General features: G+C 44.4%; 2 protein-coding genes across 9 annotated transcripts in view; both read left to right on the top strand.

Moving 5' to 3' along the window:
- The window catches only part of enox2 (ecto-NOX disulfide-thiol exchanger 2), a 286837-nt gene extending 219204 nt beyond the window's left edge, over positions 1 to 67633 (top strand). For 2 of the 4 annotated variants that reach the window (XM_084150596.1, XM_084150597.1), the window contains 13 exons: positions 6474 to 6623; positions 22766 to 22972; positions 31083 to 31316; positions 33858 to 34070; positions 38793 to 38899; positions 45713 to 45818; positions 50811 to 51013; positions 52762 to 52902; positions 55952 to 56008; positions 56274 to 56330; positions 56853 to 56961; positions 59309 to 59394; positions 66680 to 67633. In XM_084150596.1, coding sequence (XP_084006722.1) covers positions 6474 to 6623; positions 22766 to 22972; positions 31083 to 31316; positions 33858 to 34070; positions 38793 to 38899; positions 45713 to 45818; positions 50811 to 51013; positions 52762 to 52902; positions 55952 to 56008; positions 56274 to 56330; positions 56853 to 56961; positions 59309 to 59394; positions 66680 to 66811 — 1802 coding nt within the window. In that variant the 3' untranslated portion in view covers positions 66812 to 67633. The remainder of the gene's footprint in view (positions 1 to 6473; positions 6624 to 22765; positions 22973 to 31082; positions 31317 to 33857; positions 34071 to 38792; positions 38900 to 45712; positions 45819 to 50810; positions 51014 to 52761; positions 52903 to 55951; positions 56009 to 56273; positions 56331 to 56852; positions 56962 to 59308; positions 59395 to 66679) is intronic. The other 2 variants (XR_014610462.1, XM_084150598.1) reach the window with 2 other exon arrangements.
- A 14942-nt stretch (positions 67634 to 82575) lies between these two features.
- LOC311107360 (ATP-binding cassette sub-family C member 5-like) lies at positions 82576 to 143969 on the top strand. Of its 5 annotated transcripts, XM_084149845.1 has the most exons (29): positions 82576 to 82832; positions 84620 to 84823; positions 87238 to 87393; positions 94820 to 94967; positions 99123 to 99356; positions 99829 to 100002; positions 101182 to 101329; positions 103683 to 103831; positions 104169 to 104276; positions 104435 to 104797; positions 108161 to 108232; positions 108474 to 108598; positions 108901 to 108973; positions 109297 to 109500; positions 110056 to 110181; positions 110604 to 110730; positions 113164 to 113348; positions 113907 to 114071; positions 115118 to 115247; positions 115390 to 115543; positions 118006 to 118134; positions 118591 to 118777; positions 119838 to 119927; positions 120766 to 120958; positions 121194 to 121353; positions 136808 to 136886; positions 138770 to 138883; positions 140549 to 140713; positions 142511 to 143969. In XM_084149845.1, exons 2-29 carry the CDS (start codon positions 84630 to 84632, stop codon positions 142613 to 142615), a joined length of 4257 nt encoding a protein of 1418 aa, XP_084005971.1. In that variant the 5' UTR covers positions 82576 to 82832; positions 84620 to 84629; the 3' UTR covers positions 142616 to 143969. The 5 variants fall into 5 exon arrangements, 4 of the variants coding, with proteins under 4 accessions (XP_084005971.1, XP_084005972.1, XP_084005973.1 ...); XR_014610418.1 differs by lacking the exons at positions 136808 to 136886; positions 138770 to 138883; positions 140549 to 140713; positions 142511 to 143969 and adding exons at positions 121947 to 122315; positions 122463 to 124741; XM_084149847.1 differs by lacking the exons at positions 82576 to 82832; positions 84620 to 84823; positions 87238 to 87393 and adding an exon at positions 98332 to 98444 and having other exon boundaries at positions 94905 to 94967.
- Positions 143970 to 144179: the final 210 nt, after the last annotated feature.

The following is a 144179-nucleotide window of genomic DNA, read 5'->3' as shown; positions in this document are numbered from 1 at the left end:
CTTCAGGAAGCATGGGGTGAAATCTCTGAAGATTACCTCAGCAAATTGACAACTAGAATGCCAAACGTCTGCAAGGCTGTAATTGCTGCAAATTGAGGATTCTTTGACGAAAGCAAAGTTTGAAGGACACAACTATTATTTCAATTAAAAATCATTATTTCTAACCTTATTTCCTATTCAGTTTGCTATATTTCCTATTCAAACTCATTTCATGTATGTTTTCATGGAAAACAAGGACATTTCTAAGTGACCCCAACCTTTGGAACGGTAGTGTATATTATATACACAGTACCAGTCAAAAGTTTGGACACACCTACTCATTCAAGGGTTTTTCTTTATTTTTACAATTTTTTATGTTGTAGAATAATAGTGAAGACATCAAAACTATGAAAGAAACACATATGGAATCATGTATTAACCAAAAAAGTGTTAAACAAATCAAAATATATTTTATATTTGAGATTCTTCAAATAGCCACCCTTTGCCTTGATGACAGCTTTGCACACACTTGGCATTCTCTCAACCAGCTTGACCTGGAATGCTTTTCCAACCATCTTGAAGGAGTTCCCACATATGCTGAGCATTTGTTGGCTGCTTTTCCTTCACTCTGCTGTCCAACTCATCCCAAACCATCTCAATTGGGTTGAGGTCGGGGGATTGTGGAGGCCGGTCTAATGTCAATTGCTCGTGTTTCTTGGCCCAAGCAGGTCTCTTCTTCTTATTGGTGTCCTTTAGTAGTGGTTTCTTTGCAGCAATTCAACCATGAAGGCCTGATTCACACAGTCCCCTCTGAACAGTTGATGTTGGGATGTGTCTGTGACTTGAACTCTGAAGCATTTATTTGGGCTGCAATTTCTGAGGCTGGTAACTCTAATGAACTTATCTTCTGCAGTAGAGGTAACTCTGGGTCTTCCATTCCTGTGGCGGTCCTCATGAGAGCCAGTTTCATCATAGAGCTTGATGGTTTTTGTGACTGCACTTGAAGAAACTTTCAAAGTTCTTGAAATGTTCCGTATTGACTGACCTTCATGTCTTAAAGTAATGATGGACTGTCGTTTCTCTTTGCTTATTTGAGCTGTTCTTGCCATAATATGGACTTGGTCTTTTACCAAATATATCTTCTGTATACCCCCCCTACCTTGTCACAACACAACTGATTGGCTTAAACTAACTTTTAAGAAGGCACACCTGTTAATTCCAGGTGACTACCTCATGAAGCTGGTTGAGAGAATGCCAAGAGTGTGCAAATCTGTCAAGGCAAAGGGTGGCTATTTGAAGAATCTAAAATTATATTTTGATTTGTTTAACACTTTTTCAGTTACTGCATGATTCCATATGTGTTATTTCATAGTTTTGATGTCTTCACTATTATTCTACAATGTAAAACTTTTTTCAAAATAAAGAAAAACCCTTGAATGAGTAGGTGTGTCCAAACTTTTGACTGGTAGTATATATATATATATAATATAAACGCAACATGTAAAGTGTTGGTCCCATGTTTCATGAGCTGAAATAAAAGATCCCAGACATTTTCCATACACACAAAAAGCTTATTTCTCAATTGTTGTGCACAAATTTGTTTACATCCCTTTTAGTATTTCTCATTTTCCAAGATAATCCATCCACCTGACAGGTGTGGCATATCAAGAAGTTGATTAAACATCATGATCGTTACACAGGTGCATCTTGTGCTGAGGACAATAGAAGGCCATTCCAAAATGTGCAGTTTTCAAATCAAATTGTATTGGTCACATACACATATTTAGCAGATGTTATTGCGGGTGCAGCGACATGCTTGTGTTCCTAGCTCCAACAGTGCAGTAGTATCTAACAATTCAACCGTTTTGTCACATAATGCAATGCCACAGATGTCTCAAGTTTTGAGGGAGCATGCAATTGGCATGCTCACTGCAGGAATGTCCACCAGAGCTGTTGGCAGATAATTTAATGTTAATTTCTCTACCATAAGCAGCCTCCAACGTAATTTTTGAGAATTTGGCAGTATGTCCAACCGGCCTCTCAACCACAGACCACGTGTAACCACTTCAGCCCAGGACCTCCACATCCAGCTTCTTCACCTGCAGGATCGTCTGAGACCAGCCACCCGGACAGCTGATGAAACTGAGGAGTATTTCTGTCAGTAATAAAGCCCTTTTGTGGGGACAAACACATTCTGATTGGCTGGGCCTGGCTCCCCAGTGGGTGGTCCTGGCTCCCCAGTGGGTGGGCCTATGCCCTCCCAGGCCCACCCATGGCTGCGCCACTGCCCAGTCATGTGAAATCCATAGATTAGGGCCTAATGAATTTATTTCAATTGACTGATTTCCTTATGAACTGTAACTCAGTAAAATTGTTGAAATTGTTGCATGGTGTGTTTATATTTTTGTTCAGTGTGTGTGTATATAGCTACATCCACAAGGCTCATAGCTAACAAAATACGTAATCTATACAGTATACAGTACATCCATACAACCACAGGGCATATAAAACCAGGCACTGGTGGACATTATACTGTCTGAAATGAGATGACAAAAACAACAAGAGTAAGCAAGCTAACAGTTGCTAGCTCGCTTTAAAAACGTGAATTAGCATAACAAAGAAAACCACAATCGTCGCCGATTGCATCCACAACTCATGAAGAGTAAGAAATATGAACTCACATTTCTGAAGGACGCACATTGGCCTTGGCTAAGACAAAGAATGCTAACTAAAGGTAATCACAGGCGTTGGCTGGAATTTATCTCTTGCCTTGTGAACTTTCTCTAGTTACTTCCTTCTCCTCAGTTGGAGATCCCCCAGCATGCTCTGCTCCACATCACCAGTGGGCAGAGTTATAGCTCTCCTATGATTAACTAATATTTATTCTACATAGCCTTTCGTGTACTCCTTCCCTCCACCCAGCACACACTCTGCCGGAGGGGACATTTACCCTGGAAAACAGGAGGAGGAAGGGGGAGAGGAGGCGAGAGAGAGGGCTGATGTAATGTGTTGATAGCCAGGAGGTATCTACAGTCAAATGCCACATTTTTTATTCCTGGCTGGACATTTGATTGATGGGCAGCATGAAATGTAATTACCTTCAACAAACCTCTGGGAAGCTGATTGGTTAACATGGAGAGACAGGACTGTTGGATGTGTTTGTCTGTCTGTGTGTAAGTGGCATGTGTGCATGCATGCTTGCGAGAAAGAAAGAGATAAGGAGAGAGATGGAGCCAGTGGGAGATGGGGGAGAGAGGGAGAGAGACCTTGTGTGGCTGGAGAGAAGACAGAGTTCTCCACTGATGTTTCTGTTCAGGAGACTCCTGCTCTCTCTCTGGCTCTACACAGTTTTACCTCTGGCTGGAAGAGGCCTGTTTCACACTGAAGATGGTGTGTGTCTGGTGGTGTTTGTGTGCATGTGCACACTTGCATGTGTGTGTAACACACTTGCATGGGCCCGCTTGTGTCTGTGCGTGTGTGGGTGTTTCCAACCAAATAAATTAAAAGATGTGAAACATGGATTGAGGGGTTGAGTCTCCATTGTTCTGTCTTTACATAGAATCCTGCTGTAGCTGAAAGTCCCTGAGAATAGCAGCGTTCAAATGATCTCTTATCATACACAGTTCTCTGTCCTCTGGCTGTCAATGGAACACACTAGGGATGGGAATTTGAAATGTTTTGACTGTTCGAGTAGTCGCATGATTCTTTTTTCAGTACGCTGTTTTTAGGCTAGCACTGGGGAAAAAATATGTGTGCATTTATCTATACTGAGTGTCCAAAACATTACGAACACCTGCTCTTTCCATGTCATAAACTGACCAGGTGAATCCAGGCGAAAGCAATTTCAAACCCTGCCTATTTCTACAATTTCTCGTCTTAAAATCAGATTTGAAACCCTTAACCTTAACACTGCTAACCTTATGCCTAACCTTAAATGAAGACCAAAAAGCGTTTTATTTAATGATTTATTTGTATGAATTTTTGCGATATAGCCAATTTTGACTTTGTGGCTGTGCTAACTAGTGATGACCGCAAAGTAGTTTAAGCGGGATTAGACAGGACGCAATTATTCCAAAACTGCAGCTCATTGTAAAATTTTCCTACTTCAGTCAACCAGTCCATTTAGAATTTGTGATAAAACTATCGTCATTTGGCAAGGAATGTAGCTTGTGTATCCCATCAGTTAGATACGTTTTTATAGGCATTTATCACTGTAGGCCTTACAGGAGCTTGTGTTCGCGCTCCGCACACGTGTGTAGCAAGAGAGGTCGGAACGCAATTGAGTGAGTGAGACATGAAGGAGAAAGGAAATTTAGGAGAAGAACTGTTTGATGCTTGGCTTGGTTTCTTTTTTTGTTGTGCCCCGCAAATGCACATGTACAAATGGAACACTAGAGTCAAAGCACATTGTTGTCTGGTTTTACAGTATTTGGAGAAAAAAAATTGATCTCTGGTTAAAAATAGAGTTTTGACGTCAGTTCGAGTACCCTAACACACACACACACACACACACACACACACACACACACACACACACACACACACACACACACACACGCGCACACAAACACGCACACACACACACACACACACACACACACACACACACTGGAAGGAATAAGGAAAATGCAGCAGTGAAATGGAAACAGCCTGGTCTTAATCAAACAAGATCTTATTTCCGTCATGTGCACCCAAAGCCTGGTTTGGCTCCTATCATCTGTCATGTTCATGTCATGAATAAATATGGAGCAGAAGTCTTCGATTTAATAGCTTTGTGTTTTTTCAAGAGTGACTCTGTGACTTTGAGGAAATTATTCTTTGTGCTCAAAATGTGTGTGGCAGCCAGGAGTGTGTTCCATTATTCATCAGCACTGTGCCCATTTCCTCAGTGTCAAGAGGTAGGGCTGCACGATATGGGCCAAAAATCGAATTGCGAATGTTTGACCAAATATTGCAATTTGCCGTGCAATAAAGATCAAAACGTGTGAACTGTTGGAATCATAGAAATTGAATGACTTATATTAAGAAGGAACGTGGAATGCAGCCTCATTCTTGTTTGGAGCAATCTGTTCTATCTCAGAACAGCATGCAAACTTTGAATCTAACAGCGAGGAGGAATAGCTGTGCTGCTTGAGTAGTCTCAAAACTATAAAAATGGTTGAGATGCATTTAAAAAATATGCCAATATTGCAATTTCGATGTGAATCGGATTAATTGTGCAGCCCTACTATAATAATAATAATAATATGCCATTTAGCAGACGCTTTTATCCAAAGCGACTTACAGTCATCTACTAAGTGGTAGTTATGAAAGCAGCGCACACCTGTCGCAGTAAGGCCCATGATAGAGCTCTGTAGTGGGCATCCCTCCCTAACCCAGAACAGCCCCACTTCCACTCCTCTCTGAGGCCTACCAGATATTTCCTCTGTGGGCCTCTCACCCAGTCCTGAGACCAGAGCTGAACCCCCTTATTACCCTGTCTGAGGCCCATCAGAGAGCTCTGTGGTGGGCCTTTCACCCAGCCCTGAGACCAGAGCTGCCACTGAGACTGGCCTTGGTATTCAGAAGACACAGTGTCCGCTGTACCTCCCTCCCTCCTCTATCTCTCCTCCAGTCATCACTTCACCTCTCCTCCGCCTCGCTGGGCAGGAGTCATCATCACCCGGGCAACAGGGTCCCTCTTATCACTTACTTACCAGAGATGAGGTCATCAATAAGGGTCACAGAAAGAGAGATGAAGCGGACCTAGACTTCCTCTACTTGGTACTGTCCTCTCCTCTGATTGGTCCAGTTACACCTCTGGCTTGTCTCCCTCTCTTCCTCATCCAAATACCTTCCTCTCTCACACACAGAAAGCTGAAATTATTGAAAAGCTTCCTCGTCTCACAGAGATGCAATTGCTGCCCTATCTGGGATTTAAACATAAGTTATCCACATATGGTTTTACTAAGTGGTACACACACACATAACGAAGCAAGCTTTCAAGCCCACAGTCTTCTGCAGGTGCATTAGAGGACATGTAATTTCCATTTAAATAATAATCTGCAGGAAGTCAGCTAGTGTGTGTGTGCGCAGAGTGAATCCAGCTGCAGTCTAAATCAATAGTCCCCTACCTGTGAATGAAGGCTCGCTTGTGTGCTAGTTCTCAGATCCATCTCTCCCTCTCTCTGACTACAGACAGGAAGGTCAAAGGCCAGCCAATCAACAGCAGAGAGGAGAGTCAGTAGAAGCTCATGTAGCTCCACTTTAAACATGTAGGATATTTATTTGTTCATTTATTCATCAGAGCATGTATTCAGTTATTTATAGACTGGTTGTGTATCACCATTGTTGACAGAAACCTCCACAAAGTGTTCAAGGAGAGACACACAATGTCAAATGAAACATGAAAATGTCAACATGGGATGAACTAATGCCTGTGGAAATTGTGTTTTTATATGCGTGTTATTCCATTCTCATGTATGTGTGTTCTGGTGTGTGTGTGTCTCCTTCAGATTTTGACTCAGGCCTTGGCATGATGCCAGGCATGAACCCCATGATGCCAGGCCTTGGTTACGTGCCCCCACCTCCCCTGCCCCATGATCTGCCCATCGTCAAGGAAATCATTCACTACCAGAGCTGCACCCTCTTCCCCCCAAACCCAAGTAAGTCTATTTACCTCTTACACCAGGAAGTCTATTTACCTCTTACACCAGGAAGTCTATTTACCTCTTACCCAAGGAAGTATATTTACCTCTTACCCAAGGAAGTCTATTTACCTCTTACCCAAGGAAGTCTATTTACCTCTTACCCCACTAAGTCTATTTAACTTAAGCCACAACCCGCAAAAAATTGGTGGCTCAAATTAGCTGAAGTTTGTAGTGACTGTTTAAAGAAAACCGAATCATGGATTACAGTTTCTCCTGGCCCATGACTCCTTTCAGGGTGAGGAACCATCTAACATTAAAGGGATACATCAGGAGAGTCAGATTAACTTGTGGATACCATTTGTATCTCTGTGTCCAGTATGAAGGAAGTTAGAGGTAGTTTCGTGAGCCAATCCTAACTAGCGTTAGCGCAATGACTATAAGTCTATGGGTATCTACTAGGTATCTACTAGCATGTGGTCCTCTGTAGCTCAATTGGTAGAGCATGGCACTTGTAACGCCAGGGTAGTGGGTTCGATCCCCGAACCACCCATAAGTAAAAATGTATGCACACATGACTGTAAGTCGCTTTGGATAAAAGCGTCTGCTAAATGGCATATTATATTATTTTATTATTATACCCATATACTTCGTCATTGCGCTAACGCTAGTTAGCAACTTCCTTTAAACTGCACGCAGAGACATACAAATAATATCCACGAGTTCATCTGACTCTGGGGAAGTAGATAAAGGGCCTCATTGCTAAAATCCCAAAGTATCCCTTTAAGTTGTAAAATACAACATTCTTAGCGTCTACCTTCTCTATTACCTGAATGCTGACTATGACTGAGACCACCTCAGGGTTCATCTCTCTCCTCATAGTTCATTTATGCAGCCATAAGCCTTCTCTCCTCCTGCATTGTAAATGCCAATATTGACTCCAGCGGTCTGGTTTAAAATGCAGGGGAATGAAAAGGTCTCTGTGTAACTGATCTGGCCCAGGGAAGCTCTGCAGGGCCATATCGACTCCACATTACAATTCTGACAGCTTATAAACTCTCCAGCCTAGCAGTAGGTGTTATGGGATACTTCAGGAGAGTCAGAAACGCCATGTAGACACACACACACACACCTCCACACACACACACACACACACATATCACTCGGGTGGACTGTGTGATACTGGTTCTTGTGTGAGACTGACTGCATAGAGGGAGACACTATATACCCTCATTGTCCACTGATAGACCTCATACTCCTTCAGTGTTTCCCTAGGATTTGTTTCAGCAGCGGTGGCAAAGTTAGCCACCGCAGAGACAAAATATTGCTGTTTTGCCATGGGTGGAGAGAAAAAATTGCAGTTTTAAAGCTAATTTCCTGCAATTCTACTAATTTTGCCATGGCTTATGCCGTGTTATTATGCTTTCTGAGTGACTCACACTAGCTGGTACAGCCACAAAGTCATAAAATCTGATTTTAAACCTAACCATCCTGCGAACCATAATGCCTGACGAACATTCACCGTCATCTTGGTAAGCAACTCCAGTGTAGATTTGGCCTTGTGTTTTAGGTAATTGTCCAGCTGAAGGTGAATTCATCTCCCAGTGTCTGGTGGAATGCAGACTGAACCAGGTTTCCCTTTTAAGATTTTGCCTGTGCTTAGCTCCATTCTGTATCTTTTTTTATCCTGAAAAACGACCTAGTCCTTAATGATTACAAGCATACCCATAACATGATGCAGCCACCACTATGCTTGAAAATATGCAGAGTGGTATTCAGTAATGTTTTGTATTGGATTTGCCCCGAACATAACACTTTGTATTCAAGACAAAAAGTGAATTGCTTTGCCGTATTACTTTAGTGCCTTGTTGCAAACAGGATGCATATTCTGCACAGGCTTCCTCCTTTTCACTCTGTCAATTAGGTTCGTTTTGTGGAGTAATTACAATGTTGATCCATCCTCAGTTTTCTCCTATCACAGCCATTAAACTCTGTAACTGTTTTAAAGTCACCATTGGCCTCATGGGGGGGGGGGTAGAAGGATTACTTTATCAGAAGGGGGAAAGGAGAAGATAAGTTGTGTGTCGTCAGCGTAGCAATGTTAGGAGAGGCCATGTGAGGATATGACAGAGCCAAGTGACTTGGTGTATAGCGAGAATAGGAGAGGGCCTAGAACTGAGCCCTGGGGGACACCAGTGGTGAGAGCACGTGGTGCGGAGACAGCTTCTCGCCACGCCACTTGGTAGGAGCGACCGGTGTCCCCCAGGGGGGGGGACAACGTATTATGTGACTTGTTAAGCAAATTTTTCCTCTTCAACTTATTTAGGCTTGCCATAAAGGGGTTGAATACTTATTCACTCAAGACATTTCAGCTTTTAATTTTTTACTAATTTTGAAATGTTTGTGTGTGTGTGTGAAGTCTCCCTCAACCTTTTCCACAGTGGTTTTTAAATCAAGAGTAGGAACAGCCAGTGGGAGCGCTCCTTTAATATCTCTCAGAGAAAACTTTGTCTGGTGACTTTTCAAAGAAAGCTCACTTGTCAGATTTGGAAGGGATCAATTTCAGCCTAAACTAAAACAAAAGCTATTTTTCTCTCGTCAGTCGTTGGGAATTCAGGCTCCTTCAGAAAACATAAAAAACTGTCTGGAGTCGCTCCCCCTCTCCTTTCTTAAGCACACAAGGCTTTCATGTGTGTGTTTTCAATGTGAATATTCTTCCTGTCTCTCTACCCCTCTTGCCTATTACGGTCTTCCCTCTCCCCCTGTTTTTTCTCTTCTCCTCCTCCTGTCATCTTCTACTGTCTCCTTCCTCTCTCTCTCTCCCTTCTTTTCTCACCTACTGTCTTCCCCCTCTTTCTCTGTCTCCTCTCTGTCCGCTTCCTGTCTTCCTCCTCTCTTTCTCTGTCTCCTCTCTGTCCGCTTCCTGTCTTCCTCCTCTCTTTCTCTGTCTCCTCTCTGTCCGCTTCCTGTCTTCCTCCTCTCTTTCTCTCGCTCCCTTGTCTGTCCGCTCCCTGTCTTTCTATTCATTTTCTCGCTGTTACTTTTGAGTTCCTCATGAAAGGCAGAGTCTCTTAAAGGAGGGAGGTCTTTTAAAGCCCTACTTCAGAGGAAGCCTATTTATTCTCCAGATGAACGTTATCACAGGGCTCCTTGATGAGGCTCTGTCCCTCTGTATTAGCCAAATAGAAAGACATCTGGTCTGGCCAGCCATTAGTTTGTGAATCATTGTGACCGTTGAGGATATTAAACTCCACTGGGTGATCACAGCACCATGAGGCTTGATGTTCAGAGGACTAGTGGGGGGGCCAGGAGGAAGAGGATGGGGTCTTTTAGTTTGACCTCAACCTGAAGACGATGAGACTGAGAGAGTATTAGAGGTAGATTAGAATATAGGCCTACTGGGCAGTGATAGAGGTGATGAGGAGAAAAAATAGATATCATCTACTAGAAAAAGAAAAGAGAGAACAGAATAAAGGTCAGAGCTGAAGGGTCTGTTTTCTCTTATTTTCAGAGAGCTCCAAGCCATGTCATCTTTTTTTCTGCCCCTCACCCGTATGTTTGTGTGTCGTCCAGGGGCGTTTGAGGGTTAGAGGAGCCTGGTGAGTCAGTGGCCCTGTCAGCCACAGGTCAGCAGGCTGCATATGGTGGCCATCACAGAGCGCAGGACCTCCAGCCTACCCTGACACCATACAGCCCCTCACATTGACCTTGATCTGAATAACACCCACAGGGACTCTCTCTCCCTTCCTCTCGCTCTACTCTCTTTCTCTCTCTCTCTCTTTCTCTCGCTTTGAGCCGTTCAATGTACATATCTATCTAGCCCCCTCTTTCTTTATATTCCCCCTCCTCTTATTTTTTCTCCTGCCTCTCTAGCTGTGATGGCTCCTCTCTAGCTGTGATGGCTCCTCTCTAGCTGTGATGGCTCCTCTCTAGCTGCGATGGCTCCTCTCTAGCTGTGATGGCTCCTCTCTAGCTGTGATGGCTCCTCTCTAGCTGTGATGGCTCCTCTCTAGCTGTGATGGCTCCTCTCTAGCTGTGATGGCTCCTCTCTAGCTGTGATGGCTCCTCTCTAGCTGCGATGGCACCTCTCTAGCTGTGATGGCTCCTCTCTAGCTGTGATGGCTCCTCTCTAGCTGCGATGGCTCCTCTCTAGCTGTGATGGCTCCTCTCTAGCTGTGATGGCTCCTCTCTAGCTGTGATGGCTCCTCTCTAGCTGCGATGGCTCCTCTCTAGCTGCGATGGCTCCTCTCTAGCTGTGATGGCTCCTCTCTAGCTGTGATGGCTCCTCTCTAGCTGCGATGGCTCCTCTCTAGCTGCGATGGCTCCTCTCTAGCTGTGATGGCTCCTCTCTAGCTGCGATGGCTCCTCTCTAGCTGTGATGGCTCCTCTCTAGCTGTGATGGCTCCTCTCTAGCTGTGATGGCTCCTCTCTAGCTGCGATGGCTCCTCTCTAGCTGCGATGGCTCCTCTCTAGCTGTGATGGCTCCTCTCTAGCTGTAATGGCTCCTCTCTAGCTGTGATGGCTCCTCTCTAGCTGTGATGGCTCCTCTCTAGCTGTGATGGCTCCTCTCTAGCTGCGATAGCTCCTCTCTAGCTGCGATGGCTCCTCTCTAGCTGTAATGGCTCCTCTCTAGCTGTGATGGCTCCTCTCTAGCTGTGATGGCTCCTCTCTAGCTGTGATGGCTCCTCTCTAGCTGCGATGGCACCTCTCTAGCTGCGATGGCTCCTCTCTAGCTGTGATGGCTCCTCTCTAGCTGTGATGGCTCCTCTCTAGCTGTGATGGCTACTCTCTCTAGCTGTGATGGCTACTCTCTCTAGCTGTGATGGCTCCTCTCTAGCTGTAATGGCTCCTCTCTAGCTGTGATGGCTCCTCTCTAGCTGTGATGGCTCCTCTCTAGCTGTGATGGCTCCTCTCTAGCTGTGATGGCTCCTCTCTAGCTGTGATGGCTCCTCTCTAGCTGTGATGGCTACTCTCTCTGATGGTCAAGATGGCTACCCTCTCTGATGGTCAAGATGGCTACCCTCTCTGATGGTCAAGATGGCTACCCTCTCTGATGGTCAAGATGGCTACCCTCTCTGATGGTCAAGATGGCTACCCTCTCTGATAGTCAAGATGGGAGTCAGATTTTTCCATGTTCTCTATCAGTGTCAGCTCCCTCTCTCTCATGACATATTTTTTTTCAAACCTCTCCGAATTCAAAAGGCAGTGGCTGTATGAGAGTGTCTGTCCATAATTACATGGGCCTGAAGAGAAAGAGGACAGATGCCCTACAGATCCCCTACGCCCTGGAGAGCTTGGCGTGCATGTGTGCGTGATAATTGTAGGCTACACTCTACTTATGGGCTTCATAGAGTAAACGTACACTCCAGTAAACACACACACGCGTACACACACATACCCACTGTGGTGACTGACTATATGGTTTGAATAGCTCAGTTTTATCTGCTGTTGTTCTGCTTAGGCAGGTGTGTGTGTGAGTGATCACAGCGTGCTGAAGTGTGGAAGTGTGTGTGATCTCACCTGTCACTTCTTCCTGTTAAGTGTCAGTGCTGGGCCGCCACTGGCTCATTACAATGCACACATTGAGTAGCCAGTCAGCTACAAGCTCTATTTTGGTGGACTCTGGTACATTCTAATGCTAGATTGTAGTTTCAACCAGTAACTATCAGGAAATAACACTAATAAAAATAACAATATTTTACAGTGTTAGTTTCATCAGCTGTTGTACAATATGATATAAAGCACAGGAAAAATGTAATTTTGACTGCGCTGGGCCTTTAAAGAATCCTTTAAGAGTCTGCTGACTTCCACAGGCTTCAAGCTTCCTTTTAAGAGGCATTTTCACAGCTATCTGCAATACAGGTATGATTGAAGAATGAAGCGCGATGGGCTTTGCTATGCAGAAAGCTAGCCGTTGACTACTCTATTGTCAATACTTTGATTAAATCAGTAGACCTATATCAATATCTTTGAAAATACCATACAGGTATCATTAACTTTTAAAACAATTCAATCTGTTTTCTGTTATCATATTTTGGACCAGAGTGAGGCTAACTTGCCACTAGCCTACCTATTGTTCCTGCAGTGAAGAAGATTCACCATCTTCATAGAATGTTTTCATAATTTATCTGCAAATAATTGCCAAAAAGCCTACCAGTATGCGAATTAGAGAGCCAAATGAACAGCTCTCTTAACAATGCAATTTGGTAGGCTACTGACGAGTCACTCACTTTAACATCCTTGTCTAATGGAATTAACATCAAAAATACAAACGGGATCTTTAGTTTACTTACACTACCGGTCAAAAGTTTTAGAACACCTACTCATTCAAGGGCTTTTCTTTATTTTTCAAATAGCCACCCTTTGCCTTGATGACAGCTTTGCACACCGTTGGCATTCTCTCAACCAGCTTCACCTGGAATGCTTTTCCAACAGTCTTGAAGGAGTTCCCACATATGCTGAGCACTTGTTGGCTGCTTTTCCTTCACTCTACGGTCCGACTCATCCCAAACCATCTCAATTTGGTTGAGGTCGGGGGATTGTGGAGGCCAAGTCATCTGATGCAGCACTCCATCACTCTCCTTCTTGGTAAAATAGCCCTTACACAGCCTGGAGGTGTGTTGGGTCATTGTCCTGTTGAAAAACAAACGATAGTCCCACTAAGCCCAAACCAAATGGGATGGCGTATCGCTGCAGAATGCTGTGGTAGCCATGCTGGTTAAGTGTGCCATGAATTCTAAATAAATCACAGACAGTGTCACCAGCAAAGCACCCCCACACCATAACACCACCACCTCCATGCTTTACGGTGGGAAATACACATGCAGAGATCATCCGTTCACCCACACCGCGTCTCACAAAGACACGGCGGTTGGAACCAAAAATCTCCAATTTGGACTCCAGACCAAAAGACAGATTTCCACCGGTCTAATGTCCATTGCTCATGTTTCTTGGCCCAAGCAAGTCTCTTCTTCTTATTGGTGTCCTTTAGTAGTGGTTTCTTTGCAGCAATTCGACCATGAAGGCCTGATTCACACAGTCTCCTCTGAACAGTTGATGTTGAGATGTGTTTGTTACTTGAACTCTGTGAAGCATTTATTTGGGCTGCAATTTCTGAGGCTGGTAACTCTAATGAACTTATCCTCTGCAGCAGAGGTAACTCTGGGTCTTCCATTCCTGTGGCGATCCTCATGAGAGCCAGTTTCATCATAGCGCTTGAAGAAACTTTCAAAGTTCTTGAAATGTTACGTATTGACTGACCTTCATGTCTTAAAGTAATGATGGACTGTCGTTTCTCTTTGCTTATTTGAACTTTTCTTGCCATAATATGGACTTGGTCATTACCAAATAGGGCTATCTTCTGTACAGTTTGGAATCTGATTGATTGCTTCTGTGGACAGGTGTCTTTTATACAGGTAACAAACTGAGATTAGGAGCACTCCCTTTAAGAGTGTGCTCCTAATCTCAGCTCGTTACCTGTATAAAAGACACCTGGGAGCCAGAAATCTTTCTGATTGAGAGGGGGTCAAATACTTATTTCCCTCATTAAAATGCAAATCAATTTATAACATTTTTGACATGCGTTTTTCTGGATTTTGTTGTTGTTATTCTGTATCTCACTGTTCAAATAAACCTACCATTAAAATTATAGAATGATCATTTCTTTGTCAGTGGGCAAACGTACAAAATCAGCAGGGGATCAAATACTTTTTTCCCTCACTGTATACCCCCCTACCTTGTCACAACACAACTGATTGGTTCAAACGCGTTAAGAAGGAAAGGAATACCACAAATTAAATTTTAAGAAGGCACACCTGTTAATTGAAATGCATTCCAGGTGACTACCTCATGAAGCTGGTTGAGAGAATACCAAGGGTGTGCAAAGGTGTCATCAATGCAAAGGGTGGCTGTTTGAAGAATCTCAAATATAAAATATATTTTGATTTGTTTAACACTGTTTTGGTTACCTCATGATTCCATATGTGTTATTTCATAGTTTTGATGTCTTCACTATTATTCTACATTGTAGAAAATAAGGAAAAACCCTTGAATGAGTAGGTGTTCTAAAACTTTTGATCGGTAGTGTATTTCGATTTGATACCATGGACATACAGTATAGCTGTATGATTTATGAATGGCAAGGATATATCAGTCATTTCGACACCATTTATAAACTAGTCAAGCTTGCTGTTCGTCAATCAAAGCACAGTAAATAGCCTCTGCGCCACCACTCCGTGGCTGCATATGAAACACGCCAGGGTCCAACGGTCGGGCCAGTTGGCCAGAAATCTACTGGCCCGGACATGGTGTATTGCTTAAATCAGGGTTTCCCAAACTCTGTCCTCGGGACCCCAAGGGGTGCACATTTTTGTTTTTTGAGAAGATTTTAAAATAGTACGCTTCCCCTTTAAACAAACATTCCAAAAGAGACATTGACTGGCTATAGCAGGCTAGCCAAGACCAATGCTAGGTGTCTTTTTGTAGCTTTCTTTGTGCAGAATGTCAACAGTAGCCAGCATATTGCTAGTATGTTCACTATTGAAGGTTTTCTTTTGTAAATCACTTTCCCTAAAATAAATAAGCTCAGCGAGTAGATTGATGGGCGCTTATTTTAGCTCTGGACAGCTCGCGTGTGCCGTGTGAAGGCATCAACTCATGTACTGCTCAAGAAGTTGTAACTCGTGGAAGCGTGGTGGTGCTTGAATGAACGGCCAATTATATTGCTCAAATACAAATATTATGACATTTACGCGTGTAGTCTTCAATGGTTTTCAATGGTAGACTGCGACAGAGCAGGTAAATGTTGAACTGGAATGCAAAAATTCGCTGAAAAGTTACTGTCGGGCCAGTGACTGACGAGATCCACTGGTCTGACAGACACATGTTTTTACTGGCCCCGAGGGCCAGCGGGACATCGTTAATATCGGACCCTGCACACGAAAGAAAATAAATGAATGTTCCATATAACAATAGGCTAAGTGGATTACGACTCCACATTATATGGGACGTGCAAATTCACTCACATTATATGGGACGTGCAAATTCATGCTCTCTCCCTCCGTGTAGAAATGTGACTGCAACCACAGCGCACACAACACACACACACAGGTACCGAGAGGCGGGACAGATAGCAGAATGTCAATCCCTGTCATCGCTCACTTTGTGACTGACAGGCGCCTGTCCTATCAATAGATCGCTAGAAGATGCATATTGTTAATTCTAGGGGGAGAGTCCTCCAATATACTTTGCGAATTGAATGGTAGCCTAGTTAATGTAAGTGAAAAAAGTCCCTGCCTGAAAATGAGTCTGTAATTGGCTGTATAGACAACAACCGGCGCAAGTGGAAAACACTGATAATGGGATCTTAACAAAAGTATATGTGTGTGTTTGTCCCAGCAAGCAGAGAGTGGGCAGTACAGGATGCCCTCATCCGTTATTGTCTTGTTTAGCAGGGATTTCAAAGAAACAATGGAGAGGTCTATTGTCGTTAAGTTACAATTAATTTCCCATTATTTCCCATTCTACAGTTGAAGTAGGAAGTTTACATATACTTAGGTTGGAGTCATTAAAACTTGTTTTTTAACCACTCCACAAATTTCTTGTTAACAAACTATAGTTTTGACATCTACTTTGTGTATGACACAAGTAATTTTTCCAACAATTGTTTACAGACAGATTATTTCACTTATAATTCACTGTATCACAATTCCAAGTCTGCTTCATCCTTGGAAGCAATTTCCAAACGCCTGACGGTACCATATTCATCTGTACAAACAATAGTACGCAAGTATAAACACCATGGGACCACGCAGCCGTCATACCGCTCAGGAAGGAGACGCGTTCTGTCTCCTAGAGATGAACGTACTTTGGTGCGAAAAGTGCAAATCAATCCCAGAACAACAGCAAAGGACCTTGTGAAGATGCTGGAGGAAACAGGTACAAAAGTATCTATATCCACAGAAAAAATAGTCCTATATCGACATAACCTGAAAGGCCGCTCAGCAAACCGCCATAAAAAAGCCAGACTACGGTTTGCAACTGCACATGGGGACAAAGATCGTACTTTTTGGAGAAATGTCCTCTGGTCTGATGAAACAAAAATATAACTGTTTGGCCATAATGACATCGTTATGTTTGGAGGAAAAAGGTAGTTGCTTGCAAACCGAAGAACACATCCCAACCGTGAAGCACGTGGGTGGCAGCATCATGCTGTGGGGGTGCTTTGCTGCAGGAGGGACTGGTGCACTTCACAAAATAGATGGCATCATGAGGAAGGGAAATTATGTGGATATATTGAAGCAACATCTTAAGACATCAGTCAGGAAGTTAAAGCTTGGTCGCAAATGGGTCTTCCAAATGGACAATGACCCCAAGCATACTTCCAAAGTTGTGGCAAAATGACTTAAGGACAACAAAGTCAAGGTATTGTAGTGGCCATCACAAAGCCCTGACCTCAATCCTATAGAAAATGTGTGGGCAGAACTGAAAAAGCGTGTGCGAGCAAGGAGGCCTACAAACCTGACTCAGTTACACCTGCTCTGTCCGGAGGAATGGGCCAAAATTCACCCAACTTATTGTGGGAAGCTTGTGGAAGGCTACCCGAAACGTTTGACCGAAGTTAAACAATTTAAAGGCAATGCTACCAAATACTAATTGAGTGTATGTAAACTTCTGACCCACTGGGAATGTGATGAAAGAAATAAAAGCTGAAATAAATCATTCTTTCTACTATTATTCTGACATTTCACATTCTTAAAATAAAATGGTGATCCTAACTGACCTAAGACAGGGAATTTTTACTAGGATTAAATGTCAGGAATTGTGAAAAACTGAGTTTAAATGTATTTGGCTAAGGTGTATGTAAACTTCCGACTTCAACTGTATATGTTGTTTGTTAAAGTCAATATGGCTGAACACAGGCTAGCAAAACTGAGTTTATAGGGAGCCTTCCTTCAGGCTTCTTGGCTTCTGTGTAGGCCTCTTCTCCCATTAAACAGGATTGTCAAAGTGGCCAATGGCGTTGTAACGTCACCTGAGGTGCTAAACATCAGATCCCAAGATACCACTGTTGCCTCTATCCATGGTGCTGAAATCTCTGACCTGAATCTCTGATCAGCACGATCTCCTTGTTGACAAGTAGCCACCACATTTTGCGTTCTCCAGTGTCACTCCCACCGTTCATACTCTTTCAGTAGTACAGAGACCACCCCCACTGAACCTAGAAAAGACATGTACAGTGGGAGAAAAAAGTATTTAGTCAGCCACCAATTGTGCAAGTTCTCCCACTTAAAAAGATGAGAGAGGCCTGTAATTTTCATCATAGGTACACGTCAACTATGACAGACAAGCCGAGGAGAAAAAAAATCCAGAAAATCACATTGTAGGATTTCTAATGAATTTATTTGCAAATTATGGTGGAAAATAAGTATTTGGTCAATAACAAAAGTTTCTCAATACTTTGTTATATACCCTTTGTTGGCAATGACACAGGTCAAACGTTTTCTGTAAGTCTTCACAAGGTTTTCACACACTGTTGCTGGTATTTTGGCCCATTCCTCCATGCAGATCTCCTCTAGAGCAGTGATGTTTTGGGGCTGTCGCTGGGCAACACAGACTTTCAACTCCCTCCAAAGATTTTCTATGGGGTTGAGATCTGGAGACTGGCTAGGCCACTCCAGGACCTTGAAATGCTTCTTACGAAGCCACTCCTTCGTTGCCCGGGCGGTGTGTTTGGGATCATTGTCATGCTGAAAGACCCAGCCACGTTTCATCTTCAATGCCCTTGCTGATGGAAGGATGTTTTAACAAAAAATCTCACGATACATGGCCCCATTCATTCTTTCCTTTACACGGATCAGTCGTCCTGGTCCCTTTGCAGAAAAACAACCCCAAAGCATGATGTTTCCACCCCCATGCTTCACAGTAGGTATGGTGTTCTTTGGATGCAACTCGGCATTCTTTGTCCTCCAAACACGACGAGTTGAGTTTATACCAAAAAGTTCTATTTTGGTTTCATCTGACCATATGACATTCTCCCAATCCTCTTCTGGATCATCCAAATGCACTCTAGCAAACTTCATACGGGACATGTACTGGCTTAAGCAGGGGGACACGTCTGACACTGCAGGATTTGAGTCCCTGGCGGTGTAGTGTGTTACTGATGGTAGGCTTTGTTACTTTGGTCCCAGCTCTCTGCAGGTCATTCACTAGGTCCCCCCGTGTGGTTCTGGGATTTTTGCTCACCGTTCTTGTGATCATTTTGACCCCACGGGGTGAGATATTGCGTGGAGCCCCAGATCGAGGGAGATTATCAGTGGTCTTGTATGTCTTCCATTTCCTAATAATTGCTCCCACAGTTGATTTCTTCAAACCAAGCTGCTTACCTATTGCAGATTCAGTCTTCCCAGCCTGGTGCAGGTCTACAATTTTGTTTCTGGTGTCCTTTGACAGCTCTTTGGTCTTGGCCATAGTGGAGTTTGGAGTGTGACTGTTTGAGGTTGTGGACAGGTGTCTTTTATACTGATAACAAGTTCAAACAGGTGCCATTAATAGAGGTAACACTCCAAAGAAGTTACAGGTCTGTGAGAGCCAGAAATATTGCTTGTTAGTCCCGTCTGGACTACTGCAACTCGCTGCGGAGTCACTCACCACCTTCCGGAGACATTTGAAACCCCACCTCTTTAAGGAATACCTGGGATAGGATAAAGTAATCCTTCTACCCCCCCCCCCCCCAAAATTGTAAAGTGGTTATCCCACTGGCTATAGGGTGAACGCACCAATTGGTGAGTCGCTCTGGATAAGAGCGTCTGCTAAATGACGTAAATGTGCCCTTGAGCAAGGCACTTAACCCTAATTGCTCCTGTAAGTCGCTCTGGATAAGAGCGTCTGCTAAATGACTAAAATGTAAATGTAAATGTAAATGTAGGTGACCAAATACTTATTTTCCACTATAATTTGCAAATAAATTCATTAAAAATCCTACAGTGATTTTCTGGAATTTTTTTCTCTCAATTTGTCTGTCATAGTTGACGTGTACCTATGATGGAAATTACAGGCCTCTCTCATCTTTTTAAGTGGGAGAACTTGCACAATTGGTGGCTGACTAAATACTTTTTCCCCCCACTGTACATTGGGTTTTAAAAGCGGTGTTTCAGATCATGGGGCCATCGGCTAAATGTCAGATTTTCACATCCTGTTTCTTTCTTCTCTTTCGTCATCAGCTGAACTGTGTCAGAACACTCCCAGCCCTCAAAGACGCAGCATAACAGATCAATGATCACTGTTGCCATGGCTTTTCAGCTGGAGGTGTGTGTGTACAGTGTGTGAGTGCGCGGTGTGCAACAGTGGCACAGTCTGGTCCTCTGGGAGAGCTTTGAAACAAGCTTCAAAGCTTTAACATAAGAGGCCTTGCTCTTGCACTACAAGACTTTGCCATAGATCCCTATGAGGGAAGAGGCGTCTCAGAGTAGGAGTGCAGATCTAGGATCAGGTCTCCCCCTGTTCATATCTAAAAGGCCAAACTGATCCTAGATCAGCACTCCTACTCTGAGATGGGTTATGAATACAGACCCTGGTGATTAGTTCTGTCCAGAACAGTAGAGCCCCGTATATGGTTCAGTAAACTCATCTGTGTTCGATTAATCAGGTCTCTCAAGCAATGAACCATTCACATGAGAGAATCAACCAGCTCTCTGGTTAAGATGATGCATTGTGTTTATCCCACAATAGTTTCACATTAACATTAGATGTCAATAGAAAAGTTATCCAAGCCTATTGCTGTATGTTTTCGTCATTATTGCGACTCATTGGTCATGGTAAATACTTCCAAATGTAATTTTTCAAATAATACTTTAATAGATTTTCCCAGCATGAAGCCTCCGAATTAGTCAGATGAATATTGTATCACATCAATTACAGCCTGCACATTACATTATGGTAACAGTGCTTCTAAATGCATAAATCAATTTCACAGTAATCTTTCACTGTAGAAACACTCGTTTTATATTGTGTTGTAAATTCAGACAGAGTATTTAACTGCTTGTTTAATGAGGTTTTGATTGCTATGTATGGGGCCCAGTATGTCAGTGTGGTGTGTGAACCAAGGTTATTATAGTAAACTGTAACGAAAACGAAAACGAATCATGAAAAAACGATTTAGTAAACTAAAATTTAAATAAAAATTAAATAAAATAATTAACAAACCTGTTTTGAAAAACGAAACATATACTGAAACGATTGTCTTTGACTCCAAAACGAACGAAAATAAAATAATAACCATAATTAATTCTGTTCAGTAATTTTTTTTTGGGGGGGGGGGGGGTTGAATGCGTGTTTGAAGTTTTTTTTGTAATAGGATTTTCAAGCTTCTGGCGGGTCACATTGAGATTGACTTTATAATTTAAAGGTAGACTCAGCGAGATGACGTTGCCACGAGCAGCACTGCAGATATTGGACGCGTTGAGTGGTAAGGCTAAAGCAACTGACTATAGACGGAAGGCGATGTGAAGTCGGAAGAGGTGCATCTGTGGTAGCCGAAAGTCTGACACTAATGTGGTTTTTCAACAGCAAGGCTCAGATCAACGGGGGCTGGTTTGGAGATGACATAGCCTAATACAGACGCATGGCTGTTATACCAAATAAATGCCCAAATAAATGCAGTGTTTACCATTAGCGCCGGCTCTTGTCTGTACAGCCGATTAGTCATTTTCAGCCGGGTACTTTTTCCACTTAAATTAACTAGGCTACTTTTCAATTCGCTAGTCAGAAAGTCTGCCGAGCCCTCTCCCACTAGAATTATATACATCTTCTAGCGATCTATTGATAGGACAGGCGTGTGCGTGCACTGTGGTTGCAGTCAAATTTCTATACAGAGGGAGAGAGCATGAATTTGCACGTTCCATATAATGTGGTAACGATGAGTCGAAATCCACGTAGTCTATTGTTTTCTAGTACATTCATTTATTTTCTTTCACGGGCAGGGTCTGACCTTAACGGGGCCATTAACTTTGCAGTGCATTTTTGCATTCCAGTTCAACATTTACCTGCTCTGTTGCAGTCTACCATTGAAAACCATTATAGACTACACGTGTAAATGTCTTGCTATTTGTATTTGAGCAATATGATTGGCTGTTCATTCAAGCACCACCACGAGTTCAAGCACCATCTCGAGCAGTACATGAGTTGATGCCTTCACAAAAAGAATCGCCCATCAATCTACTCGCTGAGGTTATTTATTTTAGGGAATGTTATTTACAATAGTAAACCTTCAATAGTGAACATACTAGCAATATGCTGGCTACTGTTGATATTCTGCACAAAGAAAGCTACAAAAAGACACCTAGGATTGGTCTTGGCTAGCCTGCTATAGCCAGTCAATGTCTCTTTTGGAAAGCTTGTTTAAAGGGGCAGGGTCCTATTTTCTAATCTTCTCAAAATGACATACTTTAGAAACAAAAATTAATGCAATTAATACAATGCAATTCTAAAGAATAGCGTAATGACTTGAATTGCTAAATTATATTACACAGCTTTTTAATAAATATCATTATAACCAAATATAGCCTATTAATAGCTGCATATAGAGAGAAAGCATGCCAACCTATTGGCCCTGCATGACCCCAATGCATTTAAGAACTACACCATGTCCGGGCCAGTAGAAATTATGTTCGGGCCATTAGATTTTTGGCCAACTGGCCCAATCGTGCCAGTGAGAAGAAAATGTTAATGTTGGACCCTGCCGTGTTTCATATGCAGCACAGAGTGGTGGCGCAGAGGCTATTTACTGTGTTTGATTGACGAACAGCAAGCTTGACTAGTTTATAAAAGGTGTGGAACTGACTGAAGTCGATCTCATATAGAGCCTTGCCAACCATGTCCATGGTATCGAATCGGGACAAGTAATCCAAAGATCTCATTTGTGTTTTCAATATGAATATTAAACCCTAGTGTGCACAGTATTTATTAGTAGTGGATGGTTTGTTAGTCTGTATTGACTTCTCTCTCCTACCGCTGTGCACTGCAGAGCTTAAAGGGATAGTTCACTTTTTTGGATTAAGCTTATTTTCGAATTACCTGGAGTGTTCTTGTTCCCTCAAAACCGTAAAAAAAAAAATCATTACGGTTAGTTCTCTGTATTGACGCCTCTCTCTTCTCATCTACAGACCTTCCCTTTCCGGCCATGAGGGAGCGCCCTCCCGGCTGTAAGACTGTGTTTGTGGGCGGTCTGCCAGAGAACGCCACCGAGGCGCTCATCGTGGAGGTATTCGGCCAGTTGGGTGAGATCATCGCCATCCGCAAGAGCAAGAAGAACTTTTGCCACATCCGATTTGCAGAAGAGTTCACCGTGGACAGAGCCCTCTTCCTGTCTGGTACTTTTCCTACGTTTCCTATTAAACATCATGCTGTGTTATGGAATAAATGTCCTCCCTCTCCAGTCAGAGACCTTAACTATGCGGGTCAATGAGGAGACAACTAGAGGTGTTGTAGAATAAATGTCCTCCCTCTCTAGTCAGAGACCTTAACTATGCAGGTCAATGAGGAGACAACTAGAGGTGTTGTGGAATAAATGTCCTCCCTCTCCAGTCAGAGACCTTAACTATGCAGGTCAATGAGGAGACAACTAGAGGTGTTGTGGAATAAATGTCCTCCCTCTCTAGTCAGAGACCTTAACTATGCAGGTCAATGAGGAGACAACTAGAGGTGTTGTAGAATAAATGTCCTCCCTCTCTAGTCAGAGACCTTAACTATGCAGGTCAATGAGGAGACAACTAGAGGTGTTGTAGAATAAATGTCCTCCCTCTCTAGTCAGAGACCTTAACTATGCAGGTCAATGAGGAGACAACTAGAGGTGTTGTGGAATAAATGTCCTCCCTCTCTAGTCAGAGACCTTAACTATGCAGGTCAATGAGGAGACAACTAGAGGTGTTGTGGAATAAATGTCCTCCCTCTCCAGTCAGAGACCTTAACTATGCAGGTCAATGAGGAGACAACTAGAGGTGTTGTAGAATAAATGTCCTCCCTCTCTAGTCAGAGACCTTAACTATGCAGGTCAATGAGGAGACAACTAGAGGTGTTGTGGAATAAATGTCCTCCCTCTCCAGATAGTTCTAAATGAAGGAAATTAATCTCCAGTAGTACTCCAGTACTAATTTCCAGTAGTAGTCCAGTACTAATCTCCAGTACTAGTCCCGTACTAATCTCCAGTAGTAGTCCCGTACTAATCTCCAGTAGTAGTCCCGTACTAATCTCCAGTACTAGTCCCGTACTAATCTCCAGTACTAGTCCCGTACTAATCTCCAGTAGTAGTCCCGTACTAATCTCCAGTAGTAGTCCCGTACTAATCTCCAGTAGTAGTCCAGTACTAATCTCCAGTACTAGTCCCGTACTAATCTCCAGTACTAGTCCCGTACTAATCTCCAGTAGTAGTCCCGTACTAATCTCCAGTAGTAGTCCCGTACTAATCTCCAGTAGTAGTCCAGTACTAATCTCCAGTACTAGTCCCGTACTAATCTCCAGTACTAGTCCCGTACTAATCTCCAGTAGTAGTCCCGTACTAATTTCCAGTAGTAGTCCAGTACTAATCTCCAGTAGTAGTCCCGTACTAATCTCCAGTAGTAGTCCCGTACTAATCTCCAGTAGTAGTCCAGTACTAATCTCCAGTACTAGTCCCGTACTAATCTCCAGTAGTAGTCCCGTACTAATCTCCAGTAGTAGTCCAGTACTAATCTCCAGTAGTAGTCCGTACTAATCTCTAGTAGTAGTCCCGTACTAATCTCCAGTACTAGTCCCGTACTAATCTCCAGGACTAGTCCAGTACTAATCTCCAGTAGTAGTCCCGTACTAATCTCCAGTAGTAGTCCAGTACTAATCTCCAGTAGTAGTCCCGTACTAATCTCCAGTAGTAGTCCCGTACTAATCTCCAGTACTAGTCCCGTACTAATCTCCAGTAGTAGTCCAGTACTAATCTCCAGTAGTAGTCCCGTACTAATCTCTAGTAGTAGTCCCGTACTAATCTCTAGTAGTAGTCCCGTACTAATCTCTAGTAGTAGTCCCGTACTAATCTCCAGGACTAGTCCCGTACTAATCTCCAGGACTAGTCCAGTACTAATCTCCAGGACTAGTCCAGTACTAATCTCCAGGACTAGTCCCGTACTAATCTCCAGGACTAGTCCCGTACTAATCTCCAGGACTAGTCCCGTACTAATCTCCAGGACTAGTCCCGTACTAATCTCCAGGACTAGTCCCGTACTAATCTCCAGGACTAGTCCCGTACTAATCTCCAGGACTAGTCCCGTACTAATCTCCAGGACTAGTCCAGTACTAATCTCCAGGACTAGTCCCGTACTAATCTCCAGGACTAGTCCCGTACTAATCTCCAGGACTAGTCCCGTACTAATCTCCAGGACTAGTCCCGTACTAATCTCCAGGACTAGTCCAGTACTAATCTCCAGGACTAGTCCCGTACTAATCTCCAGGACTAGTCCCGTACTAATCTCCAGGACTAGTCCAGTACTAATCTCTAGTAGTAGTCCAGTACTAATCTCCAGTACTAGTCCAGTACTAATCTCCAGGACTAGTCCCGTACTAATCTCCAGGACTAGTCCCGTACTAATCTCCAGGACTAGTCCCGTACTAATCTCTAGTAGTAGTCCAGTACTAATCTCCAGTACTAGTCCAGTACTAATCTCCAGTAGTAGTCCAGTACTAATCTCCAGTAGTAGTCCCACTAGTCATGTTGCACCAGGGTATTTTCTCATCTAATATCCTTTTTCCCTCAAAGCTTCTAGACTCCAGACACATGCACATCTTAAATCTCTCTCTGTATGCAAACTGGTGGACATATATCACAGCCCCACAAAGTACATTTAACACTAGCCTCTACAATAATATCCTATGCATTATTTATTATGTGTGTGTGTGTCTGTGTGGTGAGTCCATTTGTGCATGTGTGCGTGTGTGTGTCTGCGTGCGTGTAGTGGGTGATTCTCATGAAACCAGTTTTAACTGTGTAAGTAGCACATTGAGTTACAAAACCATGATGCATCTGCAAAAATCAACTATCATTCTGAAGACTAAGATGCCTAGTTTTTGGTAAAGTGTCTTATTTTAAATACATTTTACATTTTAACCAGATTATTTTTACATTTTCACCCCAAATTCTCATTATTGAAATGCGTCTGGATTTAATTCTCTGGTCATTTTACTTTACACAAAATAATATGTTGCTGTAGTTTGTCCATAAATCATACCATTTTTATACTAGTTAAAGTTTATATTACACTATAATATTTATTACGTAAAAACAGTGTCTGGGGACATGTCTCATTATCGTAAAACTTTTTCAAGTTCCTGTAAAAACTCCAATCAAGTTTTTAGATTTACCCATGATGTATCAATCATCTAGAGCAGGGTTTAGAATAAGAACCTCATCCTGAAGGCATATAAGTGAACAAATTAACTTGTGCTCACCTAAGGACTACACCTCTAGATCAGGGACACCTAAGGACTACACCTCTAGATCAGGGACACCTAAGGACTACACCTCTAGATCAGGGACACCTAAGGACTACACCTCTAGATCAGGGACACCTAAGGACTACACCTCTAGATCAGGGTTTCCCAAACTTGGGAAAAAGTAAGAACTATTACCTTACGAACATGGAGGCATGAATGGGCTTTAGTGATGTGGTCAATTGTTTGCTGACTCTCCTATTATTTGCAGATTTAGCTAAGGGCCACGCATTACCAAAACACACTTCATTACCACGTCTTTTTTTGGTCCGTTTCTGTAATGGGAACCTTAATATCGGTAATGATAATAAGCTAATTATAATGTATAGTCAATGGGTGTGCTGTTCTGGTAACTTCAATTATTTACTAGGACCACTGCTTACACCGGTTTGTATAGATTTTTTTGTAAAACAACAGTTCAATTGAGTACAGGCTTAACTGAATGAACAACATATACAGAATGCAATATGGAATTTTATTAAATAGTTTGGGGTATGGCAAGTGAGAGAACATAGGTAAGTTGACATATGAATAGATCCCAAGGTTTACATCCATTGGTTGAGAGGAAAGTGATAATTGCAAGAGTGAGCCCTTAGGTTAAACAGGAAGCGTGAGGAATGTGCATTATTGTGCCGTGCTTAAAGGCTATAAGGTCAATAGGAAAGAGGAGAAGAACAAGACGCTACATTTACGTCATGTCGCTATGCTGATGATGATGATGATATGTTTGTATTCATTCCCAATATGCCTGTATAATAGGAAACCGAGTGAATTATGTTATGCTGCTTGATGAAGTTAAACAAGCATTCAGATCAGTCTTCCTGATTTGAACTTTAGTAAACTACATTTATTTGATAGGGTTTTGTCAAGAAATATGGGGTGTATAAACCCCATTTAACTTACTTTAAGCCACAATCTGCAGTTTGTGTTTGAGCAAAGAGCAACCCTGCCACTTAAATTAGGATATGCCCCATTTTGACGTGTACATGTTTTAGCACTTACTTATACTGTTGTCTGATATCCCAAGCCAGTTTATGTTCCATATCCCACATATTTAGATACTTTACAGGCATATTGTGTTATGCCATTTTCCCATAGGATCCCATTCAATCCAGAAATACATCCACGTCCTAATACACCGATATTACATTTACATTTTAGTCATTTAGCAGACGCTCTTATCCAGAGCGACTTACCTTTAAACACCTTGGATAATTTGTTGCTTAAAAAAATTATTAACTTTGTTTTACGCTTACGTTCACTTTTGACTCTTGAAAATACATGCATGTAATTACAGTACTATACTGAAATAAGGGGTATTTTAGTAAATAGCATTAAGAGCAGTGATTTTAGTATTATGCAAGTCTGATGAATCGGGTTTCTGAATCTCTGATAGAGATCAGTACAGTTTTTCAATGGCAAACTATGCAACTCTCATTACCGAAACATGCAGTCTCATCTCCAAAACCTGCTCTTCGGTACTGTAATTCACCAATATTTAGGAAATATTAGCAAAAATTAAATGTATACTTTAGCAAATTTGGCTTAATCTGATTGTGACTTTTGTTATTTTATCCAAATATCTGTCCATAAAAAACAAAATATATTTTAAAAAATACAGTTATACACAAGTGATTTTTACATTAATGAGAAATTACAAAATACATTTTATTGATTTAATATTTAATATATTTTTCAGTTTTATGTTTAACTCAGGCTTTTTTATTAGGTGAGCATTGTTGGTTTTTTTTGTTGGTTTTTTTCAGGCCTCCTGTTGCTCAGTTGGTAGTGCATGGCGCTTGCAACGGCAGGGTTGTGGGTTCGATTCTCACGGGGGGGGGCGTATGAAACGTATGCACTCACTAACTGTAAGTCGCTCTGGATAAGAGCGTCTGCTAAATGACAAAAATGTAATTGTAGACTTTGAAAACTGTTGCAGTAATGATCATTTTTGTGTTGGTAGTTGTGGAAATAGTGGTAATGTAGGGATGTGACAAATTAAAAAATGTTTCTTCATGTTTAAACTGCAATTTTTTAAAATCTGTTTTCCCTTGAAATGATAAAATGTAATAGAATTCCACGTGAAATCCTATTGTGTGGTATGACCACTAGGGGGCAATGAAGTTCTAATGCAGTCTTGCCAAAGTCGGTAATTAAAGTATATGACCCTTTGGTGATTAGTCAACAGTAGGAATTCTTCAATTAAGTGTTTGTTGTCGTTCAATGAGAGACTAATCCTTTTCATGCACATTTTTTCACTTGAGAAATATTGCACCAAACATCTTAGTTAGATATCAAATTGCGCGACTAAAATCTCCTCTGCAAAAACATAAAAATGAATGACACTGCTACGGTGTCTCGAGATGGACAAACAGTACTATTGCCGCTTTTTCCTAGTTTTTCAAGGCAATGTATTCTAAGGGAGTATGTGAGCCCACTCGCCAGCCTTAAGGCAGGGTTGTTAAACTCATTCCATGGAGGGCCTAGTGTCTGCAGGCTTTTGTTATTTCCTTTCAGTTAAGACCTAGACAACCAAGTGAGGGGAGTTCTTTAGTAAATAGTGACCTTAATTCATCCATCAAGTACAAGGGAGGAGCGAAAACCCGCATACACTCGGCCCTCCTTGGAATGAGTTTGACATGTGCCTTAAGGCATCTAATCTGCTTTGTGGCTGCCCAAACGGGAAGGTGAAATTTTGTCCCGAAGACAACCGTTAATTCATGTTGACGTTAGTATTCCTTCCATTTGTTATGTGCATAAGCGACTTACAACAAAAAATAAACCTAGCCAAGTGATCAGTTCTTCTCCCTACATTCTCTTTTCCCTGTCTCTCACTCAATTTCGATCCGACCGCTCCCGCTACAAGCGCGATGCACACCCAAGCTCCCATTAGGCCTACAGAAATAAAAATGTATCTAACTGATGGGATACACAAACAAAACTGTAGACCAGCTACATTCCTTGCCAAATCACGACAGCTTTATCACAAATTCAAAATGGACTGGTTGATTAAAGTACAGGAATATGTGTTCCAACCACGAGCTGCAGTTTTGGAGTAATAGATGCGTCTCGTTTATTTTAGGCTTTTTTGTGAACTGCTATAGTGTGCGGTTTAGAATAGGTTACAACCCCCCTCGGGAGGTTACAGACTGAAATATGCAACAAAGACATTGTTTTGATGAAGGCAAATAGCGTATTTATCAGTCTAGGGCCCTACTTTGTTTCATGTTTAACAAAAGCCTGCCCACCAATTCTAAGCTCACAAATCAAACACAGGGCAAAATAAAACATGCACTAAATGCGTGTATCTACTGGTTGAAAAGGAAATAATTTTAGCGTTCTAATGCTGTTAACTGTATGTCTCAACTCTCATTATAAAGGGAGTAACACCCTGTTGAAACGGGAGTAAACGGTGAACAGTGAGATTGATGAGAAAGACGCACCTGTTTCAGTAACACGAGTCGCGGCTCAAATGCCGCTTGCAGTCCATCATTTAGCAAATTACCGACCAAAAAAATAGGCCATTGACATTGGCTGCATATCAACTGCAGTTCATTTCTATAATCAGCGCCTTTTTTCCCCAACTGTTAATGACAGTGACGTGCGGAGAGCTTTATCAGTGGTAAATAATTAGAAAGACGCTCCATATCCCATCTTACTAACTTTACAACATCGATGCGTTAGGTAGGCCTATTTGTAAAAAAAAATTCCCTTCATGATGTTGATCGGGACCTGTGGTAGTTTTGTGATAACTGCACTGTGATTAACATTTTTTGGAGAAAAAAACAAACTTTTTCGGTTAGGGATTTCTTTTTACTTTAACGATTCAATTTCGTTTAAACATTCACTCCTCTAGTAAAATGCATATCTTGTCAATAATCAGAATAATGATCAAATAAATAAGTACAGATCCTACATTTCGTGAAAAATGACACTTGAGATTTTTTTGGGTCAAATGTCAGTTTCGTAAGAATGACCCTTGTGTGGCCATCTCAGGTGACTTGGCCTAGCTATTCTCTTCAGTAAGAATGGATAACTGTCTCATATATCATGCCCACCATCAGTCCCACAGACCACCGTTATAGTTACAGTTTAGTAGTCCATTGGCCTAGTGGTTCAGCAGCACAGAGCTCTCCAGTCTCTCCCTATTAAATATTTAATCACATCTGGGAGCCTGAAGCAAAGAGCAGGCAGTGTTCGTGTGTGAGCACACGTGTTTTCACCCAGGGTCATTTGAGTGAATGAGCGGCAAGGGAGAGGAGGAGGAGGAGAGAGAGTGTGAAAGAGACTGAAGAGAGAGAGGGACAGAGACAGAAGAGTGAGACAGAGTGAGAGAAAGCAGAAAGGGGGAGGGAGAGACCACAGAGAGAAAGAGAAACCAATAGGAGTGGGAGAGAGGAAAGATGAGGGAGCAAGGAGGGAAAAGGAGAGAGATAGATGTGTTTGCTAGGGTGTCACTAGAGGACCAATTAGTCTCTAAGTATTCTGGATGAGTTAGTTTAGAGAGAGCAGAGAGGTGTTTACTCCAACCCCCAAAAGCTACTTTAGCTGGGATGCAGCTGTGACAGAGGAACCAACAGATTAAAAAGAGGAGAGCCTCAGAGGGATGGAGAGCGATGGATGGACAGATCGTTTTAACCTAAATAGAGGATGTCAGTAATCAGGAAAGAGATGCAGGTGTCTGATAGAAAGGGGCTTGTGGGTATTTACGGCGCTTTATCGCCCTGCACCTGCAGGTTTAGCAGAATGAAATGTCACTCGTGATGTTACCAATTGGTTCTAACGCTCTCTCCCCTCACCCCCTCTCTCTCCCCTCCCCCCCTCTCTCTCCCCTCCCCCCTATCTCTCCCCTCCCCCCTCTCTCTCCTCCCACCACCCCCCCCTCTCCCCTCCCCCTCTCTCTCTCTCTCCTCTCTCCTCCCCCCCTCTCTCTCTCTCTCCCCTCAACCCCCTTTCCTCTCCTTCCAGGCTACCGTATGCGTCTGGGCTCCAGTACAGACAAGAAGGACACGGGGCGGCTCCATGTGGACTTTGCCCAGGCCAGAGATGACCTGTATGAGTGGGAGTGTCGTCAGCGCATGTATGCCAGAGAGGAGAGACACCGCAGGAGGATGGAGGAGGACCGTTTCAGACCCCCCTCCCCTCCACCCATCGTCCATTACTCAGACCACGAGTGTAGCCAGCTGGGGGACAAGATCAAAGGTGGGGCTCAATTTCCCAGGGCCTACACACATGCAGTACACACAAACCAAATAGAGATATAGAAACGTTTGCACACACACAGCACACAGACACATGCATGTTCTCACATACACACACAGTACAGAGAGACATGCAGAGAATGAAAACACACACAAGGACACACACAGAATACAAAACTCATACTTGATCAAGCTGATCAACCAGTACACAATGTACAGTGTTCCACTGTGGTCCTCCTCTGGGTTTAGTTTGGTTTGGTTGACAAATCCTCCTGACACACTGCAAAGCTTGATGTTGTCTATCCGTCTGAGTATGAATCTGTCTCTGGGTTTAAAGAAGCTGTAGACTCAAAAGCCCCGTCTGCCCAGTCTACTGCGAGATTGTCATTTTTTCTACTTCCCCAGAGTCAGATGAACTCATGGATACCATTTTTATGTCTCCGCGTGTAGTATGAAGGAAGTTTGAGGTAGTTTCGAGAGACAATACTAAGTAGAAAAACGTCTTAATTGCATAGAATCTCGCAGTATCCCTTTAAACTGTTTCATTATGTGCATTCGTGTGTTCGTGCTTGTGTATTTATATACAGTACTTAAAGATGGAGAGTGTAAAGCACTTCCCCCACTACTGTAATCTGCTGAAGTACATAAATATCCCCTTCCACCAATTGTACCACTTAAAGACTTCTGAATGTGAGGATTCCTGTGGAAAGAAGCTCAACATCATGTTTTTTGAATTAGTGATGAGGTTAGCAGACAGTTAGCCTCACTGCTATCTTAGCCCAAACACCTTGAGACGTTCTCCATTAACTGCTACACAGAGCAGTGTTGTTTTAACTGACTAACTCATGAATGTGGCTTCTCTACTTTCAGTTTAGCTGAGAAGCTGCTAGATGTGAAAATGAGGTGGACTGCCAGGCAGCATGTTTTAGTATCCACACATCTCTTCAACACATCCCTGTGCTTTTACTGTATGTGGGTGTTGTGAGTCTTAGGGACCTCATCTTAGGGGTAAAAGTACAAATAAACGATCACTGGAACTAAGCAGCCTGAACCATGAAAAACTGCCCCAGACCATTATTCCTCCTTCACCAAACTTTACAGTTGGCACTACGCATTGGGGCAGGTACTGTTTTCCTGGCATTCGCAAAAACCCAGATTAGTCCATTGGACTGCCAGATGGTGAAGCGTGATTCATCACTCCAGAGAACGCGTTTCCTCTGCTCCAGAGTCCAATGGTGGCGAGCTTTACACCACTCCAGCCGACGCTTGGCATTGTGCATGGTGATCTTAGGCTTGTGTGCGGCTGCTCGGCCATGGAAACCCATTTCATGAAGCTCCCGACGAACAGTTATTGTGCTGACGTTGCTTCCAGAGGCAGTTTGGAACTCGGTAGTGAGTCTTGCAACCGAGGACAGACTATGTTTACGCGCTTCAGCAGTCACGTTCTGTGAGCTTGTGTGGCCTACCACTTCGCGGCTGAGCCGTTGTTGCTCCTAAACATTTCCACTTGACAATAGCAGCACTTACAATTGACCGGGGCAGTTCTAGCAGAGGAGCAATTTGACGAACTGACTTGTTGGAAAGGTGTCATCCTATGACGGTGCCACGTTGAGAAACTGAGCTCTTCATTAAGGCCATTCTACTGCCAATATTTGTTAATGGAGATTGCATGGCTGTGTGCTCGTTTTTATACACCTGTCAGCAACGGGTGTGGCTGAATTTCAAAGTATGCGGCGTCCGTCTCGCAACAGAGCCTTCAACCGCAAGGGGGCGTTGCGTTGTCACTCCGTTGTGGACGTCTCCATTGAAATCCATAACATCCGGCGCAACGTAAAACAGAGTGCTTATGGGTAATGTGAACGAGGACATCACCAGTGTCATTAACAATGAAAATCAATAACACTCGTCTCTTCACATCACCTTATCAGTCTACAACCCAAAACATGAATAATGCAAAACAACCGATGTTGTTCATACAAAGGCATTTGAAACATGATAGTCACATCGCTACCATCCACTGCCCTCTAGTTAACATTCAGAGCAGTACTGTAGAAGAGCCGGAGCCTGTGGTACCGTTTAGAATACATTTTAGGGATTTTATTAAAGATATCAATATTCTCTCCACTCCTCCCTCTCCTTCGTTCCTCTCCTCTCCTGCTATCAGCTTTGGGCTGAATGAATGAACTTGTTTCTCTAATGAGCTGTGACAAATCAAGGTCTCCACTGAAATGGGTTGTTCGCCAAAAGGTGTGACTTCCTGCTTCTCTGCCATCTCTGTGGCGCCTCTCTTCTCAGTTCTCTGTCAGGCCATGATAAATAGGACAGAATAACTTTCAAACCAGAGATCCTATTGAATTAATTGTTATTTAATTAATAAATGTATGTTCTAATTCCTAACTATGTTTCAAACCACAAATGGATTCATATCCCTAAACCCCTAACCCTTACCCTAACATGACATTTATTTTAGCCACTAATCATAACCTTACCCCTAACAAACCACTGACCTTAACCTTGAGTCTTACCCTAACCCTCTCCTCAGATGAGGCAGAGTTTGCGGAGGCGGTGCACGTGCTGCTGACCTGGGTGGAACGCGGTGAGGTGAACCGTCGTAACGCCAACAACTTCTACTCCATGATCCAGTCGTCCAACAGCCACATCCGCCAGCTGATGAGTCAGAAGGCCGCCCACGAGAAGGAGTTGGAGGCGGCCAAGGACAAGTTCAAGACCGCCCTGTCTGGCATCCTGGCACAATGTGAGTAAACACCAGGCTGACACACACAAACACACAGAGAACCATGTCTCACACAACAGGGCCAGGGTCAAAATCTAACCACTCGTTCCGTTCCCTTTGAGGCAACATCACATTGTCCCTCTAAACGTTCCCTACCCTCAAGTGCTAAAGGCCAGTGATGGCAGCAATAACACTGAACAGGTTATTTAGGGAGCTGTTAACTACCTCTCTTAGCCTGTCATCATTAGGCCCAGAGTGGCCACTTCTCTATCTCTCTCTCTCTCTCTATCTCTCTCTCTATCTCTCTCTCTCTCTCTCTCTCTCTCTCTCTCTCTCTCTCTCTCTCTCTCTCTCTCTCTCTCTCTCTCTCTCTCTCTCTCTCTCTCTCTCTCTCTCTCTCTCTCTCTCTCTCTCTCTCTCTCTCTCGCTCTCTCTCTCTCGCTCTTCCTTCCCGTCTATGTCTCTCCTAGTGATTGACACCTCTAACACCTCTGTCTGAGGAGAGCAACTGTCAGCAGATTAACTAATGAGGCTTTTAGGTACTGGTGCTGAACTCACTGTAGACTCGTGTAAAGCTGACCCTGGATCAGTCAGAACTATTAGACTACCTGGGTCAGGTAGGGACATTCAGATAGTACCAGTACCTGGGTCTGCCAGAGACGTTCAGATAGTACCTGGGTCTGCCAGAGACATTCAAATAGTACCAGTACCTGGGTCAGCCAGAGATATTCAGATAGTACCTGGGTCTGCCAGAGATATTCAAATAGTACCAGTACCTGGGTCAGCCAGAGATATTCAGATAGTACCTGGGTCTGCCAGAGACATTCAAATAGTACCAGTACCTGGGTCTGCCAGAGATATTCAGGTAGTACCTGGGTCTGCCAGAGATATTCAAATAGTACCAGTACCTGGGTCAGCCAGAGATATTCAGATAGTACCTGGGTCTGCCAGAGATATTCAAATAGTACCAGTACCTGGGTCTGCCAGAGATATTCAGGTAGTACCTGGGTCTGCCAGAGATATTCAGATAGTACCTGGGTCTGCCAGAGATATTCAGATAGTACCAGTACCTGGGTCAGCCAGAGATATTCTGATAGTATCATCCACAAAGTCCCAGTGCATATTAATATTAATTAATATTAATATGCCATTTAGCAGACGCTTTTATCCAAAGCGACTTACAGTCATGCGTGCATACATTTTTTTGTGTATGGGTGGTCCCGGGGATCGAACCCATTACCTTGGCGTTACAAGCGCCGTGCTCTACCAGCTGAGCTACAGAGGACCACATATCCCATCAATATTCCCATTTTGAGTGCCAACTAGGGAACTCCTGTGTCATGTCGCCTCTCTATTTATCTTGAGGCCGGGACTACCTTGGGGCATGTTGGTAGTCTACAGACGTAACTCTTGTCTGTCAGCTGTTCAGCTTTACCTCCTGTACATCAGGAGACAACATCCCAAAGGGAAAAAACATAGTTTTATAAACCTGCTTCAACTTGCGCTGTGGCAGCCTCTCTGTATCTCACAGCTGTGACAGACACTAATAACAAAGATATAATACAACTGTGTCACTCACATCCACCTGGGGGGAATAGAGAGATACATGTCTGAGGTTGCAGGAAACCTGTGATGGGTGGAGCTACCTTGCAAAAGGGCTATTTAAAGTCACTCGAGTGATCATTGAATGGCGATGATCTGTCATTGGGCCTTTGTGAAATATTGATAGCACATACAGTAACTTTTTGTACTAAGTACTCTTTCTATTTCATGAAACCTCAGCTTCAGTGACTCATGCTTCAGTGACACTTGAATATGATTGACACCAACACAATCGCCACACAGACAGAACACTCGCCACAGACATAACAATCGCCACAGATAATAACGCACACAACAAAGAAACACCTTTGATTTAACAACTCTTTAGCCATTTCTCACAAAAAGCATGCTATTGTATACCTCTTGTGTGTTGAACTAGTATTTAGGATCAATGTTTTTTGATGATACAGAAGGTAAGTTTGTTTTTGGCCCCACAAATACAGTATCTAGGGCTGCATGTAGAAATAGTCCAGTGTGATAGGTTCCCCAATGGTTGTGTTACATAGTTAAAGAGCCAGATAAAGAGCTATCTCTAGGGGGCGCTATAAAGGTTAGCGCCCCACAAACTCCTGTAGTTAACTTTAGCCTGTATTGGTCTGTGGACAGCTGATCTGAAGGAACCCACTCAGCCATAGAATCAAAGTAAGTAACACCTCTCTACATGAAAACAACTGGAACTGAAGAAAGAAATGAAATGAGTCCTATTGATGATTGTAAAGGCCAAAAGGGGAAATGTAGAGCTGACCTGATTCACAACTGCCAATGCTAAGAGCATGTATGAGTTCAGATAACTTTGGTAATACTCCACCCACAGTAGTGTGCATACTGAGTAGTGTGTTAGTATGGATAGTATGGGGCGGCAGGTAGCTTAGTGGTTAAGAGCGTTGTGCCAGTAACCGAAAGGTTGCTGGTTCTAATCCCCGAGCCGACTAGGTGAAAAATCTGTCGATGAGCCCTTGAGCAAGGCACTTAACCCTAATTGCTCATGTAAGTCGCTCTGGATAAGAGCGTCTGCTAAATGATTAAAATGTCAAATGTAAAAATGATATTGGGATGCACAACATAATTGGTTCCTGTTTATACAGTAATACAAATATTAGAAAGAACAAAGTGGGTCTTTCTCTCTCTCTCCCTCTCGCTCTTTCTTTCTCTTTTTCTCTCTCTCTCCCTCCATGTTTCTCGTTGTCTTTTAAAGGCCACCATCCTCCATCACAATAATCAACACAAACACTTAGTGTTATTCATGAGTTTGTATTTCTCTGCGGTTCCACACATACAAATGTAAACACAGAGTTTGGTGTCCTGGGAGGCAGGCAGGTGTTCACACTGTCGTTCTGTCAACAAAAGGTGTCCTGGGAGGCAGGTTCACACTGTCGTTCTGTCAACAAAAGGTGTCCTGGGAGGCAGGTTCACACTGTCGTTCTGTCAACAAAAGCCACATCCATATTTACCAGGCTTTAAGCTTTTTCACAGCTGCACATTATATTATGAGTTGTTGAATAGTTATATATCGCTATGTTATGTGTGAGTACTCTGTCTGGACAATCTGTGATTATGTGATGCTGCATTATATCAACAGGTAGGTAAATAAGTAATTCTGACACGCTCACACACACACTAATTATGAGAAACGAAAAGTCTGTTATAAGACAATTAGCACATTCTCTTATCTACATTTACATTTACGTCATTTAGCAGACGCTCTTATCCAGAGTGACTTACAAATAGGTGAATTCACCTTATAGCCAGTGGGATCACCACTTTACAATGTTTTTTTTTGTTTGTTTTTGGGTTGGGGTTGGGGTAAGGGGGGGGTAGAAGGATTACTTTATCCTATCCCAGGTATTCCTTAAAGAGGTGGGGTTTCAAATGTCTCCGGAAGGTGGTGAGTGACTCCGCTGTCCTGGCGTCGTGAGGGAGCTTGTTCCACCATTGGGGTGCCAGAGCAGCGAACAGTTTTGATCCTTTCTCCCTGCTCTGGGTTCACACACTGAGGTGTTTTGGTAACTAATCTGGGGGTGGTTAAGACGAGGCTTTGCTGTCAATCGCAGGTGTGGTTAGGATGGAGTGATGACCAGACAAGTGTCTTCCAGCAGCTCTCCTCTAATCCTCCAGCCTTGAGCGCTGAATCAAAGTTGGACACCCTCTCGCTCTTTCTTAATATCTCTCTTCTCTTCCTCAGGGATAAGACCACCCACCATCTCTCATCCCAAAGTCACTCAGCAAGGAGACTCTAGATTCCCTCTTTCAAGTCTGATCGGATTTCTCACTTTCTGAAGGGTCTTTATTAATGAGTGGTCATTAGCGATACCTCCTATCTAATGGTATACAGAGATATTAAGATCAGCGCTCCTATCTAACCAACAGTGAGGACAGTAATGAAGAAAGCCAAGTTGGTCCCAAATGGCACCCTGCTCCCTATATAGTGCACTACTTTAGACCAGAGCCCTATGGACACAATATAGGGAATAGGGTCTCATTTCACAAGCAGCCCCAGTCTCAGATAGAAACATGCTTTTCCTTCATTAGGTCTCAACTCTACACTCTTTACACAGAGGCAGCCTTTGATTATGGCATTCCAAGCATCTGAGTGTCGATGAAGGTGAGAAGTGTTGTGGTCATTAAAAACAGGAGAGGTTTTAGAGGAAAAGAGGGTTTCAGTTAGAGGTAGATACTTTGATCTCTTTATAAGATGGCCTCTATGTCCCTCTTAGAGAATTCCCTTGTTCTACTGTCAGTCTCTACTGAGAGTCTATGTCCCTGTGGAGGAGAGGAGAGGAGGAGGAGGAGGTGTGTGTGTGCGCTTGCCCATTGTCTGGGGGGTGTGAGGGGAGCAGGAGCCTGCAGGTAGCAGTCTGGTCCTCTTGTTGCTTTCAGCACCGTCTTCTGTTGTAGGACGGGCGCTCTGTGGTCACCTTGAGAGGGGTAGGGTCCTTCTCCACCTCACCCCACCTCCCCCACTCTAGACACTGACCCAGAACAGACTGTACTATAGAGCAGAATAGAACATTAAAAACACATCAACATTAACATACAGTAAAGTGCTTTCCTACCTGATTCCACTTTCTCACTCCTCTGCTCCTTCCCACCCGCCCCCTCTCTCTCTGGACGGTAAACTGGCCCCTGCATCCCCCGCCACAGTTGAGCAGATTGTGTCTGTATTCCACGCTGCTTCCAAACAAAAGGCATGGGACCATTTCTCCAAAGCTCAACGCAAGAACCTGGACGTGTGGCGCAAGCAAGCAGAGGTTGGTCCTTTACTTTTTCTACACTTATTCACATCTTCTATTCATTTGGTGAAGTGCAGTATAGTCTACATATTATTGTGTCCTTTATGTGAGCATTATGTGAGCATCCCCATCTCTCCAGTATTCCGGGTTCTAACTACATTTTGTGGAATTCATGGTGTCGTCTTGGCAGGATGATTTGTGTTAAACACAGTATTAAAGTAAACACCAGCTTTAAAACTACACTCAGCATTAGCCTACAACTTAGCTTAATATAAATGGTAAAAAGAACTGGTCCTAAAATGGAACCTTGTGGTATTCCTTTAGTAGTATCAAGGAACTGAGATGGTAGAACATCAACATTAAGTACTAGCCTAAGAGGTAAAGTAAATGCTAGAGCTAGGCTGAATGCTAGGCTACACCCAGGCTCTCTACCTAGTTCAGTCCCAGAGTGGGAGCTCCGGTCAGGTCCAGGTCCAAGCCAATCACCCCTCTCTCCTCTGAAGGGATTCCAGCCCGGTGAGTGCTCAGCCTCACTGCCAGAAACAGGTAACTCACCCTTTAACTCATCCACAGTACCCTGGACTGGTCTCTGTGCAGAACTCTTCATCAGACACATACTCTCTTTCTGTTATTACTGACTGACTGTGCTTTCTTCCAATAGATGAACAAATAACCAACTTTCATGTTTTGTTTGGTGTAAAATTGAGGTCATGCTCCATGTTGAGGTACACAGGTATGAACTAATGAAACCTGCCAAGATTTGTTCTCTGTATTTAGTTTGTTACTTCCCATCCAACAACCGCTGCATTAATTACCTCAAACACATTTTTCTCTTTAATGGAGGGTGCTCAAGTGTGGCACTGCTGTCATTTGAGGGCCAAATGGGTAAGTTTGATCTGGGTAGAAATCTCTGAGGGTGTTAGTGTGTAAACAGCAGATTTGGTGTGTAATTAACAGCTAATCTCTGTCTCATAGCAACACTGAAAAGGTCACCATGGATCACAGGCTGGAGATGGTTAAGCTTTCCTTTGGAGATCCTAGTGCAGGAGATAGATTACAAACTAGTGGAACACATTCATTATAAACTGTTGATGCACGTTGCCTGTGACAGTGTGTAGGCATTCTGTAAAGTGAGAAGAATTTGTATAATTTGTATATGTACAGTGTCATATGTATGTGTAACTGAGGGTATGAATTGTAATGGGTTGGTAGCTGTGTGTTTGGGTGTGTGTATATCATGGTGGACTCACTCGGAGATATAGCAGGTGTGTTTGGTGTGTCCTGATCTCAGACTGTAGAGACTCTCCTGCTCTAAAGGTAGGTTCCCACAGAGATCTTATTGAATGAATAGGGATTGTATATGTAATTATATGATTAGGCCCCAAAAAAATGTTGGTGCACGCGCTTGGTCCCGTACGGGGAAGAAATTAATTCTGCTTTCACCCCTGGATATAGCATATGTAATGAGACGGACATGTTTTACATCATACAGGTTTCTCTGATCAAATAGCCTAACCTAAATGGCGCCAAATCAAAAAATAATGCGTTGACATGTTAACAAACAACATATCCTAAATACAGGACAGGTCAAAGTAAAACATTTTTTTTGTCATTTAGCAGACGCTCTTATCCAGAGCGACTTACAGTTAGTGAGTGCATACATTATTATTATTATCTTTTTACATTTTTTTATACTGGACCCCCGTGGGAATCGAACCCACAACCCTGGCGTTGCAAACGCCATGCTCTCCCAACTGAGCTACATCCCTATGGAATGGATAATCAGGCTACTCACAACTGCTGCCCAGGAGTTTCACCCTGTGGGCTAAATTGTCATGATCAGTGGTTTCAAGTTTGTATCTGTACATTTTTGACGAGCTGATTGATCATAGTGAAAAATAAAATACTTCTGATTTCCCACTGTAAACACATTGCAAATAGGTTCAGGATAACTTCTGATAAAATTTGGTAGCTGATATTCAGAGCTTAAATAGCCAAATTGATTAGTCACAAGAATCAGGACTAGTAAAGCCGATGCAACGGCTTGTTTTGCAAACGGTGGTCGTACCACATGGATGGGCATTCGTGAAATCCCATTGCGGGAGACACGGTAGGCTACACCCCAGTAAGCCAACGTATTTTGGATGTCTTTTTTTGGTCCTGTCCCGGACCGTCCGTCTTTTTTTGGTGTTTTGCAATTGCTGGGTGTACCACCATTTGCTACACCTCAGTAAGCACGGACCGACGCCGATGCCTTTTGAGCCGGCCTTGATTTCCATGTTGGTTTTTAGTCAGTTCCGGACCAAATCTGAATCAATCATAGACGTCTATGTTTGGTTCGGACCGGCCTTGATGTCAACGTCCACGGACATCATACATCTTTTCACCTTTCATTCAGAACCTAAATTGAACGTCTGGAAAATACATATTTTACACGTCTTTGCAACATCACACATGCATCACCTACTGTCAATGGACATCACCTCTGTGGTCACCAGGGCTATTCTGTGACTCTCTGACATTAATCTAGAGCTCTCTTATTGCCAGGGAGTTTATTTATAGGGGCCATTATTATAGGAGGACAGTGTCTTTCAATGCACAAAGACTGCTGCAATGTGTCACTGTGCTGTAAATGGAGAACAGGGATGACACTGTAATACAGGATAATAGTAGTACAGGTAATGCGTCATCGCAGTATAGGGTAGCAACATTTTTCCAATATGTCCCCCCCCAAATTCCTAGGTTTTCCGGAGATCCTGGTCTGAGGATCCCGGATTTCCTACTTATTCCATCCTGATTCCAGGAATCTTCCAACCAGCATTTCTGGAAAACCTTGGAATTTTGCAACCCTACAGCAGTATCTTTCTTGACGGCCTATTCTGTATTTATCAGACAGGATGCACAGAACAACAGGACTGACAGACTGCAGGGGTTTCACTCTCTGTCTGACACTCAATCACAACACCCATCTTCTACCATCCATCCTTTCATTTATCCATTTACCTGTTCCGATCCATCAATCCATCCATTTAGCCATCTATCCATCAACCCAATAACACATCCATCCATCTCAGTCTGCATCCTAAATGGCACCCTAATCCCTATATAGTGCACTACTTTTGACCAGATCCCTCTGGTAGTGCACTATATAGGGAATAGCATGCCATTTGGGATGCAGTCAGTCTTTCTACTCACTGCACAGACACACTAACTTTAAATGAAATATACTTGTATTGGTCGTGTACACATTTTGCCGATGTTATCGCAGGTGCAGCGAAATGCTTATGTTTCTAGCTCCAACAGTGTAGTAATACCTAACAATACAAAACAATGCACACAAATCCGAAAAATAAAATAATTAAGAAATATCAGAACGAGCCATGTCAGAGTCCAGAATATAAGTATATATGTATATAATGGTGTGTATAGACCGAATGGACAGTATACAGTATGAATAGAAAAGGTGTGTACACAACCCAGAAATACCATAAACAATACAATATTCTAATGTATACAATACACCTCAGGGTACCTTCAGCTCCAGTCCACTGTGACTCAGGAAATAGACCCTATTGGCTAGACACCAGGGGGAATAGATGGAATAACCTATGGCTAACTACAGAATACAAACTCCATCTACAGTATACACCGGGGGAATAGATGGAAGTAGAACTAAATAATACATCCCCTATATTTTACAGCCCAAGTTAATGCCATGAGGGATTAGCTCCTCCTTCAACATCCTGTTTATAATCCGTTCTTCTTCTCTTTTATCAGTTTTACTCCTTTAACGCATTAGCTGGAGAGAGTAGGGACATCCTATCATCTGGCTGAATCCAGATGATGTGTGTGTCTGTTGTGTATCTGTGTGTGTGTGTGTGTGTGTGTGTGTGTGTGTGTGTGTGTGTGTGTCTCTCTTTGTCTGGGCCTGTGTGTGAGTGTTGAGGCTGGGTCCCTCTTGGCAGCAGGGTGACGAGGGTGACAGATGGAGTTAGTCTGACTCAGAGCTTCATGATGCCAGTGTTTAGCTCAGCTCAGTCTCTCGCTCTCTGACTGGCTGGCTGTGTGTGGACTGACTCCATTACAGACAAAGGTAAGAACCAGCATACATGCATGAGGGAGTTCAGCTCAATCTGGGACCTTCACCTAGTGTTCGTACTCTATACTGTTCCCTACCAGTATAGCTAGCTAGACTCCATGATGCTACCTTCACTGTTAGTGCTGCTGGCTAGTAGACACACCAAACAGAGAGTCTTGTCAGGTAGTAGTTTGCTGGATAGTCTAATAGCTGTGACTCACAGAGGCAGGATCAAAGTCTAACAGCTGGCGATTCTTCTCTCACTGGGCAGATGGGTGTGTTGGTTTCTGACTACCTGTTTAACCTCTGTGATTGGCCAGCAGCTCAATGTGTTATAGACACCAGACAGATGGTTGTTTACCTCAAGCTTTTTGTTTGTTGGTGTGAAATAATGATTCTCTCCCCCAGCGTTGTGAATGCGTTTTTCGTGTGTGTGGTTTGGCAGAGCACAGAGCTGGCTGTCTTTTGAATTACTCGCCTCATTAGCAGAGAACAGCACTGCAGAGCTAGCCGGCCAGACATACTGTTAGCTGACATACTGCCACCTTTCCAACAAGTCAGTTCGTCAAATTTCTGCCCTGCTAGAGCTGCCCCGGTCAACTGCAAGTGCTGTTATTGTGAAGTGGATACATCTAGGAGCAACAACAGCTCAGCCGCGAAGTGGTAGGCCACACAAGCTCACAGAATGGGACCGGCGAGTGCTGAAGCCTCATAGCCTGTAAAAATAATCTGTCCTCAGTTGCAACACTCACTACCGAGTTCCAAACTGCCTCTGGAAGCAACGTCAGCACAAGAACTGTTCGTCGGGAGCTTCGTGAAATGGGTTTCCATGGCCGAGCAGCCGCACACAAGCCTTAGATCACCATGCGCAATGCCACGCGTCGGCTGGAGTGGTGTAAAGCTCGCCACCATTGGACTCTGGAGCAGTGGAAACGTGTTCTTTGGAGTGATGAATCTCGCTTCACCATCTGGCAGTCCGACGGACAAATGTGGATTTGGCGGATGCCAGGAGAGCACTACCTGCCCCAATGCATAGTGCCAACTGTAAAGTTTGGTGGAGGAAGAATAATGGTCTGGGGTTGTTTTTCATGGTTTGGGCTAGACCCTTTAGTTCCAGTGAAGGGAAATCTTAACGCTACAGCATACAATAACATTCTACACGGTTCTGTGCTTCCAACTTTGTGGCAACAGTTTGGGGAAGACGCTTTCCTGTTTCAGCATGACAATGCCCCCGTGCACAAAGCGAGGTCCATACAGAAATGTTTTGTCGAGATCGGTGTGGAAGAACTTGACTGGCCTGCACAGAGCCCTGACCTCAACCCCATCGAACACCTTTGGGATGAATTGGAACGCCGACTGCGAGCCAGGCCTAATCGCCCAACATCAGTGCCTGACTTCACTAATGCTCTTGTGGCTGAATGGAAGCAAGTCCCCGCAGCAATGTTCCAACATCTAGTGGAAAGCCTTCCCAGAAGAGTGGAGGCTGTTATAGCAGCAAAGGGGAACCAACTCCATATTAATGCCTGTGATTTTGGAATGAGATGTTCGACGAGCAAGTGTCCACATACTTTTAGTGTAGTGTAGGATCAGCTTCCTCTCTCCCAATCCTAACCGTAGCTATTATTGGGGGAAATGCTAAACTGACCCAAGATCAGCATCTATGGGAAACTTCACCCTACTCCGACACAGCCAGCAAGCACAATGGCCACATAGGACAGTTATGTCAGGACAGTACTGTAGAGGCAGACTGCTGCTCTCTATCTGCTGTCTCATCAGTGTAGAGGCAGACTGCTGCTCTCTATCTGCTGTCTCATCAGTGTAGAGGCAGACTGCTGCTCTCTATCTGCTGTCTCATCAGTGTAGAGACAGACTGCTGCTCTCTATCTGCTGTCTCATCAGTGTAGAGGCAGACTGCTGCTGTCTATCTGCTGTCTCATCAGTGTAGAGACAGACTGCTGCTCTCTATCTGCTGTCTCATCAGTGTAGAGACAGACTGCTGCTCTCTATCTGCTGTCTCATCAGTGTAGAGGCAGACTGCTGCTCTCTATCTGCTGTCTCATCAGTGTAGAGACAGGCTGCTGCTCTCTATCTGCTGTCTCATCAGTGTAGAGGCAGACTGCTGCTCTCCATCTGCTGTCTCATCAGTGTAGAGACAGAATGCTGCTGTCTATCTGCTGTCTCATCAGTGTAGAGACAGACTGCTGCTGTCTATCTGCTGTCTCATCAGTGTAGAGACAGACTGCTGCTGTCTATCTGCTGTCTCATCAGTGTAGAGGCAGACTGCTGCTCTCCATCTGCTGTCTCATCAGTGTAGAGACAGAATGCTGCTGTCTATCTGCTGTCTCATCAGTGTAGAGACAGACTGCTGCTGTCTATCTGCTGTCTCATCAGTGTAGAGACAGACTGCTGCTCTCCATCTGCTGTCTCATCAGTGTAGAGACAGACTGCTGCTGTCTATCTGCTGTCTCATCAGTGTAGAGACAGACTGCTGCTGTCTATCTGCTGTCTCATCAGTGTAGAGACAGACTGCTGCTATCTATCTGCTGTCTCATCAGTGCACCAGAGGGATAAATCAGTCCTGCTGTGTATCACTCTGGATAGAAGCTGCCCTTAGGGACAGGTCTAGGATCAGCTTTTCTTCCATAGGTGCGTGCGTACGTGACAGTGGAAAGCGTACTCCAGCCAGGCTACCCAGGAGGAGTGTGTTCAGCAGGAACATCCAGTCATAATCCTGTTTTGTTGTTTCCCTCCAGGAGATCAGAAACATGCAGAATGAAGAGCTGATGGGGATCAGACGAGAGGAGGAGATGGAGATGTCTGACGATGACATGGAGGATACACACGATCCTGACGACTCAGGTACATACACACATACCACACACACACACACGCACACACACACACAATTGACAGAAAGGACTCTGACAACTATTGGGATATGAATGCTGTCTGTAGCTCAGCCCTCTGTCTCAGTGTTGCTAATGAGGTGTTTTGTGAATTCGTCTCCAGCCTCAGTGTGAATGGAGCCGTAACATTAGAGAGGAAACAGTCGCCAGCTCATTCACTCTCTAAATGGCAAAATTAAGCTGGAGAGGAGACTGTGTAATGGCATGCAGAGACTGTGTAACGGCCATCTCCAGACTGTCTGTGGCTGTGTGTGTTTGCATGTGTGGACATGTTTGTGTGAGAGAGTAAGAAAGAGAGTGGGTGCACGCGCTGGTAGACACTCAGTCACAGCGGGAACTAAGAGTTTGTGTCTGTGCGGGTGTTTTTAGCTGGTAGACACTGAGCCGGCTACTGCAGGCTTTTCCTCTCCTGGGCCCAGATTCACAAAAACTTCTTAAAAAGAAATGTCTTCTTAACTGCCATTTTTTCCTTAACTATAGATTTAAGAAGAAAGTTAGACACAGTTCCTATTCCTCAAAAAGGTTCTTGGACGTTTTCTTGCGCTATTTCTTATGTTTCTCCTTAAGCAAAGAGTTAAGAAGAAATTCGATTCTTGAAAATAAAGTTATTGGAAATGTTCTTAATACCAAGATAGCTAAACCCTTGTCTTAAACTCAGGGCAGTGAGAGAAAAAGCTCATAAAAGCAAATGAACATGTTTAATTCACTCACGAACTTCATCTGATAGTTTTAGTATTGATTGTTTTAAACCCAAGAACATGTTTAGAACAGTAATCTCAGTAAGAAATATGCTAACATGATTGCCGTTGCTAGCTAGATGGCTAGCTAAAACGGTTGCCTAGCAAGGAGATTTGTAAGAAGATATTTGTGAAGTTCGTAAGAAAATCAATAAATCTTAAGATATTGTTGAGGAATTTCATTTACGAACTATCTTATGAACTTATTTGTTTTCTTATGCAAAAACTTAAGAAGCATCTTATGAAGTGTTTTGTGAATCTGGGCCCTGATGTCAATCATCCAATGATCCCCTATAGCACCTGGCTATGATGGTTTACAGTGAGAGGATTGATTCTAAACCTTAACAGTGAAATAACAGGTCATGTATCACTATAGAGCAAAAGGAGAGTGTATGTAAAATGATTTACTGTCCTCTCTTTCTGAAATGATTGTCATTCCACTACAGCACCTCAAATGACATACTGTCTCTCTGAAATGATGGTCATTCCACTTCAAATGATATACTGTTCTCTCTCTGAAATAGTTATTCCACTACAGCAACTCAAATGATATACTGTCCTCTCTCTGAAATGATGGTCATTCCACTACAGCACCTCAAATTATATACTGTCCTCTCTGAAATGGTCATTCCACTACAGCACCTCAAATGATAAACTGTCCTCTCTCTCTGAAATTGTCATTCCAGTACAGCACCTCAAATTATATACTTTCCTCTCTCTGAAATGGTCATTCCACTACAGCACCTCAGAATTGAAGGAAACTGAAAGGAAACCACATCCAGTACAATAGCAGCTGAAACTGTCTGTGTGTCTGTGTGTCTGTGTCTGCGTATCTGCCTGTGTGTGTGTGTGCTCATTTAGGGCTGTTCTGGGCACCACTGAAGTGCCATTAGGGTCGTCTTTACACAGAACATCCTGTTTATGTCTGCTGAGCCAACAGAGCTACTGATGTAAAACACATTGAAACAGACCATCATATACACCTGGACATTCAGATGACCCTCTGCTTCTCTCTAAAGCAGTTAGAGAGAGAAGGGAATGGAAGCAACGAGAGCGGGGCTAACTGCTACAATCAAGTCTCCTCTTCAAGTGCTTTTGAGTTGTTGTGATCTCTGCCGGTTATGACCGCCTCCCTAATTTCTATGCAGATATATGCAAATGTTTTCATCAGCCTACCAGGTTTTGATTTCCACCTCTTTTCATGTGCGACCTTGCTTATTAGAAAACACTAACAATCGTTCGATTTTGTAAGGGGACGCTGTGGAGAAGGGCACAGGATGTGGTGGGGGGACAGGTGTTGATGTGACACCCCTTCATATTTACAGTAACAGTCTCAGTTCACACCTGCTAGGGCTCCCTGTAACCCAGGAGCACAGGGGGAGGGGCTTGTTTACACCTCCTCCAATCCTGTTTAAGAAGCCTTGTCTCTGTGCTCTCAATTATAGACAGGTGGTCTGTTTAACCTATCGGCCGGCTTGAAGAGGAACACCTGTATTCTGGGTTGGTGCTTCTCCATTGATGCAGTGCAGAGTGGGAATGGGTTGGTGCTTCTCCATTGATACAGTGCAGAGTGGGAATGGGTTGGTGCTTCTCCATTGATACAGTGCAGAGTGGGAATGGGTTGGTGCTTCTGCATTGATACAGTGCAGAGTGGGAATGGGTTGGTGCTTCTCCATTGATACAGTGCAGAGTGGGAATGGGTTGGTGCTTCTCCATGGATACAGTGCAGAGTGGGAATGGGTTGGTGCTTCTCCATGGATACAGTGCAGAGTGGGAATGGGTTGGTGCTTCTCCATTGATACAGTGCAGAGTGGGAATGGGTTGGTGCTTCTGCATTGATGCAGTGCAGAGTGGGAATGGGTTGGTGCTTCTGCATTGATACAGTGCAGAGTGGGAATGGGTTGGTGCTTCTCCATGGAGACAGTGCAGAGTGGGAATGGGTTGGTGCTTCTCCATGGATACAGTGCAGAGTGGGAATGGGTTGGTACTTCTCCATTGATACAGTGCAGAGTGGGAATGGGTTGGTGCTTATGCATTGATGCAGTGCAGAGTGGGAATGGGTTGGTGCTTAAGTCGCTCTGGATAAGAGTGTCTGCTAAATGACTTAAATGTAAATGTGCTTCTCTCCTGTCAGCAGCCCTGTGCTGAGGTGCTGGGGGTCGATACTAAAGCCTGTCACGTTGTGGAAGGGGAATCGGTCGGCTACCCCAGACAGCAACTTGATGAGGCTCCCTGATCAATACACACCTCACCCAAAACCTCCTCGCCTGCAGGCAGCTGGAGTCCCTGTGTTGAGTTACACACACACACACACACGTCTGTGTGTCTGCGTATCTGCCTTTGTGTGTGTGTGCTCATTTAGGGCTGTTCTGGGCACCACTGAAGTGCAATTAGGGTCGTCTTTACACAGAACATCCTGTTTATGTCTGCTGAGCCAACAGAGCTACTGATGTAAAACACATTGAAACAGACCATCATATTCACCTGGACATTCAGATGACCCTCTGCTTCTCTCTAAAGCAGTTAGAGAGAGAAGGGAATGGAAGCAACGAGAGCGGGGCTAACTGCTACAATCAAGTCTCCTCTTCAAGTGCTTTTGAGTTGTTGTGATCTCTGCCGGTTATGACCGCCTCCCTAATTTCTATGCAGATATATGCAAATGTTTTCATCAGCCTACCATGTTTTTAGTTCCACCTCTTTTCATGTGCGACCTTGCTTATTAGAAAACACTAACAATCGTTGTCAGAGGCTGTCACAATGTTGGAAGGGAACGCTGTGGAGAAGGGCACAGGATGTGGTGGGGGGACAGGTGTTGATGTGACACCCCTTCATATTTACAGTAACAGTCTCAGTTCACACCTGCTAGGGCTCCCTGTAACCCAGGAGCACTGGGGGAGGGGCTTGTTTACACCTCCTCCAATCCTGTTTAAGAAGCCTTGTCTCTGTGCTCTCAATCATAGACAGGTGGTCTGTTTAACCTATCGGCCGGCTTGAAGAGGAACACCTGTATTCTGGGTTGGTGCTTCTCCATTGATGCAGTGCAGAGTGGGAATGGGTTGGTGCTTCTCCATTGATACAGTGCAGAGTGGGAATGGGTTGGTGCTTCTCCATTGATACAGTGCAGAGTGGGAATGGGTTGGTGCTTCTGCATTGATGCAGAGTGGGAATGGGTTGGTGCTTAAGTCGCTCTGGATAAGAGCGTCTGCTAAATGTGCTGAGGTGCTGGGGGTCGATACTAAAGCCTGTCACGTTGTGGAAGGGGAATCAGTCGGCTACCCCAGACAGCAACTTGATGAGGCTCCCTGATCAATACACACCTCACCCAAAACCTCCTCGCCTGCTGGCTCACACACACACACACACACACACACACACACACACACACAGCAGGTCGATGACTCAGAGGTCTCTCTCTCGGATCAAACAGACAGATAATGCCGGATTCAATGCAGGCAGCTGGAGTCCCTGTGTTGAGTTACACACACACACACCCTATGCTGGGCCTCCGTCACACACTCACTCTCAGGTCTTATCTTCGCAGCTCAGCCACTCAAACACACCCTCTCATTACATCACACACATCCCACTCCGACAGCTGTAGAGAACAGACTCTCCTATCAAAGGAACAGGGGATGAGTAGTTCTCATCACACTGTCTCTCCTGTCTGTTCAATAGGACAGGTTAGGATTTCATGAGTAGTTCTCATCACATTCTCTCCTGTCTGTTCAATAGGAAAGGTTAGGATTTCAAGAGTAATTCTCATCACATTCTCTCCTGTCTGTTCAATAGGACAGGTTAGGATTTCATGAGTAATTCTCATCACATTCTCTCCTGTCTGTTCAATAGGGCAGGTTAGGATTTCAAAGCCTCCAGTATAGTTACAGTATGTCCTCAGATCATCAGTACAGACATTTGAAGGCTGTCTGTACAGGACAATGTTATGATAGTTGTCTCTCCTGTGTGTGTGTGTGTGTGTGTGTGTGTGTGTGTCGTCTGTGTGTGTGTGTGTGTGTGTGTGTGTGTGTGTGTGTGTGTGTGTGTGTGTGTGTGTGTGTCGTCTGTGTGTGTGTGTGTGTGTGTGTGTGTGTGTGTGTGTGTGTGTGTGTGTGTGTGTGTGTGTGTGTGTGTGTGTGTGTGTGTGTGTGTGTGTGTGTGTGTGTGTGTGTGTGTGTGTGTGTGTGTGTGTGTGTGTGTGTGTGTGTGTGTAGGCCCTGTGGCCCAGGTGGAGGCCCTAAAGGAAGAGAATGACTCTCTGCGCTGTCAGCTGGATGCCTACAGGAACGAGGTGGAGCTGCTGAAGCAGGAGCAGGGCAAGAACCAAGAACACACACCTCCACAACACAGTGAAGAGGACACCATCAGGCAGCAACAACTAACCTTTCTACAACAGGCACTACAGGGAATGCAGAAGGTACTACTTCTACCACACATACACAGTGGAGTTAACTTCTTGCAGCAGGTCCTACTTTGGATTTCTTTTAAGCAATTTCACAGGAATCTTTAACTTCCTGGTTCCATACAGATATTAAACCCCTGCAGATTCTGGCTGGTGAGACTCATAATCCATTGGTTTGGCTTCTTGGGGTGACTAGTCGTTTTGTGGAAAAGGGACTTTTAATAGAGGTGGATAGAGAACTGCCCTCCCAATCACACACACACACATACGCACACACACACACACACACACACACACACACACACAACACTGAGAAAGAGGGAGAGTGAGGGACAGGGCGAGAGAGAGGGACAGGGAGATAGAGAGGGATAGGGAGAGAGAGATGCAAGGTGAAAACGAGAGCAGCAGAGGGGTGCCCTCTGAGAGTACGATGGATAGAGACGGTCATGCTCATATGAATAGACAGATGGTAATTACTTTTCTAACAAACAAGTTTGAACATTTCCATGAAAATATTAAATGAATGGATTAAAAGACACAAATCAGATGCTTCTTATTGCTCTGTGCTAAATTGCGGGCTCTGGCGTATTACCATAAAATGTTGTCAGCAGGTGACTTGAGTCTGCCCAGGTTCTGCGAATTTCTTCCACTTGTGAGTCATGTAATAATACGTGCGTATTTCAGCCTAAACCCAACTGAGACTGTGATGTTTTTTTTATAAGATTAAATGGATAAGGAGAAAGGACTTTTCAGCTTCTACATGGTTCTGACCTGGAGAAGCAGAGACACTACATAGAGAAGCTATGAGCTAAAAGTTCCTTACTCAATGGTAAATCCTGAAACATAAGGAGGATTAGCACCACTGGCTAACTTGGTTTCCTCTATGGAGCTGATGCATAAAGGGTTAATTACTAGCAAGCGCCATATGCCTATTGTAAGCAAGCATCTGTGGCTATAACTGTGTCTTCTTTGTCTTAAGGGTTAGGTAGCATTTATGGTTATCTGTGTTATTTACAAAGCATGCTCATCTGTTTTTTTGTGTTTTGTTGGTGTAATTTTAGCAGGCCAAAAATATTTTGGCTGGTAAAAAATCTGATTTTTTAAAATCTACCTGCCACAGTGGCTGGTGGACAAAATAATTAATTGTATACCCTGCCTCTCTCTGTAGCAGACGCTTAAGGGTTAGTTAGCATCTGTGGCTAACTGCCATGTCTGTGGCAGAACCTAAGCGTTAGTTAGCATTTGGGGCTATCTGTCTTCTCTCTAAAGATTTGTTAAAATCTGTAGTTTCCTCCCGAGTGGCGCAGCGGTCTAAGGCACTGCATCGCAGTCACTACAGACCCGGTTTCGATCACAGGCTGTGTCGCAGCAATTGGCCCAGCGTCATCCGGGTTAGGGGAGGGTTTGGCCGACTGTAACTACCAATTGGATATCACGAAATTGGTGAGAAAAAGGGGTAAAAAGTAGTAGTTAACTGTGCAACTGTATCAAAGGATACAGTTGCACAGTTGCTAATTAGCATTAGCATAATGACTGGAAGTCTGCTAACAGATACCATAGACTTTCAGTCATTGTGCTAATGCTAGTTAACATTGGCTTGTGAAACTACCTCTAACTTTTTTCATTCTTGTCATAAAAATGGTATCCACGAGTTCATCTGACTCTGGGGAAGTAGATAAAGGGCCTCATTGCCAATATCCTGAAATTTCCCTTTAAAGGTTAGTTAGCATATGTGGCTCAAAGTATGTCCTCTGTGTTTGCAGCAACTGCTGAAGATGTGTGAAGAAATGAAACAGAGGGAGGCGGAGCTGGAGAAGAGTGTGGAGGACAAACAGCAGCTTGAGAGCCAAGTACAGAGTCTCAAGGAAGGACTGGAGAGTCTGAAGAAAACACGCACACCACAGGTCAGTAACACAGACACACAACACACACACCACAGGTCAGTCACACACACACACACACCACAGGTCAGTAACACAGACACACAACACACACACCACAGGTCAGTAACACAGACACACAACACACACACCACAGGTCAGTAACACAGACACACAACACACACACCACAGGTCAGTAACACAGACACACAACACATGCCCTTCACAGGCCCTAACACACACTGTCATAGTGCAAGCTTTAAAGAACACTTGACAGTTTGGCTCATTTGAAAGGCGCCTGTGGTTTGAAATGGAATTACCATATGGTAGACTTGAATTACAATTTATTTTGTTTCATTCCACAATGGTATTACATTTCTTCAATATCTTAACTCACAGTGGTAAAGAAGTGTCCCCACTAGACATTGATTTCAAACAGTTAATTTAGAATTCCATAGAGAGAGGGGTCGAATAGAATGATGTATATAGAGAGAGACGGGTCATCTTAGTAGTATGCCATACAGAGCATTCGGAAAGTATTCAGACAAGGGGTCTGAATACTTTCCGAATGCACTGTATATAGAGAAAGACTGCTCAATCATCTTTACATCAAACTAGCCTCTTCAAACTATCTACTAGATTCACCACCACTTTCTGACTAACTTCTTTACACTAAACCAGCCTCTGTAAACTGAAACAGCATACTACATTTACCAAGTATCACAATACTGTTTATGGCGCTGTGCCACTGCACAGGCTAAAACATCTTCATACTAGCCATATAAAGAGAACTGCCAAAATAAAGGAAACACTTGAGTAAATGAGGGATACGAAGTATATTGAAAGCAGGTGCTTCCACACAGGTGTGGTTTTCTGAGTTAATTAAGCAATTAACATCCCATCATGCTTAGGAACATGTATAAAAAAAAGTGTGTGTGTGTCACCTGATCTCAACCCAATTGAACACTTATGGGAGATTCTGGAGGAGCCCCTGAGATGGTGTTTTCCACCACCATCAACAAAACCCCAAATGATGGAATTTCTCGTGGAAGATTGGTGTCACATCCCTCCAATAGAGTTCCAGACACTTGTAGAATCTGGATAAGAGCGTCTGCTAAATGACTTAAATGTAAATGTAAACTAAGGCGCATTGAAGCTGTTCTGGCGGCCCGTGGTGGGACAATGCCCTATTAAGACACTTTATGTTGGTGTTTCCTTTATTTTGGCAGTTACCTGTATATAGATAGCCTACGCGCTTGAAGGTGCACTTTACATTAGTTGTATATCTTTAGCAGCTAAAATCTATATTGTCCCCTATAGAGCTGTAATCAGGGACATAAAATTAACTTTTTGGTCCACCAGCCACTGTGGCAGGTAGATTAAAAAATATTTTTTTGCAATTCATTTAGCAGCTATTAATCAAAACCGCTACTGCAGCATTTATATTACTATAAATGTGATAATACTTGACTATTTTTATTCACAAATGCGAGTGAAATGCTTGCACTGTGGAGCCCTGACCACCCACCAACTTGGCTGGTGAAATATACATCTTATCCACCAATGCCACAATCTACCCGTGTGTGTTAATGTTAGGCCCTGGCTGTAATAAAGCCAGTGTTAATGCTTGTGTTGCTCATGGGATAACGTTGGCTGAGCAGGATTCCAGAGGGAGGGTTGACAAGAGCATGAGCTTCCTGTTCAATCAGCTATTTAATCAGATAAAGAGAATACTGATATGAGAGTCAAATGGTGCGTGCTCCATATTTGATTGTATGTTTTCCGATCTAGACAAATGTTCTCTTCTCTGCCTCCCGTCGGCGCTTGGCTAGTTGTTTCATTGACTTTGGTGAATTAGTCATTCTAGACCTGGTGGCTGGGTAATATATATTAATTAAAATCATAGAAAGTGACAGAGTTGTCAATATCTGGTTTAATGGTGATGCCATAGATTAGAATGCCACTAGGTGATCCATGGGAAATATATAGAGATGATCCCCTTCCAGTGATCCATGGGTAATATGGTAATTAAAGCATGTTTACACACAGAGATGAACCCCTTCCAGTGATTCATGGGTAATATGGTAATTAAAGCATGCATACATGCATACATTAACCCCTTCCAATGATCCATGGGTAATATGGTAATTAAAGCATGTATACACACAGAGATGGCTCACTGGAGACTCATTAACAGAAGATAGAAGTCTATTTGAGGAAGGCGTTACTCTCTAGATTTGTGGCCATTGTGGAATGATAGTGTGTGTTGCCAACTTGTTAACCCCAGAGCCCAATTCACTGTCCAAGTTGTCACCAAGCATTATGTATTCTAGCTTTTTCGGTTACTGTACCACCAACTGAATTTTGCTCTGCCCGGAGTACCCCTGGAGTACCCCCTCATGTGCATTTTACCAGTAAGCCTATGGTCTCATGAGTCTTCTCAAGTACCCCCTGTGGATAGGCCAAGTACCCCTAGGACCCCTGGTTGGGAACCACTGTTCTAGAGCAGGTCGTTCTATTAACAGACAATCTCATCACCAGAAGAATACACTCTATTCTCTGTGTCCCTTCATCTAGAACCACTGAATCGGGCTTCATTACATTGACATTTACGTCATTTAGCAGACGCTCTTATCCAGAGCGACTTACAATCTAGGACCACTGAATCAGGCTTCATCTAGGACCACTGAATCAGGCGTCATCTAGGACCACTGAATCAGGCTGTCTTAACCATTTTAATAGAAAACGGAGATAGACACCACTCACTGTGTGAATACCAGTCGTGAACAGAAGACATTTTGACATCCAATTATGTTTGGTTCTTACTCATGGAAAGAACACAGATTAATATGTACTGTATGTCTCTGCTCTATCTAATCTGATCTGATTCTATATCTTTTTGCACAATACAACATACCCCCTCAGACTATTCAGGGATTGTATATGTGATGTTGACCTCTCCCTTACAGTTTTTTATAGTGGTCTTACCTGAGGAGAAAGTGTGTCTGTATGTTTGCATGAGTGTGACATGTTTGTCAGTGACGGCTTTTCTAATTTTTATAATTGACTCTAGTTGGAGACATCACCGCGAGATGACAGAGGGAGCGAGGAGAGTGCTGATCAAGTCAATGTAAGTGGAAAATAGATTTGACCCTCTCCATCCCTCTCTCTCCCCCTCTGTTCCCCATCTTCCTTTCTCTGTTCCTCACTTTCTCTCATCTCCCAGATACATGACAGATCACCTAGTCGGCTCGGAGATTCGAACCAGCAACCTTCCGGTTACTGGCCCAATGCTCTTAACCGCTAGGCTACTTGCCGCCCCACACACGTGTGTTTAAATAAGAATGTGAATATTAGACAGTGACGGCTTTTCTCATTTTTATGATTGACTCTAGCTGGAGACATCACCGCGAGATGACAGAGGGAGCGAGGAGAGTGCTGATCAAGTCAATGTAAGTGGAAAAGAGATATGACCCTCTCCATCCCTCTCTCTCCCCCTCTATTCCCTGTCTCTGTTTCTCTGTTCCTCACTTTCTCTCCTCTTCCAGTGACATGACAGATCATTACAGACCAATCCAGTGCAGGATGACTTTATTTGTCGCAGGATAAATCAACCCGACACAACTGGATTAGGAAATCAAGCAGTGCCCACACACACTCTCTCACACCACACACCTCAGTCACACAGACACAAACACACATACCTGACCCTCCCTCCTCCAGCCTGTCAGAAGCCCACAGCAAACAACAGCTTCATCATTAGCATCGCTAACACTCTCTCTCGCTCTTCTCTGGTAGAACTATTGCTGTGGTCTCCACTCTGAAATATCTCCTGCCTTTGTCTCCCCTCTCTTCTTCCATCTGTCTGATATCAAAGTGGTGCGTTATCGGGGCTGCTATGCACTGATTGCTTGTGTGTGTGGGCAGGCGGGCGTCATCTACCAGTCTAAGTGTTTTCTCCTCTTGTCCTGTAGGAGGCGACAGCGTTAGAAGTGGTTTCCTGCAGTCAGGAGAAGGAGAGTCTGCCCCCAGAGAAGATTCCCTCCAGTCCTGTTTACTCTGAGAGAGAGGCCTTGCTAGTTGGTACGTTCACTTAAAATTACTATAACCTAACTTCCAACATTATTTTAATGTTATATTAACCTAACTATAGAGGAGAAGATCCAGTCCAGTCCACTCTGAGAGAGAGAGAGGCCCAGCTAGTCGGTACATTCACCTAACATGACTATAACGTTACTAGGCCTATAACATTAGTATAACGTTATGTTACCCTAACATTAGTATACAGGAGAAGATTCCCCCAAGTCTTGTCAACTCTGAGGGAGAAGCCCTGCTTGTTGTTACGTTCAGACATTACTGTAACATTACTACAACCTTACAACAACATTCGTACCTACAGAGGAGAACCTTCCCCTAGCGCTGTCCACTCTGGCAGAGAGGCTCTGCTTGTTGGTACATTTTTTGCTAATTAAACAGGTTATTTTTAGAGAAACTTTCATCATCCTCAATCATCAAGCAGGTTATTTGTGGAAAGTCTGGTTTTCCTCCCCAGTTTATTACCAGTTCTCTGGGCTGGTTCACACGTTTTAATTGGCTGGTTGACTGAGGCCTTCAGCACCTCTACTGTTTCTAATCACCACAGCCTTCTGGCACATTCTCCATTTCAGTGGAGGGTACTTTACACAGGGAATGGTTGGTCCTGGATCAAATAGATTTTATGAAAGTGATGTCTTGTGGAGTTACAAGGGAAAGGAATTGTGGAGTTACATTTAGGCCTATGCCAGATGGCAGGATACACACTACTGTCTGTTAGTGGGAGTTACGTGTCCTGTCCCACGGTGGTGTCATGCCAGAATGATCATAGGATTGGCTCAGAGGTAGTTATGTAGCCAATGGGGCGCTCCGCTCCCTCCCTCCATGCCGGCCCACTCTGACTGCTCAGCATAGACGGCTGCTGAGGATTCTGGGTCGTTCTCTCTGTCAAAATCACTTTACATGACGTTATGTCTGAAGATGAATTGAAGGGAGCACCACAGGGAAAAAGGGACATTGGCTACAAAGTGAACTCATTAAGAAAGTAAGGTCTGCATCCTACATTTACATTTTAGTAATTTAGCAGACACTCTTATCCAGAGCGACTTACAGTTTAGTGAGTGCATACATTTTCATACTGGCCCCCATGTGGGAAACGAACCCACAACCCTGGCGTTGCAAGCGCCATGCTCTACCAACTGAGCTACACGGGGCCACGTGTCTTCAACTGCTTTATCCCCCTCTAGAGCAGGGATTCCAACCTAGGGGTCACAATATGTATAAACCAATCTATAACGATGCTTAATGCTAGAAACAAGCAGTAAAATGCCTGAGGAAGACGCGACTCTGATGCATATGGGGATATAAATTGGACTTTGCTTTTTCCTCCAGTGTCTCATCTGGTTTATCAGTGTGTGTGTGTGTGTGTGTGTGTGTTTTCTGAGCTGGCTCCTCAGTGGACTATAAGATGTTATTACACAAGGGTTCAGGATTATAAGTAGTGGATGATCTGATCAATGAGTTGATAGCAGATGGTATTGTTGGAATTCATGCTGGTGGTGTGTGCGCACATGCATGTGAAGCCCCATGGTGCTCTGATCAGAGAAGCTTTCATGTAGAAAGCACATGCATGTGAAGCCCCATGGTGCTCTGATCAGAGAAGCTTTCATGTAGAAAGCACATGCATGTGAAGCCCCATGGTGCTCTGATCAGAGAAGCTTTCATGTAGAAAGCACATGCATGTGAAGCCCCATGGTGCTCTGATCAGAGAAGCTTTCATGTAGAAAGCACATGCATGTGAAGCCCCATGGTGCTCTGATCAGAGAAGCTTTAATGTAGAAAGCACATGCATGTGAAGCCCCATGGTGCTCTGATCAGAGAAGCTTTAATGTAGAAAGCACATGCATGTGAAGCCCCATGGTGCTCTGATCAGAGAAGCTTTCATGTAGAAAGCACATGCATGTGAAGCCCCATGGTGCTCTGATCAGAGAAGCTTTAATGTAGAAAGCACATGCATGTGAAGCCCCATGGTGCTCTGATCAGAGAAGCTTTAATGTAGAAAGAAGCGTCAAAGTCCTCATTAAACACTTCTCTTAATCTGGACGGTTCAAACACAAGAGTCTTCCACAGAGCTGGGAGTGCTTTGGGGAAGACGGACACACTTGAAGTCCAGACACATTTAATCAGTCAGACAACATGAGTTGACTAGTGGTCTGTTGAATGTGAGGTTCTCGTTGGCTTTCATTTTGATCAGATGGGTAAATCAACAGTCAGACGGAATTTAGGTGTTTGTACATATGATTGTAGGGTTGTAGTTATAGAGTATTAAACTACATGTTAATATGGTATGCCAGTTTGATTGACAGCTGTATTGATGTCCCTGTTTGTCCTTCCTCAGGGATCATCTCTACGTTCCTCCATGTCCACCCGTTTGGAGCCAGCATCGAGTACATCTGCTCTTATCTACAGCAGCTGGACTCCAAGGTACTGCTGGCACACTGTAACAGCTTTGACTTGAGGTTATTATTTGTTAGGGTTGCCAGGTAGGTCGTGCCTACCAGAGAAAATATTGATTTCTCCTTTTTGTTTGTGAGGGAATTAATCCGGTCTGGTCTGTCAAGTCTACACCAATACAAAAGACTCATGTAAAAGTCAGTATAGAAATACACTTTAAAAGATTGGAAATAACTTCAAAATGTTATTTTGCGTTGGTTGTATTACCAAAATAAATGATCACACACATAACGTCACAACACAATGATCTCTGGTTCCTCAAGTCCTGTACCTCGGGCCTAAAAAGGGTCCAGCTCAGTAAATGAGTTCAAGTGACCTTAGTCACGCAATGTTTGTCCGTTTTTTTTTAATTTTTAAATTGTACCTTTATTTAACTAGGCAAGTCAGTTAAGAACAAATTCTTATTTACAATGACGGCCTACACCGGCCAAACCCGGACGATACTGGGCCAATTGTGCGCCGCCCTATGGGACTCCCAATCACGGCCGGTTGTGATACAGCCTGGAATCGAATCAGGGGGTCTGTAGTGACGCCTCAAGCACTGAGATGCAGTGCCTTAGACCGCTGCGCCACTCGGGAGTTCATAAAGTGTAGCTTAACCCAAGTCTCAATCATACAATTAAAATCTCTAACTCTTTTACCCCACAACAATATCAGAACTCCCAGTAGTCTTCACCAACAACTGAACATATAACCTAACACGGTGTAAATCACGCTAAAACAAATGAAATTCCAGTTGGAAAAAGTTGTAGTCAGGCAGTCAGTCAATCCAATCCATCAACAGATCTCCAGCTGAGAGGTCACAGAGAACAGCGGAGACCAACTGAGATGTGTTGTCCAAAGGAAGAAATTAGTGGATCTGGTCCTGGTTAATCTTGAGACACGGCTACAAAGCACACAATACAACAAAACAAACGGAGTAAAGGAGCTTCGGAAACGAGGGTTCAACACTTCCTCATTCGCAACACCGTCGCAACCCTTTTTTTGCGCAGCTGATGCTGGTGCAGGCAGCTTCCCCCTAATGCAATTTGAATCATCCCCTTGTGACAGCAGAGCCCCATCGTGCAGCAAGGGTTTCCTCATGCAGCCAGGTCCTTCACATCTAATTTGATCCCACTGGTGCAGGCAGGGCCCTCATGATGCTGAGGCTCAGGTTAGAGTTGGGGTTAATGAAAAGACAAGCCCCACTCCCTCCACTCGGTGTAGCTACCATAGACATGAATAAAGGATATCTCTCTGTATCTCCCATAGCTACAGTACTATATACATGAATAAGGATATCTCTCTGTATCTCCCATAGCTACAGTACTATAGACATGAATATAGGATATCTCTCTGTATCTCCCATAGCTACAGTACTATAGACATGAATATAGGATATCTCTCTGTATCTCCCATAGCTACAGTACTATAGACATGAATATAGGATATCTCTCTGTATCTCCCATAGCAACATTACTATAGACATGAATATAGGATATCTCTCTGTATCTCCCATAGCTACAGTACTATAGACATGAATATAGGATATCTCTCTGTATCTCCCATAGCTACAGTACTATAGACATGAATATAGGATATCTCTCTGTATCTCCCATAGCTACAGTACTATTGACATGAATATAGGATATCTCTCTGTATCTCCCATAGCTACAGTACTATTGACATGAATATAGGATATCTCTCTGTATCTCCCATAGCTACAGTACTATAGACATGAATATAGGATATCTCTCTGTATCTCCCATAGCTACAGTACTATAGACATGAATATAGGATATCTCTCTGTATCTCCCATAGCAACATTACTATAGACATGAATATAGGATATCTCTCTGTATCTCCCATAGCTACAGTACTATAGACATGAATATAGGATATCTCTCTGTATCTCCCATAGCTACAGTACTATAGACATGAATATAGGATATCTCTCTGTATCTCCCAGTGCTACAGTACTATTGACATGAATATAGGATATCTCTCTGTATCTCCCATAGCTACAGTACTATTGACATGAATATAGGATATCTCTCTGTATCTCCCAGTGCTACAGTACTATAGATATGAATATAGGATATCTCTCTGTATCTCCCATAGCTACAGTACTATAGATATGAATATAGGATATCTCTCTGTATCTCCCATAGCAACATTACTATAGACATGAATATAGGATATCTCTCTGTATCTCCCATAGCTATAGTACTATAGACATGAATATAGGATATCTCTCTGTATCTCCCATAGCTATAGTACTATAGACATGAATATAGGATATCTCTCTGTATCTCCCATAGCTACAATACTATAGACATGCATAAGGATATCTCTGTATCTCCCATAGCTACAGTACTATAGACATGAATATAGGATATCTCTCTGTATCTCCCATAGCTACAGTACTATAGACATGAATATAGGATATCTCTCTGTATCTCCCATAGCTACAGTACTATAGACATGAATAAGGATATCTCTGTATCTCCCAGTGCTCTTGAGGAAGTGTCTGAGTGTGATATCCCTGGACACTGAGACCTGTTACATCTGGTTCCTTCCTGTCTCTCCCTGACGGAGCAGAGCGGTTTAATTTATTCTGACACTTCGCTATAACACCCGTCTCCTCAGGGGCCTTTCTGGGTTCTCAGCTCTCCTCTGCTCTCGACTGTCAGATTGATTCTGTTCTTTTCTCTCATCCACATATGACCACTACGCTCACTGCCACCTCCGCAAGGAGGCCTTCAGATATACTATATGGCCACTCTCACTGCCACCTCCGCAAGGAGGCCTTCAGATATACTATATGGCCACGCTCACTGCCACCTCCGCAAGGAGGCCTTCAGATATACTATATGGCCACGCTCACTGCCACCTCCGCAAGGAGGCCTTCAGATATACTATATGGCCACTCTCACTGCCACCTCTGCAAGGAGGCCTTCAGATATACTATATGGCCACTCTCACTGCCACCTCCGCAAGGAGGCCTTCAGATATACTATATGGCCACTCTCACTGCCACCTCCGCAAGGAGGCCTTCAGATATACTATATGGCCACTCTCACTGCCACCTCCGCAAGGAGGCCTTCAGATATACTATATGGCCACTCTCACTGCCACCTCCGCAAGGAGGCCTTCAGATATACTATATGGCCACTCTCACTGCCGACTTCCGCAAGGAGGCCTTCAGATATACTATATGGCCACTCTCACTGCCACCTCCGCAAGGAGGCCTTCAGATATACTATATGGCCACTCTCACTGCCACCTCCGCAAGGAGGCCTTCAGATATACTATATGGCCACTCTCACTGCCACCTCCGCAAGGAGGCCTTCAGATATACTATATGGCCACTCTCACTGCCACCTCCGCAAGGAGGCCTTCAGATATACTATATGGCCACTCTCACTGCCACCTCCGCAAGGAGGCCTTCAGATATACTATATGGCCACTCTCACTGCCACCTCCGCAAGGAGGCCTTCAGATATACTATATGGCCACTCTCACTGCCACCTCCGCAAGGAGGCCTTCAGATATACTATATGGCCACTCTCACTGCCACCTCCGCAAGGAGGCCTTCAGATATACTATATGGCCACTCTCACTGCCACCTCCGCAAGGAGGCCTTCAGATATACTATATGGCCACTCTCACTGCCACCTCCGCAAGGAGGCCTTCAGATATACTATATGGCCACTCTCACTGCCACCTCCGCAAGGAGGCCTTCAGATATACTATATGGCCACTCTCACTGCCACCTCCGCAAGGAGGCCTTCAGATATACTATATGGCCACTCTCACTGCCACCTCCGCAAGGAGGCCTTCAGATATACTATATGGCCACTCTCACTGCCACCTCTGCAAGGAGGCCTTCAGATATACTATATGGCCACTCTCACTGCCACCTCCGCAAGGAGGCCTTCAGATATACTATATGGCCACTCTCACTGCCACCTCTGCAAGGAGACCTTCAGATATACTATATGGCCACTCTCACTGCCACCTCCGCAAGGAGGCCTTCAGATATACTATATGGCCACTCTCACTGCCACCTCTGCAAGGAGACCTTCAGATATACTATATGGCCACTCTCACTGCCACCTCTGCAAGGAGGCCTTCAGATATACTATATGGCCACTCTCACTGCCACCTCCGCAAGGAGGCCTTCAGATATACTATATGGCCACTCTCACTGCCACCTCCGCAAGGAGGCCTTCAGATATACTATATGGCCCCTCTCACCTCCGCAAGGAGGCCTTCAGATATACTATATGGCCACTCTCACTGCCACCTCCGCAAGTAGGCCTTCAGATATACTATATGGCCACTCTCACTGCCACCTCCGCAAGGAGGCCTTCAGATATACTATATGGCCACTCTCACTGCCACCTCCGCAAGGAGGCCTTCAGATATACTATATGGCCCCTCTCACCTCCGCAAGGAGGCCTTCAGATATACTATATGGCCACTCTCACTGCCACCTCCGCAAGGAGGCCTTCAGATATACTATATGGCCCCTCTCACCTCCGCAAGGAGGCCTTCAGATATACTATATGGCCCCTCTCACCTCCGCAAGGAGGCCTTCAGATATACTATATGGCCACTCTCACTGCCACCTCTGCAAGGAGGCCTTCAGATATACTATATGGCCACTCTCACTGCCACCTCCGCAAGGAGGCCTTCAGATATACTATATGGCCACTCTCACTGCCACCTCCGCAAGGAGGCCTTCAGATATACTATATGGCCACTCTCACTGCCACCTCCGCAAGGAGGCCTTCAGATATACTATATGGCCCCTCTCACCTCCGCAAGGAGGCCTTCAGATATACTATATGGCCACTCTCACTGCCACCTCCGCAAGGAGGCCTTCAGATATACTATATGGCCACTCTCACTGCCACCTCCGCAAGGAGGCCTTCAGATATACTATATGGCCACTCTCACTGCCACCTCCATGATGAGGCCCTCAGACATGACTCCTCTGACTGCCACCTCCATGAGGAGGAGGCCCTCTTACAGTGAGGGAAAAAAGTATTTGATCCCCTGCTGATTTTGTTTTCCCACTGACAAAGAAATGATCAGTCTATAATTTTAATGGTAGGTTTATTTGAACAGTGAGAGACAGAATAACAACAAAAAAATCCAAAAAAACGCATGTCAAAAATGTTATAAATTGATTTGCATTTTAATGAGGGAAATAAGTATTTGACCCCCTCTCAGTCCGAAAGTTTTCTGGCTCCCAGGTGTATTTTATACAGGTAACGAGCTGAGATTAGGAGCACACTCTTAAAGGGAGTGCTCCTAATCTCAGCTTGTTACCTGTATAAAAGACACCTGTCCACAGAAGCAATCAATCAATCAGATTCCAAACTCCACCATGGCCAAGACCATAGAGCTCTCCAAGGATTTCAGGGACAAGATTGTAGACCTACACAAGGCTGGAATGGGCTACAAGACCATCGCCAAGCAGCTTGGTGAGAAGGTGACAACAGTTGGTGCGATTATTCGCAAATGGAAGAAACACAAAATAACTGTCAATCTCCCTCGGCCTGGGGCTCCATGCAAGATCTCACCTCGTGGAGTTCCAGTGATCATGAGAACTGTGAGGAATCAGCCCAGAACTACACGGGATGATCTTGTCAATGATCTCAAGGCAGCTGGGACCATAGTCACCAAGAAAACAATTGGTAACACACTACGCCGTGAAGGACTGAAATCCTGCAGCGCCCGCAAGGTCCCCCTGCTCAAGAAAGCACATATACAGGCCCGTCTGAAGCTTGCCAATGAACATCTGAATGATTCAGAGGAGAACTGGGTGAAAGTGTTGTGGTCAGATGAGACCAAAATGGAGCTCTTTGGCGTCAACTCAACTCGCCGTGTTTGGAGGAGGAGGAATGCTGCCTATGACCCCAAGAACACCATCCCCACCGTCAAACATGGAGATGGAAACATTATGCTTTGGGGGTGTTTTTCTGCTAAGGGGACAGGACAACTTCACCGCATCAAAGGGACGATGGACAGTGCCATGTACTGTCAAATCTTGGGTGAGAACCTCCTTCCCTCTGCCAGGGCATTGAAAATGGGTTGTGGATGGGTTTTCCAGCATGACAATGACCCAAAACACATGGCCAAGGCAACAAAGGAGTGGCTCAAGAAGAAGCACATTAAGGTCCTGGAGTGGCCTAGCCAGTCTCCAGACCTTAATCCCATAGAAAATCTGTGGAAGGAGCTGAAGGTTCGAGTTGCCAAGCGTCAGGCTCGAAACCTTAATGACTTGGAGAAGATCTGCAAAGAGGAGTGGGACAAAATCCCTCCTGAGATGTGTGCAAACCTGGTGGCCAACTACAAGAAACGTCTGACCTCTGTGATTGCCAACAAGGGTTTTGCCACCAAGTACTAAGTAATGTTTTGCAGAGGGGTCAAATACTTATTTCCCTCATTAAAGTGCAAATCAATTTATAACATTTTTGACATATGTTTTTCTGGATTTTTTTGTTGTTATTCTGTCTCTCACTGTTCAAACCTACCATTAAAATTATAGACTGATCATGTCTTTGTCAGTGGGCAAACGTACAAAATCAGCAGGGGATCAAATACTTTTTTCCCTCACTGTATATATTGTTTGACCACTCTCACCTCCAGCTCATTAAAACCTCTCTGCACTCATCAACAAACTGACTCATTCCTTTTCTCTCTGTTTGGGTTTTCCATTAAGGTCTGAGGGTGTGTTTGTTCCCACGCTGCCTCTCTGTAACACCACACAACAAGTCCACAGAGCTTTGTCAACAGTCCTGGCTGGATTCTCCACTAACAACATTACTCTCTACTTATCTACTGTGTCCATGATTCACTACTACATTGTTAATGATGATACACCATTGACATCTTCATGATAGTGTTTAATACATTCTGACAGGGTTTTACCCATCTGGTTCTTACAAGTGTTTTTTCTCTGTATAAAATGATAGTGCTTCCTGCTGTCATTGGTTTGTGTAATGTCACCTTTTTAAAGTTATGTTATATGCTAATGTGATGCTATTGCGTATGTAGGTGTGGTTTGTGATGAGTATTGTGTTGGTGTTGGCGTTTGTCACTCAGATCAGTTCTTCTGAGATGTGGGGCTCTTTGAGTCTGTAGGAGTGTTTATCAAATCTGTGTGTTACGTTTGTATTGTGATTGTATCTGTGGGTGTGTGTCAGTGTATGTATAAAATCTGTGTATTTACATTAAGTGTGTGTGTGTGTGTGTGTTTCAGATAAACACCGGACAGGTGGGGGCTCTACTGGGTCGGCTGCCCTGTACCTTCAGACAGGAGCTGACAGGGGTGGGCGCCAGCCTGGAGAAACGCTGGAAGTTCTGTGGTTTCGAGGGCATCAAGACCACATAGAGCATTACAGAGACACGGAGGACATCACAGGGACACAGAAGAAACAGCATAGAGATCTCACAGTCCTATGAGGATATTGTTTTATGGGGACCGGCACTGGTCCCTTGGCTGTTGCTAACCAGTCCCTGTGAGGGTTAACTGATCTTGATTTAGTCAGTTCTTAAGTGCTAGTTATAATGTAAACAGTTTGCTGGTCCCTGTCACAAATAAGGTTGAGAAACACTGGCATAGAACTTATGAGGACACAGAAGTAACAACATAGAACTCAGACTGTACTTCACATGGGCAGGCCGGACCGTTCTCAGAACCTCTAATTGGTTAACTCTGCTGTCACTCAACCAGGACTAATACCCAGGGAGGTTATCAGGGTCTGCTGAACATTTTCAACCTCCAACCCCTCTGGCCTCTCACTCTCTCTTTTCTTTCCTTGTTTGTACAATTCTGAGTAAAAATGGATATATTTCTTCATTTTCTGTAAAGGCTGTTAAAGGGATACTTCTGGATTTTGGCAATGAAGCCCTTTATCTACTTCCCCAGAGTCAGATGAACTTGTGGATATCATTTTCATGTCTCTGCGTGCAGTTTGAAGGAAGTTGCTAACTAGCATTAGTATGGGTATAGTATGGGTATCAAACTGCACGCAGAGACATAAAAATGGTATCCACAAGTTCATCTGACTCTGGGGAAGTAGATAAAGGGTTTCATTGCCAAAATCCAGAAGTATCCCTATAACAGTTGCATAGATTGATTTGTTTTCCTACTCTGTAAATGCTTGGATGATATTTTTAAATAAAAAATCAAAGCAATCTGAAGAATTGAGAATAGAGTTGTATTGAAAAGTTATTCTCGCTGGCACTTAGGTAGGCTGATTGTATGTGATGTGTGTAGATGCTGTATGTAGCATGAGTGGGAGGAAACTGCTAATCCAGTCAAGGATGGTCCCCAGCAACATGAGGAACCTTCAGCCTGCCAGGCGGCGGACATGAAGCCTCTGATAGGTACACACACATTCTCTCACTATCTCTCTCGCTCGCTCTCTCTCTCTCTCTTACACACACTGCTCCTTACACACACTGCTCCTGCCAGCCATGCCTGGAGAGATGACTGAGACCATTAGTGACTGGAGGCCACCTTTTGTGATGCTGGTTTTGGTCTCTTAGCGCTGCCCAAGGCCTGTCATTAAACCTTACCTAAGGCCATTTAAAACCATCAAAATCACATTATTACAGTGGGGGAAAAAAGTATTTAGTCAGCCACCAATTGTGCAAGTTCTCCCACTTAAAAAGATGAGAGAGGCCTGTAATTTTCATCATAGGTACACGTCAACTATGACAGACAAAATGAGAAGAAAAAAATCCAGAAAATCACATTGTAGGATTTTTAATGAATTTATTTGCAAATTATGGTGGAAAATACGTATTTGGTCAATAACAAAAGTTTCTCAATACTTTGTTATATACCCTTTGTTGGCAATGACACAGGTCAAACGTTTTCTGTAAGTCTTCACAAGGTTTTCACACACTGTTGCTGGTATTTTGGCCCATTCCTCCATGCAGATCTCCTCTAGAGCAGTGATGTTTTGGGGCTGTCGCTGGGCAACACGGACTTGCAACTCCCTCCAAAGATGTTCTATGGGGTTGAGATCTGGAGACTGGCTAGGCCACTCCAGGACCTTGAAATGCTTCTTACGAAGCCACTCCTTCGTTGCCCGGGCGGTGTGTTTGGGATCATTGTCATGCTGAAAGACCCAGCCACGTTTCATCTTCAATGCCCTTGCTGATGGGAGGAGGTTTTCACTCAAAATCTCACGATACATGGCCCCATTCATTCTTTCCTTTACACGGATCAGTCGTCCTGGTCCCTTTGCAGAAAAACAGCCCCAAAGCATGATGTTTCCACCCCCATGCTTCACAGTAGATATGGTGTTCTTTGGATGCAACTCAGCATTCTTTGTCCTCCAAACACGACGAGTTGAGTTTTTACCAAAAAGTTATATTTTGGTTTCATCTGACCATATGACATTCTCCCAATCCTCTTCTGGATCATCCAAATGCACTCTAGCAAACTTCAGACGGGCCTGGACATGTACTGGCTTAAGCAGGGGGACACGTCTGGCACTGCAGGATTTGAGTCCCTGGCGGCGTAGTGTGTTACTGATGGTAGGTTTTGTTACTTTGGTCCCAGCTCTCTGCAGGTCATTCACTAGGTCCCCCCGTGTGGTTCTGGGATTTTTGCTCACCGTTCTTGTGATCATTTTGACCCCACGGGGTGAGATCTTGCGTGGAGCCCCAGATCGAGGGAGATTATCAGTGGTCTTGTATGTCTTCCATTTCCTAATAATTGCTCCCACAGTTGATTTCTTCAAACCAAGCTGCTTACCTATTGCAGATTCAGTCTTCCCAGCCTGGTGCAGGTCTACAATTTTGTTTCTGGTGTCCTTTGACAGCTCTTTGGTCTTGGCCATAGTGGAGTTTGGAGTGTGACTGTTTGAGGTTGTGGACAGGTGTCTTTTATACTGATAACAAGTTCAAACAGGTGCCATTAATACAGGTAACAAGTGGAGGACAGAGGAGCCTCTTAAAGAAGAAGTTACAGGTCTGTGAGAGCCAGAAATCTTGCTTGTTTGTAGGTGACCAAATACTTATTTTCCACCATAATTTGCAAATAAATTCATTAAAAATCCTACAATGTGATTTTCTGGATTTTTTTTCTCTCAATTTGTCTGTCATAGTTGACGTGTACCTATGATGAAAATTACAGGCCTCTCTCATCTTTTTAAGTGGGAGAACTTGCACAATTGGTGGCTGACTAAATACTTTTTTTTCCCCACTGTACCTGTGCTCTTGTGCCTGGGCAAAGCCGAAACACACTCTTGGGATAATCTTAATGAAGCATCATTAGCTAATTATAGAGGCAGGTGTGTGTGTGTGTGTGTGTGTGTCTCGGTGAGCATGCGTACATGTACTGTGTATGTGTATGTCTCGGTGAGCATGCGTACATGTACTGTGTGTGTGTGTATATAAGGCTGTTTTACAACAGAACAGATGTTGGTCTCCCCTTCAATTTCCCCTCATTCCAGGTTGAATCCTGGCTGTCAGGACCAGAGGTTCTTCCCAAAAGTCTGCTGGAGCGTTCCTAATGCGCCTCCGTCTGGCAATTTGTCGGCGCACTCTCTTCCCCTGTTGCTCGGGGAAACCGAAAGTTTAATACACATGATTTGCTCTCGTCAGTCTCTGCCATCTCCTAACACCTTGTGTATGAATCATTAAGTCCACGCGCTTGTCAGAACACCATCCGTCCTACCGTAATTAATAATAGGTGTTGAGTTGGTTTTCCCCATGCAAGGCTCCCTTCTATACATATGAATTTGCCTTGGCATGTGTTATTAACATGGGGTCTAAAGGGGAAGAGAGCGGAGTGGATTGAACACACACATGGCAGAACCATAGAGCAGACTGGAGACGTGTGTACTGTATTGTATATGGATCTACAGTGCATTCGGAAAGTATTCAGACCCCTTGACTTTTCCACATTTTGTTACGTTACAGCCTTTTTCTAAAATTGATTAAATTGTATTTCCCTTATCAATCTATACACAATACCCAATAATGACAAAGCAAAAACAGGTTTTTAGAGATGTTTGTAAATGTTTTTTTTTTAAACGGATATCACATTTACATAAGTATTCAGACCCTTTACTCAGTACTTTGTTGAAGCACCTTTGGCAGCGATTACAGCCTAAAGTCTTTTTGGGTATGACGCTACAAGCTTGGCACACCTGTATTTGGAGAGTTTCTCCCATTCTTCTCTGCAGATCCTCTCAAGCTATGTCAAGTTGGATGGGGAGCGTCGCTGCACAGCTATTTTCAGGTCTCTCCAGAGATGTTCGATTGGGTTCAAGTCCGGGTTCTGGCTGTGCCACTCAAGGACATTCAGAGACTTGTCCCGAAGCCACTCCTGCGTTGTCTTGGCTGTGTGCTTAGGGTCGTTGTCCTGTTGGAAGGTGAACCTTCGCCCCAGTCTGAAGTCCTGAGCGCTCTGGAGCAGGTTTTCATCAAGGATCTCTATATACTTTGCTCTGTTCATCTTTCCCTCGAACCTGACTAGTCTCCCAGTCCCTGCCGCTGAAAAACATCCCCACAGCATGATGCTGCCACCACCATGCTTCACCGTAGGGATGGGCCAGGTTTCTTCCAGAGGTGATGCTTGGCATTCAGGCCAAATAGTTCAATATTGGTTTAATCAGACCAGAGAATCTTGATTCTCATGGTCTGAGAGTCCTTTAGGTGCCTTTTGGCAAACTCCAAGCCGGCTGTCATGTGCCTTTTTACTGAGGAGTGGCTTCTGTCTGGCCACTCTACCATAAAGGCCTGATTGGTGGAGTGCTGCAGAGATGGTTGTCCTTCTGGAAGGTTCTCCCATCGCCACAGAGGAATTCTGGAGCTCTGTCAGAGTGACCATCGGGTTCTTGGTCACCTCCATGACCAAGGCCCTTCTCCCCCAATTGCTCAGTTTGGCCGGGCGGCCAGTTCTAGGAAGAGTCTTCCATTTAAGAATGATGTAGGCCACTGTGTTCTTGCGGACCTCAATGCTGAATAAATAGTTTGGTACCCTTTCCCAGATCTGTGCCTCGACACAATCCTGTCTCGGCGCTCTACGGACAATTCCTTCGACCTCATGGCTTAGTTTTTGTTCTGACATGCACTGTCAACTGTGGGACCTTATATAGACAGGTATGCGCCTTTCCAAATCATGTCCAATCAATTTAATTTACCACAGGTGGTCTCCAATCAAGTTGTAGAAACATCTCAAGGATGATCAATGGGAACAGGATGTACCTGAGTCTCATAGCAAATAGTCTGAATACTTATGTAAATAAGGTATTTCTATTTATTTTTTATTTTTTTTGCAAACATTTCTAAAAACTTGTTTACACTTTGTCATTATGGTGTATTGTGTGTAGATTGATGAGGGAAAATAATAATGTAATACATTTTAGAATAAGGCTGTAACGTAACAAAATGTGTAAAAAGTCAAGGGGTCTGAATACTTTCCGAATGCACTGTATATAGTCCTCTTCTAATCCCTAGGTTTTGTCTTACAACAAAGAGCATGGTGGTTCTAGTAATGAAGTTGGGCCCGCACACTCAATTGCTTCAACACGTTCCATTTTCAGGCTGGTTAAATGCACATTTATTTCCATGCATGGAATGGTTAATGTTTGGCATTCAGACACAGTGTTAGATACTTTTAGTCAGATTCTCTGGTGGACTCACCAGAAGACATGTAGGTGTACAGGGCCCAGGGAGCATAGGGTGGACCCGCCTTTCAAACACATCTCTGTCATACCAGGCCAGCCCCATTTGACAAATGAGAGTGAACTTCACAGCAAGAGGCTTCACTCTTGTCTCCTACATCAGGCTCCGATTATTATACTGCCAGTTTCTATCCTCACTGAAGTTGCTGTGTTCTTTCTGTCGAGTCCAATCTCCCCATAGACTTGATGCCTCTGTAGAGTTAGACGGGAGGCATTCATAATTCATCTGTTCTTCAGACTTTAGAGTTTTTTGGCGTGTGAAGTTTTTGATGCGTCACACAAAGGAGGTAAACACAGCCTAATTAAATCGGCCCGCAGTCCCCGATGGATTTTTTCCATTTGGTGTTGTTTTCCCATCGCCGTACCGGAGAGAGATCCTCATTAATTCAATCCAAGGTGGATTCAAGATTCAAGCCAAAGCTATTCAAGGGTGTGATTCACCATGCCAGCGAAAGCCAATGCGCACATTTCCCCTATTTGGAGGATTAATCTACAGATGATGTTCGGAGGATGTCCTTGAGCATCTGCCCTCGTCCTGCTCAAGTTGTTTTGAAGAACAAATACAGGAGCCTGCATCTCAGAGGCTGTAAGTGGGAAGGGCACCAGTGGGGAGCCTGTATCTCAGAGGCTGTAAGTGGGAAGGGCACCAGTGGGGAGCCTGTATCTCAGAGGCTGTAAGTGGGAAGGGCACCAGTGGGGAGCCTGTATCTCAGAGGCTGTAAGTGGGAAGGGCACCAGTGGGGAGCCTGTATCTCAGAGGCTGTACGTGGGAAGGGTACTAGTGTCAAACTATGAATACCCCAAAGTAAAGAGTTTAAATATTTTTTAAGACATTCAAATCATGTGTGTTATAGGAGTAATTGGATGTAAGATGATAACAAGGTTATTTTGGGTGGTATCATGGTGCTTGAGATCATAATTACTGCGGTCTTTATATCACTTCCTGAAGCCATCGAGATCCAGTTAATTATAAACATGGTCTCCATTGACTACACAGGTGAGAAGATGCTTTGTGCGTGTGTGATGGTACTTCAGAATAGTAGGACAACTTTTCAAAGAGCATGGCTCCATCCTTCCCCGTGACCCCTAACAAAATACATCTGTATGGAAAACAACTGAGAAGGAAGCTGCCAGTGACACTTGTTGTGGAAATTCTAACCAAGTGGGGGAGAGACAGTGATTTCTTCAAAACAATCATATTTTATTATCGATTAATTATTGCAATAATGGAGCTGGTCAACGAACCACCCGTAGGTGATTCGTTGAGAGCCCAACAATACAAAAAAATGCAGAGGTCATATATAGGTCTTATAATTTATGTGCCCTTGAAAGATACGAAAAGAACAGGATGGACCAAAACCTGGTCACTCTGACGGCCCTTTGTCTTGGCCGTGTGACTAAGTTGAACAGAGGCAGAGTGGAAAAACACCAGCTTCCTCTTACAAGACATTCAAACAGACAGTTGGAAATGTACAGGTTTAAGGCTCATACAGCGCATGTGCATAACCAAGTTTGTAATTTTGCACGACACCCTACTGAACACAAAGTGGAGATGGAAGCTGCCAGTGACCCTACTGAACACAAAGTGGAGATGGAATCTGCCAGTGACCCTACTGAACACAAAGTGGAGATGGAAGCTGCCAGTGACCCTACTGAACACAAAGTGGAGATGGAAGCTGCCAGTGACCCTACTGAACACAAAGTAGAGATGGAAGCTGCCAGTGACCCTACTGAACACAAAGTAGAGATGGAAGCTGCCAGTGACCCTACTGAACACAAAGTAGAGATGGAAGCTGCCAGTGACCCTACTGAACACAAAGTAGAGATGGAAGCTGCCAGTGGCCCTACTGAACACAAAGTGGAGATGGAATCTGCCAGTGACCCTGCTGAACACAAAGTAGAGATGGAAGCTGCCAGTGACCCTACTGAACACAAAGTAGAGATGGAAGCTGCCAGTGACCCTACTGAACACAAAGTAGAGATGGAAGCTGCCAGTGACCCTACTGAACACAAAGTAGAGATGGAAGCTGCCAGTGGCCCTACTGAACACAAAGTGGAGATGGAATCTGCCAGTGACCCTGCTGAACACAAAGTAGAGATGGAAGCTGCCAGTGGCCCTACTGAACACAAAGTGGAGATGGAAGCTGCCAGTGGCCCTACTGAACACAAAGTGGAGATGGAATCTGCCAGTGACCCTGCTGAACACAAAGTAGAGATGGAAGCTGCCAGTGACCCTGCTGAACAAAAAGTGGAGATGGAAGCTGCCAGTGACCCTGCTGAACACAAAGTGGAGACGGAAGCTGCCAGTGACCCTACTGAACAAAAAGTGGAGATGGAAGCTGCCAGTGACCCTGCTGAACAAAAAGTGGAGATGGAAGCTGCCAGTGACCCTGCTGAACAAAAAGTGGAGATGGAAGCTGCCAGTGACCCTACTGAACACAAAGTGGAGACGGAAGCTGCCAGTGACCCTACTGAACAAAAAGTGGAGATGGAAGCTGCCAGTGACCCTACTGACCACAAAGTTAAGTGCTATACAATATAGAATTCCAATAACCCATTGAAAAGCCCTCACAAGTCCTCCTTAATACAAGGTGGTGAGTCAATAGCTCCCTCTATGGGCCAGAAACGCAGCTACATAACAGTATAATATATTCCACAGCTAATGTGATGCTGGTGATTTGCTGTGGCAGCTGGTATATGGCCACAACATTAGGGAGCAGCTCACGTGGACTCATGTCTCAATAAACCCTGAACCAAGCTCATTCATTTATGTATGGGCTTTAAAATCACAGTGTTCCACAAGAGCCAGTGCTGAGACAGAGCACAGCCAGCTCCGCTCCAGAAACTCTTGCCTTGCGGGCACTTGGAATGGCATCTTAGAAATGGCAGACTATTGAATATTAAAGCGCGAACTAAAGAGATTTCTCTTTCTTTGAGGATATTAGTGGGTGAGAGGAGCCAAGCTGTGCTTTGTACTAAGATTTCCTTGAATAATTTATATTCAGTTAAATAATTATTAACACCTCCAGACTTTGAATGACTGGCAGGTTTTTGGCCACTGTGCTTTCTTAGCTGCCACATAATAGAGCGTAGGCTACAAGCTTGGGGAAAGGGTGCATGTCAATAGTCTAACGTGGCTTTCTCTCTTTCTTTTACCTGCACTGAACTGAAAACATAGAATAGGTAGAATGTCCTATTGAAGAAAAGGAGTTGGTAGAGGAAGCCACCTTAGACTACTGAGATGTACCCATGGAGTGAGAATCTGTCAAAAACCCTATCACACTGTGTGCTGACAGTGTAGTCCATAATTAAGACTCCCAGGGAGAGAGGTGTTATTTTTTGGCCCATTAAGCGGTGTAATGACCATCCTGATCTGCTCCTAAGATGTTTGATTTGAAATGCCAGCCCAATGGTTCCAGCCCCTGATGCCAGGGAGATGGCATAATGTAGCATGGCACAGTGCCTAACTGCACCTAATGAGCGACGCCTGCTCTTCACGCCCATTAGATCGCCTGACCTTTCACAGAAAGAAGGGGAAACTGATTGTTTGTACAGGTGTAATTTTTTCTGCTCTGAAAGGATTTGTCATATTCTTTTGTATAATTAATTTCTCATCAGATTTCAGATGCTCTTCTTTGGGAGGTGGTTTTCTCTGAAAGCTGAGCCATATTGTCTCTTTCTCACATACAAGCTCCAAACCAAAATTGTAGATGGAATATTTCAAGGAAATGAATTGCCTGAGTGAAATCTGATTTCCTGAGCGATTCGGAGGGTGAAATAAATTATAAAGAGGAGGGCATTACATTTCTTATTCTTTGGGACAGTGATCTGCAGAAACACCCCCAGTTTACTTTATATGGTCATACTACATGATTGTGCTAATTATACATTTTAGTCATTTACAGATGTTCTTATCCGGAGAGACTTAAATTAAATAAATACAAATGTGTTGCATGCTTCATAAACAACAGCTAATGCTTACTTACGGGGCCCTTCCCAACAATGCAGAGAGAAAGAAAATTGAGAAATAATAGAAAAGCAATAACACGTAATAATAAATAAACAATGAGTACGATAACTTGGCTATATACACGGGGTACCAGTACAGAGTCGATGTGCAGGGGTATGAGGTAGTTGAGGTAAATATGTACATTTAACCAGGAATAGAGTGACTAGGCAACAGGATAGATAATAAACAGTATCAGCAGTGCATGTGATGAGTCAAAAAGTCTATACAGGTAGTACGGGTAGCTATTAGGTTAACTATTTAACTAACTATTTAGCAGTCTTATGGCTTGGGGGTAGAAGCTGTTCAGGGTCCTGTTGGTTCCAGACTTGGTGCTTCGTTACCGCTTGCCATGCGGTAGCAGAGAGAGCAGTCTATGACTTGGGTGGCTGGAGTCTTTGACAATCTTTAGGGCCTTCCTCTGACACTGCCTGGTATAGTGGTCCTGGATGGCAGGGAGCTTGGCCCCAGTGATGTACTGGGCCGTACGCACTACCCTCTGTAGCGTATTACGGTCGGATGCCGAGCATTTGCCATACCAAGCGGTGATGCAGCTAGTCAAGATGCTCTCAATGTGCAGCTGTAGAACTTTTTGAGGATCTGAGGGCCCATGCCAAATATTTTCAGCCTCCTTGGGGGAAGAGGCGTTGTCGTGCCCTCTTCACGACTGTGTTGGTGTGTGTGGACCATGATAGATCCTTAGTGATGGAGACACAAGGAACTTGAAGCTCTCGACCCGCTCCATTACAGCCCCGTCGATGTGAATGCGGGCGTGCTCGGCCGTCCATTTCCTGTAGTCCACGATCAGCTCCTTTGTCTTGCTGACGTTGAGAGAGAGGTTGTTGTCCTGGCACCACATTGCCAGGTCTCTGACCTCCTCCCTATAGGCTGTCTCATCATCGTAGGTGATCAGGCCTACCACCGTCATGTCGTCAGCAAACTTAATGATGGTGTTGGATCCGTGCACGGCCACGCAGTCGTTGGTGAACAGGGAGTACAGGAGGGGACTAAGCACGCACCCTTGAGGGCCCCCGTGTTGAGATTCAGCATGGCGGATGTGTTGTTACCTACCCTCATCACCTTGGGGCGGCCCATCAGGAAGTCCAGGATCCAGTTGCAGAGGGAGGTGTTCAGTCCCAGGGTCCTTAGCTTAGTGATGAGCTTGGAGGGCACTATGGTGTTTTAATGCTGAGCTGTAGTCAATGAACAGCATTCTCACATAGGTGTTCCTCTTGTCCAGATGGGAGAGGGCAGTGTGGAGTGCAATAGAGATTGCGTCATCTGTGGATCTATTGGGGAAGTATGCGAATTGAAGTGGGTCCAGGGTATCTGGGATGATGGTGTTGATGTGAGCCATGACCAGCATTTCATGGCTACAGATTTACATTTTTTACATTTTAGTCATTTAGCAGACACTCTTATCCAGAGCGACTTACAGTTAGTGAGTGCATACATTTTCATACTGGCCCCCCGTGGGAAACAAGGGTCCTGTTGGTTCCAGACTTGGTGCTTCGTTACCGCTTGCTGTGTGGTAGCAGAGAGAACAGTCTATGACTAGGGTGGCTGGAGTCTTTGACAATTTTGAGGGCCTACCTCTGACACTGCCTGGTATAGAGGTCCTGGATGGCAGGAAGCTTGGCCCCAGTGATGTACTGGGCCGTACGCACTACCCTCTGTAGTGCCTTGCGGTCGGAGGCCGAGCAGTTGCCATACCAGGCGGGATGCTCTCGATGGTGCAGCTGTAGAACTTTTTGAGGATCTGAGGACCCATGCCAAATCTTTTCAGTCTCCTGAGGGGGAATAGGCTTTGTCGTGCCCTCATCCATGCTTTCTTTTATTTTTCCTGGTACTGATTCCACATGCTAACGTTTTAGCATTTGTGGCACAAATCTCATTAAATTCATGGGACCGATATTATAATTTTCGCATGTCCAGATCATCCGAAAGTCACTTACAGCGTTTTGGAAATGGTGCATAAACAATTAAAATATCATTCCCAAGACTTTAGTAAAATACAACCACAGTAAAAAAATAAAATAATACACATACTGTATCACAGTTATCATGCTAATTTTACTATGGTCGTCATTACCAAAACCCTTGAGTCGGACATCAGTCACTCTTCATTATAAGACTATCCCTATGAAAACTGGTAAATACATTTAAGTGTTCTTAGTGTAATTCCTATTTAATCGGCCCAGTCCGTTTCGAATGGGTTTTGATCCTTTGCTGTAGAGCCTGATTAAGATCCGAGAGATATGCTCATACAAAATCAACAGTGACGGCCATAGGCCCGGGAGCTCCCACTGAACGCATGACTGAACCCTTATTGTCTCCTGTGGCATCACAGAGCACACTGCTGTCTCTGGAACAGCTCTGAACTGTTTCTCCTACCTCTCCAATTGGAAGCAATACATCACTATTGGAGAGTCCAGATTGGAGGAGTCTGCAGCCACATGCGACATCCCACAGGGGTCAGTGCTGGGGCCTATCCTGTTTTTAATTGACATGCTCCCTTTCGGCCAAATCCTCAGATTATAACATCAACTTCCACTGCTACGCTGACGATACCCAGGTTTACATTAACACCAAACCGGACACCATCTCTGCCCTAGCAAAACTCAGCAGCTGCCTAGAGGACATGGATGAAAGACAACATCCTCCAGTTGAACAGTAGCAAGATTGGTGCTATGCTTATTGGGAAACCCAAGCTGGTCACCAATGCAAGAAACATCTGCCCTACAATCAGCGGCCAGGCCATCCCTGTCATCTCTAACCTAGGAGTCAAGTTTGATCCTTCTCTGTCCTTCGATGCCCACATAAAACAAAACAAAATTCCATCTTAAAAATATTGCCCGCGTCATACCGTCACTCTCCCAGCCAGATGCAGAGAAACTCATCCACGCCTTCATCTTGTCTCAGATTGACTATAGCAATGCGCTGTTTGGGGGCCTCCCAGCCAAATCACTACAGAGGATCCAACTAATCCAGAACAGTGCTGCCAGGGTCCTGACCAGGACCAAGAAGTCACACCACATTACCTCGATCCTGGCCCAAATCCACTGGCTACCGGTCAAATACAGGATTGACTTAAAAATCCTCAAAATGCTTGTATTTAAAGCCATGAATAGATTGAGCCCCACCTACATTAGCGACCTCATCTCAATCAGCGAGCCACCTCACACTCTCCGCTCCAGCCGGCCTACTGCTTTAAGTCCCCAAGACACGTCTCCGAACTATGAGGAACCGAGCCTTCTGCTCCCTTGCCCCTCGCCTATGGAATGCTCTCCCTGACCATCTGAGAGCTGATCCATCACTCCGAACTTTTAAAACCTACTTCTACAGACTATCTTTTTCATAGTCCTAGTCCCAATCTAAAACGTATTTAGCACCTAGCCCACTATTGCTATTTTACCTGCCTTGATTCTAAATATATGTTGTTTTCATTGTATGTCATAAAAGAAAAGAATCTGAGAACTGTAATGAAAGCGCTATATAGATTAGATGTATTATTATTAGGCCTGATTTATAGTAAAGTTGTAAGCCGTGCTCCCCAAAGATTGACCAGGGATTTCAGCACCTCCTGGTAAAGAAGAAGAATCCCAATACGAAGCCAATAGGATTGTAACTTAACAAGCCATAACATTTACATTCATTGTTGTTATTTGGGTCATCAAATTTACATTGGTTTACATTGGGCATTATTCAGGTCATGTAAGGGCCCAATTATGAGATGGGTTGCCAGGTTTGGATTTCTGAATTTCTAGCATTGAGATAATCAGCTTAGAGTTGCTGATTGGAAGACGAGACCATTCTGAAGGGCACCACTGAGCATGCTGTCAAATTGCCGGTGTAGCTCGCCTGCTCTGTCTTGCAGGGGAATCAAATGATTTCTTCCTTGTGTGACGTGCACCAAAGCAGCATGAGGCCTTCATTTGCTCCAGCTTGACACTGCTCCCGAGCTGTGGACGGACAAAGCTAGTCTTAAAAGGATCCACTCCAAATCCAGTTGGTGCTTTATATTTCCTATTAATGTGCCTGAAGCCTGCAGATCTCTTGCAATGCATAGAGCATTATCCACACTTAAGATAAGCATGGCCTCAATTTGACTTTAGACCACTTCTGATTTGTTGAAACGTCTGCCAAACTATTGAGTGAACCATCTCTTTAACTTCCCAGTGCTCCCTCAATCAAAAAAAAGTCTGTCTCTCACAGTTTCTTCACCATAGCAACAAAGCTCTGTATGCACTATGGAACTTTCTCTCCAAACTCGGCCATCGGTCGCCACAAATCACGAATCACCCAGGAAATGGATAGGGGACACTGAATCCAGTTCATTGATCTCAGGCATTCAGCAAATTTCTCAGCTCAGTAAAGTGAGACGACTCCAATGATTTTCTGGGCAGGTTTATGTATTGCTTTCGGCTGGCTGCCGGTGGTACAGAGAAACCAGTCCATGAGATGGCATCACTGTATTAAGATGATGGTGAGGGACTGAGACTCTAAGTCCTGTTCTAATACCATGACAATCCTTCCTTCAGTACTTTCTCACTTCCTTAATGGTACCAATCCAATGATCTGTCATGACTGGATTGGTGATAGAAAGTGAACATACTTAGAGAACCCTTGATGTTCACCTATCCAACAGTGTTAAAGGTAAACTGCCCTTTATAACCAACTTCTCTGGTTTTAAATGGCTTTTGTGGCATCGATATGAGTCAGAAACATTTATTCTAGTGTCAAAATTGACTACGAATTGTAAATAGGATAAATGTGGTCATAAAGTCAGTCTCGTCCCAAACTGAGTTTTGTAAGTGAGTTTGTCACGACTTACAGGAGGGTTGGGTATGTCATTTCTTAATGAGCAATCTTCAAAACGAGGCCAAATCAAGAAGTGCAGTCTCCCTTTAACTTCAGTGTTTGCACTGCATGGGCTGGGTCGGACAAAGGAACAACTGTGCTGCCTCTCAAAACCCATAGAGGACACTGTAAAGAGTTGTTATGGTTTCTTAAAACTGTTCATACTGTAACAACACTGTTTCTCTTGTCCTCAAGTGGCTTTTACAAGTGTGTTAGTTCGGAGTGGATCACATCACTGGCCAAGGTTAAGCAGCACTTGCAATGCAGAAGAGTTTGACATGACAACAGTGTTCACGGACTAATTCAGAGGTGAGATGATGAGTCCATTGGGCACCCTGGGGATCTCTGCAAGAAGCAGCCATGTCATCAAGTACTTCTCTATTAGATAACAGTGTATTCTGAATAGAAAGGGATGTTGGCCAGAATGACTTGATTAGACTAAACCTTTGTATCTGAGGTGTTAATAAACTAGTGCAGTAGGCCCTATGGGTATTTAAACTTTCTCAACCCCTCAAGTTGAGCCTTCAAAGCTTGATTATTTATTGTTATTCATACATCTACCTGAAACATCTTTTTAAAATTCAAATCATCCCATCTTGCCAGGGGCCTACTGACTATTCAGTTGCAAAAAATATTGCTTTGTCTCCCCCACCCACTCCCCTGTCAGCTGGGTAAACAAAGCCTGGTGCAGACATCCCTACTACCAGCTACAGCCTGGCCATTAGCACTAACTGTAAGAACGCTAATGACTACCGTGGGCACCCGTTTCTATACACACACACAAACACAGGGTGGCAGGTAGCCTAGTGGTTAGAGTGTTGGGCCAGTTACTGAATGGTTGTTAGTTCGAATCCCGGAGCTGACAAGGCGAAAAATCTGTCCTAATTGCTCCATGGTCACCGTTGATTCCACTCTCCGAGGATGTCTCGGGAGATTTGGGATATGCAAATAATCACAGTTAAACATGCGAATTAATACACTCTTGTACATGTGTGAAATAGGGCAAATATAAGATTATTGTCACATGCACACACACTCTTTCTCTATCGGCGCTAATGTGTTAATTATTTTTAAAAGTCACTGTCGATAGTTTATTTAAATAAATTGTGCAAAAGATATTGATTTTCCACACCTACTGTTGACGACAAGAAATGACATAGGCCTCTCACCCCTGTACTTTTCATAAGGAATCAGTGCATCTTATCAACAACATTTAGGGGGATTGAATCCATTCATGATGCAATGCAGGCATGCTTAAAGCCACCATGTTATCTAGATGATTATTCTGTCAATGTTCTTCCTTGCAAATCACATGCACCCAACCCAACTAACCGTCAAAGAGAACACAACTCAGCTCCCTGGCCTTCGCTGGACTGCTGTTTACCTTCTCTCCATAGCCAAATATAGACGGAGAAACGTAAGCTGGTCGCGCGCTCTGCTGGAGATTACCACGTGGCTTTCTTGTCGTCACCATTCACGTTGCTACGGCGACGATGCAAGCAAGGCTACGGTTGGTTGAGCAGCCATGACGTCAGGTGGATATCGGGAATTCCGTATGCACGGAGTGGAAGAAGAGCTGAGTTGAGAACTCATCAGAGAGGTCCGGAAGAAGTGGTAACAAAACTAGCAACAAACATTCTGTGGGACATGGCTTTTAATTATTTTAAAGTTGATGTTATAGAAGTGTTGCCTATGTATTTTATCAAGAGAAAATTAGATGCAACCTTCGAAAGTGGTATCAAACCCAGTGACCATACCTCAACCAATATTCATAAACATCAGATTTGAGAGCTGCAACGCAGGGGGACAACTGAGGGGAAGACTGCAGACTTGCACATGTAAGTTTCTTACACAGACTGTAATGTAGATATTGACAACTTTTTACAATGTTTCACTGGAGATGATGATTGTGAAGGATGATGGTGGTTGTAATTTTTTTTATACAATTATCGGATTATATCAATGCATTATTTTTCCAGACAAAATACCTTTAGTACTGAATTACCTCTAATTTCTTTGGACTTGACACTGACAGCAAAGAGGGCAGTCCGAATGTAGGGTAAACAAAATGTTTTGTACACGTATGCTCCGGTCACCCCCTTTTAACGTAGGTCAATTCAAAGTACAGTCTACAATGGAACTTAGGTTAATATTAACCTGCTTTGGCATAATTATATATGTTTGTTTTGTTGCCCTTTTATCGTTCGTTGAGTTCATGTTTTCAGTGGACTATTGAGTTCATGCACTTACCCATCCTACAGTTAGCCCTGCAGCAGAAAGTGTCAGGACTGAGTTGACTTAAGGAAATTGTATAACCAATAGAAATGTCATCAACAGGTTTGGGCAGTGCAGTCCAGGGGCTGTTTCCTTGACGGGGCCTCTGTTTTGGAATGATTTAGGCCTGGTCTCTGCTATAGCAGCTGGTTCTGAAAAGTTTATCAGCCTGGTGACAAACTTCACATGATCAAGATGGAAGGAAAAAAATCAGTGGGATCTTTCTCGCATATGTCAAGTGAAACGTCTCACTGCTCTGCAGTTCTCATGCTACTGTACACTGACTCTTACAGTGCTACTTTTCAGCGCGTGTATCGATACAATCTTTCTGAAGTACATGTCAAGTTTCACTTTACCTAGGTTCTCATAGAATTGTAACATGCTACTTTACTGTGTCCGACTCATTGGGTGTGGTAGACCTATGGCCCATTTTCCTTGCAAAACTTTATTGACAGCTTGTCTGTGTCAATAAATACATTCCTAAATAAACCTTTCGTCTCAGTCTACATTGCTGGCCTCATTCCCAGGTCAAGGTCGATCTGCAACATACGCAGTCTGAGTGAACTTATCGTGGAGCTTTGCCCATAGAAGGATCAGTGACACTGTGCGAACACACAAGCGGCTCAAATATCCTCCCTCCTCTCAATGTTTCCCAAGCCCTTGAAGCCTCCTGCGGGCCGTCTTTAAATAGATAAGCACTTCATATTTGTGGCTGAGGGCTGTGGGGGGGACAACCTCTGAGTGTAACGGGTGTGAAATGGCTAGCTAGTTAGCGTTGCGCGCTAATAGCGTTTCAATCGGTGACGTCACTCGACCTGAGACCTTGAAGTAGTTGTTTCCCTTGCCCTGCAAAGGCCGCGGCTTTTGTGAAGCGATAGGTAACGATGCTTCATGGGAGGCAGTTGTTGATGTGTTCAGAGGGACCCTGGTTCAAGGCTAGTTTGTGGCATGGAGAGGGCCGGAAGCAATATTGTTACATGAGCAAGGTGCTTTTCAGTCACACCAGGTCTCTACAAGTGAGTCAGCAAAACAAAGAGGCTTCTCTAATGGGGCTCAGAAGAGAGGTGGTTAGGCAATAGACAGATAGAAAGGGTGCCCACCAAAGTTTGATTTAATTCAAAGAGTAATCTGAAATTCATGAATTGATAATGGCCCATTATTTGCTATGAGGACTTTTCAACTAAAGTGCTTGAAATTACTGCACTCAAACTTGTTGTTAGGCTATTCTGATTTTTTAAGTGTCTCTCCAAATACCCTAATTCAACTCCAATCCAGGTTCCTCACAGAAAGGGCCAGTTCGAACACTTTTACATGTGAACTAACTTTTGTGTTTGCCTTTTCCCCTCTACAGAAGGGCAGCCATGTTCCCTGATGCCCTGGAGGCAGTTGGCCGGGTGGAGGGCTTGCCCCTGAATCCCCCCGCAACCCCAAACTTACCCGACCCCGATGAAGAGGAAGGCCAGAGGGAGGTGGTGCCGTGGACCAGTCCCAGGCGGAGGGCTGGCCGCTACCGCCACAGCCTGCAGATACTGAAGCCCTTCAGGATAACGCACAAGTAAGTACCCTATTTTTAGGCCAGGGGTTCCCAAACTTTTTTGGCCCACGACCCCTTTTGATAACACCGTACAACTGGCGACCGAAGTCAGCGTGCATGCGCCCGGCCTGCCACAAGGAGTCGCTAGAGCGCGATGGGACAAGGACATCCCGGCTGGCCAAACCCTCCCCTAACCCGGACCAGTTCCCAGTTGTTTTGAACGCGACATTAATGCTCAGAGGGAGACCGCAGGCTATTCCTTTTGAGTCAGGAACCAGCAGTTCAATTTCACTTACCGGCATCGCAACTGAGCCAGAATCACAGTCAAACGGATTGGGAAGTAGGTCCCAAAGTGCTCTTCCAAGCATTGGAGGTGAGCAGTCATCCCTCGTGTGGGACACTTACTGATGCTGTTTTCTGTTAGGAAACATGCACAGCCGAGGGAAGAGGGCATGGTTCCCTTTTGAAAGACTCTCTCTCCAATAAGAATTCTTTCCTCTGAATCCACTGATTCGGTCACTCATCAATAGAATTTCCCCTGCATGCTTGCGTTCAGTTCGTTCAGTTTCCCAAATATGTCTGTTACATAGGCAAGAAGACACATTTTAGGAAAGGAGGCACAACAGTTACTCTCTCAATGCGAAAAATATTTCCAACACTCTCCCTCGATAACCACTAAGGCTCAGTGTGAAATAGAACATTGTCATGCTCTGATCCCATATCTCCACATAGCTTTGCGAACAGGCGTGCACGCAGTGGATGTGTTTTTTTGTAGTTTACAATCGAAGTTACCTGCTGCAGTATATAGTATCTCAGAGTTCATTTGCTCAACTCTTTTGCCGCCAGTTGCTTTCAGTGTATCATACAATGCGTCCATATGGCAGAGGGAGACAGAGTGCAGAGGCCTGCCCGCCGTCCAGCCATATATGGAGCCCCATCTGTACAAAAGCCCACCATTCGATCCCATTGAATCTGTTTTTCCTCACCATGCAGCACACTGAACATCCCCGTGCCGTTTCATGCTTGGGAATCGTGAGACAGAACAATATGTCCTCATGAATAGCATCCCCAGACATGTATAGCAAACAAAAGTAAATGCATGGGCATCTCGGCCCTCACAGCTAACATCCATTTGGAGAGCATAAGCTGGGGAGTTTGAGTTGTTCAGTCAGTTTCCTTTTGATTGCTAGCAATAGCATAAATTATTTGTTAAACAGTGTTATCTGACAAAGGTATTGATGTGAGTTTATGTGCCTCTGCCTCCCCACACATTGTTTTCATCATATCAATTGCGGATGGTAATATCAAAGTCTCTGCAATAGTGTGTGGTTTCATAGCGTAGCGGGTCTAGCCATTCACCGTGGGAATGATTCAAGTGCAACGGTCAAGTGCTGCCTTTTCCCATGATGTAAGGGAGCTCTCTGGTTAAATTTAATCTTTTAGATTTGAATCATTTTCATTTAGATTTTTAAGGTTAACCACATTACAATGATTTTGATATCCAAAGATGATATTATAATCTATATTTATTTTTGTATATATATATTTTTCAGGATTTTGGAAAATCTCCCGTGACCCCATTTTAATATTTACATTTACATTTACGTCATTTAATATCAGCCGACCACTCATGGGGTCGCGACCCCTAGTTTGGGAACCGCTGTTTTAGGGCGTTTACTAATTGGAAATCCTGCAATGTCGACACTGGAGACAGTGTGCCCTGCTGAGTTGTGAGTGTATAGGGTCAATGGCTGCATCCCAAACGGCACCCTATTTCCTTCATAGTGCAGTACTTTTGACCAGAGTCCTATAGGCCCCTGGTCAAAAGAAGTGCACTATGAAGGGAATAGGGTGCTGTTTGGGACTCAACTATAGTCTTCCTGTTTCGAGCGAGAGAGCAGCAGGAGGCCATCATAAGGGAATTGACTTATCCCCCGCTAACAGAGGGCTCTGTGTTTGAATGCACACTGACTGATAAACTGTCCCTGAACTTTTTTCACAGCTCCCCAAGATTTCTATGAAGTGCCTGCAAACTGCTGTTCAAACAACGGTGGTTCATGATTCATCTTTCCCCGGTCAAAGTGAAGGCTCAGGGGCTCTTTTCTTTTCTTTTCTCAGGGGCCAGTGTGTTCTCTCTCTCTCTCTCTCTCTCACTCGCTCGCTCGCTCTCTCTCTCTCTCTCGCTCTCTCTCTCGCTCTCTCTCTCTTGCTCGCTCTCTCTCTCTTGCTCGCTCTCTCTCTCTTGCTCGCTCTCTCTCTCTTGCTCGCTCTCTCTCTCTTGCTCGCTCTCTCTCGCTCTCTCTCTCTTGCTTGCTCTCTCTTGCTCTCTCTCTCTTTCTCTTTCTCTCTCTCTCGCTCTCTCTCTCCACCTAGAACCCAGATGATGCCTAGATTTTCACTCAGTCCGTTCTATTCTGCTCCTGTCTTTCTCTCAGGCACCAGCACCCAGTCGACAACGCTGGCCTCTTCTCCTTCATGACTCTGCACTGGCTCACCCCACTCGCACAGAGGGCCCACAAGACATCCAGCCTCTCCATAGATGATGTATGGGGCCTATCCTGCCACGAGGCCTCTGAATTCAACTGCCAGAGGTGAGGCTATTGTCAAACATCAATCCCCAAGCACCCTACGGTCCATTGACTCTCCATAGGCTCAACAGGGTTATTGTTTTTGTATCTTATCAACCCAATGTTTTCCCCTTCAACAAACATTTGAGGAATCACTTTTCCTGCCCCTGTGCGAGTTAAACCAAAAACCAGAAGTGCAGCCAAGGTTTACCAGCCAGGTGCATTGTGGGTAATCTCAGAGTGGACCTCCACAGAGGTTGATTGCCTGATTGATGAACAACCGTCTCCTTGTCTCTTCCAGGAGAGATATGGCGGTAGGGAGGTGGTATTAATAGCCTAGGATTAGAGATTAGGCTGTTAGAGCCTCGCTCAATCTTGCCTACAGAGAGAACGGTTATGTCATTAACCCTCATCCTCGCCTCAGTGCGGCTGCCAAAACAGCATCTCAAGCAATCCTTTGTGTCTTGTGTCCTCACCCTTATGGAGGTGAATCTGTCATTCATTAATGAATTAATGAACAAAAGAAGGACATGTTAAATGGTGGAGCATTTGTGACTCAAATCTTTCATGACTTCCACATTTTGATCAAAAGCAGAAATTCATGTCAGCTAGGCCTATAACATGCTATAGGGGACTACAGGGGTGAGAGGCATGAGAAGAGCTCACAGTATGTCCCTGGCCTGGGGCCAAACGTGATCCTGAAAACGGACACAATGATATGCTTGTGCCATGTCTGAGAGAAAGAGTGGAGGGTTTAACTTTGTGTTTACATGGCTAGAACAGTTATGCAACACAACTCCCAAAGAGAGGGGGATGGGAGAGGAGCCAGAGAGCCCCCTGGGAAAGTTGACACTTGAGTGCCAAAAGAAGGTGCTATTCATGAAACGCTAGCAGACTAGACCCTAGCTGCATTCAGTCACCGCATTTGTTTTCTTAGGCACGTTTTTTCTTAGGCTAGCCGGTACAAAGTGTGGCTATTAGGCTGACATTTTGCAGCACCAAATTTTTATTGTATTACTTTGAGTATTATTAAGACAAGTTAAAGGTGATTTTATAGTTGCTTTACAGTGGGGAAAAAAAGTATTTAGTCAGCCACCAATTGTGCAAGTTCTCCCACTTAAAAAGATGAGAGAGGCCTGTAATTTTCATCATAGGTACACGTCAACTATGACAGACAAAATGAGGAAAAAAAATCCAGAAAAACACATTGTAGGATTTTTTATGAATTTATTTGCAAATTATTGTGGAAAATAAGTATTTGGTCACCTACAAACAAGCAAGATTTCTGGCTCTCACAGACCTGTAACTTCTTCTTTAAGAGGCTCCTCTGTCCTCCACTCGTTACCTGTATTAATGGCACCTGTTTGAACTTGTTATCAGTATAAAAGACACCTGTCCACAACCACAAACAGTCACACTCCAAACTCCACTATGGCCAAGACCAAAGAGCTGTCAAAGGACACCAGAAACAAAATTGTAGACCTGCACCAGGCTGGGAAGACTGAATCTGCAATAGGTAATTAGCTTGGTTTGAAGAAATCAACTCTGGGAGCATTTATTAGGAAATGGAAGACATACAAGACCACTGATAATCTCCCTCGATCTGGGGCTCCATGCAAGATCTCACCCCGTGGGGTCAAAATGATCACAAGAACGGTGAGCAAAAATCCCAGAACCACACGGGGGGACCTAGTGAATGACCTGCAGAGAGCTGGGACCAAAGTAACAAAGCCTACCATCAGTAAAACACTACGCCGCCAGGGACTCAAATCGTGCAGTGCCAGACGTGTCCCCCTGCTTAAGCCAGTACATGTCCAGGCCCGTCTGAAGTTTGCTAGAGTGCATTTGAATGATCCAGAAGAGGATTGGGAGAATGTCATATGGTCAGATGAAACCAAAATAGAACGTTTTGGTAAAAACTCAACTCGTCGTGTTTGGAGGACAAAGAATGCTGAGTTGCATCCAAAGAACACCATACCTACTGTGAAGCATGGGGGTGGAAACATCATGCTTTGGGGCTGTTTTTCTGCAAAGGGACCAGGACGACTGATCCGTGTAAAGGAAAGAATGAATGGGGCAATGTATCGTGAGATTTTGAGTGAAAACCTCCTTCCATCAGCAAGGGCATTGAAGATGAAACGTGGCTGGGTCTTTCAGCATGACAATGATCCCAAACACACCGCCCGGGCAACGAAGGAGTGGCTTCGTAAGAAGCATTTCAAGGTCCTGGAGTGGCCTAGCCAGTCTCCAGATCTCAACCCCATAGAAAATCTTTGAAGGGAGTTGAAAGTCCGTGTTGCCCAGCGACAGCCCCAAAACATCACTGCTCTAGAGGAGATCTGCATGGAGGAATGGGCCAAAATACCAGCAACAGTGTGTGAAAACCTTGTGAAGACTTACAGAAAACGTTTGACCTGTGTCATTGCCAACAAAGGGTATATAACAAAGTATTGAGAAACTTTTGTTATTGACCAAATACATATTTTCCACCATAATTTGCAAATAAATTCATAAAAAATCCTACAATGTGATTTTCTGGATTTTTTTCCCTCATTTTGTCTGTCATAGTTGACGTGTACCTATGATGCAAATTACAGGCCTCTCTCATCTTTTTAAGTGGGAGAACTTGCACAATTGGTGGCTGACTAAATACTTTTTTTCCCCACTGTATGTGCAATTACACTCTATAGTGCACTACAACTAGACTCTTTTCAACATTACAGACAGTGGACGGGATTTAATTTAATGTAGACTCAATCCTTTGGGGCTTTTTACAGGCTTGATAGGCTTCTCTCTAAGTTAAACTGCTTGGTGTATCGCCCATTGATATCAGTTCAAACCAAGAACTCCAAAGGATATATATTTACACTAAGTTTTGAATGTTTCATTTCCTGCAAACCTCTCTCTGCATAGATGGCTTAGTGTAGCTATTGTGCTAATTGTAATTTCTCACTCAGCTCCGATGTAAATGTGAATTAAAGTAGTAATTAACTGCCGCGGGAGAATGTGCTCGGGTTAGTGCACTTTATATCTCTGTAACGTTTTTAATAAATCCATTAACACATCAATTAGATGTGGCAGCTGCTCTATCCCTCTCTTTTTCCAGCCATTAGGAATGATCCATTTTGTCAAAAAGGCATTTTTCCCTCTTTATGGGGAAAATAGTGCATTAACACATATTTAACATGTTTGCGTGTATTGCTCACGTGACAATTATCCTACGTGCCATCCATTCTCAACTCCCAATGGGCTCGTTGGCCGTTGCTGTGATTAAGCTGACCCACAATGTTAAATTAGTCCATTTAGTGTAAAATACTGGTATAAAATATGGATTTTTCCAAGATAATAATTTTGTCCTCAAAAAAAAAAAAATGTCATCACCATTAGCTGATCTATGACCTTCATCTGTCTGCATAGTGCGTACTAATTTGGAAAGATGTACACAGGTACAGTGCATTCAGAAAGTATTCAGACCCCTTGACTTTTTCCACATTTTGTTACGTCACAGCCTTATTCATACATCCGGCCCTTCATTGGACACTGTTAACAAACCTCCAAACGAGCTTCAATGCCATACAACACTCCTTCCGTAGCCTCCAACTGCTCTTAAATAATAATAATAATATGCCATTTAGCAGACGCTTTTATCCAAAGCGACTTACAGTCATGCGTGCATACATTTTTGTGTATGGGTGGTCCCGGGGATCGAACCCACTACCTTGGCGTTACAAGCGCCGTGCTCTACCAGCTGAGCTACAGAGGACCACAACACTAGTAAAACTAAATGCATGCTCTTCAAACGAACGCTGCTGGCACCCGCCCACCCGACTAGAATCTCTACTCTCGACGGGTCTGACCTAGAGTATGTGGACAACTACAAATACCTAGGTGTCTGGTTAGACTGTAAACTCTCCTTCCAGACTCACATTAAGAATCTCCAATCCAAAGTTAAATCTAGAATCTGCTTCCTATTTCGCAACAAAGCCTCATTCACTCATGCTGCCAAACATGCCCTTGTAAAACTGACTATCCTACCGATCCTCGACTTCGGCGATGTCATTTACAAAATAGCCTCCAACACTCTACTCAGCAAATTGGATGTAGTCTATCACAGTGCAATCCGTTTTGTCTCCAAAGCCCCATACACTACCCACCACTGTGACCTGTACGCTCTTGTTGGCTGGTCCTCACTACATGTTCGTCGCCAAACCCACTGGCTCCAGGCCATCTATAAATCACTGCTAGGCAAATCCCCGCCTTACCTTAGCTCATTGGTCACCTTAGCAACACCCACCCGTAGTATGCGCTCCAGCAGGTATATCTCACTGGTCATCCCCAAAGCCAACACCTCCTTTGGCCGCCATTCCTTCCAGTTCTCTGCTGCCAATGACTGGAACGAATTGCAAAAATCTCTGAAGCTGGAGACTCTTATCTCCCTCACTAACTTTAAGCATCAGTTATCAGAGCACCTTACCGATCACTGCACCTGTACACAGCCCATCTGAAATTAGGCCACCCAACTACCTCATCCCTATATTGTTATTTATTTTGCTCATTTGCACCCCAGTATCTCTATTTGCACATCATCTCTTGCACATCTGTCATTCCAGTGTTAATACTAATTGTAATTATTTTGCACTATAGCCTATTTATTGCCTTACCTCCATAACTTGCTACATTTGCACACACTGTATATATATTTTCTGTTCAAATATTTTTTATTGAACACACACAAGAATGGTGTATAGGTATGAAAGACATGTGTACAGTTCTTATCTAAACATAAGAGAACAGACATGAACAACAAGACCCAGAGTTCTGGACATAAAACAAATATTACAAAACACGACATACAGAACAGGGACAGGTAGAAAGAAAAAGGGTAGATGTAACCGCCCCACTTATACCCCCCTTTATCCCCCCCCCCCCCCTATTCCACCCTATTCCCCTCCCGACTGCTCGAGTGTCGGGGCCAGCACACGCTGCCCAAAGGTGTATATAAATATGACAATTGAGAGTGCGTTAAAAAGTACAAATTCACAGCACCGACTGGTCCAGGTAAGAGAGGAAAGGCTGCCAGATTTGATCAAATGTTGATAATTTATTGTTCAGAATATATCTAATTCTTTCTAAGTGTACAGTTTTTGCCACTTCGCTGAGCCATAATTTGGTAGAGGGCGCTTCCCTCCTTTTCCAAAACAACAAGATTAATTTTTTTGCCGAGATGAGACTGTAAGAGATTAGTTGTTTTTGGGAGTTGGTTAATCCGTTTAGGGAGTCGGACACTCCCAGGATTATCAGAAGCGGGTCTGGGTCTATTGAAGTCTCCAGAACTTCAGAGAGGACCCCAAATATTCCGCACCAATAACCATACAGACTAGAGCATAGGGCAAAGCAGTGGAGTAGTGTACCCTGCTCAGCCTGACATTTATCACACATAGGGGATGTATCAGGAAATATCCTATGCAGTTTAGTTTTGGAATAGTGTAATCTGTGTAGTACCTTAAATTGTATGAGACGATGTCTGGAGTTAATGGAGCAGGTGTGGATATACTCCAAGCTATGCTCCCAGTCTGCCACCGAAATATCAGTCCCTAGTTCTTCCTCCCATTTTGCCTTAATGGCATCTGTAGAGGGTGCGCTAACAGATTGAAAAGCGTCATATAGACGAGATATCAGTTTGTCTGAGGTGGGGCATATTTTTATGCATCCGTCAAACATGGAAGGTTTAGCATTCTCAAATGTTGGGAGGTGTTTTCTAACATAGTCTCTAATTTGTAGGTATCTGAAAAAGTTACTTCTGGGAAGGTTATAAGTTTCCCTCAGCGCTTCAAAGGAAGCAAAGGTCCCTCCTATATATAAATCCCCTATGGTACTTATCCCCAACTCTCCCCATCGCTCAAAGGTGTTATCAAGGTTAGAGGGGGCAAAGGAGGGATTCCTGGGAACAGGGAGCATGAATGATATTGGTCTAAGCTCAAAGTGGACTTTAATTTGCTTCCAGATTCGGACTGTGCTATGTATAATAGGATTGTTATGGTAAAGTGACATCTCCAGATTAACAGGTGACAAAATCACGGCACCAATAGAGAAGGGGTGACACTCCTCCCGCTCCATGCTAAGCCAGCTGGGTGGCGGGGTTGCGTCATCCAGCAAAAACGTAACAGCGCGGAGGTTAGCGGCCCAATAGTAAAATATAAAATTTGGGAGAGACAATCCTCCTTCCATCTTGGATTTACATAGGTGTTTTTTACCTATCCTGTGTGTTTTATAATCCCAGATGAAAGGATTGATAATAGAGTCCAGGATGTTCTGGTATAGGTAGAGCAGTTGTGGGAGGAAGACCATTTTAATGGCATTAATTCTTCCGAGCAGAGAAATTGGGAGAGTTCTCCAAAACTGTATGTTTGCCTTGAGATTTTGCATCAGAGAAGGGAAATTCTCTTTAAATAGTGAGGAGTATTGTTTGGTAACTACAATTCCAAGGTAGATAAATTTTTCAGAAGATAACTTAACTGGAAGATGTTCTAGCCAGGAGGTGTTTTGCAACCGTATGGGCATTAATTCACTCTTGTTCCAATTTATTCTGTATCCCGAGAAGGTACCAAACAAATTAATCACCTCAAGAATAGCTGGAATACTAGCTTGGGGTTCTGTTACATAGAGGAGAATATCATCTGCATATAGGGAAATCTTATTTAGAGTATCTTTAGTATTATAGCCGTGTATTGCTGAATTAGATCTGATCGCTTGAGCGAGAGGTTCAATAATTAGGGCGAAGAGCATAGGCGACAGCGCACACTGTATATATATTTTCTGTTGTATTTTTGACTTTATGTTTTGTTTTACCCCATATGTAACTCTGTGTTGTTGTTTTTATCGCACTGCTTTGCTTTATCTTGGCCAGGTCGCAGTTGTAAATGAGAACTTGTTCTCAACTGGCTTACCTGGTTAAATAAAGGTGAAATAAAAATAAATAAATACAATTCTAAAATGGATTAAATAAATAAATAAATCGTCATCAATCTACACACAATACCCCATAATGACAAAGCGAAAACAGTAGAATTTAACAAATGATGGGCATTTTCAGGCGGCGTTATAATGCTTGTTCACACGCGCACAGTTTTACGATGTGTCTGATTTATAACGGAAACATGCATATGTATGGCGTGGGCCAAGTTTATAAATTGCTATATTTTTGTGTGTGCGCAGTCTTTTCAGAAATGGCGCATGCAGATATTTAGTGTAAAATTTAGGGCAACGGTTCTAATTGAGGCCCAGGTGTTTTTGCCATCCCTCGAATAGGAAAAGGCAAGAACTGGGTGAAGGCTAATCAGATCCTAGATCTGTGATCAAGAGCAACTATTGCCATGGTCTCAAGTTTCTTCTGTCCATCTTAACTCCCCCCTCTCTCTCTCTCCTCTCTCTCTCTCCCTCCTATGGTCAGACTGGAGAACCTGTGGCATGATGAGCTGAAACAGAATGGGAAAGACGGGGCATCACTGTCTCGCGTATTCTGGAAGTTCTGCCAGACCCGCATGCTGGTTGCCATCTGGTCTCTCCTCATCACCATGGTCACCGGCTTCGTGGGGCCTGTAAGTACACTCCAAATCCCTCCTGCTTTCTTTCTGTCTTTGTTTTCTGCTGCAGCCCTCATTCTGTCTGCATACTGGCTCAGAGACTGGGGATGCGTTCCACATAATGCCCTATTCCCTATGTAGTGCTCTACTTTTGACCAGGGCCTGTAGTGCACTCTACAGGGAATAGAATGCCATTCGGGACATACCCTAGCTCTAAGTTAGTGTATATATATTTCTTAAGCACTTTATCCAATTTCACGCTGGTCTGAAAATTGAAATGAAAACATACCAGAAGATTAGAAAGCTTTAGATGGTGAAACCCATATTAATCCTCCAGATTAGCCACTGGTACCACAGTCGCTATTTGTCCCAGAAATAGGCTGTTCTTTTACAACTGCCACACTTTGGACTTCCAATTCCCCCTCCTCCTACCTAAAGTACCCCAAATTAGCCTTGAACAGCAGTGAAACATGCTGATATTGCAGTACAATGCGGGCGCTTATTACAGCCATATTAAATACAATTTCAGATGAAAGGCAAAGGTCGGAGTTCCCCAATATTATTGAGTGGCTGTATTGTTTCCAACACCTCTGGATGTCCTGCTAGGGCTATGTGTGGCATGCTACTGTACGTGCTAGCAGCTTTCCTCATTCCACTAATTATTAACTGGATTTGCAAGTTACACAATGACTCGTTTGACTCACATTCCTGTCTGGGTGCCTTGGGAAATTATTCACACCTCTTGACTTTTTCCTCATCAATCTACACACAATACCCTGTAATGACGAAGCAAAAACAGGTTTTTGGAATTTTTTGCTAATTTATTAAAAATAAAAAACTGAAATATCCTATTTACATGTTTACAAGTACTTTGTTGAAGCACCTTTGGCAGCGATTACATCATCAATTCTTCTTGGGTATGACACCACAAGCTTGGCACACCTGTATTTGGGTAGTTTCTCTCATTCTTCTCTGCAGATCCTCTCAAGCTCTGTCAGGTTGGATAGATGTTCGATCGGGTTCAAGTCCGGGCTCTGGCTGAACCACTCAAGGTAATTCAGAGACTTGTCCTGAAGCCACTCCTGCGTTGTCTTGGCTGTGTGCTTAGGGTCGTTGTCCTGTTAGAAGGTGAACCTTTGCCCCAGTTTGAGGTCCTGAGCGCTCTGGAGCAGGTTTTCATGAAGGATCTCTCTGTACTTTGCTCCGTTCATCTTTCCCTCGATCCTGTCTAGTGTATCAGTCCCTGCTGCTGAAAAACATTCCCACAGCATGATGCTGCCACCACCATGCTTCACCGTAGGGATGGTGCCAGGTTTCTTCCATACGTGAAGCTTGGCATTCAGGCCAAATAGTTCAATCTTGGTTTCATCAGACCAGACAAAATTGTTTCTCATGGCCTGAGAGTCTTTAGGTGCCTTTTGGCAAACTCCAAGCGGGCTGTCATTTGCCTTTTACTAAGGAGTGGCTTCCGTCTGGCCACTCTACCATAAAGGCCTGATTGGTGGAGTGCTGCAGAGATGGTTATCTTTCTAGCAGGTTCTCCCATCTCCACAGAGGAACTCTAGAGCTCTGTCAGAGTGACCATCATGTTCTTGGTCACCTCCCTGACCCAAGGCCCTTCTCCCCCGATTGCTCAGTTTTGCCGGGCGGCCAGCTCTAGGAAGAGTTTTTGGTGGTTCCAAACATCTTCCATTTAAGAATGATGGAGGCACTGTTCTTGGGAACCTTCAATGCTGCAGAAATTTGTTGGTACCCTTCCCCAGATCTGTGCCTCGACACAATCCTGTCTCTGGGCTCTATTGACCTTATTGCTTGGTTTTTGCTCTGACATGCACTGTCAACTGTGGGACCTTATAAACTCAGCAAATAAATAAACGTCCCTTTTTCAGGACCCTCTTTCAAAGATAATTCGTAAAAATCCAAATAACTTCACAGATCTTCATTGTAAAGGGTTTAAATACTGTTTCCCATGCTTGTTCAATGAACCATAAACAAGTAATGAACATGCACCTGTGGAACGGCTTACAGACGGTAGGCAATTAAGGTCACAGTTATGAAAACTTAGGACACTAAAGAGTCCTTTCTACTGACTCTGAAAAACACCGAAAGAAAGATGCCCAGGGTCCCTGCGTGAATGTGCCTTAGGCATGCTGCAAGGAGGCATGAGGACTGCAGATATGGCCAGGGCAATAAATTGCAATGTCCGTACTGTGAGACGCCTAAGACAGCGCTACAGGGAGACAGGACGGACAGCTGATCGTCCTCGCAGTGGCAGACCACGTGTAACAACACCTGCACAGGATTGGTATATCCGAACATCACACCTGCGGGACAGGTACAGGATGGCAACAACAACTGCCCGAGTTACACCAGGAACGCACAATCCCTCCATCAGTGCTCAGACTGTCCGCAATAGGCTGAGAGAGGCTGGACTGAGGGCTTGTAGGCCTGTTGTAAGGCAGGTCCTCACCAGACATCACCGGCAACAACGTTGCCTATGGGCACAAACCCACCGTCGCTGGACCAGACAGGACTGGCAAAAAGTGCTCTTCACTGACAAGTCGCGGTTTTGTCTCACCAGAGGTGATGGATTCGCGTTTATCGCCGAAGGAATGAGCGTTACACCGAGGCCGGTACTCTGGAGTGGGATTTATTTGGAGTTGGAGGGTCCATCATGGTCTGGGGAGGTGTGTCACAGCATCATCGGACTGAGCTTGTTGTCATTGCAGGCAATCTCAACGCTGTGCGTTACAGGGAAGACATCCTCCTTCCTCATGTGGTACCCTTCCTGCAGGCTCATCCTGACATGACCCTCCAGCATGACAATGCCACCAGCCATACTGCTCGTTCTGTATGAGATTTCCTGCAAGACAGGAATGTCAGTGTTCTGCCATGGCCAGCGAAGAGCCCGGATCTCAATCCCATTGAGCACGTCTGGGACCTGTTGGATCGGAGGGTGAGGGATAGGGCCATTCCCCCCAGAAATGTCTGGGAACTTGCAGGTGCCTTGGTGGAAGAGTGGGGTAACATCTCACAGCAAGAACTGGCAAATCTGGTGCAGTCCATGAGGAGGAGATGCACTGCAGTACTTAATGCAGCTGGTGGCCACACCAGATACTGACTGTTACTTTTAATTTTGACCCCCCCCCCCCAAAGTTCAGGAACACATTATTCAATTTCTGTTAGTCACATGTCTGTGGAACTTGTTCAGTTTATGTCTCAGTTGTTGAATTTTGTTATGTTCATACAAATATTTACACATGTTAAGTTTGCTGAAAATAAACGCAGTTGACAGTGAGAGGATGTTTCTTTTTTTGCTGAGTTTACAGACAGGTGTGTGCCTTTCCAAATCATGCCCAATCAATTGAATTTACCACAGGTGGACTCAAATCAAGTTGTAGAAACATCTCAAGGATGATCAATGGGAACAGGATGCACCTGAGCTCAATTTCGTGTCTCATCGCAAAGGGTCTGAATACCTATGTAAATAAGGTATTTCTGTTTTTTATTTTTAATACATTTGCAAAACTTTCTAAAAACCTGTTTTCGCTTTGTCATTATGGGGTATTGTGTGTAGATTGATGAGAATTGTTTTTATTTAATCCATTTTAGAATAAGGTTAATGTAACAAAATGTGGAAAAAGTCAAGGGGTATGAATGCACTGTTGATCCAGTGTAGATCCATATGGCTCAATCCCAAATGAAAGGGAAAGATAGGCACCATCTAATGTCATCATTTAAGACTGTGCCTATCTTTCAAATTGTCCTTCCAAAGTCTCCAGTTCACTCTACGTCTGTGATGTCCTCCTCAATTTCCTTCTTGTATTTCTCTAATCTGGCTCAAAATGTTCTCCCTTTCTGCTTACTCTTCTTTCCTCTCCTCCTTCCTCTCTCTCTCCTACTCTTCTTTCCTCTCCTCCTTCCTCTCCCTCTCCTACTCTTCTTTCCTCTCCTCCTTCCTCTCTCTCTCCTACTCTTCTTTCCTCTCCTCCTTCCTCTCCCTCTCCTACTCTTCTTTCCTCTCCTCCTTCCTCTCCCTCTCCTACTCTTCTTTCCTCTCCTCCTTCCTCTCTCTCTCCTACTCTTCTTTCCTCTCCTCCTTCCTCTCCCTCTCCTACTCTTCCTTTCTTACCTCTCCCTTTCCCACTCCCACCTCATTCCCATTCCCAGGCTCTCCTGGTGCGTGGCCTGCTGGAGTATTGTGAGAGTGCGGAGGCCTGGCTGCCCTACGGCCTCTCCCTAGTGGCAGGGATCTTCCTGATGGAGCTGATGCGTTCCTGGTCGCTGGCGCTCATGTGGGCCGTCAATTACCGCACTGCCGCTCGCCTCCGGGGTGCAGCGCTCACATTCGCCTTCCACAAGATCCTCCGCCTGCGCAGCACCAAAGACATCAGTGCCGGAGAGGTGAGTGTTTGTTTGCCTGGTCCCAGAACTGTTTGTGCTGTATAGCCAACTCCTATGGTCATTGTCATGCCTGGTCCCAAACAGATCTGCGAACAGGCTATGGTGTTTGTGTGATGGTGGACCAAATCAACCCCTTACCCCTCAGACATTGCCTTCAGTTCTGAAAGTGAAATGCACTTCTAGTGGTTACATTGCCGCTGCGTCTCAGATAACAAATAGTTGCATTGTATTAGTTTGATTGAAACAAACAATGAAAAAAAAAACATCCCACACACTGCAAAGTATAATTTTGTATCATGCCAACGTCTCAGCCCTTTGTCCATGCACTACTATTGTAGGTTATTCTCATTGCAGCATTTCAGGATTCTGTGGGTTAATTTCATTCTCTTCTTTGACTCACTATGTCCTTGTGAAGTAAATGGTCTGTTCAATGTGTCCTCTTAACATTCTGCGTCAATGTCCCTCCCTACAGCTGATCAACATCTGCTCCAGCGATGGCCAGCGGGTATACGAGGCAGTCTCAGTGGGCTGTCTGCTGGCCGGGGGCCCGCTGGTGGGCGTCCTGGGTCTGTCCTACACTTCTTACTTTCTGGGACCCACTGCACTGGTCGGATCAGCCATCTTCATCTTCTTCTACCCTGCTATGGTAGGAAGTCCTCCACATGTGTACTAACAAAGGAATGCACACATTATGAAAGGAAGTGCACACTAACGAAAAAATCTGAACTGATGTCTAAAGGAAAGTTACTCCACTCTCCTATGACACTGTTTTCATGAACTCAGAGGCATCTTAGTGCTACCTTTTCATACAGTTTATGTATTTAGCAACAAAGCTTTAGTTACTCAAAAAAAGAATCCACTATGAAAGTAAACATTATTTTGCCAGCAGAGTGCTACTTGGAGCATGATTCCTCTCAACTTATTTAATTCTCAGCACTTAGTCTTTCCTGTTTATAGTATTAGTCATGAACAGCATCATATTTCCCCATAACTGTAGGAACTAAAGTGAACGCCCTTCACTTCACAGACCGTTATCCTTTACAACACAGTTGTATGGATTTTGGGGATGTTAAAGAGCAATTCTGCCACATTTCAATCTCATATTCATCATCTCCAGCAGCAAGCCAGTGTCTTTGTGTGTGAAAACAGCGTGTTTCTATGATCTGTGGTTAAAAAGATAAGAAGAAAGGTCCTAAAAAATGCTTCTCTGTGACATCACAGGGTAGGTAAAAAAAAACTGTGATTGTCAAAACCTGCAATGAGTTTCTAGCCCAAGAGAGGGTATTTTCTTGCTCCCCAGGTCACCGCGAATCTGTGTTTGAAAATCACTGTTTTTATAATGTTTTAACTTTTGATGTTGTCATCGGGTAGAACATTTTAACTTGATTTGTTTCTACAAAACTTACAAATACACTGTTTTCACATATGTTGACACTGGTATTGTGCTGGAGATAATTAAATTGAGGTTGAGTTGCCCTTTAACTTCCCCAAAACTCTCCGCCTGCCAATCTCCTGTCGACTTTGCTGTTGTTACTCTTTCAATTGAATTAGCTTCAGTCTGAAGCCTGCCTGTTGGGGACCTTTGCCTTGATGTGGAAGCCGTTTATAGGCTGTTCCCTGCAGTAACCCTGCCGTACAGCTGATGCAATATGGCTGTAACCTTGTCCTAAATGGAACCCTATTCCCTATACTGTGCACTACTTTTGACCAGGGCCCATGGGGCTCTGTTCAAAAGTAGTGCACTAGGGGAAACATGGGGACGTAGACTGTCTGCCTTCATTTCTCCTCTGTTCCTTCTTTTCTTGCTTCTCTGTATCCGGGACAGATGCTGGCGTCGCGTCTCACAGCGTATTTCCGTAAGAAGTGCGTGGTAGTGACAGACCGGCGCGTGAGGCTCATGAACGAGATCCTTGGCTGTATCAAGTTCATCAAGATGTATTGCTTGGAAAACGCTTTCGCTCAGAACATCCACAGTGAGTGATTGGTAACGCTCACACACAAACACATACACACACACAGGGCTTGTATTGGTTTTTTTCTGGTCAGGTCACGTGGTGAGGAAAAACACCAGGCTAGTCATCATGTTTATAGCACAGGGCCAGTGACTCAGCAGTCATCATGTTTATAGCACGGGGCCAGTGACTCAGCAGTCATCATGTTTATAGCACGGGGCCAGTGACTCAGCAGTCATCATGTTTATAGCACAGGGCCAGTGACTCAGCAGTCATCATGTTTATAGCACGGGGCCAGTGACTCAGCAGTCATCATGTTTATAGCACGGGGCCAGTGACTCAGCAGTCGTCATGTTTATAGCACGGGGCCAGTGACTCAGCAGTCGTCATGTTTATAGCACGGGGCCAGTGACTCAGCAGTCGTCATGTTTATAGCACGGGGCCAGTGACTCAGCAGTCATCATGTTTATAGCACGGGGGCCAGTGACTTTGCAGTCATCATGTTTATGGCACGTGCCCAGTGACTCGGCAGTCCTCATGTTTCTGGCACGGGGCCAGTGATTTTGCAGTCATCATGTTTATGGCACGGGGCCAGTGACTCAGCAGTCATCATGTTTCTTGCACTGGGCTAGTGACTCAGCAGTCATCATGTTTATGGCACGTGCCCAGTGACTCGGCAGTCCTCATGTTTCTGGCACGGGGGCCAGTGATTTTGCAGTCATCATGTTTATGGCACGGGGCCAGTGACTCAGCAGTCATCATGTTTCTTGCACTGGGCTAGTGACTCAGCAGTCATCATGTTTATGGCACGTGCCCAGTGACTCGGCAGTCCTCATGTTTCTGGCACGGAGGCCAGTGACTCAGCAGTCATCATGTTTATGGCACGGAGGCCAGTGACTCAGCAGTCATCATGTTTATGGCACGGGGCCAGTGACTCAGAAGTCATGTTTATGGCACGGGGCCAGTGACTCAGCAGTCATCATGTTTATGACACAGGGCCAGTGACATGACTCACTTCCTGTTTTTGCGTCTGGGTTAGGGTGATTATTTCCAGCTGAGAATGCGCCTCTTCTTCTGTTCGTACTGCCTTAATTTTACTTTATTTACATTTTCCTCTCTGTCAGGCCAATTCTATTTCAATTCCAGTCAGTCCAGGAAATTCAACCCGTTACCTGAAATCCATTAGTTCAAATCCTCCAATCATCAATTCAAATTAGATTCATCCCCGGAATTGACCCGGCAACTCCATTTCCGTTAGGTTCCATTGGCTCAGATTCCCTCCATGGCTTCCCATATTACGCAAGCCCTGATTGGATCCCTGTGCCCCAAGTTTAATTTGAAAAGTGTTTAAAGCTCTTTGATACCTAAGACCTGCAGAGGGTTGTTCCACTTAGAGGAGATTGAAGAATTAGAGGGGGGTTGGGTGCATTTCTCACGAGGCTCTGCCTTACATTGTGGATAAGAAGCGTTTGGTGTTTTTAATCATGACTGTAATTAGCCAGGTGGGATGCTTATCCTCATGTCACCCCACTGTTTGGATAATAGTAATAATACCCATTATTATGATCATTAATTGGACATTCATCTTAAGGGTTACCTAGTGTTAAATATCAAGAGTTCTGATATCATTCTCTTCAGTTAGTGTTGTTCGTTTACAGCCATATTCCACCTGCTGATAAAAATATACATAGCATACATAGCAGCTTCTACAAAGGCAATGCAATTGTAATGTATTATCTACAGTAGGTAAGAGTAAATCTAACAACACTGCTGTGAGTCCCTGGAGAATAATATGAAATGTGTTAGGAGGAGTGGAGTCATGTAGCTTTCCTGGAGCACTTAGTAGCCTTGGCTGTGTTAGAAAGAAAGAAACCTTGGCTTGGAGCCAGAGTGCACTGAATGGACTGTTGAAAGAAGCAGCCAGCACATGCATTTGGGAGATGTACACAATCATGGATGACAGGGCACTTGACTTGGACAACTGCCAATGGCCCACAATTTTAAAAGTCAATTTCATACCATTTATGGCCGCGAGGCCCAACTTGTCTCTTTTATTTCTGGCCATGACTGGAAGTGTCTCTCTAATGTTGTTTGGGGCTGAATATAAACTGTACTGTGCCAGGCTTAAGTTCCTGAAAGACTCTACAGTGGTAATACAAGACGAGCTCATTGTCTGTTTTCTGTCTGTTCTCTCGCTCTCTCTCTCTCTGTTACTCTCTTGCTCGCTCGCTCTTTCTGTCACTCTCTCGCTCTCTCTCTGTCACTCTCTCACTCTCTTTCTCTCTCTCTCTCTCTCTCTCTCTGTCACTCTCTCGTGCTCTCTCTCTCTCTTTCTCTACCCCCTGCTCTCTCTCTCTCTCTTTCTCCCCCCCAGAGGTGCGATCAGAGGAGAGGGGGATACTGGAGAGGGCTGGTTGTGTTCAGAGCCTCACAGTGGGCGTGGCCCCCATTGTCGTGGTGATCGCCAGTGTCTGCACATTCACACTACACATGGCCCTGGGTTATGACCTCACTGCAGCCCAGGTAAACCCCTCCCCTTAGCTGTAATTAGCTTTTCAAGAGTCAAGTGACTTCAATATCTACCAGTAGCTTTTGTTGTTTGAATCAATAGAAAGCTCCCAGGTAGCTTAGTGGGTAAGAGCGTTGTGCCAGTAACCGGAAGGTCGCTGGTTCTAATCCCCGAGCCGACTAGGTGAAAAATCTGTCGATGTGCCCTTAAGCAAGGCACTTAACCCTAATTGCTCCTGTAAGTCGCTCTGGATAAGAGCGTCTGCTAAATGACTAAAATGTAAATGTAAATATGTGGAATTTCACTAAATGAACTCTACTTAACCCCTCCCCCCTATGTTGCTCCCTTCAGGCCTTCACCGTTGTTGCTGTCTTCAACTCCATGACCTTTGCCCTCAAAGTCACGCCCTTGGCTGTACGAGCAATATCAGAGGGTTCTGTGGCAGTCAACCGATTTCAGGTAAAAGAAAGACAGAGATCGTTGTACAAAATTGGGAATGATTGTAGAGTTCAGTCAGCATGGGCTGTTGTCAGCATAACACTTCCAAATGGACATATTAATTAATTTGTCTTCTCCTCATATCATACAATATATCATATGTCATGTCATGTCAACAGAGACTCTTCTTGATGGAGGACCGAGAGGTTGTGGTGGCCCAAACGGACGACCCGATGAATGCCGTGGAGTTCCGGTACGCCACATTAGCCTGGGAGAAGGCCAAAGCTCCCGCCAACTCCACCACCGTCCCCAAGAAGCAGTGCAAGAGAGGTGGAATGCGTAGAGTTCTGCGCAAGGAGAAACTGAGCCTGTATATCACCACAGAAGAGGGTAAGGGGAACAACGAGGGTCCCAACGGACAGAGTCTCCTTACCCATATGGAACAGGAGAGCCCCCAGAGCACCATCTCCTCTACCCAGAGCTCCATCATCCGCCCACCGCTGCACAAAACCCTGCATCGCATCGATCTGCGTGTAAAGAAGGTAAAAGGCTCGAACAAGCACCATCAATCAGACAGGTGTACTCACTCATGCACAAAATAACCCTGACTTACATTCATACAGGCCGACACAAATGCTTGTACACATTTAGGGGGGGGGACTGCAGTGGGGTCGGCAAAATAAAAAATAAAAAAATACATTTGGAACAATACATTCAGAGTACAGATTATTGTATACAAATGTTTTTAGAAAATGTATTACAAAAATACAATTGTATTTAGTAAATGTATTTTGTATTTAGTAAATGTATTTATTGGTTTCTTTTCATATTGATAAGAGTTGAAAATGGAATGACTTGAAGGTTATTTGTTGATGTAAAATGTATATACACTACCGGTCAAAGGTTTTAGAACACCTACTCATTCAAAGGTTTTTCTTTATTTTTACTATTTTCTACATTGTAGAATAATAGTGAAGACATCAAAACTATGAAATAACACATATGGAATCATGTAGTAACCAAAAAAGTGTTAAACCAATCAAAATATATTTTATATTTGAGATTCTTCAAATAGCCACCCTTTGCCTTGATGACAGCTTTGCACACTCTTGGCATTCTCTCAACCAGCTTCACCTGGAATGCTTTTCCAACAGTCTTGAAGGAGTTCCCACATATGCTGAGCACTTGTTGGCTGCTTCTCCTTGACTCTGCGGTCCACCTCATCCCAAATCATCTCAATTTGGTTGCGGTCGGGGGATTGTGGAGGCCAGGTCATCTGATGCAGAACTCCATCACTCTGCTCTCATGTCTGGAGGAAACCTGGCACCATCCCTACGGTGAAGCATGGTAGTGGCAGCATCATGCTGTGGGAATGTTTTTCAGTGGCAGGGACTTTTCAGTCAGGATCGAGGGAAAGATGAATGGAGCAAAGTACAGAGAGATCCTTGATGAAAACCTGCTCCAGAGCGCTCAGGACCTCAGACTGGGGCGAAGGTTCACCTTCCAACAGGACAGCGACCCTAAGCACACAGCCAAGACAATGCAGGAGTGGCTTCGGTACAAGTCTATGAATGTGTTTGAGTGGCCCAGCCAGAGCCTGGAGTTGAACCCGATAGAACATCTCTGGAGAGACCTGAAAATAGCTGTGCAACAACGCTCCCCATCCAACCTGACAGAGCTTGAGAGGATCTGCAGAGAAGAATGGGAGAAACTCCCCAAATACAGGTGTGCCAAGCTTGTAGCGTCATACCCAAGAAGACTCGAGGCTGTAGTCGCTGCCAAAGGTGCTTCAACAAAGTACTGAGTAAAGGGTCTGAATACTTATGTAAATATCATAATTCCAGGTTTTTTATTATAAATTAGCAAACATTTCTAGCAACATGTTTTTGCTTTATCATTATGGGGTATTGTGCTTAGATTGATGAGGGGAAAAAATGATTTAATCAATTTTAGTATGTATATTACCAGTCAAAAGTTTGGACACACCTACTCATTCAAGGGTTTTTCTTTATTTTTTAAACATGTTTTGCATTGTAGAATAATAGTGAAGACATCAAAACAATGAAATAAAACATATGGAATCATGTAGTCACCAAAAAAGTGTTAAAAAAATCTAAATATATTTTATATTTGAGATTCTTCAAATAGCCACCCTTTGCGTTGATGATAGCTTTGCACACTCTTGGCATTCTCTCAACCAGCTTCATGAGGTAGTCACCTGGAATGCATTTAAATTAATTTGTGGAATTTATTTCCTTCTTAATGTGTTTGAGCCAACCAGTTGTGCTGTGACAAGGAAGGGGGGGTATACAGAAGATAGACCTATTTGGTAAAAGACCAAGTCCAGATTATGGCACGAACAGCTCAAATAAGCAAAAAGAAATGACAGTCCATCATTACTTTAAGACATGAAGGTCAGTCAATACGTAACATTTCAAGAACTTTGAAAGTTTCTTCAAGTGCAGTCGCAAAAACCATCAAGCGCTATGATCAAACTGGGTCTTCCAGGAATGGAAGACCCAGAGTTACCTCTGCTGCAGAGGATAAGTTAATTAGAGTTACCAGCCTCAGAAATTGCAGCCCAAATAAATGCTTCACAGAGTTCAAGTCACACACATCTCAACATCAACTGTTCAGAGGGGACTGTGGGAAACAGGCCTTCATGGTCGAATTTCTGCAAAGAAACCCCTACTAAAGGACACCAATAATAAGAAGAAACCTGCTTGGGCCAAGAAACACGAGCAATGGATATTAGACTGGTGGAAATTTGTCCTTTGGTCTGGAGTCCAAATTTGAGATTTTTGGTTCCAACCGCCGTGTCTTTGTGAGATGCAGTGTGGGTGAACGGATGATCTCTGCATGTGTATTTCCCACCATAAAGCATGGAGGAGGAGGTGTTATTGTGTGGGGGTGCTTTGCTGGTGACGCTGTCTGTGATTTATTTAGAATTCAAGGCACACTTAACCAGCATGGATGCCACAGCATTCTGCAGCAATACGCCATCCCATGTGGTTTGGGCTTAGTGGGACTCATTTGTTTTTCAACATGACAATGACTCAACACACCTTCAGGCTGTGTAAGGGCTATTTTACCAAGAAGGAGAGTGATGGAGTGCAGCATCAGATGACCTGGCCTCCACAATCCCCCAACCTCAATCCAATTGAGATGGTTTGGGATGAGTCGGACAGCAGAGTGAAAGAAAAGCCGCTAACAAGTGCTAAGCATATGTGGGAACTCCATCAAGACTGTTGGAAAAGCATTCCAGGTGAAGCTGGTTGAGAGAATGCCAACCGTGTGCAAAGCTGTCATCAACGCAAAGGGTGGCTATTTGAAGAATCTCAATTATATAATATATTTAGATTTGTTTAACACTTATTTGGTTACTACATGATTCCATATGTGTTATTTCATAGTTTTGATGTCTTCACTATTATTCTACAATGTAGAAAATAGTAAAAATATAGAAAAACCCTTGAATGAGAAGGTATGTCCAAACCTTTGACTGGTACTGTATATATATAGATTTTTTTTTATTCCAGCTGATCATTGTTTTATTATTAGCTTTTGCGGCAGGAGTTACTCTTCCTGGGGTCCACAAAATTTACAGATTTTATGGTTGTGTCATTAGATTTCGGGTGTGGTTGCTTTAAAAAATTGGGTCCCCGCTGAAAAAGTTTGAATACCACTGCTCTAAAGCATCGATTCACTAGCACTGGACAGATAAATGGATTTAGCATGCAGGCATATTCGGTTATAGTAGCACAACTCATAAAAAAGAGAACGTTTGAAAGAATAGAAATTTGGAGGGAGTTAACAACTTTGCACTTTTTTCCTTTGAAATGGAGTGAGTGCATTTCAATTACAAATCCATACTAATACACCACTGGTATCCTTCTGATCTGCAGGGGGCGTTGGTAGGAATCTGTGGAAGTGTGGGGAGCGGAAAGAGCTCTCTTCTTTCTGCTCTACTGGGACAGGTGAGGTTCTAGATCATTGGCCTTCAAATCAGCTTACTGGGGGATTCCCCTACAAACCAGACTGGAAAGCAGTTTAGGTACGTTTGATTAAGCTTGAGTTTTGCATTTTTTGGGACTGTTCCATTGGTTCCTTTGTACCGGGCAATCAAAACGCAGTTGAAGTATTTCCCTCTAGTGAAAGCCCAGTTCAGCTTTACCGCTAGTATGTTTTAACATGAGTCTTATCCCTGGTGTTCAACAGATGACCCTGCTGGAGGGCAACGTGGCGGCAAGTGGTGGCTTTGCCTATGTAGCTCAACAGGCCTGGATCCTCAACGACTCTCTGAGAGAGAACATCCTGTTCGGAAAAGAATACGTCGAAGACAAGTATGATTGATTGATTTGTGTATATGATTTATGAATAATTTACTATGGGACAGTAAACAATAAAATCACCAACGCAGACCATTCTAAGGTGTCATAGTGCTGGATTTAGCTAGACGGCTCATTTTCAACTGGAGTCCATGACCAATCACGTTTGGATGTCATAGTTTGATAGTTTCACATTGAGAAGGGCCAAAGGCATCCATGATGGCTCATTTCTAACTCATGGCTTACTCATTTCTCTGGACCATGACTGCGTTTCCCTCTCATGTTAACTCATGTCCTTGGCTGTGTTTCCTTATTAGGTATAATGCTGTGCTCTCTGCCTGCTGCTTGACCCCTGATCTGACAGAGCTGCCCTATGGGGATATGACTGAGGTATGTATCAGACCTCTATTTCATCTCTATGCTGGAGATGCTCTCTATATGAACTCTGGCCATTCTGTACAATACATTGGCCTTACACTACACCAAAGTAGCAGAAAGTGGAATTACCATGTAACAGGCTAGTAAGTAGTACATGCATTTATAGATGGAATGCTTTGGGGTGCATTGTAGTGTTTTATGAGATAACAAGTGTTATGTAAGTACCTCTATGTACATATCTGGTCTGGTCTATTGCTGCCTCTGTATGAAGCCTATGCAATCAAAAATTATCCTTGATACATTTTGTCAACATTGTCCCAATGTTTTCACTCCAGATAGGGGAGAGGGGTGCCAACCTGAGTGGCGGGCAGCGCCAGCGGGTGAGCCTGGCACGTGCCCTGTACAGCGAGCGGCCCATCCTGCTCCTGGACGACCCTCTCAGTGCTGTGGACGCCCACGTGGGCTCTCACCTCTTCCACAACGCCATCCGCACAGCGTCCAAGGGCAAGACCATCATCTTCGTCACACACCAGCTGCAGGTAAGCGGATCTTCTGATAATCTGAATGATCCAATCAAATTGTATTTATGTGAGAAACAGAACAATTTGCAGCAAATAAGTGACTTGTGTACTATGGTGAAATGATTGGAAATGGCCTTCCTACACCTGTACAATGCATTCATGATCTGAAATGGCCTTCCTACACCTGTACAATGCATTCATGATCTGAAATGGCCTTCCTACACCTGTACAATGCATTCATGATCTGAAATGGCCTTCCTACTCCTGTACAATGCATTCATGATCTGAAATGGCTTTTTTAACTAGTATCTTTTGTATATCATTGGGACGCCTAATCTGAAAGGACTACTAGTGAAAGGAAATGAGAGAAACCCTATGTAGACCTCCTAAGTCAGTGATTATAGTGCAACTTGAGTTTTCAAAAGCTAAGTTAAGAGTGCGTATCTCAAGAATATGTCCCGAAAAGATACGGTTGAGGAAAGGGAGCCATATAGAAATCTAGAGGAGCATACTATAGCCCAGGATCCTGCATCAGGAGAATCACAGATCTCACTGGTGTTGACCCTCTCTCAGTACCTGGCAGAGTGTGACAACGTGATTCTGATGAAGGACGGGCAGATTGCTGAGCATGGCACCCACGCCCAGCTTATGGGCAGAGACCGTGACTACGCCACCCTCTTCAACAGCGTACAGCAGGAGGTAATGCCAACCACAGAGCGCATGTCCAGCTCTAGCCTGGTCACAGATCTGTTTGTGCTGTTTTGCAAACAGATCTGGTACCAGGCTAGCCTTTCCAACTCCTATAGTCATTGTCACGCATTGGCATGAGCTGGCAAGACCGCACAAACGGATCTGGAACCAGGCTAGTCCAGCTCTCCTCTATGTAAAAACACCTTTGTCATCCCCCTTTGCGTCACATCCTGCATAATTCATGAGGCAGTGGGTGGCTGGGAAATGTTAATGCATACAGGGCCTTTCATTATTTATGTGGGCATTGATTTACCGGTGTCGCACTGCTAAAGACCCTGTCACCAATATCTCTGTTTAAATGACTTAGTGGCTATGTTATGGCTTGGCCGTGATTGTCTTATGCTGTATGTCTCTCTGGCTTGCTCTCCTAGAACCTGGTGAAAAAGAACCTGGTGAAAAAGAACCTGAAGAATAAGGAGAAGGAGGGAGAGGAAAAGGTTGAGACCACCGTGACTGTCGAAAAAGTCGACAGACCGCCGGTGGATAAAGGGAAAGGAGGTGAGAGACTCAACCGTGCCGAATAGAATGTGTTAATGTGTTCCCTTTAAAACAGTTGGCTTGATATGGGAAAATGACTCACACAGGTTTCTTCCTTCCTTCCTTCCTTCCTCTCTTCCTTCCTTCCTTCCTTCCTCTCTTCCTTCCTTCCTTCCTCCCTCTCTTCCTTCCTTCCTCCCTCTCTTCCTTCCTCCCTCTCTTCCTTCTGTCCTCCCTCTCTTCCTTCTGTCCTCCCTCTCTTCCTTCTGTCCTCCCTCTCTTCCTTCTGTCCTCCCTCTCTTCCTTCCGTCCTCTCTTCCGTCCTCCTCTCTTCCTTCCTTCCTTCCTTCCTTCCTTCCTTCCTTCCTTCCTTCCTTCCTTCCTTCCTTCCTTCCTCTCTTACTTCCTTCCTTCCTTCCTCTCTTACTTCCTTCCTTCCTTCCTCCCTCTCTTCCTTCTGTCCTCCCTCTCTTCCTTCCGTCCTCCCTCTCTTCCTTCCTTCCTCTCTTCCGTCCTCCCTCTCTTCCTTCCTTCCTTCCTTCCTTCCTTCCTTCCTTCCTTCCTTCCTTCCTTCCTCTCTTCCGTCCTCCCTCTCTTCCTTCCTTCCTTCCTTCCTTCCTTCCTTCCTTCCTTCCTTCCTTCCTTCCTTCCTCTCTCTCTTCCTTCCTTCCTTCCTCTCTTCCTTCCTTCCTCCCTCTCTTCCTTCCGTCCTCCCTCTCTTCCTTCCTTCCTCCCTCTCTTCCTTCCTTCCTCTCTTCCGTCCGTCTTCCCGCTCTTCCTTCTGGCCTCCCTCTCTTCCTTCCGTCCTCCCTCCCTTCCTTCCTCTCTTCCGTCCGTCTTCCCGCTCTTCCTTCCTCCCGCTCTTCCTTCCGTCCTCCCGCTCTTCCTTGCGTCCTCCCGCTCTTCCTTCCGTCCTCCCTTTCTTCCTTCCTTCATTCCTTCCTCTCTTCCTTCCTATCTTACTTCCTTCCTTTCTTCCTTCCGTTCTCCCTCTCTTCCTTCCATCCTCCCTCTCTTCCTTCCATCCTCCCTCTCTTCCTTCCATCCTCCCTCTCTTCCTTCCATCCTCCCTCTCTTCCTTCCATCCTCCCTCTCTTCCTTCCATCCTCCCTCTCTTCCTTCCATCCTCCCTCTCTTCCTTCCTCCCTCTCTTCCTTCCTTCCTCCCTCTCTTCCGTCATCCCTCTCTTCCTTCTTTCCTCCCTCTCTTCCTTCTGTCCTCCCTCTCTTCCGTCCTTCCTCCCGCTCTTCCTTGCATCCTTCCTTCCTTCCTTCCTGCCTTCCTTCCTGCCTTCCTTCCTTCCTTCCTTCCTTCCTTCCTTCCTTCCTTCCTTCCTTCCTTCCTTCCTCTCTTCCGTCCGTCTTCCTGCTCTTCCTTCCTCCCTCCCTTCCTTCCGTCCTCCCTCTCTTCCTTCCATCCTCCCTCTCTTCCTTCCGTCCTCCCTCTCTTCCATCCTTCCTCCCTCTCTTCCTTCCGTCCTCCCTCTCTTCCTTCCGTCCTCCCTGTCTTCCTTCCGTCCTCCCTCTCTTCCTTCCTTCCTTCCTCTCTTCCTTCCTGCCTCTCTTCCTTCCATCCTCCCTCTCTTCCTTCCGTCCTCCCTCTCTTCCATCCTTCCTCCCTCTCTTCCTTCCGTCCTCCCTCTCTTCCTTCCGTCCTCCCTCTCTTCCTTCCGTCCTCCCTCTCTTCCTTCCTTCCTTCCTCTCTTCCTTCCTGCCTCTCTTCCTTCCATCCTCCCTCTCTTCCTTCCGTCCTCCCTCTCTTCCATCCTTCCTCCCTCTCTTCCTTCCGTCCTCCCTCTCTTCCTTCCATCCTCCCTCTCTTCCGTCCGTCCTCCCTCTCTTCCGTCCGTCCTCCCTCTCTTCCGTCCTTCCTCCCTCTTCCCTCCATCCTCCCTCTCTTCCTTCCATCCTCCCTCTCTTCCGTCCGTCCTCCCTCTCTTCCTTCCGTCTTCCCTCTCTTCCTTCCTTCCTCCCTCTCTTCCGTCCGTCCTCCCTCTCTTCCGTCCTCCCTCTCTTCCGTCCTCCCTCTCTTCCTTCCTTCCTTCCTCTCTTCTGTCCTACCTCTCTTCCGTCCTCCCTCTCTTCCTTCCTTCCTTCCTCTCTTCTGTCCTACCTCTCTTCCGTCCTCCCTCTCTTCCTTCCGTCCTCCCGCTCTTCCTTCCGTCCTCCCTCTCTTCCTTCCTTCCTCCCTCTCTTCCGTCCGTCCTCCCTCTCTTCCGTCCTCCCTCTCTTCCGTCCTCCCTCTCTTCCGTCCTCCCTCTCTTCCTTCCTTCCTTCCTCTCTTCTGTCCTACCTCTCTTCCGTCCTCCCTCTCTTCCTTCCGTCCTCCCGCTCTTCCTTCCGTCCTCCCTCTCTTCCTTCCGTCCTCCCGCTCTTCCTTCCGTCCTCCCTCTCTTCCTTTCTTCCTTCCTTCCTCCCTCCCTCTCTTCCATCCTTCTCTTTCTTTACTCTCCAGACCAGCTCATGAAAGCTGAGGAGAAGGGCTCTGGCGCCGTGGCCTGGGATGTGTACAAGGCCTACATCAAAGCGGCTGGAGGCCCTTTTGCCTTCATCATCAACGTCATCCTCTTCCTTTTCACCACTGGCAGCATCGCCTTCAGTAACTGGTGGCTGAGCTACTGGATCCGCCAGGGCAGCGGGGTGAGTTTGGATTTTCTGCACTGAAGCCAAATGATGATCCACTGGATTCAAATGATGATTCACTTGATCAAAATTATGGCCTTACGCACAGACACATAACAAGGATCAGATTACCCTACCCACAATCCTTATTAAAAAATATATCTGAAGCTGTATTAGTGGGATAGGACAACTTCTGCCTACTCTGAGAGGGATGTCTCTGTAGACTGTAGAAGGCTATGTCACCCACAAGAATAACGACTTCTGCGCATCACTGAGTTGTAGTGGGGAATGTGAGAGCATTAATCTCAGCACGTGTAATTAAATAAGTACCAGTGTCTCGGTAAACGTAATTAAAACAAGAGACGAGCCGCCAAAAAACAGATGTGCTGCAAAGCTGTCTTCCGTGTCAGATTGAAGAATGTGTTTGGAATACCGACATCACCCAAATGGCTGCTTCTTTCATGTATTCTGTCTTAGATTCAGCACTCAGCTGGCTTTGTTTAATTTATTTCCTTCATTAGATAGAAATGCCTTGTTTGTGTTTCCCTCATGGCGATTTGCTCCATCTGCCCTCAGAACACATCATTAATCCTGGAGAATGAAACCAATGAAACAGTGGCAGTGTTGGCGAGCAACAGCATGAGGCTCAACCCTTACGTTCAGTACTACTCAAGAGTTTATGTGCTGTCCATGGGGGTCGCTCTCTTCCTGAAGACAATGAGGGGGCTAGTGTTCGTCAAGGTAAGCATCTTGCTCAAATGTCTTTTAGAGTGGTTTTTGTGGATTGTTCTCCAACCTTGAAATGTCAGGACCATTCATTGATGCACTCTCTAGCCTGTCAAAGGAGAGTGGATCACTGACCGATTCCCTGCAGGGTACTACTTTTGACAAGAGCCCATAGGGTACCATTTGTGACGTAACCAAAGTCTCCATAAGTCAGGTTTTCATTGATTTACACTCAGGACCTTTTCAAAGGAAAGAAGTGCAAAGTTGTTGTGGTACAACCTTGACTCTCTCTATTTGTCTTTCAGCCATTTTCATGAGTTGCACTACTATAATTGAAAGTGCCTGCATGCTAAATCCATTTATCTGTCCAGTGCCGTGACACGCTGCTTTAATGGCTGTGTGTGTGTGTGCCGCTGTGTGTCCCTGTCCCTTTGGATATGTCTCCTGTGTTTCTTAAACTTTCCTGACAGCCCATTACAGAGGTTATGTCCTCACGTAATTGTGTGACACAAACTTTTTCCAAAGATGGCTAATCTTTTTTTTTTACCCCTAGCTGTAACGTGAATGTGGGAGTGTTGGATGTTCTGTTAATAGATTGAATGTGTTCTCTCCTGCCAAAAGTAATTTCTGCCAGACGTTTCTCATTGCGTTAACTTAGACATGGGTTTGTAACCTTTCTGTGTAAGCCTGCCAGACAGTCATTTATGTCTGAGGATTTGACAGTTTGCCTGACACGAGAAACATTCCACTTGCTAATAACAGCACAGTGACTACTAATAGGGACGCATCAACAACAACATATGGCTAGCTAGCATTAGCAACATGGCATATGTGTCATATGAGCGTTAGTTAGTATGTGTACATAGCTGTGTATGCTGGCAACGATTCTCTGTCCACTCCTACTACGGTATGTTTGTATGTTTGCATTTGTTGCGCCTGGGTGTTGTGCTTTCCCGAGTCCCGACAACCCATCTGTTTACCTGTTTCCATGTACTTGTTGTGTTTGTTTCTTTGTGTTATGTTTGGCTCCGTGTTCAAACACCACTGTGTTTGTCTGACAGTGCACTGTTCGGGCTGCCTCAGTGCTCCACGACAAGCTATTCCGCCGCCTCCTCCTGAGCCCCATGCGCTTCTTTGACACGACCCCTCTGGGCCGCATCCTCACCCGCTTCTCCCGAGACATGGACGAGGGTGAGTTGTCTGATGATTTGCCTTGACTTCAAACTCAGAGCCTTGAGGTCCCCATACAACCCAGACAACACACAGTATGATCTGACAGTTATTGTTTTCTCTCTCTCTCTCTCTCTCTCTCTCTCTCTCCAACCATCCACAGTGGACGTCCGTCTGGCCATGCAGGCTGAGATGCTGCTCCAGAACCTGACCTTGGTGCTCTTCTGCCTGGTCATGGTGGGCATCGTATTCCCCTGGTTCCTGCTCTCCCTCCTGCCCCTGGGAGCCTTCCTCCTCATTGTCAACCGTGTCTCCAGGTCAGGCTACAACCAATCGATTTATATGAGAGGGATTATGTTGTCTGTGTGTGTGTGTATGCTCCTGCGTGCGTTGATTTAAAGATAAGAAGTGTAGCGATGGATTAGGGTTCCGTAGGTCTTTGGGTAATTTATTATTCAGCGTGACGCATCTAACCAGTTTCCTCATTAAAAGCAAGCCCAAAAGGCACCCTATTCGCAATATAGTGCACTACCTTTCACCAGGACCCGCACACTATAGGGAATAGGATGCTTTTTGGGACGCGTCCCATTTGTTGATGTGTTGTACTTTGCCAGTTGGCATTGAGAGATGAAAGTACCAACTGCATAAACATATTTGTGTAGGTAGCCTCAGAACACGGAGTGTCATGTTCTTTCATACCCTGTCCTCTTCTCATCCTACTCTCTCTCTCTCTCTCTATCTCTCTCTCTCTCTCTCTCTCTCTCTCTCTCCCGCCGCTTTATAAGAAAAGGGGATGACTTGTTATTCACATGTGCAGCCCATCCTATCTATGGACCTAAAAGTAGAACTCCTCCCCACCTTTGTCAATAAACCCCTCTCTCTCACACTTCCCTGCTGACTCAGTCGGGTGTCGTGGTAGCGTGGGTCTGTGGCTCGTAAAATCACACATCAATCACAAATGATTCTAGCAGAGCCAAGGAATGGCCTGAGCTGTGCCAGGAAATGGTTGTCCTGTCCTGGGTAGAATTACACTCTGACTCCCCTGTGTCCTCTCATCATATCATAGTCCACTAACCTGTCAGATAACTGCACCGTCATTGGAGTTATAATGCAGTGTTTGTCAACCCTGTCCTCTGCCACCATCCCTAGATATTTCACAATGTTGTTGTCCTGATCTAGTGTGTCTGGTTTGGTGATGAGTTGTTAAATCAGGTTCATTCGAATACGCAATGGTTTGGCTGGGGGTCACAGAGTAGAGGTTTGGCTGGGGGTCACAGAGTAGAGGTTTGGCTGGGGGTCACAGAGTAGAGGTTTGGCTGGGGGTCACAGCGTAGAGGTTTGGCTGGGGGTCACAGAGTAGAGGTTTGGCTAGGGGTCACAGCGTAGAGGTTTGGCTGGGGGTCACAGAGTAGAGGATTGGCTGGGGGTCACAGAGTAGAGGATTGGCTGGGGGTCACAGAGTAGAGGATTGGCTGGGGGTCACAGAGTAGAGGATTGGCTGGGGGTCACAGAGTAGAGGATTGGCTGGGGGTCACAGAGAAAATCAAATCACATTTTATTTGTCACTTGCTTCGTAAGCAACAGGTGTAGACTAACAGTTCAATGATTACTTACGTGTCCTTTTCCAACAATGCAGTTAAGATAAAGATACAAAATAGAAATAGTGACACAAGGAACAAATACATAGTGAATAATGAATAACAATAACGAGTAAAAAAGAACATCTATATACAGGGAGTACCAGGTAATAACATGGCTATATACAGAGAGTACCAGTACTGAGTCAATGTGCAGGGGTACAGGGTAATAACATGGCTATATACAGAGAGTACCAGTACTGAGTCAATGTGCAGGGGTACAGGGTAATAACATGGCTATATACAGAGAGTACCAGTACTGAGTCAATGTGCAGGGGTACAGGGTAATAACATGGCTATATACAGAGAGTACCAGTACTGGTCTGCAGCTTACCATGAGGTATTCTAACTCAGGCGAGCAAAAACTAGAGACTTCCTTAACATTAGAGATCGCACACAAGCTGTTGTTAACAAAGAAACACACCCTTCCCCTCTTGCTTTACCCGAGTCTGCCGTCCGATCTTGACGAGGAAAACCAGCGAGTTGTACAGTATGAAAAATGTATGCACTCACTTAACTGTAAGTCGCTCTGGATAAATGACTAAAATGTAAAATATCCATGTCCTCGTTCAGCCACGGCTCCAAGAAACAGGATATTACAGTTTTTCAGGTCCCGTTGATAGGATAGTCTCGAATGGAGCTCATCCAGTTTGTTCTCCGGTGACTGCACCTTCGCCCAAAAAAAAACAGATGGCAATGGCGGTCTACTTGCTCGCCGATGTAGTCTAGTCACTTGCCTCTCTTTCGCCGGTGCTTCCTCTTTCGAGTCCCGGGGATCAGGGCCTGGTCCGGGATAAGCAAAACGTCCAGAGTTGCCATCTTGTTGAAGTAGAAATCTTCATCCAAATCGAGGTTAGTGATTGCTGTTCTGATGTCCAGAATCTGTTTTCAGTCATAGGAAATTATGGCAGAAACATTATGTTCAAAACACACAAAATAGGTCAGGAGCCCGTAAGATGGCAGCTATCCACTGCGGCATCATTATGAGTTGAACAGAGTTGAACAGTAGATGATTGGCTGGGGGTCACAGAGTAGAGGTTAGAGAAATGGTGAGTGAGTGGACTTCTTTACCATCCCTAAAGTGATGCTCTGGTATGTTTAAGTAATAGACTTGACGTTCCACTTCCTCTTTGTCTGACTAGGGTTCTGATTCGCGAGCTGAAGCGTCTGGAGAACATCAGCCAATCACCTTTCACCTCGCACATCACCAGTAGTCTCCAGGGGCTGTCCACCATTCACGCTTATGGCAGAGAGGACGACTTCTTGCACAGGTGAGAACAGTACACTAATAAACCGAATAGCGTTCAGAGGAAGACACTTCCTTTATCTGTCACAGGACGTGTGTTCAAACACTAATAAGACATTTGTTTTGACAGTTAATTTCCAGTTAGCTTCGCCCACCATACGTCACATTTTTTTTTGTCATTTAGCAGACACTCTTATCCAAAGAGACTTACAGGGGTAATTAGGGTTAAGTGCCGTGCCCAAGGGTACATCAACATATTTTTTTACCTAGTCGGCTCGGGGATTCGAACCAGAAACTTTTCGGTTACTGGTCCAACGCTCTTAACCGCTAGGCTACCTGCTGCCCAAATGGCACAACTAATAATGAGATAACGTCCCTAAGTAACATTCCCTGGACTTTGAGTTGAGTAGCATTTGATTTCTGCTGAGCTAATGTGGGCACTGTGCAGCCTTCCTATTGGTTAATTTCTTGTGTATCTCAGGTACCAGGCTTTACTGGACACCAACCAGGCTTCCCACTACCTGTTCAGCTGTGCTATGCGCTGGCTGGCTGTACGACTGGACCTGATCAGCATCACTCTCATCACCACTGTAGCCCTGCTAATCGTTTTCATGCACAACCAGATCCCCCCAGCCTACGCAGGCTTGGCTTTATCCTACGCCGTGCAGGTACACATACACACACACACACGCATGTACGCACACACACGAATGCACTTTCATGCACATGCATGTAAACACGCATACACGCATGTAAACACACACACACACACACACACACACACTGCTAGAGTGTGTCTTTGCTATCTGTGAATTATTTTGACTGCCCCTTTATGGGAATGTTTTTATGAAATCTTTTTGATGTTCTATATATATAATTTCACTGTGGGATTACTACAGGCGTGGGAAGGATCTTCCTGTTAGGGATCTATGAATGGAAATTGATTGAGCCGAATGGAAAAGTATAGCATTATCAGAATGTCTGTCTATAGGGGTCGTAAAGGTTTATGGTTTGTGCTGCTCATTCATTGTGCTGCTCTCTGTCTCTCTCTCTCTCTCCTCTCTCTCTCTCTCCTCTCTCGCTCTCTCTCCTCTCTCTGTCTCTCTGTGTCTGTCTCTCTCCTCTCTCTGTCTCTCTGTGTCTGTCTCTCTCCTCTCTCTCTCCTCTCTCTGTCTCTGTGTCTGTCTCTCTCTCTCTCCTCTCTGTCTCTGTGTCTGTCTCTCTCCTCTCTCCTCTCTCCTCTCTCTCTCTCTCTCCCTGTCCCTGTCTCTCTCTCTGTCTCTCTCTCTCCCTGTCTCTCTCTCCCTGTCTCTCTCTCTCCCTGTCTCTCTCTCTCCCTGTCTCTCTCTCTCCCTGTCTCTCTCTGTCTGTCTCTGTCTCTCTCTCTGTCTCTCTCTCTCTCTCTCTCTCTCTCTCTCTCTCTCTCTCTCTCTCTCTCTCTCTCTCCCTGTCTCTCTCTCTCTCTCTCTCTCTCTCTCTCTCTCTCTCTCTCTCTCTCCTTGTCTCTCTCTCCGTCTCTCTCTCCGTCTCTCTCTCCTTGTCTCTCTCCTTGTCTCTCTCCTTGTCTCTCTCCTCTCTCTCTCGCTCTCTCTCTCTCTCTCTCCTTGTCTCTCTCTCCGTCTCTCTCTCCTTGTCTCTCTCCTTGTCTCTCTCCTTGTCTCTCACCTTGTCTCTCTCCTTGTCTCTCTCCTTGTCTCTCTCCTCTCTCTCTCGCTCTCTCTTCTCCAGCTAACCGGTCTGTTTCAGTTTACCGTGAGGTTGCTGTCAGAGACTGAGGCTCGCTTCACGTCAGTGGAGAGGATCAATCATTATATAAAGGTAGGCAGGCCTAATGACACCAGGGGCTGCTGCCAACAGTCGGGGGAAGGGTTGCGTGATTGGCTGAACCATGTGTGGCTGAATCGAAAGTACACACATGGTGAGTCTGACACAAACAAACACAGGCCTATAGACTTAACGCAGCAGGACATAGGCACAGATGAAGCAACAACACACACACATACAGGCACAGCATACTCACATGCAGACACACACTCTAAATCCACATTCCTGCGCACGGTGCACCCACACACTCACACAGGTCAATATCCCAATAACACAAAGCTGTTGGATAAGGTAGACAGACGCACACCCAAAGCAGGAGTACACACACACACACACGCAAGCATGACGCACACACACACACACACAACCCCCCCCCCCACACACACACACAACCCAATCCCAATAACACAAAGCTGTTGGACATGGTAGACTACAGACAGACACAGGCTGCATCCCAAATGGAACCTTATTCCCTATGTAGTGCACTACTTTTGATCAGGGGCCCATAGGTTTTGGTCAAAAGTAGTCCACAATATAGAGAATAGAGTGCCATTTGGGACACCCCCAGTCTCTGAGAGGCCCAGCAGGAAGCAGATGGAACCCAGTTTGTGGCCCGTCACACATCACAGCACATGACAGGGCCTGTTTCACACAACACCCATCAAAACATAAACATCCCCAAATCAGAGGAACTACTTTTTTTTCTCAAAGTGCCAACAAGCTTTTAGAGATCTATAAATTACAGTTCTATTGAGAGGTAGAGGTCTTTACTTCATGGGATTGGAGATACAGAGATTAACACTCGATATTGGATCTATATTTTTTGTCTCAGACCTTGGAGGGTGAGGCGCCGCGGCAGATCACTGGGCCCTCCTCTCCTGCCCCCTGCTGGCCAGATAAGGGACGGATCTCCTTCCAGGACGTGGAGATGTGTTACCGGGACAACCTGCCACTGGTGCTCAAGAAGCTTTCCTTTAACATCCTGCCAGAGGAGACCATCGGCATTGTGGGTCGCACTGGCTCAGGTACTTCCCTCCTTTATTTATGTATCGTTTTACATCGTTAATGTTTAATTTTATTGTCCTTGTTTCCGCTGGTGTTTACCTGGTATTTACTAAGAAATAATGTAATAACAATGTGTCGACTTGATGGTAATGGTGTTTGTTTTTTAATGAACTGTAATCTTCACATGTAGATGTGGTTATCATCTATCCGAACTAATCGTAGTTCACTCACAACCCCCTGTTTCTATCTATCCAGGGAAGTCCTCACTGGGCGTAGCTCTCTTCAGACTGGTGGAGCTGACTGGGGGCTCCATCACCATCGACGGCATCAACATTGCCCAGATCGGATTGGAAGACCTGAGAAGCAAGCTGTCAATCATTCCCCAGGAGCCCGTTCTCTTCATTGGCACTATCAGGTATGTATTCATGATTTACCTAAGATTCCCCTAGGTACAGGTGTAGGATCAGCTTCCTCTCCCCCAATCCTAACCTTAAAGGGATACTTTGGGACTTACCCAGAGAGACAAACTCATGGATACCATTTGTATGTCTCTGCGTGCAGTTTGAAAGAAGTTGAAGGTAGCATATTGTTAGCTTAGCGCAATTGCTGGAGGTCTATGGGTATCTACTAGCCAGCTCCTCTCAAAAGCAAGGAAATAGACCTAACTACTACAAAGCTATGTGGTTGGTCATTTATAGTCTTACAAAGGTATACATAGTAATCTATATTTTATAAATGTGTTAATTTGACTGATAATAGTATAAGAAATTAGATTCTATCAACTTCCTAATTCACAGACTTCTTTGGGTTCTACCTGCGCTCTCTTCCGGCTAGACTTGGTGTGGTTTTGTAAGCAAAACTCCTGGGAGGCAGCCAGCTGTTGGTTCTCTGGTAGCTAAAGTAGCTAGCTAGCTAGCTTATTGGCAAATCATCATAATAACATTTGATAAATCATGTTGGACTTTGAGGTAGAGGTAGACCATTTTTATTCTGAGCTATATTTATTAGAGCCAGAATTTACAGAGGAAGAACTGAGAGAGGGCAAGGAGGAAGAGGCTGAATCAGCGGAGCCGGTAGACGAGCTACCAGGAGCGGTGGTGAGAGCCAGGTCTGAGGGGGACTGCGGGCCATGTAAACCCAAGGCAACCAACGATGAGAGTTTGTGGTGCATGGAGTGGGAATTGTTACTGCCATCAATTGGGGGGGGCTTGATATCTACGGCGAAGAAAGCAACGCACCCAGAGACTGTGTAACAAACCCAGAGGAATTTTCTGCGTTTATCAATCCTGGAGTTATAGAGACATTCTTCCAAGTCCCCCCAAAAAACTGGAAGAAGCAGCCCATACCTGCTGGACCGAATGGACTGCTGTGTATCGAGTAAGTGACATTGTTCTTGCTTATCCCAGCACACAGTAATATTGATAACTTTTGTTGTTTCATAATTGCACTCTGATCAAATCAAATTGTTTCTTATTAGATTATTTGTATCTAGCTACTCACGAATAATAACTTATTTGTTCTTAGTCAATACAGGCTGGTTGCATATCGACTGGTGTTTGAGTGGGCACTGAAGGGAGAGAGACTGGGACAAGGGAACAGAAGAGTCTTGCCTTCAGCCAGACATTGCCTAACCAAATAACTGTTAGAAATGCTGTTTGAACCAGTACAACCTATTTTGTTACTATTCTGTCAAATCACTTAAATAAATGCCATTAGAACCAGTACCATATATTTTGTTCCTATCTACTATAAGTGAGTCATTACAGTATGCTACAACATCTTATTTTTATTATGAAATAAAGCAGTCAGATCAATGTATCAGTAACATTTGAATACTGAAGGTAAATTGGTAAAAGCCAACAAAACATAGCGTAGACCTATGTAATGACATGACAATTGATGAAGAGGCAAAGACAATTATGTATTTTTTACAACACAGTATAGATCACTTCACATAATGTACAATATACAGTATAGACATTCACACAATGCACATCAATAAAAGGTCAAATATACAATAAAATAGACAGTACAAAGTAGGTATGGGGGTGCTGTTATGTAGTAGTCTACAGTGAATGGTATGGGGGAGCTGTTATGGAGTGGTAGTCTACAGTGAATGGTATGGGGGTGTTGTTATGGAGTGGTAGTCTACAGTGAATGGTATGGGGGAGCTGTTATGGAGTGGTAGTCTACAGTGAATGGTATGGGGGTGTTGTTATGGAGTGGTAGTCTACAGTGAATGGTATGGGGGTGTTGTTATGGAGTGGTAGTCTACAGTGAATGGTATGGGGGTGTTGTTATGGAGTGGTAGTCTACAGTGAATGGTATGGGGGAGCTGTTATGGAGTGGTAGTCTACAGTGAATGGTATGGGGGTGTTGTTATGGAGTGGTAGTCTACAGTGAATGGTATGGGGGTGTTGTTATGGAGTGGTAGTCTACAGTGAATGGTATGGGGGAGCTGTTATGGAGTGGTAGTCTACAGTGAACGGTATGGGGGTGCTGTTATGTAGTAGTCTACAGTGAACGGTATGGGGGTGCTGTTATGTAGTAGTCTACAGTGAACGGTATGGGGGTGCTGTTATGTAGTAGTCTACAGTGAATGGTATGGGGGTGCTGTTATGTAGTAGTCTACAGTGAATGGTATGGGGGTGCTGTTATGTAGTAGTCTACAGTGAATGGTATGGGGGTGCTGTTATTTAGTAGTCTACAGTGAATGATATGGGGGTGCTGTTATGTAGTAGTCTACAGTGAATGGTATGGGGGTGCTGTTATGTAGTCTACAGTGAATGGTATGGGGGTGCTGTTATGTCCAGTAGTAGTCTACAGTGAATGGTATGGGGGTGCTGTTATGGAGTGGTAATCTACAGTGAATGGTATGGGGGTGCTGTTATGTAGTAGTAGTCTACAGTGAATGGTATGGGGGAGCTGTTATGGAGTGGTAGTCTACAGTGAACGGTATGGGGGTGCTGTTATGTAGTAGTCTACAGAAGAATAGCTTCTGCTTCAGCAAAAGCTAATGGGGATCCTAATAAACCAATAATGACATCCTCCTTACTGGGTTTTGGGATGGGGCTATGTTGGTTTTGGGATGGGGCTATGTTGGTTTTGGGATGGGGCTATGTTGGTTTTGGGATGGGGCTATGTTGGATTTGGGATGGGGCTATGTTGGATTTGGGATGGGGCTATGTTGGATTTGGGATGGGACTATGTTGGATTTGGGATGGGGCTACAGTGGGGAAAAAAGGATTTAGTCAGCCACCAATTGTGCAAGTTCTCCCACTTAAAAAGATGAGATATACAATATACAGTATAGACATTCACACAATGCACATCAATAAAAGGTCAAATATACAATAAAATAGACAGTACAAAGTAGGTATGGGGGTGCTGTTCTGTAGTAGTCTACAGTGAATGCTATGGGGGAGCTGTTATGGAGTGGTAGTCTACAGTGAATGGTATGGGGGAGCTGTTATGTCCAGTAGTAGTCTACAGTGAACGGTATGGGGGTGCTGTTATGTAGTAGTCTACAGTGAATGGTATGGGGGAGCTGTTATGGAGTGGTAGTCTACAGTGAATGGTATGGGGGTGTTGTTATGTCCAGTAGTAGTCTACAGTGAATGGTATGGGGGTGTTGTTATGGAGTAGTCTACAGTGAATGGTATGAAGGTGCTGTTATGTAGTAGTCTACAGTGAATGGTATGAAGGTGCTGTTATGTAGTAGTCTACAGTGAATGGTATGGGGGTGCTGTTATGTAGTAGTCTACAGTGAACGGTATGGGGGTGCTGTTATGTAGTAATCTACAGTGAATGGTATGGGGGTGCTGTTATGTAGTAGTCTACAGTGAACGGTATGGGGGTGCTGTTATGTAGTAGTTTACAGTGAATGGTATGGGGGTGCTGTTATGTAGTGGTCTACAGAGAATGGTATGGGGGTGCTGTTATGTAGTAGTCTACAGTGAACGGTATGGGGGTGCTGTTATGTAGTAGTCTACAGTGAATGGTATGGGGGTGCTGTTATGTAGTAGTCTACAGTGAATGGTATGGGGGTGCTGTTATGTAGTAGTCTACAGTGAATGGTAGGGGGGTGCTGTTATGTAGTAGTCTACAGTGAATGGTATGGGGGTGCTGTTATGTAGTCTACAGTGAATGGTATGTGGGTGCTGTTATGTAGTCTACAGTGAATGGTATGGGGGTGCTGTTATGTCCAGTAGTAGTCTACAGTGAATGGTATGGGGGTGCTGTTATGGAGTGGTAGTCTACAGTGAATGGTATGGGGGTGCTGTTATGTCCAGTAGTAGTCTACAGTGAATGGTATGGGGGTGCTGTTATGGAATGGTAGTCTACAGTGAATGGTATGGGTGTGCTGTTATGTAGTAGTCTACAGTGAACGGTATGGGGTTGCTGTTATGTAGTAGTCTACAGTGAATGGTATGGGGGTGCTGTTATGTAGTAGTCTACAGTGAATGGTATGGGGGTGCTGTTATGTAGTAGTCTACAGTGAATGGTATGGGGGTGCTGTTATTTAGTAGTCTACAGTGAATGATATGGGGGTGCTGTTATGTAGTAGTCTACAGTGAATGGTATGGGGGTGCTGTTATGTAGTCTACAGTGAATGGTATGGGGGTGCTGTTATGTCCAGTAGTAGTCTACAGTGAATGGTATGGGGGTGCTGTTATGGAGTGGTAATCTACAGTGAATGGTATGGGGGTGCTGTTATGTAGTAGTAGTCTACAGTGAATGGTATGGGGGAGCTGTTATGGAGTGGTAGTCTACAGTGAACGGTATGGGGGTGCTGTTATGTAGTAGTCTACAGTGAATGGTATGGGGGTGCTGTTATGTAGCAGTCTACAGTGAATGGTATGGGGGTGCTGTTATGTAGTAGTCTATAGTGAATGGTATGGGGGTGTTGTTATGTAGTAGTCTACAGTGAATGGTATGGGGGTGCTGTTATGTAGTAGTCTACAGTGAATGGTATGGGGGTGCTGTTATGTAGTAGTCTACAGTGAACGGTATGGGGGTGCTGTTATGTAGTAGTCTACAGTGAATGGTATGGGGGTGCTGTTATGTAGTAGTCTACAGTGAATGGTATGGGGGTGCTGTTATGTAGTAGTCTACAGTGAATGGTATGGGGGTGCTGTTATGTAGTAGTCTACAGAAGAATAGCTTCTGCTTCAGCAAAAGCTAATGGGGATCCTAATAAACCAATAATGACATCCTCCTTACTGGGTTTTGGGATGGGGCTATGTTGGTTTTGGGATGGGGCTATGTTGGTTTTGGGATGGGGCTATGTTGGTTTTGGGATGGGGCTATGTTGGTTTTGGGATGGGGCTATGTTGGTTTTGGGATGGGGCTATGTTGGTTTTGGGATGGGGCTATGTTGGTTTTGGGATGGGGCTATGTTGGTTTTGGGATGGGGCTATGTTGGTTTTGGGATGGGGCTATGTTGGATTTGGGGTGGGGCTATGTAGGATTTGGGATGGGGCTATGTTGGATTTAGGATGGGACTATGTTGGATTTGGGATGGGGCTACAGTGGGGGAAAAAAGTATTTAGTCAGCCACCAATTGTGCAAGTTCTCCCACTTAAAAAGATGAGAGAGGCCTGTAATTTTCATCATAGGTACACGTCAGCTATGACAGACAAAATGAGATTTTTTTTCCAGAAAATCACATTGTAGGATTTTTAATGAATTTATTTGCAAATTATGGTGGAAAATAAGTAACAAAAGTTTCTCAATACTTTGTTATATACCCTTTGTTGGCAATGACACAGGTCAAACGTTTTCTGTAAGTCTTCACAAGGTTTTCACACACTGTTGCTGGTATTTTGGCCCATTCCTCCATGCAGATCTCCTCTAGAGCAGTGATGTTTTGGGGCTGTCGCTGGGCAACACAGACTTTCAACTCCCTCCAAAGATTTTCTATGGGGTTGAGATCTGGAGACTGGCTAGGCCACTCCAGGACCTTGAAATGCTTCTTACGAAGCCACTCCTTCGTTGCCCGGGCGGTGTGTTTGGGATCATTGTCATGCTGAAAGACCCAGCCACGTTTCATCTTCAATGCCCTTGCTGATGGAAGGAGGTTTTCACTCAAAATCTCACGATACATGGCCCCATTCATTCTTTCCTTTACACGGATCAGTCGTCCTGGTCCCTTTGCAGAAAAACAGCCCCAAAGCATGATGTTTCCACCCCCATGCTTCACAGTAGGTATGGTGTTCTTTGGATGCAACTCTACATTCTTTGTCCTCCAAACACGACGAGTTGAGTTTATACCAAAAAGTTATATTTTGGTTTCATCTGACCATATGACATTCTCCCAATCCTCTTCTGGATCATCCAAATGCACTCTAGCAAACTTCAGACGGGCCTGGACATGTACTGGCTTAAGCAGGGGGACAAGTCTTGCACTGCAGGATTTGAGTCCCTGGCGGCGTAGTGTGTTACTGATGGTAGGCTTTGTTACTTTGGTCCCAGCTCTCTGCAGGTCATTCACTAGGTCCCCCCGTGTGGTTCAGGGATTTTTGCTCACCGTTCTTGTGATCATTTTGACCCCATGGGGTGAGATCTTGCGTGGAGCCCCAGATCGAGGGAGATTATCAGTGGTCTTGTATGTCTTCCATTTCCTAATAATTGCTCCCACAGTTGATTTCTTCAAACCAAGCTGCTTACCTATTGCAGATTCAGTCTTCCCAGCCTGGTGCAGGTCTACAATTTTGTTTCTGGTGTCCTTTGACAGCTCTTTGGTCTTGGCCATAGTGGAGTTTGGAGTGTGACTGTTTGAGGTTTTGGACAGGTGTCTTTTATACTGATAACAAGTTCAAACAGGTGCCATTAATACAGGTAACGAGTGGAGGACAGAGGAGCCTCTTAAAGAAGAAGTTACAGGTCTGTGAGAGCCAGAAATCTTGCTTGTTTGTAGGTGACCAAATACTTATTTTCCACCATAATTTGCAAATCAATTCATAAAAAATCCTACAATGTGATTTTCTGGAGAAAAAAAATCTCAATTTGTCTGTCATAGTTGACGTGTACCTATGATGACAATTACAGGCCTCTCTCATCTTTTTAAGTGGGAAAACTTGCACAATTGGTGGCTGACTAAATACTTTTTTTCCCCACTGTATGTTGGATTTGGGATGGGGCTATCCATGCTTCTCTTCAGGACGCGCTCCATCAGGTCATTCCTGAATCTTTGCGTGCTGGGCTGATATATTGGCCGGGCAATCCACTGTTTTGATTTATTTTGGGTGGACAACATTGAATCTTGGAGTGTCTGAAATGAGGAAAGAGGAGATGATAAACCAGTTAATACAATGTAAACACAAGGATGTTGCCATACATATAGGAAGAACATATGGGACACTTCTTGGTTTGCTACGTTGCATTCAGGCTGGATGCAGTTGATCAGATTAGTGTAGTGGATATAGTCAGGTCCCACACTACAAAAAGGGCACCAAAGAAACCTTCCACTTTCCCCAAGTCAACCAAAATATCCTGGATGGGCAATTGGGCTACCTGTCCTTTTGTTAGAATAGATGTGTCTGTACAGGCCAATGATTGCATTACCATCCCAATATGACAAAACAAGTGCTAAAGTGTAAACCAGAACATTGATGGCATATTTTGAGTACTTAACAGCAACGGTTGAGGCTTGTCCTCTATTCTGGTTCTGAATGTGATGTTACTCCAGCAAACATGGAGTCCGTTCCTTGTGGACTGTCCACAGCAGGCATGTCTCCTATCTCAACCAGAGTAAGAAATAAAGGAAAAGGGAACCGGAAGTGGTGGTAATCATTTGAAATAAACAAAGGAGAACACACTTGAAGAAGGCCGTAATAGCTGTTCTGTTTTTGTGGCATGCTGTGATGAGGTGATGTCGAAGGAGTCAGGCGCAGGAGGGTAAGTCACAGAATAACAGGCTTTATTCCGCAAATACAGAGCTACGCAGAAATGCGTCAAACACTCCAGTGCGCAAAACAGGCGCACTGGAAAATACAAGTCACAGGGAAATATCCCGGCGATACAAAATACAAGGAGCTCCACCGAGCTTAGCTATCCTCCACAATAAACAATCACACACAAAGACAAGGGGGCAGAGGGAACACTTATGCAGGTACTGATGAGGGGATATGAACCAGGTGTGTGTAACAAACAAGACAAAACAAATGGAATGATGAGATGAGGAGCGGCAGTGGCTAGAAGGCCGGTGACGACAAATGCCGAAGCCTGCCCGAACAAGGAGAGGTGGCAGCTTCGGAGGAAGTCGTAACACATGCAGTCATCTATTACATGGCTAACACTATGAAGTCAAGTCAATTTATTTGTTTCTCAAGAATGTGGAAATTGTCTAATTAGTTTGAAAGTACTTGAATCAAGTTGAATAAAGACTAAAATAATGGCACCACTCAATGTTGAATAATGAAAAAAGGAGAGCACATAGTTTTGAGCATTCTTAGTCGTTTTGTTGTACTCAGCTTTTCTTTGGCTTTGAGAGGAGGACATCACGAAGGACATGGACAGCCTATCCACGAGAGAATTGACAGGCCTATCACATTTTATCATGAGAACAGCTAGCTACTATTGAATCAATCAGATAATATAAGATCTCATCATCACACTTACCCCCATTCCACTTTGTTCTAGCGTGCGTAGAATGCCCACTGATGGGACCGCTTGTATCCCTCAGCAAATGTCTCGTCTTATGGCTTGTCAGTTCCATTCTCTCATAATAGACACATGGTAATAAAAAATCGGAGGAAACTACTAACTTTCTGAGGTCCTTGGTCAGAGTGTTGTTACCTAGCTAGCTAACGTTATATTCATGGCAACTAACAATCAAAGAGGGTTTATAAAAAATAGACATTTACAAAGCGAAAAACGGTTTTTAGACATTTTTGCACATTTATTAAAAACAAAGAAACAGAAATACCTTATTTAAATAAATATTCAGACCCTTTGCTATGACACTCGAAATTGAGCTCAGGTGCCACCTTTTTCAATTGATCATCCTTGAGATGTTTCTACAACTTGATTGGAGTCCACCTGTGCATGTCAGAGCAAAAACCAAGCAATGAGGTTGAAGGAATTGTCCGTAGAGCTCTGAGAAAGAATTGTGTCGAGGCAGGGTACCAAAACCTTTCTGCAGCATTGAAGGTCCCCAAGAACACCGTGGCCTCCATCATTCTTAAATGGAAGAAGTTTGGAACCACCAAGACTCTTCCTAGAGCTGGCTGCTCGGCCAAACTGAGCAATCGGGGGAGAAGGTCCTTGGTCAGGGATGTGACCAAGAACCCGATGGTCACTCTGACAGATCTCTAGAGTTCCTCTGTGGAGATGGGAGAACCTTCCAGATGGATAACCATCTCTGCAGCACTCCACCAATCAGGCCTTTATGGTAGAGTGGCCAGATGGAATCCACTCCTCAGTAAAAGACACATGACAGCCCGCTTGGAGTTTGCCAAAAGGCACCTAAAAGACTCTCAGACCATGAGAAACAAGATTCTCTGGTCTGATGAAACCAAGATTGAACTCTTTGGCCTGAATGCCAAGCATCACGTCTGGAGGAAACCTGGCACCATCCCTACGTTGAAGCATGGTGGTGGCAGCATCATGCTGTGGGGACGTTCTTCAGCCGCAGGGACTGGGAGACTAGTCAGGATCGAGGCAAAGATGAACGGAGCAAAGTACAGAGAGATCCTTGATGAAAACCTGCTCCAGAGCGCTCAGGACCTCCGACTGGGGTGAAGGTTCACCTTCCAACAGGACAACGACTCTAAGCACACAGCCAAGACAACGCAGGAGTGGCTTCGGGACAAGTCTTTGAATGTCCTTGAGTGGCGCAGCCAGAGCCCGGACTTGAATCCGATCCAACATCTCTGGAGAGACCTGAAAATAGCTGTGCAGTAACGCTCCCCATCCAATCTGACAGAGCGTGAGAGGATCTGCAAAGAGGAATGGGAGAAACTCCACAAATTCAGGTGTGCCAATCTTGTAGCGTCATACATTTACATTTACATTTACGTCATTTAGCAGACGCTCTTATCCAGAGCGACTTACAAATTGGTGCATTCACCCTATAGCCAGTGGGATAACCACTTTACAATATGTTTTTTTTTTTTTTTTTTTTTTGGGGGGGGGGGCGGGGGGGTAGAAGGATTACTTTATCCTATCCCAGGTATTCCTTAAAGAGGTGGGGTTTCAAATGTCTCCGGAAGGTGGTGAGTGACTCCGCTGTCCTGGCGTCGTGAGGGAGCTTGTTCCACCATTGGGGTGCCAGAGCAGCGAACAGTTTTGACTGGGCTGAGCGGGAACTATGCTTCCGCAGAGGAAGGGGAGCCAGCAGGCCAGAGGTGGATGAACGCAATGCCCTCGTTTGGGTGTAGGGACTGATCAGAGCCTGAAGGTACAGAGGTGCCGATCCCCTCACAGCTCCATAGGCAAGCACCATGGTCTTGTAACAGATGCGAGCTTCAACTGGAAGCCAGTGGAGTGTGCGGAGGAGCGGGGTGACGTGAGAGAACTTGGGAAGGTTGAACACCAGACGGGCTGCGGCATTCTGGATGAGTTGTAGGGGTTTAATGGCACAGGCAGGGAGCCCAGCCAACAGCGAGTTGCAGTAATCCAGACGGGAGATGACAAGTGCCTGGATTAGGACCTGCGCCGCTTCCTGTGTAAGGCAGGGTCGTACTCTCCGAATGTTGTAGAGCATGAACCTGCAGGATCGGGTCACCGCCTTGATGTTAGCGGAGAACGACAGGGTGTTGTCCAGGGTCACGCCAAGGCTCTTCGCACTCTGGGTGGTGGACACAATGGAGTTGTCAACCGTGATGGCGAGATCATGGAACGGGCAGTCCTTCCCCGGGAGGAAGAGCAGCTCCGTCTTGCCAAGGTTCAGCTTGAGGTGGTGATCCGTCATCCATACTGATATGTCTGCCAGACATGCAGAGATGCGATTCGCCACCTGGTTATCAGAAGGGGGAAAGGAGAAGATTAGTTGTGTATCGTCAGCGTAGCAATGATAGGAGAGGCCATGTGAGGATATGACAGAGCCAAGTGACTTGGTGTATAGGGAGAATAGGAGAGGGCCTAGAACTGAGCCCTGGGGGACACCAGTGGTGAGAGCACGTGGTGCGGAGACAGCTTCTCGCCACGCCACTTGGTAGGAGCGACCGGTCAGGTAGGACGCAATCCAGGAGTGAGCCGCGCCGGAGATGCCCAGCTCGGAGAGGGTGGAGAGGAGGATCTGATGGTTCACAGTATCAAAGGCAGCAGACAGGTCTAGAAGGACAAGAGCAGAGGAGAGAGAGTTAGCTTTAGCAGTGCGGAGAGCCTCCGTGACACAGAGAAGAGCAGTCTCAGTTGAATGACCAGTCCTGAAACCTGACTGGTTTGGATCAAGAAGGTCATTCTGAGAGAGATAGCAAGAGAGTTGGCTAAAGACGGCACGCTCAATAGTTTTGGAAAGAAAAGAAAGAAGGGATACTGGTCTGTAGTTGTTGACATCAGTGGGATCGAGTGTTGGTTTTTTGAGAAGGGGTGCAACTCTCGCTCTCTTGAAGACGGAAGGGACATAGCCAGCGGTCAAGGATGAGTTGATCAGCGAGGTGAGGTAGGGGAGAAGGTCACCGGAGATGGTCTGGAGAAGAGAGGAGGGGATGGGGTCAAGCGGGCAGGTTGTTGGGCGGCCTGCAGTCACAAGTCGCAAGATTTTATCTGGAGAGAGAGGGGAGAAAGAAGTCAAAGCATAGGGTAGGGCAGTGTGAGCAGGACCAGCAGTGTCATTAGACTTAACAAACGAGGATCGGATGTCGTCAACCTTCTTTTCAAAGTGGTTGACGAAGTCATCCACAGAGAGAGAGGAGGGGGGGGGGGATTCAGCAGGGAGGAGAATGTGGCAAAGAGCTTCCTAGGGTTAGAGGCAGATGCTTGGAATTTAGAGTGGTAGAAAGTGGCCTTAGCAGCAGAAACAGATGAAGAAAATGTAGAGAGGAGGGAGTGAAAAGATGCCAGGTCGGCAGGGAGTTTAGTTTTCTTCCATTTCCGCTCCGCTGCCCGGAGCTCTGTTCTGTGAGCTCGCAATGAGTCATCAAGCCACGGAGGGGAGGACCGAGCCGGCCGGGAGGATAGGGGACACAGAGAGTCAAAGGATGCAGAAAGGGAGGAGAGGAGGGTTGAGGAGGCAGAATCAGGAGATTGGAGGGAGAAGGATTGAGCAGAGGGAAGATATGATAGGATGGAAGAGGAGAGAGTAGTGGGAGAGAGAGAGCGAAGGTTGCGGCGGCGCATTACCATCTGTGTAGGGGCAGAGTGAGTAGTGTTGGAGGAGAGCGAGAGAGAAAAGGATACAAAGTAGTGGTCGGAGACATGGAGGGGAGTTGCAGTGAGATTAGTAGAAGAGCAGCATCTAGTAAAGATGAGGTCAAGCGTATTGCCTGCCTTGTGAGTAGGGGGGGACGGTGAGAGGGTGAGGTCAAAAGAGGAGAGGAGTGGAAAGAAGGAGGCAGAGAGAAATGAGTCAAATGTAGACGTAGGGAGGTTGAAATCCCCCAAAACTGTGAGGGGTGAGCCATCCTCAGGAAAGGAACTTATCAAGGCGTCAAGCTCATTGATGAACTCTCCAAGGGAACCTGGAGGGCGATAGATGACAAGGATATTAAGCTTAAATGGGCTAGTGACTGTGACAGCATGGAATTCAAATGAGGAGATAGACAGATGGGTTAGGGGAAAAATTGAGAATGTCCACTTGGGAGAGATGAGGATTCCTGTGCCACCACCCCTCTGACCAGATGCTCTCGGGGTATGCGAGAACACATGGTCAGACGAGGAGAGAGCAGTAGGAGTAGCAGTGTTTTCAGTGGTAATCCATGTTTCCGTCAGCGCCAGGAAGTCGAGGGACTGGAGGGTAGCATAGGCTGGGATGAAGTCAGCCTTGTTGGCAGCAGAACGGCAGTTCCAGAGGCTGCCTGAGACCTGGAACTCCAGGTGTGGGGTGCGTGCAGGGACCACCAGGTTAGAGAGGCAGCAGCCACGCGGTGTGAGGCGTTTGTGTAGCCTGTGCGGAGAGGAGAGAACAGGGATAGGCAGAGGCATAGTTGACAGGCTGTAGCAAATGGCTACAATAATGCAGAGGAGATCGGAATGAAATGAACTAAACATCTGGGAAAGGAGAGAGTAGGGCCTCCCTCACCAAAACTCCCAAATATAACTCACCCAACTTCCACCTCAGAAACTATAATTGTTTCACTGAACCACCCGAATAAAAACTCTCCCAACTTCCACTTTAGAAATTAGAATTGTTGTGAACTACAGCGGTTCAATGTTTCAAGGAATAGACTCAACTTACTTTATTCAGCTAGCTAACTATGACGCCATAGCTAACTAGCATGCTAGCATCCAATAACACACAGTTTAGCACCAATACTTGGTTACAACAAACTACCAATAGTGTGTTAACACACTAAACAGATAATTCGTGTCCGTGTCTAGTTCCTTTCATAACGCAGCAATAATTAAACGTTGGCTAGCTAGCACAAATATATTGTATTTAGCTGCTACAGTACAGCTAGCTGGTCGTGTTGGCTAGCTAGCAATGGCTGCTGTGTTGACTTTGTTTGAAAAACGGCGGCGCTGCGAACAAATGTAGCTGGCTAAAAGGATATTGTATCTAGTTGCTACCGTTGCTAATAGCTACTCGCCAGCTAGTCCAGGAGGTGAGTTAGCTAGCTAGCTAGCTTCGTGCTACACCCGGCACCGCCGAATACAATGCTAACCTACAATAACTACCCACAACAGCCCACGATGCCTACCTACAATACCTAACTACAATCTAAATACATAGTTTAAGCCTTACTCGACAAAGCCCAAGCTATGTATAAAGCCAAACTTACCCGACGCCAGCTGTCTGGGTGGCAGACAAGACGACATTGGTCTTCTGCAATCAGTAGCTGTAATTAAGTACAGTAGCTACTAACTACCTAACGTTAATGCCTCAGATAATGAGGTTAGAAAAACAGCTGAATGGTAGGTAGCTAGCTGGCTTAATTACAGGTACTCTTAAGCGTGAAATAACATTACCCATTATCATTATCATACCCAAGAAGACTCAAGGCTGTAATCGCTGCCGAAGGTGCTTCAACAGTATAGGGTCTGAATACTTATGTAAATTGTTTATTTCAGTTTTTTATTTTTAATACATTTACAAACGTTTCTAAAAACCTGTTTTTGCTTTGTCGTTATGGGGTATTGTGTGTAGATTGATGAGGGGGGAAAAAACAATTTAATCAATTTTAGAATAAAGCTGTAACGTAACAAAGTGGAAAAGGTCAAGGGGTCTGAATACTTTCCAAATGCACTGTAGATTTATCAATATTGGCTGTTGATGCTGAAAAGGCTTTTGACCGTCTTTAATGACCTTTTCTATTCAAAACTTTGGACGCTTTCAACTTTCCAAAAATATACAGTGAGCTCCAAAAGTATTGGGACGGTGAAAATGTTTTTGTTGTTTTGGCTCTGTACACCAGCACTTTGGATTTGAAATTATACAATGACTATAAGGTTGCAGACTGTCAGCTTTAATTTGAGTGTATTTTCATCCATATCGGGTGAACCGTAAAAAAATTACAGCACTTTTTGTACATAGTCCCCCCATTTTAGCGGACCAAAAGTATTGGGACAAATTCACTTGTGTATTAATGTAGTCAAAAGTTTAGTATTTGGTCCCATATTCCTAGAAACATGTTGGATCCATTTGCTGTTTGTTTTGGTTGTGGTCCTCTGTAGCTCAGCTGGTAGAGCACGGCGCTTGTAACGCCAAGGTAGTGGGTTCGATCCCCGGGACCACCCATACACAAAAATGTATGCACGCATGACTGTAAGTCGCTTTGGATAAAAGCGTCTGCTAAATGGCATATTTATTTTTTTATTTAGATAATTTTGTTGCCAATAGAAATGAATGGTAAATAATGTATTGTGTCATTTTGGAGTCACTTTTATTGTAAATAAGAATAGAATATGTTTCTTAACACTTCTACATTAATGTGGATGCTACCATGATCACGGATAGTCCTGAATGAATTGTGAATAATGATGACTGAGAAAATTGCAGAGGCACAAATATCATACCCCCAAGACATGCCAACCTCTCACCATTACAATAACAGGGGAGGTTAGCATTTTTTTTATGCCTCTAACTTTCTCGCTCATCTTCTAGCAGTGTCAACAATCTTCACAGTCACGGCTGCAAGGTAAAAATATTGCTCTGGACAAGCATTGGCAGTATGTCCTCTTTTTCTTTTGTGAGGTTTATCTTCTCACACTTTTCTTACTTGATATCTAGCTAGCAAACACGTTCAAACTGCCGCTGTCTCAGCTGGCCTGCTGTGTTGACACTCGCGCACAGCCTATGCTTGCGCCCACCATCACAGCGGATGAATGAAATGCATAGTTCAGAGAAAATAGTTTCAAAAATAACTATAATAAAACATAATTTCATATATACTTGTAATGAATACTTAGAGTACAAAGTGCTAACCACCCAGCTTTTGAATAGTTAGGTCTATTTCCCTGCTTTTGAGAGGAGCTGGCTAGTAGATACTCATAGACTTCCAATAATTGCGCTAAGCTAACGATATGCTACCTTCAACTTCCTTCAAACTGCACACAGAGACGTACAAATGGTATCCATGACATGAGTTTGTCTGACTCTGGGTAAGTAGGACATTACCAAAAATACCAAAGTATCCCTTTAACCATTAGTGGGGAAAATGTCAAACTGACCCCAGGGGCAACTTCACCTGACTGTTGTGCTGTTATCTAGGCTTGTTTAGAATGATAGAGATTGATTCTTTATTCTTATTTTTCTTACCAAATAGGTCCAATCTGGACCCATGGAATCAATACTCAGATGCCCAGATCTGGGATGCACTTGAGAGGACCCATATAAAGGAGATGGTAAGTAGGGATAGATGGGGTAAATGTTAACATAAGTAGAGTAGGCAATACGTCAGTTTGACCCCAAATATATTTATAAATGTCTGTATGCAAATGTCAAGTAGTCCTTATGTTGGCATCATATTACAGTGGAGAGAACAAGTATTTGATACACTGCCGATTTTGTAGGTTTTCCTACTTACAAAGCATGTAGAGGTCTGTAATTTTTATCATAGGTACACTTCAACTGTGAGAGATGGAATCTATAACAAAAATCCATAAAATCACATTGTATGATTTTTAAGTAATTAATTTGCATTTTATTGCATGACATAAGTATTTGATACATCAGAAAAGCAGAACTTAATATTTGGTACAGAGATCATACGTTTCCTGTAGGTCTTGACCAGGTTTGCACACACTGCAGCAGGGATTTTGGCCCACTCCTCCATACAGACCTTCTCCAGATCCTTCAGGTTTCGGTGCTGTCGCTGGGCAATACGGACTTTCAGCTCCCTCCAAATATTTTCTATTGGGTTCAGGTCTGGAGACTGGCTAGGCCACTCCAGGACCTTGAGATGCTTCTTATGGAGCCACTCCTTAGTTGCCCTGGTTGTGTGTTTCGGGTCGTTGTCATGCTGGAAGACCCAGCCACGACCCATCTTCAATGCTCTTACTGAGGGAAGGAGGTTGTTGGCCAAGATCTCGCGTTACATGGCCCCATCCATCCTCCCCTCAATACGGTGCAGTCGTCCTGTCCCCTTTGCAGAAAAGCATCCCCAAAGAATGATGTTTCCACCTCCATGCTTCACGGTTGGGATGGTGTTCTTGGGGTTGTACTCATCCTTCTTCTTCCTCCAAACACGGCGAGTGGAGTTTAGACCAAAAAGCTATATTTTTGTCTCATCAGACCACATGAGCTTCTCCCATTCCTCCTCTGGATCATCCAGATGGTCATTGGCAAACTTCAGACGGGCTTGGACATGCGCTGGCTTGAGCAGGGGGACCTTGCGTGTGCTGCAGGATTTTAATCCATGACGGCGTAGTGTGTTACTAATGGTTTTCTTTGAGACTGTGGTCCCAGCTCTCTTCAGGTCATTGACCAGGTCCTGCTGTGTAGTTCTGGGCTGATCCCTCACCTTCCTCATGATCATTGATGTCCCACGAGGTGAGATCTTGCATGGAGCCCCAGACCGAGGGTGATTGACCATCATCTTGAACTTCTTACATTTTCTAATAATTGCGCCAACAGTTGTTGCCTTCTCACCAAGCTGCTTGCCTATTGTCCTGTAGCCCATCCCAGCCTTGTGCAGGTCTACAATTTTATCCCTGATGTCCTTACACAGCTCTCTGGTCTTGGCCATTGTGGAGAGGTTGGAGTCTGTTTGATTGAGTGTGTGGACAGGTGTCTTTTATACAGGTAACGAGTTCAAACAGGTGCAGTTAATACAGGTAATGAGTGGAGAACAGGAGGGCTTCTTAAAGAAAAACTAACAGGTCTGTGAGAGCCGGAATTCTTACTGGTTGGTAGGTGATCAAATACTTATGTCATGCAATAAAATGCTAATTAATTACTTTAAAATCATACAATGTGATTTTCTGGATTTTTGTTTTAGATTCCGTCTCTCACAGTTGAAGTGTACCTATGATAAAAATTACAGACCTCTACATGCTTTGTAAGTAGGAAAACCTGCAAAATCGGCAGTGTATCAAATACTTGTTCTCCCCACTGTATGTATCCATTGCCTTTTACACCTTCTGATAGTGTTACTAACGTTGAGAGGTATTGATAACAAATCCTAGACCTGTTTAAGATTAAAGATCCCCTCTAGAGATTTTTGAACAGTTGAAAACGATATATGTGGCTTGTGTTTTGACTCCATTTTGTCTCTAATCATGTTCAGATCAGCCAACTGCCCCACTCTCTCCAGTCTGAGGTGACAGAGAATGGAGAGAACTTCTCAGTGGGAGAGAGACAACTACTGTGTGTAGCAAGAGCACTGCTGAGACACAGCAAGGTAAACACACACAGACACATCCACACACGCACGTGCGCACACACACACACACACACTCTAGCGTCACATATCTTTCTCTCCACACCACACACACAGGACAATAGACAAGGCCAGTTAGATTGATTTTCTCTATTCTGTTACTATAGAGGAAAGCTTTTGTGCCTCACATCCTAATTTTGAGGTAGTCACATAAGACGGGCAGAAGGCAGCAGCTTCTCCAAGGTGTAACATTGCCACCACATGGCTTGTGTTGTTATGTCACTCTGATTCTATAGAATGCAGTTGGAAATTCAATCAACTGAAGATGATAAAATAAGTTTAGGGACTAGTCCTACATTATAGTTACAGTGGGGGGAAAAAGTATTTAGTCAGCCACCAATTGTGCAAGTTCTCCCACTTAAAAAGATGAGAGAGGCCTGTAATTTTCATCATAGGTACACGTCAACTATGACAGACAAAATGAGGGAAAAAAATCCAGAAAATCACATTGTAGGATTTTTTATGAATTTATTTGCAAATTATGGTGGAAAATAAGTATTTGGTCACCTACAAACAAGCAAGATTTCTGGCTCTCACAGACCTGTAACTTCTTCTTTAAGAGGCTCCTCTGTCCTCCACTCGTTACCTGTATTAATGGTACCTGTTCGAACTTGTTATCAGTATAAAAGACACCTGTCCACAACCTCAAACAGTCACACTCCAAACTCCACTATGGCCAAGACCAAAGAGCTGTCAAAGGACACCAGAAACAAAATTGTAGACCTGCACCAGGCTGGGAAGACTGAATCTGCAATAGGTAAGCAGCTTGGTTTGAAGAAATCAACTGTGGGAGCAATTATTAGGAAATGGAAGACATACAAGACCACTGATAATCTCCCTCGATCTGGGGCTCCACGCAAGATCTCACCCCGTGGGGTCAAAATGATCACAAGAACGGTGAGCAAAAATCCCAGAACCACACGGGGGGACCTAGTGAATGACCTGCAGAGAGCTGGGACCAAAGTAACAAAGCCTACCATCAGTAACACACTACGCCGCCAGGGACTCAAATCCTGCAGTGCCAGATGTGTCCCCCTGCTTAAGCCAGTACATGTCCAGGCCCGTCTGAAGTTTGCTAGAGTGCATTTGGATGATCCAGAAGAGGATTGGGAGAATGTCATATGGTCAGATGAAACCAAAATAGAACTTTTTGGTAAAAACTCAACTCGTCGTGTTTGGAGGACAAAGAATGCTGAGTTGCATCCAAAGAACACCATACCTACTGTGAAGCATGGGGGTGGAAACATCATGCTTTGGGGCTGTTTTTCTGCAAAGGGACCAGGACGACTGATCCGTGTAAAGGAAAGAATGAATGGGGCCATGTATCGTGAGATTTTGAGTGAAAACCTCCTTCCATCAGCAAGGGCATTGAAGATGAAACGTGGCTGGGTCTTGTACCTATGATGAAAATTACAGGCCTCTCTCATCTTTTTAAGTGGGAGAACTTGCACAATTGGTGGCTGACTAAATACTTTTTTTCCCCACTGTATAATAGTCCTAAAGATTGTAATATACACATCCATATTCAAAGACCCAATATAATTTGTCCAGTATTTTCTATATTGTTACCTTTGTGATTGAACCTCTGCAAAGTGTGCTTAAATGTGACATACGTTTGGTTGCCAGATCTTGCTGTTGGATGAGGCGACTGCAGCCATCGACACAGAGACAGACCGGCTGATTCAGGAGACCATCCGCGAGTCATTCAGCAGCTGCACCACGCTGATCATCGCCCATCGCCTCAACACTGTGATGAGCTGTAACAGGGTCATGGTGTTGGACCAGGGACAGGTGGGTCTTCTGCACCATAGAAATATAGAATGCGTCTCAAATGGCACCCTATTCCCTATGTAGTGCACTACTTTTGACCAGGGCCTATAGGGAATAGGGTGCCATTTGGGACACAGCCATATCATTCTATTTCTTCTATGTTCTGCACCTCTTAGCTCTGTGTTTATTTGAGAGGGACTTGTAACCATTGTATCTATTGAATCATACCAGTGGCTAATGAAACACATTTGAAGTCATAGAGTATTACCTTATTCTAATTCTGGGTTTATAGTATAGTGTAAAATATATACAGTGCCTTCAGAAAGTTTTCACACCCCTTGACTTTTTCTACATTTTGTTGTGTTACAGCCTGAATTTAAAATGGATTCAATTGAGATATTTTGTTACTGGCCTACACACAATAACCCATAATGTCAAGATGGAATTAATTAAAAATGAAAAGCTGAAATGTCTTGAGTCAATAAGTATTCAACCCCTTTGTTATGGCCAGCCTAAATAAGTGCTTAACAAGTCACATAATAAGTTGCATGGACTCACTCTGTGTGGAATAATAGTGGTTAACAGGATTTTTGAACGGCTACGTCATCTCTGCACCCCACACATACAATTATCTGTGAGGTCCCTCAGTCGAGCAGTGAATTTGAAAGACAGATTCAACCACAAAGACCAGGGACGATTACCAATGCTTCGCAAAGAAGGGCACCTATTGGTAGATGGGTAAAAAAATTAAAAGCAGACATTGAATATCTCTTTGAGCATGGTGAAGTTATTAATTACACTTTGGATGGTGTATCAATACACCCAGTCACTACAAAGATACAGGCGTCCTTCTTAACTCAGCTGCCGGAGAGGAAGGAAACCACTCAGGGATTTCACCATGAGGCCAATGGTGACTTTAAAACAGTTACAGAGTTTAATGGCTGTGATATGAGAGAACTGGATGGATCAACAACATTGTAATTACTCCACAATACTAACCTAAATGACAGAGTGAAAAGGAGGAAGCCTGTACAGAATACAAAATATTCCAAAACATGCATCCTGTTTGCAACAAGGCACTAATGTAATACTGCAAAACATGTGGCAAAGCAATTCACTTTTTGTCCTGAATAGAAAGTGTTATGTTTGGGGCAAATCCAATATAACACATTACTAAGAACTATAGTTCTCCACACTTCAATTATAGTGGTGGCTGCATCATGTTATGGGTATGCGTGTAATCGTTAAAGCCTGGGGAGTTTTTCAGGATAAAAAAGAAACGGAATGGCGCTAAGCACAGGCAAAATCCTAGAGGAAAATCTGGTTCAGTCTGCTTTCCACCAGACACTGGGAGATGAATTCACCTTTCAGCAGGACAATAACCTAAAACACAAGGCCAAATCTACACTGGAGTTGCTTGCCAAGAGGACAGTGAATGTTCCTGAGTGGGCCGAGTTACAGTTTTGACTTAAATTATGGCAAGACTTGAAAATGGTTGTCTAGGACTGAGCAACAAACAATTGGGCAAATGTTGCACAATCCAGGTGTGGAAAGCTCTTACAAACTTACCCAGAAAGACTCACAGCTGTAATCACTTCCAAAGGTGCTTCTACAAAGTGTTGACTCAGGGTTGTGTGAATATCAGTGTCCAAATCTGCCATTTTCAACCCGTATATGGGTACGAGTGTAAAGGGTTAACAGCATATACTAAACAAAATATCTGATTTACTACTGTACACCTAAGGAAACATTTCTCTAGTGGGTCAAAATACTTGTTGGTCAGAACTTATTTATTTTCATTTATTTTCTTCATTCCAGATTTTGGAGTTCGACACCCCTGCTGCCCTGCTGGCAGATGACAACTCCAGATTCCGGGCCATGATCGAGGCATCTGACGGCAAGCTCAGTGACACAGAGCAATGACCCTAGTCGAATGGGTACAAAGAAGCTCTTATAAAACAAGGAAATACAGCAGAGGACCTGACTTGCACAAACTTTGAAGATTACCATCCTGCCATGGCGCGAGGAAGATGTTATTTTAGAAGGCATTAACAGAGGTTCTTACAAACGCTGCTAAATTTAGTGATGTCTGTTGATTTAAAAAACCAATGACGACTTCATCAGTATGATGATGATGATGATGACAATGTTCCAAAAGACGCATCAAAGATGTGGATCTATTGAGAGTTGGGAGTATCGTACCTGCTGACCTTTGTTGCTGTGTGGAAAGAGATCATTTCTCGGAGGCCAAAGGAGCAAGTGCAAATGAAGGGGAACAGAGCAATGACTCTACAATGGCACTTTATATTCCATGATGAAACACTGAAGCGTCTGATAACACTGAATGTTGCTTCGTTTCACCCTCTCTCTACAGGGCTATCAGTGAGACTTGGAAGAGAACGTAAAATTCTCTATATATTTCACTGATATAATTCGAAAGGAACCTATATCACTTGTATAAGCCTCAATGCTAGTTGGTGGAATGGATTTTATATTATGATATATGCAATCAAAATGACATTACAGCCAGCACATTCATCAGTCAAATCACTGGACAACTGAGACTTCCAAAGAATCACTTTGATATACCAAAGTAACCATTCCACATGAGCAGGGTCAGGAATATATTGACTGATAACGCATCAAGTTATAATAATAAGGCAGATTATTATATGGTAATCATTTCAGTGAATCCTAACAGATACAGTGTATATGTGCCTCTACAGTTATGTCATTCATTGTGTAGTGTAGTAATGTTGTAGCCTATGCTTTTTGTAATGGCAAGACAGTTGCATTTGTGTTGCGTTATGTTCTTTTCTGGGTGAATCATATGCTGGTATGTCGGAACTGTATCTGCATAGTGTCTTGTATTGTGGCAGGGTATATGGCAGGAATGTCGTTTTTATCAACCTGTAATCATTCTATTGTGTAGTAATAAAGCACAGTTATATTCATGAGATTGAAGAACATCAAAGCAAAGTGGTGGAACAAATAATGAAAGGTACAGAGTATTTTTCTGTTCTAAACAACCACAGACAATGTCTGCAAATCAGTGTTTTTGGATGAAGTTTTGGATTGTAAACATCTAGATGCCTTAATAAACAACAATGTTCATACACTGAGAAAACATTGTGTGCAATAAGCAATATGTTGCTAGAGAAATCGTAAAGATGGCCTTGTAAAAGACTTGAGATTGTAATTTTGCTATATTTTTTATTCTTAAATGTAAGATTTTTTTTGTCATAGAAATGCTTTACCAATAAAAGTGTTTTCATACTTGAAATATTGTCCTTGCATTAATTGTTCTCACATATGGTGGCATCCTGGCATGCATGGTGGAGCCATGGGGCGGCGCACAATTGGCCCAGCGTCATCCAGGGTAGGGGAGGGAATGGCCGGCAGGGATGTAGCTCAGTTGGTAGAGCATGGCGTTTGCAACGCCAGGGTTGTGGGTTCGATTCCCACAGGGGGCCAGTATGAAAAAAAA

The sequence above is a fragment of the Coregonus lavaretus genome (genome assembly GCF_964263955.1).
Source record: "Coregonus lavaretus genome assembly, chromosome: 32".
Lineage (NCBI taxonomy): Eukaryota > Metazoa > Chordata > Actinopteri > Salmoniformes > Salmonidae > Coregonus > Coregonus lavaretus.
This window is presented reverse-complemented; position numbering and strand designations above follow the sequence as displayed.

Excerpts from the sequence above, each read along its gene's own strand:
- LOC311107360 (XM_084149845.1), top strand. The coding sequence starts at position 84,630 with ATGTTCCCTGATGCCCTGGAGGCAGTTGGCCGGGTGGAGGGCTTGCCC. Across the intron at positions 115,248-115,389 it reads CTCCCGAGACATGGACGAGG|TGGACGTCCGTCTGGCCATG; the intron begins GTGAGTTGTCTG and ends AACCATCCACAG. Across the intron at positions 118,778-119,837 it reads CTTTATCCTACGCCGTGCAG|CTAACCGGTCTGTTTCAGTT; the intron begins GTACACATACAC and ends TCTCTTCTCCAG.